This window comes from Myxine glutinosa, chromosome 7 (genome assembly GCF_964187855.1).
Source record: "Myxine glutinosa chromosome 7, kmMyxGlut1.1, whole genome shotgun sequence".
Taxonomy (NCBI): Eukaryota; Metazoa; Chordata; class Myxini; order Myxiniformes; family Myxinidae; genus Myxine; species Myxine glutinosa.
This window is the reverse complement of record NC_136267.1, coordinates 162,620,700-162,764,878: the sequence shown is the minus strand read 5'-3', so window position 1 is coordinate 162,764,878 and position 144,179 is coordinate 162,620,700. Positions and strand designations below refer to the sequence as shown.

Genomic DNA, 144,179 nt, shown 5'->3' with positions numbered 1-144,179 from the left:
TTAACTTTATTAAATGATGGGAATTATTTACAAGTATTATTTGCAACAAGTGTGGGTTCTAAAACCGCAAAACTGCACCCTCCTTTCCTCCAGGCCCGCCCGGGCCGAAACAACTTTAACTTAGTGTGACACTTAGGTGTGGTTACCCTCTACATTTAACCTCACCCTGAGTGCGACAGTTTTAACACTAAATATGTCCCGCCTGCTGTGTTGCATCCTACCTAACTGACTCACGCCCACAATTAACCGAATTGCGGAATGGTCTTCAAACTACACATTTAACCGGTGGGGAGCATTATTTACAAACATTACTATTTTGATTATTTACAACTACAACCCAGGACCTGTTTTTTGTGTGAAGAGAAGCAGAACTTTTTGAAAAGAGGAAAATACCACTGCCATGCACTGCACCGATACACCATACCATATGTACCCATATGCACCAATAATGAAAATGCACCAAAAGCACCAAAAAGCACCATCAAGAAAAATGCACAAAACACACATTTTAAAATAATAAATGATGCCTTGTCCTTGCTTGTCTGCTGGGCCGATGCTTCTGGCTGTCTTCTTACTTGATGTTATTATTCAATAAAAAGGGCACAACCCACGTCCGCTTTTTATTATTGACTTGGCCAGCAAGGCCAACTCCGGTGGTCCACCTGCACGGCATCGATGCTACTCAAAACACAGTGGTAAGCAACCAGATACCGCTGGCAACCATGGTCGGTCCCAGCAGAGGTGCTAGGCCGCAGTATGTGTGGTCCATAAGGTGGTGCTAGGCCACAGAATGTGTGGTCCATATGGTGGTGCAGTGCAGGCCAGAGGCAGCAAAGGTGCAGGCGCACAACTGCGGCACCTGCACGCTTTCCCTCGGACACAAAAGATGGTCCATGAGTGGGGAAGGAAGACCAAGCAGAGTTAGCGGGGGGCAAGGGCGCAAGGGTACACATCAAAACAAGATAATGCAGACATGAAGGGCGCGGGAGAGCGAGCTAAGAAAGCTCGTCCCTATCCGTTCGTCACCCCCCATGTCACCTACTCTCCCCTTGCCCCTACACCGTATTTACACCATTTACAAATCCGTCACTATCGTCTTGTCTTTCCCATCCCCTTTAAACCGAATCAGTCATCAATCCCTCCTAAGAAGGAAGAGATGGAATACAAACAATGTCACACTCCGTCATGATGCGTCTTACATTCTCCAAATGGTTCACAAAACATGGTGTGGAGTCTTATCACCCAGGTGAGTGGATGCGGATGGTGTGAATGAGATTTTCTCCTATCTACCTTCTAAATGACATTAACACTTTATACGACCCGGGGTCTTGCCCTGCCAAACCATTGGCCACTTTACACTATGCGGTTCTAAAAACCAATTCCCATTGACCAAACTGTGGTGCCTCCCAATTTGGGGTCTCACTCCCCCGAGTTTTCAATTCTGTGTCCTCGCACAATTTCAGGGCTGAGTCGTGTGGCTCACCAGCAGGTCTGCTCACCTGCACACCTCCGCCACTGTACGTCGCCACCCGAGCTTGCCTAGCTCCTCAACTCTAACCTGGGGAAGGCCGTCTGGCTCTCTCACCCCGCTACCACCCTCTCTGGCGTCGGGCTACCCGGGTCCTCCTTCTCGGATCCTCAGACCCCCTTGAACTCTAACCTACCTGCGGCCTCACCTGGCCGACAGACTACCAGTGGCGGAGTGCTCAACCAATCACACACACTAACAGGCCACACGCCCAGCCATTCCATACACTCCTGCACCCATTCAAGCAGTACTCTGCTACTTTCGCACCACAGATGTCAATATCCAACCACAATTTACCTACTTCCTCTACCTACTTTTAAACTACCCTGCCCGGGTATTCGTGACGGGGTCCATCCTTCCCCCATCCACTCCTTCGCACCATACACTCCACTCCACGTATTCCACAATACTCACTCCACACCATTCATTCCATACACCTGTACTGCACTTGCACACCATGCAAGCCAATGCACTCAATACACAATTACACTCATCCACAATACTCCGTTCATACACTTTCACACACACACACACACACACACACACACACACACACACACACACACACACACACACACACACACACACACACACACACACACACACATCATTCACAAGCAATTCCTCTCAATTCCTCATTTCATCCAAAACTTAAAGCTCATACACACAGCATCATCTGACTAACTATTGCCCTTCTAAGACCCGTGCTTCCCAGTCATCCCATTAAACTACGCACATTCCTCGTCATTATCAACCACCTAATCTGACTACGTCCCCACTACCTGTACAATGTCACTACTTAATTCTCATGTCACCTAAAGTCATTTCTAAATTCTATCAATTATCCTAACCCTCCCGGGCTAGTTTGTACAGCCAACCCCATAAACTAAAGCTCCTCTGCCCAAAAAGAAGATGTGAGGAATGGTAGAGCTACCATCCCTCCACACCGTATACCATTCGCCATCACTATCACTATCACTATCAGTTGTCCACTATTCTGAGCCTCTCTGTGCAGGAAATACATTCTCACAGCTCGGCTTTGAAAAGCCGAGCAATGCATACGGTGGTCTGTCTCCTGCAGGTTGGGTCCGTCTGGCATTCGGATTCAGGGGAGGAGGTTTTGTCGGGCCAAGGCTCCAAGCACCATCCCTACGCAAGGCCTTGCGCTCCCAAGCGCGGTTGCCCAGCCTTGCCCGGCCGGAGCGCCGCCACCGCAAGGGGGCGCTGCTCCGACCCCTTCTCCTTCCCCTCGAACCGGGCCAGTCGCCTTGCCTGGCAAAACGCGGCACCGACCGTGCAGGGCGGGGTCCAGCCCGAATCATACACGGCGCTCCTTGCAGGAGCGACGCGGTAATGATCCCCGCTGGTCCCTGCAGCACACAAAGCGCACCGCGCCCTGAGAGCTCGTGTCGGCTGTACGTCGGCCTACCTGCTGCCCCGGTCAACGTCGATGCTCCTCTCGCATGCTCACACCATGCGTTCCTTTTGTTACTCACACATTCTCGTGCACCAACGCCTCTCGTACATCCCATACACCCCGTGCATTCTATTATTGCATTCTCTCGTGCATACTCTTTCCTTCCCCACTCTCACGCACATTCTTGCGCACTCATTCCATCCGCACACTCCGTTATCACCCACTCCTCTGTTCCACACCTTTCTCGCGCACACCCTGGCACACTCTCCCCCGTTATGCACTCCGTGGCACTCGTGGGTGTGCACTCTGTTGCACACCCACTCAGCGCACACCTACCCACGGGTGTGCAATCCCCTACCACACACCCAATCACGCGCTCCACAACCAACTCAGGTGTGCATCCTTGCACACGCTCCTCAACCAACTCACACTCCGTGTCATTCTCCCCCTCACTATCACACTCCGATGTGCATTTGCTTTCACACTCGGCAACACACTCACGCTCCGGTGCCATTCGCTCACGCGCGCCATTTCCACTCACACAGCGCACAAAGGACCTTCCACGAACGCCCGGGTGCCGTCTGGATCCCAAGCGCGCGAAAAACCCTCTCGCGCCAAACACTTTTCCACAAAATCTTTTAGCACCATATACAGCCCTTCTCACCTTGGCGCTTCGTCCTCTTTGCTCCACCTCCTGCAAACTTTCATTTGGGTTATGCAGCATGACATCATGATGTGAATTCAGACTTTGCATGCATTACATTTCTTCCTCCCGCGAGTGCTTTTCTAAGTACGCCGTCTCTCCAATTTCCACTATTGCTTCGGTTATTTCTTTTTTCTTTAATTTCAATGTCTTTTCCCTCGACGACCGCTGGCGCTAATAAAATCAAATTCTCTACTTCGGCGGTCGCCGGCTTCTCTATACCCCGGGTCGCGATTTCTATCCCGGTCCACCCGGCTGTGCTTTGCTCCAGCTCGCTTAACCCACACTTCTCAAGCCGCGTTACCTCGTCGCATACCCGTGTGCTTTTCCCGCTCGACCTGCGGTCAATGTCTTTCCCCATCTTTTTTATGTTGGCGTTTATTTGCTCCTGAAATCCATCCGGGTTGTCCCTTGCTTCGTTCCTCATTTTTTCCATGTCGATCCCCCGGGTAGCCATAATTGCATCCATCCCCTTCCTGTCACCCTCCATATATGCGCTGAAATGCACCATAAAAAGGCCCCAGTCCATTGGCACTGCGGGCCTGGCTATCGCCGTCACGTACGGGAGGCCGCCATTTCCTTTCCCAGCTGCCACACCCTCATCAATGTTCTCCTCTTTTCCCAATTCTTCCCGGGGGTCCTGGGTTATTAATTCTTCATTTATTTCTACCCCCACCGGCATCCGACCGCCTTGGCTATCCATGGCACGATTTTAATTTGGTTTTTAATCCTAAATTTTGGCCGCTCGTAATTTTGACCAAATTTTTTTTGTCCAAAAAATATATAAATTTGGTTCGGGTCCAATCCCACTCCCAGACACCAATTGTTATGGCCAATATGCACAATTGGTGTCCAAAATTTGGTCTACTAAATTTAGTCCCAGGTTCCAGATCCCACTCCTGACACCAATTGTTACAGATTCAGGGGTTGGCTCTCCCCTTATCAAGGGGGCGTTAATCCCCTTGTCCTTTTAAGCTGGCCGTCCCGAGTCCTGGAAGCATTAACGCTCCTCCCGGTCAGTCTTGGGTAGGGTGATTGGTCAATTTGGGTCCCAAATACCTAATTACCAACACCGACCGTGAGCAGGGAAATAACTCCCGCTCGAACCACGGATAAGATGGAAAGTGCCGAGCGGTTAGCGATCCGCGATCCGAGCTATTAACAATGAGACTAAACCCGATTCTGAGCGGTTCTTAATCGTGCCACAGGTACTCAATTGGGAAAAGACGAATGCGATCGGATTAGAGAGGAAACCAGAAGGTAGGAAGAATAAATATTGGTTTATTAGAAATATACAAGAAAAGAGGAAACAAAAGGATGTACAAGAAAAAGAAGAAGAAGCAGGACACAGGGCAGGCTTAACTATACTGTCTTAACTTATTACCCCGGACAAACATACACACTCACACGGGATGGTATCGGGTATGGTGGAAGGTCCAGGAAGATGGCCAGGCTCCTCGTGCGGTCCCGACTTGTGCCGTGGTGGTGATGGAGAAAGGCAGGAAGCCGGCAGCGCGCCATGTGTCGTTGACCGCGAGCGAACCTTGCATATATTGGGGGGACTGGGATGTGGCATACGTAATAAACGTATTTCGTGCCAAACGCTCTCTCTCTCTCCCAATCAATGTTCGTATCAAAAAGGGGCAGTTCGTATCAAAGGGCAATCAGCGCCGCTCAATAACTCCTCGCGCAGTCCGTGCAAAAAGGAGTCCCCCAGTGCAGTCCTGTTAAAAGGAGCCCGCCGAATGAAGTACGTAATCACGATGGTCCCCTGCGCAGTCCGTTACAATCATCCGTCTCCGCGCAGTCCGTCAAAGGGCTTTGCGCTTGCACTTATATAACGCGCTCAAAGATCAATCCGCGCGCTTGGAAACCATGTCGCCAGCGAGCTCACCTCAGCCCTGGTTGGCTGGTAAGGCCTTACCGGCTCCGCCTTTGATGGCTGGTTGACAGGGCCACGCCTTGTTCTTGGGGCTCCGCCCCCTTCTTCCTCGAGCCGACCGCATGGTTAATGGCGGCGCTTGGGCGGAAGCTCAGCGAGGCAGCGAACGCTGCTAACACAAGGCACGTAATAGAATTGGGAGAGAGAGACTGCAAAATGGACGAAAGGGCCTACTCCTTATTTGATTGATGCAACGTAGATTCAACTATTGGGAACACGGCCTTATCTGACACATAATAAGGAAATAAATAAAGTTCCTATGGTGGCCTACGTGTTGCATATGGACTAACTAAGGGTGCAACCTTTAACTTTATTAAATGATGGGAATTATTTACAAGTATTATTTACAACAAGTATGGGTTCTAAAACCGCAACAATATATACAGTCACGTGAAAAAGTAAGTACACCCCATGTAATGTTTTGACTTTTTCGACATATTTCAACATACAGCTATTTGATCTTCATTTCAACAATATTGATAGATAAAGTGTGATATAATATAACAAATATCATGAAACATTTACATTTTGTAGACCATTTTATAATTTAAATAAACATAAATGCAAATTTTGCATGTGGAAAAAGTATGTACACCCCTACATTTATCACTACTTCAAATACCTAAAATTAGAATCAGGTGCACCAGCTCAGGTGCAAATGATTAGAACATTGTTAGAGAGGATCTTGGAGGAACCTGTCTTATTTAAACCTCAGACATTTCGTTTGGTTTGCTCTTTGTTGTTGAAGTGTGCGGCGTCACCATGCCGAGATCAAAACAGCTCTCTGAGGCCTTCAGAACGAAGGTTATAGATGCCTATAGAGTCTGGGAAGGGATTTAAAAAGATCTCCAAACAATTTGAAATCAATCATTCGACTGTCCGGAGGATCATCTACAAGTGGAGAAGATTCCAAACAACTGCCAACTTGTTCAGGCCAAGCCGCCCCATCAGGTTCAGCCCGAGAGCAGACTGCAAGATGCTGAAAGAAGTCTCTAAGAACCCCAGAATGTCATCACGGGACCTACAGGTAGCTCTTGCCACTGTTGATGTCAAAGTGCACGAGTCTACCATTCGAAAGAGGCTGCACAAATTTGATCTACATGGGAGGTGTGCCAGGAGGAAACCTTTGCTGTCCAGAAAGAACATCAGGGCAAGACTAAAGTTTGCCAATAAACACCTAGGCAAAGACCAGCGCTTCTGGAACAATGTGCTTTGGACAGATGAGTCAAAGGTAGAGCTATTTGGCCACAGTATCAGAAGACATGTTTGGCGAAAACCAAAGACAGCATTTGACCACAAGAACCTGATACCAACTGTAAAGCATGGTGGTGGAAATATTATGGTTTGGGGCAGCTTTGCTGCATCAGGGTCTGGGCAGCTCACCATCATAGAATCCACTATTAATTCCTCATTGTACCAGAGGGTGCTTGAGGATAATGTGAGGCCATCTGTAGGAAAGTTGAAGCTCAACCAAAGGTGTACCTTGCAACATGACAATGACCCTAAACATACCAGTAAATCCACCAAGGAATGGCTGAAAAGAAAGAAATGGAGGGTTCTGGAATGGCCAAGTCAAAGCCTGGATCTAAATCCCATCGATATGTTGTGGGGGGATTTGAAACGAGCTGTGCATGCAAGAAACCACTCAAATATCGCACAGCTGAAAGAATTCTGCATGGAGGAGTGGGCAAAAATTTCTCCCAGTCGATGTCAGAGACTGGTAGTGGTAGACAGTTATAAGAAACGCCTACTTGAGGTTGTTTCTGCCAAAGGGGGCAATACCACCTATTAGAGCCAAGGGTGTACTTACTTTTTCCCCATGCGAAATTTGCATTTATGTTTATTTAAATTATACAATAGACTACAAAATGTAAATGTTTCATGATATTTGTTATATTATATCACCTTTATCTTTCAATATTGTTGAAATGAAGATCACATAGCTGTATGTTGAAATATGTTGGAAAAGTCAAAACTTTACATGGGGTGTACTTACTTTTTCACGTGACTGTATATATATATTGTTATGTCGGTTGGGTAGGGCATATCTAGATCCAGGCAGATATTCATAGGTAGGTGCTTCATCTGTCGTGATAGGGAAACCTCACCTGTAATAAGTTCTGTTTCGGCGGTTTGTTCGGATTAAGGTGTATCTTCGTCCCCATTACGAGGAATGGGGCATGATAAATAGTTATAGGGATTATGCTAACTCCCTTGTATGCCAAACCTCTGTGAACATCCTGGTGTCCCTTACGGCAACGCACTCTTTTACATTAGCTAGGCCCATTAGCACAACATTAATTAAATGCCCCTCCGCCATAAGACGATAAAACTGACCGGAAGAGCAGACAGCAACCGACCGCATGCTACGGTGCCATAGCAGGCAGACATCCCACAGGCAGGCCGAGAGCCACGTCCAGGAGAACTCGTGATTGACAGGAGGGGAAGGGGCGAGCAACACCAAGAGCACCGATTGGAGAGTAAAGAAGGACATGTGATTGGCCACCCACCAATGGCATGGGAGCGGGGCGCCAAGCGCTCGGCCAATGGGAGGGGATGGATGAGATCAGAAGATTCGGGAAGGCTAGAAGCAACACGCTGGTTGGAGGAGGAAGCACCAATGGCATGGGAGCGGGGTGCCAAGCGCTCGGCCAATGGGAGGGGACGGATGAGATCAGAAGATTCGGGAAGGCTAGAAGCGACACGCTGGTTGGAGGAGGAAGCACCAGTGACGTCAGCGGACATCTGATAAAAGAGAACGGAGACCGACATTTTCTCTCTTCGCCTCTGCCTCTCTCCCCTTTGCCCTCTTGCTCTGGACTGTCCCTTCGCGCTGGACCTTCTCTTGCTTCGGAATTTGGTGGAGGAACTAACAGTTCGAAAGACGGCTGAGAGACGGAACACCGTCGATTCTCTTCCCTGCATTGGTGTGCGAACGACGAGGATACAGGCGAGGCTTGCCACTGAAGCGTGACGAACAAGGACGCATCGAGGCCGGGTGAATGGGGGGCGCGGGGAGGCCTACTTCGCTCCAACACCAGAGCCGTGTCGGACGGAGCCTGATCGACATGACTACTGATTGAGATAAGCCCAATCACGAACGCAAACACGACGATTTATTTTATTCATTATTCCATTGTTTTGTATCTGAAGTCTGTGTGGGGACGTCCTGATTTAGGACATTTAATTACCAGCGTGTTCTTGTTATTGGCATCCATGGCAATAAAGCCTTGTTCTTTTGTACATTAATTCCGTTTCATGTGAGTTTAATTTCCTGCAGGTTGAAGACTGCCTGGCGAGATCGTGTCAGGTAAATCTCGCCGCTTCTTCCTCTTTCCCTCTTTACCCCGTGCACGTGTATAGAAAATCCGCCATTGATCGTCGCCTCGGAGTTAAAACTCGCTTTGGCCATCCGCAATTTCCCAGTCTTAACCGAGGGGCAATCGCACGACAATATATACATAATTGAAATAAATAAGTATGAAAGTGTAGCGGCTACCGCTGGGTTTTCACAATCGCCTTGCACCTATCAAGGACGCGGAGCGATCACCATGCCGGGCTCGTCCAGGATGCCCGGGCAGGCTCGCCCTCAACTTGCCAGGCCGCAGCCAGGACGCTGGGCCACGCCCCCTCTCGCCTTTCCTGGGCAAACGCTCCGGGATAATATGTATATATATTGCTGCCCGATAAACGGGCTTTTCAGAGTGCCTGAGTGTTTGGTTTGATTAAAGCAACTCGGATGAATTCCAGCTTTTTGTCGCGTCCATTCTTCCGATCGACGTGGGAGCCCCAGCTCCTTCATTGGTGACCTACCGACATGGACACGGCAGTCGCCCTTAAACTGCCTACCTTCTGGGAGGCTCATGCGGCGGTTTGGTTCGCACAGGCGGATTCCCTGTTCGCCCTGCGAGGCATCACGGCCGACGACACCCGCTTCCACCATGTGGTAGCAGCGCTCGGTTCGGCCACCGCGGCCCGCGCCCTGAGCCTCCTCGAGAGCCCGCCAGCCGCTGACAAATACGGCGCGATTAAGAAGCTTCTCCTCGACGCTTTCGCCCTCCCATCGGCGGAACGCGCACGGCGCCTGCTCGACCTGCCCGAGCTCGGCGACACGCGCCCTTCCGAGCGAATGGACTACATGCTTTCACTGCTCGGCGAGCACTCTCCAGCATTCCTGTTCCGGGAGCTGTTCCTCCGTCAGCTGCCTAACCCGGTACGCCTCGCCCTGGCAAGCACGACGATCACAGATCCCCGGGCCCTTGCCAGAGAAGCCGACAAGATCTCCGCCGCAGGTCAGCGCATCGCAGCGGCGACATGGGACCCACCGCCATCTGACGCAACACCCATGGTGCCGGAGCACCCGGCACGGTCGACGACCGAACTGCCGACGCAATTGGCGGCCGCTACACCGAGCCGACCACCTCCAGCACGACGACCGGGGCCTCCACCTGACCAAGCGTGGTGTTACTATCATGCCAGGTTCGGACAGAAGGCCCGGACATGCCGACCCCCGTGCACCTTCGGCAGGCCGGGAAACGGCCGGGCCGGCGTTCATTACCAGCCATGAGCGCCGGCCACACGGGCAACTTACTGTTCATCACGGATAAAGCTTCAGGACGGCGCTTCCTGTGCGACACCGGCACCCAACTGAGCGTCATACACGTCTCTGACCAGGACAGGCAGTCCGCGGTTTGCGGCCCCTCCTTGTTTGCGGCCAACGGATCGACCATCCGCACCTTCGGCCCACGCAACGTCACCCTCTGCTTCGGCGGCCAACGCTTTGCTTGGACGTTTGTAACCGCAAACGTGCCCATGGCTCTGCTAGGCGCCGACTTCCTCTGCGCACACGGACTGCTGGTGGACGTCCAACGGCGTCGTTTAATCAACGCCGAAACCTTCAGCTCCCTGGTATGCAAATTGAGCAGCTCTGCGCCGACCGAGCTGGCATGCGCCGTCCCGGCGGCGAACGAGTTTGCTCGCCTGCTCACGGAGTTCCCGGCCCTCACGCGGCCGACGTTTTCGGCCGTCGCAGTACGGCATGGGATCGAGCACCACATACCAACCACGGGCCCGCCGGTCTACGCCAGGGCCCGCCGCCTCGACCCAGCCAAGCTCGCCATGGCGAAGGCCGAATTCGACGCGTTGGAGCACCTCGGCATCGTGCGGCGCTCCGATAGCGCGTGGGCCTCGCCACTGCACATCGTGCCAAAGCCGGGGGTGGATGGCGCCCGTGCGGCGACTACCGCCGTCTCAATGACGCTACCACCCCCGACAGGTACCCGATCCCGCATATCCAAGACTTCTCCGCCCGTCTGGCGGGACGGGTCATTTTTTCGAAAATTGATCTCATACGGGGATATCACCAGGTACCTGTCAGGGCGGCCGACGTCCTTAAAACGGCAGTCATCACGCCGTTCGGCTTATTCGAATTCTTGCGGATGCCGTTTGGTCTCAAGAACGCGGCTCAGGCGTTCCAGTGCTTGATGGACGGCGTGCTGCGTGACCTGCCGTTCCTTTTCGTTTACCTGGATGACATCCTCGTCGCCAGCACGTCCCGGGCCGAGCACCTCCTCCACCTCCGAACACTGTTCGGGCGCCTCAGCGAGCACGGCCTCATCGTCAACCCGGCCAAATGCCACTTCGGCACGACGGCCGTTGATTTTTTGGGCCACCACATCACCAAGAACGGGGCCGTGCCGCTGCCAACCAAGGTCGAGGCCATCACCACGTTCCCGCGTCCCCGCACCATAAAGGCCCTGCAGGAATTCCTGGGAATGGTGAATTTTTATCACCGCTTCGTGCCCTGCGCTGCTCAACTCATGCGGCCCCTCTACGAAGCCCTCCGGGGCAAGCCGGCCAAGCACGACATCGCCTGGTCCGCAGCAATGGATGCGGCCTTCCAAAGCTCAAAGCGGGCCCTCGCCGACGCAACACTGCTCGCTCACCCGGTGCTCAACGCTCCCATCGCCCTCACCACGGATGCCTCCGACTACGCGGTGGGCGCCGTACATGAGCAATGGGTGAACGGGGTTTGGCAGCCACTCGCTTTTTTCAGCCGGCAGCTCCGGCCGAACAAGCTCAAATACAGCACGTTTGACCGGGAGCTCCTCGGTCTACACCTGGCCGTCCGCCATTTCCGCCACCTCCTGGAGGGCCGACCTTTCACGGCGTTCGTCGACCACAAGCCGTTGGTTTACGCCATGGCCAAGGTCACGGAGCCGTGGTCGGCCCGCCAACAGCGCCACCTCTCCGCCGTGTCGGAGTTTACCACGGACATCCGGCACGTCGCCGGCAAAAACAATGCCATGGCCGACTGTCTTTCCCGGGCCAGCGCGAACGCGGTCCACCTGGGCGTGGACTTTGCGCTTATGGCGGCGGACCAAACCACCGACACCACGGTGCAAGCCCTCCGGGCGGCGGACACGGGCCTCCGCCTGGCCGACATCCCCTTCGCGGACACTGTCCTGCTCTGCGACGTCTCCCAAGGCCAGCCTCGCCCCATCGTGCCCGTCACCTGGCAACGCCGCATCTTCGCCTCCCTCCACGGCCTTTCCCATCCGGGCCGGAAAGCTTCCCAGAAGCTGGTGTCGGCGCGATTCGTCTGGCATGGCCTTCGTCGGGACGTCCGCGATTGGACCAGCACCTGCACGGCCTGCCAACGGGCCAAGGTCCACCGACACACCCAGGCCCCGCTGGCACCTTTCACCGTGCCCGAACGACGTTTCGACCACGTCAACGTGGATCTGGTGGGCCCCCTCCCCCCGTCACGGGGGTTCACACACCATGGTGGACAGGACCACCAGGTGGCCGGAGGCCATGCCCCTCGTCTCCACCACCACCGCCGACGTGGCGCAGGCTTTCATCGCCACCTGGGTCGCCCGCTTCGGCGCACCGGCGGACATCTCGTCAGACCGCGGACCACAGTTCACCTCCGAGCTGTGGGGCGCGGTCGCCCGCAACCTGGGGGTCAAGCTCCACCGTACTACGGCCTACCACCCCCAAGCAAACGGGTTATGCGAGCGATTCCACCGCTCCATGAAGGCCGCGCTCATGGCCGGCCTTCAAGACGGCGGTTGGGCCGACCGGCTGCCGTGGGTCCTTTTGGGCCTCCGCACGGCCCCCAAGGAGGACCTCCAGGCATCCACCGCCGAGCTTGTCTATGGCCAGGCGCTACGCGTCCCGGGCGAATTCGTGCCCGACGCTACCAGTCCCTGGTCCGCAGCTCACCAGCGCTCGGACCTCCACGAGTCCGCCCGACGGTTTGCCCCCGTGCCAACATCCCACCACGGTGACCCCCAGTCCTACGTCCCCCCAGCACTTCGCACAGCGGAGTATGTTTTTGTGCGTCACGACGCGCATCGGGGGCCACTCCGGCCGCCGTACGACGGGCCCTTCCGGGTGCTGCGACGGGACGACAAGTCGTTCGTCATCGACATCGGCGGCAGGTCGGACCGGATTGCGGTGGACCGCCTCAAGCCGGCGCACGTGGACGTCGACCACCCATCACGGGTGGCCCTTCCGCCGCGGCGAGGCCGCCCCCCGTCCACGGTGCCCTCCACTCGACCGCCCACCACCACACCGGACCCCCTCCCACGACCCGCCAGGGGTCGCTTCGGCCGGGTCATCAGGACCCCCCTCAAATTGACCCTGCCGGTGCAAGTCGATTCTGGGGGGACGTGTGTAGCGGCTACCGCTGGGTTTTCACAATCGCCTTGCACCTATCAAGGACGCGGAGCGATCACCATGCCGGGCTCGTCCAGGACGCCCTGGCAGGCCCGCGCTCAACTTGCCAGGCCTCGGTCGGGACGCCCGGGCAGGCTCGCCCTCAACTTGCCAGGCCGCAGCCAGGACGCTGGGCCACGCCCCCTCTCGCCTTTCCTGGGAAAACGCTCCGGGATAATATGTATATATATTGCTGCCCGATAAACGGGCTTTTCAGAGTGCCTGAGTGTTTTTTTTTTTTTTTTTTTTTTTTGTTGTTGTTGTTGTATACAAGATCGAGGCTCGTGAAAGAGCGAACATTAATCACACAGAAAGACAAACCGACACATAAAACATATAACATCGGGAGCGGTAGACAAGATGGGGAGAGAGGGGGAAGGACACAAACACAACATTTGAGAGCAGGGACCGAGAGACATGGAGACATCGAGAGATCTGAGAGAGGGCGAGGGCTTTGGGGGGGGGGGCATGGGAAGGGGGCGGTGGGAGAGGTATAAAACATATGGACACTGCCAGGACTTCCAGGAAAGAAGTTGGAATTTCAAACAAGGTGGATCTGGGGTGAATTAGCGGGGGTAGAAAAGATCAAGGTTTTGGATGGGGGAAGATAAGAGATGGTGGTGAACAGCTGTTTTAAAGACCTGGAGGGAGGAGTGGGATTGAAGGGAGTGAGGGAGTTTGTTCCAGAGGCGGGAGAAAAGAGGAATGAAAGAGTGGAGGTGAGCAGAGAGCCGAGATTTCGGCAGTTTAACCATCAGAGGGTTGCTGGCAGATCTTGTGCGACCTGTAGGAATATTTGGGGGACAGAGCACAGAGAGAGAGCTGGGGGTGCAAGGCCGGAGAGGAGTCGGTAGAAGACAGAAAGACCACCTACCTGCCTGCGGTGAGTGAGTGAAAGGCCCTCAGAGATAGCTTCATCGCGGGAGATTCCAATAATTCTGAAAGCTTTGGTTTCAACAGCGTGAAGCCGAGCTAGGTGTGAGGCAGGAGCACCGGCCCATAGGGGAGAACAGTATTCCATTGAGCTGCGGATGAAAGCCTTGTATGTGGTGAGGAGCTCAGGTGTGCCGAGGAAGGACTTCGCACGACGGAGGATGCCCAGTCGGCGACTGGCTTTGGAGGCCAGCTTGGAAATGTGGTTTTCCCAAGAAAGATCATGGCAGATAGTGAGACCCAAAATCTTGAGCGACAGAACTTCTTGGAGAGGATTGTTGAGAAAGTAGATGGGAGGGTTGTCCAGTCGATCTTTTCGGAGAGACATAGTAAGAGTGTGAGATTTGTCAGGATTGAAAGACATGTTCCACTTGTTTGACCAGTCTGTGATTTTGTCCAGGTCTTCAGAGAGTGAGGAGGCAGCAGACTGCCGATCTGAGGGAAGAGGAATGGAGCGGCAGAGAGTGGAGTCATCAGCAAAGAGATAGAGAGGATTTTCGAGAGAGTCAGAGAGATCATTGATGAAGACCAGAAAAAGCACGGGGCCCAGAACACTGCCTTGGGGAACTCCAGCCTGAACAGGAAGAGGAGATGAGAGAAACCCATTCAGGGCCACACGTTGACGACGACTAGAGAGGAAGTCCGCCAGCCATGCGTGGAGATTTCCATGGATACCAAAGGAGGAGAGTTTGGTGAGCAGAGCGGGGTGCCAGACCGTGTCGAAGGCACGTGATATGTCGAGGGAGACAGCTCTAATTTCCTGTTTGGCATTGAGGACCTCCATCCATTGTTGAGACAGCAGAAGCAGCATGTCCAGAGTAGAGTGACCTGGTCTGAAACCAAATTGATGATCAGAGATCAAGCCATTGGAGAAGAGGAAAGATTTCATATCCGAAGCAATGATGGATTCCATGACTTTGCTGATAATTGGGAGAAGGCTGATTGGTCTGTAGTTGCTAGGATCTGTTTTTGCACCTTTTTTGTGCAAAGCGGTGATGTTGGCTGATTTCCAAGCAGATGGCAGTTGACCTTGAGCAAAAGAGAGGGTGAAGAGAACAGAGAGAGGGTGAGATAGAGCAGCAGAGCAGGATTTTAGGACCCGTGGGCTGATGCCGTCGGGTCCAGTTGCAGAATCAGAGTCGAGGGTTGACAGAAACTTTTCCACCTTGTCAGGAGGAAAGGACACGGAGTCCAGGAGCAGCAGGGTACGACTGGGTATGGTGGGTACAGAGAGGGATGGGTTTGGGACACAAGATTTAGAGGCAAACACAGAGTTGAGGCATTCAGCTTTTTCACGTGCGGAGTCAGCTGTATAGCCGTTTGAGGTAAGGGAGGGGATGGAGGGGGAACAAACACCAGAAACGGATTTGACCAGACGCCACCAGGATTTGGAAGAGGGAGACAGAGAAGAGAGTTTGGTCTTGAGAACGGAGAGATATTGTTTCCTGGCTCTCCTGAGGGTGGACACACACTTGTTTCGGGCTTTGTGAAAGGAAATGAGATTTCCTTCCGTTGGATTTGCTTTCCAGGAGACGAAGGCAAGTTGTTTCTGGGCAACAGCCTCACCACAAGATTCCGTGTACCATGGACGGGAGGAAGGGTATGACAACTGAAGACGAGATGGGATAAATCTGTGCATGAGAGAGAGCAATTTACTTTGGAAGAATTCCCAGGATGAGTTGATGTCAGAGGTGGTAGAGATGGGAGACCAGTCCAGATGATTGATGGCTGCTTGAAGACCGTGCCAGTTGGCCTGAGTGAAATGCCAGACTCGTCGACGCTGAGCAGGCTCCCTGAGGATGGTCAGAGAGATGTCCACTTTAACAAGGACATGATCAGATGATCCGATCGGAGCAGAAGAAGCGCAGCAGACATTTTCAGGGAAGTTAGTCATAACCAAGTCCAGAAGAGAAGATGTTCCGTTGACTGAGATCCGGGTCGGGAAATTGACAGATTGTGTCAGTCCCAGTGAGTCGCAGAAGTCCTTTGCTGAGGAGCCATGGCTGGTGAGAGAGGTACCCACACCCAGCCAACTGGCATGATGACAGTTGAAATCACCACATATGAGGAAGAGAGAGTTGGGATGAGTAGATAGAAGTTGGTCCATATCATCAGACAGCGAGATGTAGATGGAGTCATCACTGTTTGGTGGACGGTACAACACACATATGAACAAGAGGTGGGAGCGAAGGGGAAGCCGTAGCCAGAGGTATTCCTGGGGGTGAGGTGGAGAGAGTGCAGGGCGAGTGAGGAAGAGAGTTTTTGATAAAGATAGCAACCCCGCCTCCAGGACGAGGCTCAGGTCTATCATACCGGAGGAGGGAGTAGCCCGGGAGAGATACTATGGAATCAGAGACATCATAAAGGAGGAAAGTTTCTGTTAAGCAGATCACGTCTGGTTTGACAGAAGCAACCTGTATGGAGAGATCAGTTAAGTTTGAACGAAGGCCCCGGATGTTTGAGGTCCATACCGTTAATGAAGAGGAAGGGGGAGCATCAGATACAGAACAGGGGGGTGGAGGGGTAGGGTAAGATGTGGAAGAGGTGGAAGAGATAGGGAGAGCTGTTGAAGGTGTGGCAGAGATTTCAGAATAGCTCGGAGAAAGGGAAGGATGGGGCGGACAAAAGGTTTGATGGTGATTGGGTGAGCCACAATGAGGTGTTATTTGAGGAGGGGGAAGAGCGAGGCAGAAGGTTGGGGGAGATGGAGGTGAGAGTTTGAAGGGGGAAGAAGCGGGGAGGACGCTTTGAGGAGGGGGAGTGAGGGGGGGAAATTGAGAAGCAATGAGGGTGGGGAGATTTGAAGGGGAGGGGTGAGGGGGGAGTTTGGGAGGGAAGGGACAAGGGGGCAACTCGGATGAATTCCAGCTTTTTGTCGCGTCCATTCTTCCGATCGACGTGGGAGCCCCAGCTCCTTCAAAAGTACATATATAGAAAGGAAAACACAGACAGGATTAGGTTATGCAGAGTAGAACAAATCACAGATAGAAACAGAACGTATAATGATGGGGAACGATAAAGTGAGGTTGTAAAGGGCTGTAAAAGAGTCGAGTAAATATTGTGTGAATCAATTACACCTATGGGAAAAGAGGTATCAGTCATAAATCCAGGCGCATTAATTATGGTACCTAGCACTACTGGCAACCAGCAACCTGGCCACAAGGTCATAGGAATGGATTTTCTTTTTCTTTTTTTATACAACCCTTTTGGTCAATAAACTGGTTAACCAGGCTGTTTTGTCATTTTGTTCCTCACTTCAAAAAGGTGATTTGTTAAATAGTGAGAATAATAAAAATTTTCCTTTCATATTGCAATAATGGACTGGCTGGATGGCCTAGACCTGGAGGTATGCACACTCGCCTCTAAGCTATCTAGCCTAGATTTGAATCCTGACCCAGCTATAAACTGTCATCTTGGTATTTCACAGGCTGGTGATTCATCAATGTGTGTGCCCGTACCTCGGATGGACGTTGAAATGAGTGTCTTGGGCCCCGACATTAGTTGGTGGATGTTACAGAGTCAACGGACCCTTCGCGAAGAGTAGGCAAGCTATCGCCGGCACAGTGAACAAATTCCAAATTTGCCCTAAAAACTACCCAGTTTAAATCCTTGCCATTAAACTGCTTCAGCAGCACTGACGCTCTGTAACAGATTATCGTACATTACAATAGTAATAATGATTTTTTTAAAATCCTCAATTCAAGAAAATCCAGATGAACTGCACACCACAACTCTTTTGTTCCTCATTCCTCTCATCTGTGGAACAGCCTTACTGAGTCTGTTCTATCCCACTCTTCTCTTCCCTGAGAATTGTGTTCGACGGAATCTTCTGCTGCTGAGAAATCTTCTGTGAGAAGAAGCTTCAGGCAAGGCAGTCAACCCTGGACATCTTATTGAAGAAGAAGCCGACATTGTTGCAGGAGGAGTAGCAGGAGGATGACCTTCCTCACACATAGTCTCCCAATGCTGCTTGTACGGTAATCGGAGTAGAGTCGGAGCGCATTTTCATTCTAGCACATTTTCATTACAGCGCATTTTCATTATAGCACATTTGCATTGTAGCGCATTTTCATTATGGCAAATTTTCACTATAGCATATTTTCATTATAGCACATTTTCATTATAGCACATTTTCATTATAGCACATTTTCATTATAGCACATTTTCATTATAGCGCAATTTCATGACAGCACATTTTCATTATAGCGCATTTTCATTATAGCACATTTTCATTATAGCGCATTTTCATTATAGCAAATTTTCATTACAGCGCATTTTCATTACTAGGGCATGCCCGTACTATATCTATATCTAAAATTATATCCCCCCCCCTCTATTTACATGAAATGGTTTGGTCCAAAGCGAACGGCTTGCGAGTACGGTGACAATCCCCCCCCTCTATTTACATGCAATGGTTTGGTCCAAAGCGAACGGCTTCCGGAGTTTGGTAAAGAAATCGCCATCGCGTGCACAAACGCGCAGGAAAGCGAATGAATCGCAAATTCGTTTTTATTAGTTGTAAAACATAGTTTAACGCCAACATAGTTTGCAAACGTGAAATAAATGAATACGCTCTCAAATGTGCCATCCGAGGCAGAGTGTGCCCGCCACGTTCGGCACACGCGATCGTTCGCTGCTCTCTGATTGGTTGAATCGTTTTTTGGACATAGCTCGGTAAGTAATTGTCCGATTAATATGAAACCTTGAAAAGGCACATCCTCGGGTCCCCAGCAATATACCTGGCAAGTTAAAAGTATATCGGACCCGTGGTTGTCGAGAAACAGCGGTCACAGACAAACGTACAGACGTACAGACAGACAGACAGAGATTACTGGAATTATAGATAGATAGCACATTTTCATTATAGCGCATTTTCATTATGGCAAATTTTCACTATAGCATATTTTCATTATAGCACATTTTCATTATAGCACATTTTCATTATAGCGCATTTTCATTATGGCAAATTTTCACTATAGCATATTTTCATTATAGCACATTTTCATTATAGCACATTTTCATTATAGCGCATTTTCATTATAGCGCATTTTCATGACAGCACATTTTCATTATAGCGCATTTTCATTATAGCACATTTTCATTATAGCGCATTTTCATGATAGCAAATTTTCATTATAGCACATTTTCATTGTAGCAAGTTTTCAGGAGGATGAGCCCCGTATAGCACATTCTCAATAAGTGCTGTCTTTTCAGGAACACATCTTGAGTGCTAAGCGAGGTATTATATTACTGTATTCTCGGATTCGGGTTTTAGGTGATCGGGCATTCTTCACATTGCCCTTCGAGCGTGCAACTCACTTCCTTTTAAATTATGCACTTCATCAATTTGCGTTTTTTAAATCTCTCCGAAAATCCCATATTTTTACAATCTATTTCTCTTACTTTATACTTTTCTTTCCTTCGTTGTAAAGCCCTTGGAAGTTTTACTTGTAAATGGAAAAGCACTTTATAAGAATGTGATCAATTGATTTTCTGATAACACGTGGCATTTGTTTTCTTTATGCTTGTCAAGTTGAAGACAAAAGTCTTCAACACTATAAGACCTAGCTATTTAATGACCATCACAGAGGTGAAACCCACCTCAACATAAATATGATTCCATATAGCAGCAACATTTGAATTATTTATGAATTTGTGCTTCTCTTTGAACTGAAAATGTGTAAACTCTATTTGTTTTTATGTCGTGTGTCGTGCTTTCATTTTCGGACTCCTGGAAATGCACCTCCGGTAAGCAATGATCCTGACATATTGCTACGATCTGAGCCATTGCCTCATAATGTCCTTTATATTAGTTTAAAACTATAATTGCATTATATGCTCTAATTTCATTGTCTTGCATATAATGTATGAGTAAGCTCTTAATGAGCTGATGTCAGCACATCTTTTTCATTTCAGTCAGCCAATGACATTAGCAAATGTAATCATGGATGTCACAACCGAGGTATATTATTTTTAACTGTAAATCGAACATTTAGAAATTTTCCTCAAACATGTTTCTAATTAATTTTGTGGTTTTTGTTTCTCCCTCAGTTGGATTACAAAAACTATTTAGAAGTGCAGAAAGCTTCAAAGTTCCCATTGTGATATATTCTTAGTCTGGAAGCTGGTGTTGTTTGTTGCTCCTATTAGGAAGATTTTAATATGTAATCGAACATCACTAGAATCAGCTAAAGCAGCCTATGATCAGAACATCAAGAGGAAAGCATTTAGCCAGAATACAACACACAATGGCCAAATGCAATTTTAAAATACCATGTGATCTTAAAGTTCCCAAATAAGGTAGTAGCCAGGAAAGTCAGTTTTGTTGTGGTATCCATAGACGATTTGCAGAAAACAAAAATACATATTTCTCCTATTTTTTTTGGCCATTTTTGGCATTTCAGCTCTATTAAAAACGATTTTAACCCCAAAAATAGCAAAACAATAAGTTTTCCTTTCCTATTTTTAGCTCACCTGGAACGAAGTTCAGGGCAGCTTATGCAATGGCGCGTCGTCCGTCAGTCCGTCAGTCCGTCCGTCAGTAAACACTTGAAACTTCTTCTCCGAAACTGCTGATGGGATTGCGACAAAATTTGGCACAAATGATATTTGTTGTGTTGAACTAAAGTTTGTTCACAGCATTAAAAATATGGAGGTCTAAAGGGGTCTTCCGGGGGTCAAAGTCACGTCGTCCGTCAGTCCGTCAGTCCGTCCATCAGTAAACACTTGAAACTTCTTCTCCGAAACTGCTGATGGGATTGCGACCAAATTTGGCACAAATTATATTTGTTGTGCTGAACTAAAGTTTGTTCACAGCATTAAAAATATGGAGGTCTAAAGGGGTCTTCCGGGGGTCAAAGTGGGTCAAGGTTTGACCCCCAAAATAGGAATTGGCTTTTTCCTCTGAAACTACACAAACTATTTCGATGAAACTTCACCACAACCTTCATCACCCGTGATGTACCACAGTTTGTTCACGGCATTAAAAAAAATCAGGGTCTAAGGTGGTCTATGGGGGGCTTTCCCCCCAAAATAGGTATTTGCTTTCTTCTCTGAAACTACACACACGATTTCGATGAAACTTGACCACAACCTTAAATACCCGTGTTTTACCAAAGTTTGTTCCTGGCATTTGAAAAATCGGGGTCTAAGGTGGTCTATGGGGGGGCATTTCAGCTCTTGCCCCCCAAAATAGGTATTTGCTTTTTTCTCAGAACCTACACACACAATTTTGATAAGACTTCACCACAACCTTCATCATCCATGATGTACCAATGCTTGTTGAAGGCATTGGAAAAATTGTGGTCTGAGGAGGTACACGGGGCGGGAGTGAGGGCGTGGGGGGGGGGGGGGGGGGGAGGGTGGGTGGGTGTGTTGCCCCCCAAAATAGGTATTTTTTTGTTTGTTTGTTTAAAGTCTTATGATTATGTTCGTATGATTCTACATGCTGTCCTGTCTTCTTGCAACCATTGAAATTGGTTTTTAAAACCTTTAGTCAGTGTAGTATACTGTTTAAACTACTAGGTGAGCACCAGGGGTTTTGCCCCTATGTTTTAAATTTACTCTTTTGGGAACCTTGGTGGTTGCAGTGCTATTTTTCACGATTTTTTCCATACTTTTTTTTCTCACAATTTTGTTGCTATTGCTTCACTATTTTTCTGGATTAATTTTTTTACACCAACTTGTGGCTATTTTAAAACTATTTTTCCTGTACTTTGTTTTTTTACACCAAATTTGTGGCTATTTTAAAACTATTTTTCCTGTACTTTGTTTTTTTACACCAAACTTGTGGCTATTTTAAAAATATTTTTCCTGTACTTTGTTTTTTTACACCAACTTGTGGCTATTTTTAAACTATTTTTCCTGTACTTTGTTTTTTTACACCAAATTTGTGGCTATTTTAAAACTATTTTTCCTGTACTTTATTTTTTTACACCAACTTGTGGCTATTTTTAAACTATTTTTCCTGTACTTTGTTTTTTTACACCAAACTTGTGGCTATTTTAAAACTATTTTTCCTGTACTTTGTTTTTTTACACCAATTTGTGGCTATTTTAAAACTATTTTTCCTGTACTTTGTTTTTTTACACCAACTTGTGGCTATTTTAAAACTATTTTTCCTGTACTTTGTTTTTTTACACCAAATTTGTGGCTATTTTAAAACTATTTTTCCTGTACTTTGTTTTTTTACACCAAATTTGTGGCTATTTTAAAACTATTTTTCCTGTACTTTGTTTTTTTACACCAAATTTGTGGCTATTTTTAAACTATTTTTCCTGTACTTTGTTTTTTTACACCAACTTGTGGCTATTTTAAACTATTTTTCCTGTACTTTGTTTTTTTACACCAAACTTGTGGCTATTTTTAAACTATTTTTTTCTGTACTTTGTTTTTTTACACCAAATTTGTTGCTATTTTCTCACTGTTTTCATAAGCCAGGTGTTGGCTTAACGGTTAAAGTGACAGGGTTGAGATCTCCGGGTTCTGAGTTCAAGGCCCTTTCTTGCTGTTACAAATAACACCAGGTGGGGCGTTGGTCCTGCGTAAGCAGTTATCAGGGTACAATCCTGGTCGGGTCTCCAATCCGACTCAGGAAATTGGGGCAGGAATTTGTAATTTATTCCATGGTGCCGGCGATGGCTCACCTACTCCTCGCGAAGGATACCGTGGGATCTTTAACATCCACCAACAAATACCGCCAGATGGGTACGTCCCGTTTAACATACTAGGGCATTGCCCGTACTATATCTATATCTAAAATTATATCCCCCCCCTCTATTTACATGAAATGGTTTGGTCCAAAGCGAACGGCTTCCGGAGTTTGGTAAAGAAATCGCCATCGCGTGCACAAACGCGCAGGAAAGCGAATGAAACGCAAATTCGTTTTTATTAGTTGTAAAACATAGTTTAACGCCAACATAGTTTGCAAACGTGAAATAAATGAATACGCTGTCAAATGTGCCATCCGAGGCAGAGTGTGCCCGCCACGTTCGGCACACGCGATCGTTCGCTGCTCTCTGATTGGTTGAATCGTTTTTTGGACATAGCTCGGTAAGTACTTGTCCGATTAATATGAAACCTTGAAAAGGCACATCCTCGGGTCCCCAGCAATATACCTGGCAAGTTAAAAGTATATCGGACCCGTGGTTGTCGAGAAACAGCGGTCACAGACAAACGTACAAACAGAGATTACTGGAATTATAGATAGATATCGTCCCATTTAGGGGGTACGTCCCATTTAGCCACACACAATGATGAATCACCCTGCTTGTGGCACACCGACATGACCGTTAATAGTTGGGCCGAGATTCGAACCCAGGCTCGGCTGCTTCCAGGTAAGTTCGGTATGCATACCTTTTAGCCACATATCCTGCCAGCCCCATAATAGTAATACTAATAATTTATTATTTAGTGTGGCAATCTGCACTTTCTTATCGGAAGCACAAAATAATGGCAGTACCACATTAATTAAGGATTCCCATTAGCTAATCGTTTATCTGCATACATTGACTAGTTGCGGTGTCTTCTCTTTCGTTTCCGCCTTTCTGCGACTTCCCACCATTGCTCTCTGCACGTGATTCACTCCTTCCCCATTCCTCCAGCGTCAAGGCTGATAAGACACCCTGCCCCCACCTTTCTCCCATCTATAAAACCATCACCGGCTCACGTTCGCCAAGCCTACGTATTTGCCACCAAGTGACATCATGCCTCCAAAGGTAGTGGCCAAGAAAGGTGTAGAGAGCAGCGCAAAGAGCGCGGCGCCTGCAGCAAAGCCTGCGGCCCCAGGTGTTACTCAAGCTCCTGCGGCACCTGCACCTGAACCAGACTCAACGCAGACAACGGCGTTCGACCCCAGCAAAGTAACGGTATGGAAAGTTTTCACCATAACTTGTGCAACTACTCGACATTTCTCACTTGTGTACCTGCTAGCTCTGTACCACAAATGAGTTTGCTTGTGGCCATCACGTGACCTGTAATACTGTATATATAGGGATTCAAAAGGACAGACAACGAAGATAACGGTGACAGTTTTATAGCAAGAAATTGGGATAACAGGTCAATTTAACAGCTCACCCATCACCATGAAAAGCTTTATAATTACACTCATGAAGGAATTCCAAAAATGAGGTTTGGCTTAATTTTGTATAATTTTTAAAGTTAAAAAAATTCGATGAATACCATGACCCTTAAACTCCTTAAACTCTTGCCTCCCATATTAGAATTAGGATTTATTTGCTTGTTCTCAAAAATTTTATACCGTTCCCTAAGAGCTCAGGAAACCTTAGTTAATTTTGCAAATTTAAAGACTAAAAACTCAACAATTTCCATTGTTTCCACTATCCATACCAGGTTCCAATCTCCGCAACATGAATGCAAGTTGTCGTTCCAAAAGGGCTTTAAGTAACTCTTCAATTTGCTGACTTTTGCAAATAATTTTGCTATTCTCTGCCAAACAATATTGGATATGCTATTTTTCTTGATTTATCTGACTGTATTGGCTGGCGAAGATAAACATGTCCTCTTTTTCTCTCCGCTCTCTCCCCATACTGATATCTATTCCAAGTTCCCCCACTCCTTCTGGAATGCATTCCCATGTGGCATCTTGTACCAGCCGCTAGCCATTGCCACGATATCCATCACTAAGGAACCACATAAGAGCTTTTAGAGTGCCCAAGTAAAGTTACTGATAGCAAATAAGCTAAAGGTTTATTTTTGGACTGAGTTGGATATAAGGGTTCCTATTCACCTCGGAAGTGACAGGTTGTGAATGTGACCAGGAGTATAATTTTTATTCAGAATTATTATTTCACAATTAAGACAAGAACGGCACTCAGTAGAGAGCATACCTTCACCCGGTTGGCCATATCACTCAATGGTGAAGAATCACTTAAAATTTTCCACTACCTGGATCCGGATCTGGATGTTCACAAAAATTGAATCGAATCGTCCTTGTCAGACACACAACCTGTCCGGAAAGTTTCGTCCAAATGCATCCATAACTTTTTGAGATATCATGCTATGTATGGTTTTTGGCCCAAACTCCCAATGGTGAAGATTCACGCAAAAAATTAAATAATTCTCATATCCGAATCCATATTCAGATCTTCACCAAAATGGAATCTATATCTCCTCGTCAGACACCAAATCGGTCCACCAAGTGTCGTCCAAATCCGTCCAAAACTTTTTGAGATATCCTGCTATGTATCGTTTTGGCCCTATCTCTCAATGGTGTAGAATCACTTTAAAATTGCAGTAGCCAGATCCGACACCAAAATCTAAACATTTCGTCCTTGTTACATACGCTACATCTCTGTCAAATTTCGTCCAAATCCGTCCAAAACCTTTTGAGATATCCTGCTATGTATCGTTTTGGCCCTATCTCTCAATGGTGTAGAATCACTTTAAAAATTCTAGTAGCCGGATCCGACACCAAAATCTAAACATTTCGTCCTTGTTACATACGCTACGTCTCTGTCAAATTTCGTCCAAATCCGTCCAAAACTTTTTGAGATATCCTGCTATGTATCGTTCTTGGCCCTATCTCTCAATGATGTAGAATCACTTTAAAAGTAGCCAGATCCGACACCAAAATCTAAACATTTCGTCCTGGTTACATACGCTACATCTCTGTCAAATTTCGTCCAAATCCGTCCAAAACCTTTTGAGATATCCTGCTATGTATCGTTTTGGCCCTATCTCTCAATGATGTAGAATCACTTTAAAATTACAGTAGCCAGATCCGACACCAAAATCGAAACATTTCGTCCTTGTTACATACGCTACATCTCTGTCAAATTTCGTCCAAATCCGTCCAAAACCTTTTGAGATATCCTGCTATGTATCGTTCTTGGCCCTATCTCTCAATGATGTAGAATCACTTTAAAAGTAGCCAGATCCGACACCAAAATCTAAACATTTCGTCCTTGTTACATACGCTACATCTCTGTCAAATTTCGTCCAAATCCGTCCAAAACCTTTTGAGATATCCTGCTATGTATCGTTTTGGCCCTATCTCTCAATGGTGTAGAATCACTTTAAAATTCTAGTAGCCGGATCCGACACCAAAATCGAAACATTTCGTCCTTGTTACATACGCTACATCTCTGTCAAATTTCGTCCAAATCCGTCCAAAACCTTTTGAGATATCCTGCTATGTATCGTTTTGGCCCTATCTCCCAATGGTGTAGAATCACTTTAAAATTACAGTAGCCAGATCCGACACCAAAATCTAAACATTTCGTCCTTGTTACATACGCTACGTCTCTGTCAAATTTCGTCCAAATCAGTCCAAAACCTTTTGAGATATCCTGCTATGTATCGTTCTTGGCCCTATCTCTCAATGATGTAGAATCACTTTAAAATTACAGTAGCCAGATCCGACACCAAAATCTAAACATTTCGTCCTGGTTACATACGCTACATCTCTGTCAAATTTCGTCCAAATCCGTCCAAAACCTTTTGAGATATCCTGCTATGTATCGTTTTGGCCCTATCTCTCAATGGTGTAGAATCACTTTAAAATTACAGTAGCCAGATCCGACACCAAAATCTAAACATTTCGTCCTTGTTACATACGCTACGTCTCTGTCAAATTTCGTCCAAATCAGTCCAAAACCTTTTGAGATATCCTGCTATGTATCGTTCTTGGCCCTATCTCTCAATGATGTAGAATCACTTTAAAAGTAGCCAGATCCGACACCAAAATCTAAACATTTCGTCCTTGTTACATACGCTACGTCTCTGTCAAATTTCGTCCAAATCAGTCCAAAACCTTTTGAGATATCCTGCTATGTATCGTTCTTGGCCCTATCTCTCAATGGTGTAGAATCACTTTAAAAGTATCCAGATCCGACACCAAAATCTAAACATTTCGTCCTGGTTACATACGCTACATCTCTGTCAAATTTCGTCCAAATCCGTCCAAAACCTTTTGAGATATCCTGCTATGTATCGTTCTTGGCCCTATCTCTCAATGATGTAGAATCACTTTAAAATTACAGTAGCCAGATCCGACACCAAAATCGAAACATTTCGTCCTTGTTACATACGCTACGTCTCTGTCAAATTTCGTCCAAATCCGTCCAAAACCTTTTGAGATATCCTGCTATGTATCGTTCTTGGCCCTATCTCTCAATGATGTAGAATCACTTTAAAATTACAGTAGCCAGATCCGACACCAAAATCTAAACATTTCGTCCTGGTTACATACGCTACATCTCTGTCAAATTTCGTCCAAATCCGTCCAAAACCTTTTGAGATATCCTGCTATGTATCGTTCTTGGCCCTATCTCTCAATGGTGTAGAATCACTTTAAAATTACAGTAGCCAGATCCGACACCAAAATCTAAACATTTCGTCCTGGTTACATACGCTACATCTCTGTCAAATTTCGTCCAAATCCGTCCAAAACCTTTTGAGATATCCTGCTATGTATCGTTCTTGGCCCTATCTCTCAATGATGTAGAATCACTTTAAAATTACAGTAGCCAGATCCGACACCAAAATCTAAACATTTCGTCCTGGTTACATACGCTACATCTCTGTCAAATTTCGTCCAAATCCGTCCAAAACCTTTTGAGATATCCTGCTATGTATCGTTTTTGGCCCTATCCCCCCATGGTGAAGAATCACTTTAAAAATTCTCGTAGCCGGATCCAAATCCGGATCTTCACCAACATCTAATCATTTTGTCCTTGTCACATACGCTACATCTCTGTCAAATTTCGTCCGAATCCGTCCACAACTTTTTGAGATATTTTGTTCACAGCCAAACGGACAAACAGACAGGGGTGAAAACATAACCTCCATCCACCTTAGGTTGCGCAGGTAATAAGAAAATTTTCCTTTGACTCATAGGATGATGAACATTTTTGAGAATTGTTTCAATGTCAGGTTCTATTTTCATTTTTTTAAAAATAATACCAATAACTATTATTATTACCTCCACCACCAAAGGAGATTGTTTTCACCCCTGTCTGTTTGTTTGTTTGTCTGTCTGTCTGTCTGTCTGTCTGTGAACAAAATATCTCAATAAAGTTGTGGATGGATTCAGACAAAACTTGGTGGACAGATTGGGTTTGTGACGAGGACAAATCGATTCAATGTTGGCGAAGATCTGAATCTGGATCCAGATATGTGAATTTTTCAAAATTCTGAACGTGATTCTGCACCATTGAGTGATTGGCCCAAAACCGATTGACCAATATATATATACAATGATATCTCAAAAGGTTGATGACGGGTTATGACAAAACATGGTGGATGAATTGGTTAGGTGACAAGAATAGGCCGATTAGATTTTGGTTCATGTCGGATCCAGATCCGGCCAATCAGTGGGACACAAAATGTAAACCAATCAGCCTGGCAGAGATATGCGTACCACCAAGTGCACTTCTAATTCCAGCTGTCGCCATTTTTGGAGTGCCAGCCTTGTGTGAGATTCATAATTCGTCATGATAACAGCAGCCCACATAATAACCATAGCTCGCCTACTCGTGAAGGTCATCGTGGGAAATGTAAGTCCATCAACAAATGTCAGCCGACAGGACGCCTGTTGAACGTCCATCGGAGGTACTGCACACGCATTGTTGAATCACCTTGCCCATGGAACACCAGGATGAGGGTTTATAGCTGGGTCGAGATTCAAACCCAAGCCAGCCATATATAAATCAATCCCATCCTACTTGATGCTTGATGGGTAGGGGAAGGGAAGGACGAAAAATTTACCCATGCGAAGAGTGCTTTAACCTCAGGTTTAACTTCAGGTCAGAGGAGCTCAGGTTAAAAAAAGGAAATTGTAACACCCTCTGCCACCAACACCAGGTGGCGCTACATGGTACACATTTACATGGAGAATTAATGCCCCTCCCCCGGCCCTCCACAACCCTGCATGAGACTGTGGCCACGTACCCTATATTAACCTCAAGACAAAGTTGGATTTGTACTTGCACCCCGAGTAAAGTATATAAGTGTTTATACCTGGAGTACCTGGCTTTTCTCATGTGAAAAAGAAACATTAACATATTTGAAACTAGAACGGGCACTCGGTAGAGCGCATACCTTCGCCGCAGCTACTGTTCTGTACTTGGCATGGGAGTGTAGGGAACAGAACAGTGAACAGTTTGGTGCTGATTTCATGCAAATCGGATAAGAATTGACCGAGTTATGACAAACAAGATCGGGCATTGAATTCTGAACATTTTGGCATTAGTTGCATGCCAATTGGATAAAAATTGACCGCGCTATGGTAAAAATACGATTTTGACCTTTTCGTGACCTTGACCTTGACCTTTGACCCGATTGCTCCCAAAATCTAATCAAATGTGTCCCGTATAATAACCAATCATCCCACCAAATTTCATGCAATTCGGTTGAATACTTTTTGAGTTATGCGAATAACATACACACACACACACACACACACACAGACATACAAATAAATACACAGCGATCAAAACATAACCTTCCGCTTTTGCGAAGGTAATGAGGGCAAATAGAATGGAAGAGCAATTACATCCAAATCAGAATCCATCACAAATGTCCAGTCATCATTTTACCTTTAGACATCTTCATATTCTCAGTGTATTATTGCAGAGCCTTGGGAATAAGTTGGGATATACAACATTTGCAGTTTTCCAATTTGAGGCGAGGATGAAGAGGTTCTTTGGATTTCCAGGTATTTTGGTGCTGGTATTTTTATATTCTCCGTGTGGTAAAATACTGTACTTGTATTATTGCATTCCCCGTACTTGCGTGACAGTGCGCTCCGCGCACCTCACCACACGTCGTTTCAGAGGGGTAGGCATCTTTGACCATTTCGGTGTCTTTTGGGTCTTCATGGTGTTTTGGGTCTTCAGGGCCATTTGGGTCTTCGGGGTCTTTTGGATTGTCTGGGCATTTAAGGGTGTTTTGGGTCTTTGAGGTGTTTTGGGTCTTCAGGGTCTTCAGTTTCTTCAGAGGCTTTTGGGTCTGAAGGGTCTTTTGTTTCCTCTGGGTCTTTAAGGGTCTTTGGGGCCTTCAGAGTGTTTTGGGTCTTCAGGGTGTTTTGGGTCTTTTGGGTATTCGGGGTCTTCGGTGTCTTCAGGGGCTTTTGGGTCTTAAGGGTCTTTTGGTTCCTCTTGATCTTTAAGGGTCTTTGGGTCTTTTTGGGTCTTCAGGGTCTTTTGTGTCTTCGAGGTATTTTGTGTCTTTGGGGGCTTTTTGTGCTTCAGGGTGTTTTGGGTCTTCGGGGTGTTTTGGGTCTTCGGTGTGTTTTGGCTCTTCAGGGTGTTTTGAGTCTTCGGGGTGTTTTGGGTTTTTGGGGTGTTTTGGGTGTTCAGGGTCTTTTCGGTTTTTGGGTATTCAGGGTCCTCAGGGGTCTTGGTGGTCTTAAGGGTCTTGGGGGGGTATTAAAGGGTCGTCTCAGGTCTGAGGGGTCTCAGCAGTCTTAACGCAATTAAGAGGGTTAATTAAGAGGGTGGTAATTTTATTTGAAGAAGAAGAAGACGTTTTCGTCGCATATGAACATAACGACAAGACATGCATAACCATATACGTTTGCTCTATTATAATAAGATGGTAAATACTGTACTGGTATTTTTGCATTCTCCGTATGGTAAATACTGTACTGGTGTCACCTTAGAAGTGGAATTAAATGCTTTTCGTTGAATATATGCTGGTGAATGTGCCGTTGATCACGTTTCTGAGTTAAGTTTGATGACGTGCAGGAAGAAGAAGAAGACCGACCTTAACTTGACCACTTCTGGAATTGTTTGAATCTGAATTGTTTGATTGTTTGTTTTCAAATGTCTGGTAATTGTTTTGTATTTATTTACGAATGTGCACTTGTGTATAACTGTCATTAATGAAAAAGGCTTAGGTAGAGCAATTTTTATTTTTTTTAATTTAACCTTTTTTTGAATACTTCAAAATATTTTTTTCCCTGAAACACTTTTTGCCACTCACTGACAATTCCCTGAAATTTTTCCGTCCAGCAATCTCTGCGAAAAATGGTGACACACAGACACACACAGCTCTATTTTAGTCTATATATACATCCTATCCGACTCATATCCGGCCAATATATATATATATATATATATATATATATATATATATATATTGTTAAGGTTTTTAGAACCTTCACTTTGTAAATTTAGTAGTAAATTTCCTGTGTACATTTCCCCCTAATTAGCTGTTAATTGAAATAAGTGCACCTTAGCTAGTCCACGTACAAGCACGTAGAAAACCATAGAACCTCTCTATAGTTATTTCTTTATTATGTGTATCAGTTAAGGCTGTGTCTCCACTAGTCGATCTTACGTTGCACCAAAATCAAATAAGATAGATCCCCTTTCGATGGCCCCAGAACCTCCATTGCCAACTGCTTTACCAACTGCATTCGCCGTCATTCCACATGTGCTCCAACTCGGAGAAGAAGGGAGTTGCCCGCCCATCGTCATCAGGAGGAGGAGTCAGCCAGCCCCGATCGACCAACCAAGAATGAGTGGGTTTGGCTTGAGAGGGCGGAGAAAGAAACATCGAGCAGGTTCGAGGGCGGGGTTATAAAACCCGTTGCATCAGCCCCCACCAGGAGATGCATAAGAGAGAGATGAGCAAAGGAGCACGCACTAAGAGATACATGGAGGGAGGTGCTTGGACGTGGAGAGATTCTGCGGAGAGGTGAGCTTGCGGTTCTGCTGAGAGAGACGCTGTTTCAACAGCCCCAGCAAAGTGAAGCCCTGACGCGCTGCGGCGCGCAAAACCTGCTGCGTGAACCAGATTGCGGGGGAGTCGGCGCCGTTCGCCTCCAGCCTGCCGTTCTGCCCGGACCTGAACCTTCCTCTCCTTCCAGCCATTCGTTCCTGCCTTCATTCCCCATTCGTGTGAGTCTGCCTGTCGTCTGTCCTTTGTGTTGTCTGGGTTATAAGTAAGCTTGTTATAAGGATTGCACTGTGTCTTCTTCTTCTTCTGTAAATTACTTTAGTTTCTTTCCTTCTCCTTTGGTTTCTTTGGTTGTGTAAATAATAACAATAAATACCTGTTCCTCCTTCACTTTGGTTTTCATTCACATCCGATCGCTTTCGTGATTTCCCAATTGAGTTCCTGTGGTGCGATTTCGGCCAAAGCTCCGCAATCGGGTTAGTCATTGTTTAACGGCCCACGCCGCAGTTCGCTCGCTCGGCGCAACCAATCAAATTGCACTGCGGCACGGGCGGGGGTGTTTCCTTGCGTTCCAGAAGGCACTGGTACTTAGGTCATAGGACGGATAGGCCTAATACCCTACCCAGCGCTGACCGGGCGTGACGTCATACCCTCAGGATCGGCGTCGGCCAGTATAAAGGACAAGGGGTTAACCCCCCTTGGCAAGGGGAGCGCCGTCGTCCCAGATTCGTAACAATTGGTGTCGAGGAGTTGGGATTTGGACCTGAACCAAATTTTTAAAAGGTAAAAAAAAAAAAATTGGTCAAAATTACGAGCGGCCGAAATTGTAATAACATCTAAATTTTAAAATCGTGCCATGGATGATCAAGGCGACTGGATGCCGGTAGGGGAGTTAGAGGAGGGTTTTGAGTCGACCCAGGACCCCGGGGAGGCAGTGGGAATAATGGAGGAGGAGCGCAATACGCATGTGGTAGCGGGGGTTTCAGGCGCACAAGATGGCGGCCTCGCGCACGAGGTTGCAGCAGCACCAAATGGCGCAGCGCACGTGACCGCAGCAGCGGCGCCAATGGACTGGGGCCTATTCATGCTGCAAGTGCAGACCTTCATGGAAAAGAACAGGGGGCTGGGAAGCCAAATTGAGCAATTGGGAGGCCAAATGGGAGAAATGACAAATCTTCCCCCATCCAAAACCTTGATCTTTTCTACCCCCGCTAATTTCACCCCAATTCCACTTTTTGAAATACCAACTTTTGTCCTGGAAGTCCTTGGTGTCCTTGTGCTTTATACTTCTCCCTCCCTCCCCCCCTTCCCATGCCTCCTCCCCCCGGGCCCTCTCCCTTCCACACATCTCTCTGCTCTCGGATGTTGTGTGTGTGTGCTTCCCCTTTTCTCCCCATCTTGTCTTCCGCTCCCTCTTTTTGTGTATTTTGTTTGTCTGGTCGATTTGTTTGTGAAGTTAATGTTAGCTCTTTCACGAGCCTCGATTCAGTATACAAAAAAAAAAAAATGAGGGACGAAGCTAGGGGTACCAGTGCCCAAATTGGGAAGTTGGACAGTAAATTTGTGGGATTAGAAAACCAAATTGGGGAATTGAGGAATGATATGGGAAATCAAATCGGGGGGCTAGAAGCCAAATTTGAGGGTTTAGACAATAAATTTGAGGGGTTAGACAACAGGTTAGAAGGGCTAGAAGGTAAATTGGGGGGCCAACTGGAGGACGTGGGTAACCAAATCGGGGAAATGAAGGATGGGTTAACGGGGTTAGAAAATCGAATGGCCGCCCAGGAGAACCAGATGGAAGGGGTGAAGAATGGGTTAACGGGGCTAGAAGACAAGATGGGAGGCAAATTGAGGGAAATAGGGGAGCAATCCGCCCGGGAAATTAAACAAATGGGGAATCAGATAGAGGAGGTGAAAATCGGGTTGGAAACCAAATTTGATGCCCAGAGGAATGATTTGGAACAGATGAAGGCGGAATCTACCAAAGAGATGGGAGAAATGGGGGAGGAGATAAGGTGAGGTGTGGGCGAAGAGACCGCGGGGGTACGCGAGGAGGTAAAGCGGGGTGAGGAGCGCATGGAGAAAGAGGTGAGGAATAGTACGGCTAGGTTACAGGGGGGCATAGAAGACCTGACACGGGGAGTAGAACAGTTGACGGTGGGACAAAAGGAATTGGGGGAGCAAGTGGAAAAGAACACTGCGGTAATCGGGGGGTTGAAGGCGACACAGAAAGAGATTTAAAAAAAGAACTTATAGCGACGAAGAGGGAATGTCAGATGGTACATGAGGGGTTGACAAAGAGGTTGGACGAGGTGACAGAGGAATTGGAGACAAAAGAACGGGAAGTAAGAACGCACATAGAGACGACCAAGGTGGCATTAGAGGAAGAAATTGAGGGGGCGCACCGGGAAATAAAGGAGGTGAGACAAAAATTAGAGGGAGTGGAAGAAGGGGTAAGTGAAATTAAAAAGAGATGGAGGGAGACTAAAAAGGAGCTGAAGGAGGAAGTGATGGAATTGGTGCAAGGTCTGTGCTCAAATCGTGATGATGTGCTTACTGACCAAATAAAGAGTTTGCAGGTGGCGGAGGAGGAGCGAAGACGAGGTGCCGAGGTGAGTAGCGATATAATCGGAAATGTATATGGTGTGAGGGGAGATTCAGTGAGCTTGGGTGTTGGTTTAGACCCGGGCGTTCGTGAGAGGCTGCTGGTAAGGTGTGCGACAGGTGCAGAGTGTGTGGAAAGAGGAGGTGTGCAAGGATGTCCGACTATGGGGAGTGCGGAAGGTATTTGTGAGCCAGGGTGTGCGGCGGTGATCGGGGGTGTGCAAGAATGCACCCCCATGAGTGGTACGGAGTATGTACCGGGAGAGAGTGCACAAGAAGGTGCGCGGGAAAGGTGTGGAATGGAGGTGTGTGTGAGGAAAGAGTGTGTGCCGAGGAGTGAGTGTGCTGTCGAGAGTGAGAGTGAACACACGACAGAGTGTGGTGGTGAGAGTGACACGGAGCACGAGTTGGTTGTGGCAGGTGAGAGAGAATGCACACCTGGAATGGAAGAATGCACACCTGGAATGGTTGAGAGTGTGCGGGAATGTACACCTGAGTTGGTGGTGGCGTGGCTGCGAGAGGGCACATTGAAGCACGTGATCGTGTGTGCAGAAGGGTGCACACCCACGGTTGTCACAGAGGATGTGACCGAGGAGTGGGCGCGAAGAGGTGTGTTGGTGAGGTGTGCGAACGATGAGTGTGTGCCAAGGTGTGCGGTGGTCAGGTGTGTGACGAAGTCTGTGAGCGGAATGAGTGTACCTGGGTGGTGTGTAAGAGGAGGTGCAATGACGAAGTGTATGGAGACACCTGGATGTGTGAATAAGAAACGGAACGCGTGGTGTGAGCATGCAAGTGAAGCATCGACGCTAAACGGGATAGCGGTTGGACTGACGGTTGGCCGACGTGAGCCCTCGGTTCGTGCCGGGCTTTGGGTGCTGCGGGAACCGGCGGGGATCGGTGCAACGTGGCTCATGTTCGGAGCGCCGCGCACGATCCGGGCCAGACCTCGCCCTGCACGGTCGCGTCCGCGCTCCGCTAAGCGAAGCGGGCGGCCCGGTGCGAGGGAAGGTAAGAATGGTCGGCACGGCGCCCCCTTGTGGTTGCGGCGTTCGGGCCGGGCGAGGTTGGGGCACCAGGCGGGAGACCGACGGCTCCGCGCCGAGGTGGACCTTGGGATCTTGGCCCGAGCAAACCCCCTCCTCTGAACCGAGTGCTGGACGGATCCAACTGCAGGAAACGAACCACCCGCGTTCATAGCTCGGCTTGGCGAAGCCGAGCTTTGGAAATGTAAAGACGCACCGAGGCTCAAGTTAATTGACATTTGGTAGGAGTAGGAAATTGGTGATTGGCAAAATTTGATGATTGGTAAATATGATGGGCAGGTGATTGGCAAATTTTGGATTGGCAATAATCGGAATTTGATGGGCAAAATTGATAATGGGAGACGCCCGAGGTGGAGGGGTGGCAAATCCACCATCCCTCGCATCCCCGGGCACATGAGCACTAGTTATGGGGTTTTGGCAGTGTAAGCTCGCCGAGGGAGGGTTTGGATAAATGTATAGGGATCTAGAGAAATGACAATAGGTAACGGTAGAGGTAAGTAGCGACATTGTACGGGTAGTCGGGGACGTAGAGAGGTTAGAATGGTTGTTAATGACGTGGTATGTGCTTAGTTTAAAGGGAAGACGGGGAGCACCAAGTTAGAAGGAAACCAGGTAGATCAGATGATGCAGTGTGTTTGTGGTTTATTGAATGAGGAATTGGGATGGAAGTTTTGCGGGTGAGCATGTTGAGCAAATGAGGAATTGAGGGGCAATGCCCGGGAGAGATGTGTGTATGAGCGTGGGAGAATTTGGGTGCCTGAGGCAATGGTTTGGAGAGTTGGAAGTGTGTGGTGAAAAGTGCGATTGTGGGTTGCATTGAGCGTGAAAGTGATGCAGCAGTGTATGAGTGAATAATTGTGATTGTGCATTGTATTGTATTGAATGAAGAAGCCTGGGAGGAAGGAGGGTGTAGGTGGCACCAGGTGTGATTGCACAGGTGTGCAAGTGAACAGGTGTATGGAGAATGGTTTTCCGAATAAATGGTATGGAATACATGGAGTATGGAATGGATGGTGTGGAGTGAGTATGGTGGAAAATGTGGAGTGGAGTGGTTGGTGCGAAGGGAGTGTATGGGGAGGGTGGACCCCTATCACGAATACCCGGGGAGGGTAGTTTAAGAGTTAGGTAGAGGGTATAGATAAATTGTGGTTGGATATTGGCATCTGTGGTGCGTGTGGAAGAATGGTGTTTGGATGGGTGCATTAGTGACGTGGAAATGGCTGGGCGTGTGGCCTGTTAGTGTGTGTAGTTGAATGGGAACTCTGCCACTGTGAGGATGTCGGCCAGGTGAGGCCGCAGGTGGGCTCTGGGAGCCAGTAGAGTTGTTCAGTGGGGCCTGAGGATCCGGAGGACGGACCCGGGTAGCCCAGTGCCAGAGAGGGCACCGAGAGGGGAGAGCGCCAGAGGGCCTTCCCCAGGTAGATAGGTTAGGGTAAGGAGCAGGTAAGCTCGGAGGCAACTGCAGTGGCGGAGGTGTGCAGGTGAGTGGACCTGCTGGGAGAGCCACACGACTCAGTCCTGAAATTGTGCAAAGGCACAGGGAGTTGAACCGGGGGAGTGAGACCCCAAATTGATGAGCACCACAGTTTGGTCAATGGGAATTGGTTTTTAGAACCGCATAGAGTAAGATGGCCAATGGATTGGCAGGGAAAGACCCCGGGTAGTGTAAAGTGTGTTAAAGTCATTTAGAAGGTAGTTAGGAATGAAATCTCCTGGCACCATCTGCATCCACTCACCTGAGGTGACGTAACTCCACACCATGCCATGTTTTGATTATTTTTCTGTGCAAATGTTTTGGATTGTGAGACGCATCATGACATGGGTGTGACATTGTGCTTAATGTTCCATCTCTTACTCCTTATGAGGAATTGATGAGGAATTTGGATGATGGCAAATTTGGTTAGAGGGATTGTGACGAATTTGGTATTAGGGGAGATATGGGGAAGACGTGACGCTAGAGACGAATTGTAAATTATTTTGTAAATATAGGGTAAGGGCAAGGGTAGAGTAGGTGACGGGGGGGTGGTGTACGGTAGGGATGAGCTTTCTCACTTCGCTCTCCGTGCGCACCTCACCTTGCATTACCTTTGTGATGTGTACCCTTGTGACCTTACCCTCGCTAACGCTGCCACTTTGTCTTCCTTCCCCGACCCATGGATCGTGCTCTCTGGGCACTGAGGGGGAGCGTGTGGGAGGCCGCGTCTGTGTGCCAGAATCCCCGCAACTAGCTGCCTGCATCCACGCACCACTTTATGGACCATGTTGTTGTGGCCGAGCACAACCATATGGACCACAGTACTGTGGCCAAGCACCACTTATGGACCACAAGTTTTGTGACATGGCCCCTCTGCTGGGACCGGCCACGATGGCCCAAGATCTTGCTTGCGGACCTCGGTGAGGTGGCACCAAGCCATACAGGCTCTTTCTGAGTCTGCCCCTGTTGGCCATGAATAAAAAGATGGACGCGTTGTGTGCCTTTTTATTATTACAAATAGGCAGCAAGCCACAAGAAAGACAACAACTGGAAGAGATGACGGCCAGCGAAGCGGACCAGAATATCCAGATCATCAGTGTGTTTTTTTTTTAATGTGATGAGTTCTAGACTACGGATTTTTATGTTAAGAAAATAGGCCTTTTATGTTTTGAAAAGCGGGATTTTTTTTTTTTAATGTGAAAAAATCCCGAAATATTTTTTTCTCCCGTTTTATTCATTCTTTATTTTTACCAAGTTTTTCAGAAATCAGTCAAAAAAGAACAAAAAATGGTAAGCTTTTTCCTGCACAACATTAAGCACTCTGGGCTAGTAAACAGGTAAAAAATGACGTTCAGGTACCTTTATTGCAACCGCATTGTTTGGTAAGTAGAGGACTAGAAGAAATTGACAAGACCCTTTTAGGAACGGTTAAAGTAGGTGTTTGAAATCATTATCTTGGTCATGTTCTCCTTGGTGAGGCGGTGTCGGCGGTCGGTGAGGACGTTTCTGTAGACGGAGAAGGACCTTTCCGCGTCGACGCTGACGATTGGGCAGTACCTCAAGAGGGGGATGTCGGCAAGCTTGACTCCAGCCAGCACACCAACCTCAGATCCGTGCTGATCTCCATCCAGGATCAAAGCCACTGTCCTCAGCACACCAATGTCAGGATTGCGCTGCAGCACCGCCTTGAACTTGGTGAGCAGGATCTCCTTACGGCAGCCTCGGATCTTTTCGAGCTCCTCCTTGGCCTGATCAAGGAGCTGGAAGGCCTTGGCCAGCTCCATGCCGGCCTCCTCCAGCTGCTTAAGGATCTTCGGGATGAACGACACGTGGGCATTTAAGAAGACCAAACTGAGCTTGATGTCCGCCTTTCCGAACAGGTCCTTGGCACTCCGGATTGCCATCGCGTCGTCATCGTTCAGCTGGTCCACAATGTCCTTGACGGCCTCGAAGTGCTTGGCGTAAAACACCGCGGCGTCGATCCACGTCCCCCACCGAGTCAGAATGGGCTCCGGGGGGAGAGAAAGATTGGGCTGCTGCTCCTTCCAAAGGACAACACGCGACGGGGCTTTGACGAACACCTTCTTCGTCGTGGCAATCAGGTCGTTGACGTCCTTGAACATTTCTCGGACTGTCTCGCAGACACGGTGGAGCGCGTGGGCAACGCAAGTCACATGCAGCAAGTCCGGGAAGAGTTCCTTCAGGGCATGGCCGGCCTTGATCATATAGGCCGCGGCATGGCTGACGAGGACCTTGAGGCACTCCGGCTTGAAATCAGGCCAAAGATAGCGCAGCGTGTCATTGACTGTGCGCACGATCTCCCCGGAGTTGGTCTTCTCCAGAAACATGCACTGGACGAGGTGGGGATGAAAGTACCCCTCCTTGGACAAGCGTCCCGCTATGATGTTGGCCACATATCGACCTGCCGAATCGGTCGTCTCGTCGACGGAGAGCCAGATGGGCTGCTGTCCGAGGTCGGCACGGATCCCCGCCAAGGCCTCGTCGTAGCACTTGTCGAGGTAGTGCTTTCGAATCCAGCTTTCATCGGGGATCTGGAGAGTGATGTGCTTCTCCAGGAATGACCGGAGGGCAGGGTTTTCCAATTTCGACCATGGGATGCCAGCGGCCAGCATGGCCTGGCACAGCTCCTGAGCCACGACGTCGCACTTGTGCCTCTTTCTGCCACCAAAGTCCTCCATGGTGGCTTGCGTGACCGTCCTCTTCTTCTTCAAGGCCAAGTTGCTCTTGTGGCAGTCTCCTCGGACATGTTGGGCCAGCTCAGACTTCTGCTTCGCCCGGAAAGTCTTTTCACAAGCTCGACAGAAAGCCGTGTCACTCGACACGTACTTGAAGGTGGCCCCATCGCTGCCAGCGTTGAATTCCTTCAGCCACTTGTCACGAAGAGCAGCACTCATCTTGATAGGAGACTTGTTCACACTTTGTGTACACTCTCTCACTGTAGTACACCGCCTCACTGCTGTACACGCTGGGGACGCAACGCACGCAAGTGGACGCAACGTTTTGTTTTTGAGATCGATCGCAGTTAAAAATTTCGATCGCAGTTAAAAATTTCCAAAAATTCCCTAATTTTTTTTAGTGTTGCCAGACATTTTCGACCAAAAAGGGCATTTTTTTTAATTTTTCCCGAAAAAGGGCGAAATTTTTTTTTCTCCGAAAATAGCAAAATAATTTTTTTGCGCGCAAAAAAGCCGTTTTATGTGAAAAAATATTTTTTATTTTTTCACATAAAAATCCGATGTGCAGTGATGACTGTGCACTGGATTGGTGCTTTTCGTGTTGATTGGTGCTTTATGGTGCTTTGGTGTTTAATAGTGCTGGTGCGTCGATGCAGTGCATGCTGTCTCTATCCTCCCTCCCACAGGATTTTCTTTTTGTTTCCCAAAAGAAAAATAACAGGTCCTGGGTTGCAGTGTAAATACAATTGACGTCACTTGTAAATAATGCTCCCCACCGTAAATGTGTAGTTTGAAAACCATTCCGTAATTCGGTTATTCTGTGGGTGTGAATCTGTTAGGTAGGGTGCAAAGCAACAGGGGGACATATTTATTGTGTTTTAAAATGGTCGCACTCAGGGTCAGATTAATAGTAGAGGGTTACCACACCTGAGTGTCACAGTAAGTAAAGTTTTGTCGGCCCGAGTCGTGCCGTGAGGAGTGAGGTGCTGTGTTACGGTTTTTAGAACCTTCACTTTGTAAATTTAGTAGTAAATTTCCTGTGTACATTTCCCCTTAATTGGCTGTTAATTGAAATAAGTGCACCTTAGCTAGTCCATGTACAAGCATGTAGAAAACCATAGAACCTCTCTATAGTTATTTCTTTATTATGTGTATCAGTTAAGGCTGTGTCTCCACTAGTTGATCTTACGTTGCACCAAAATCAAATAAGATAGATCCCCTTTCGATGGCCCCAGAACCTCCATTGCCAACTGCATTACCAACTGCATTCGCCGCCATTCCACATGTGCTCCAACTCGGAGAAGAAGGGTGTTGCCCGCCCATCGTCATCAGGAGGAGGAGTCAGCCAGCCCCGATCGACCAACCAAGAATGAGTGGGTTTGGCTTGAGAGGGCGGAGAAAGAAACATCAAGCAGGTTCGAGGGCGGGGTTATAAAACCCGTTGCATCAGCCCCCACCAGGAGATGCGTAAGAGAGAGATGAGCAAAGGAGCATGCACGAAGAGATACGTGGAGGGAGGTGCTTGGACGTGGAGAGATTCTGCGGAGAGGTGAGCTTGCGGTTCTGCTGAGAGAGACGCTGTTTCAACAGCCCCAGCAACATGAAGTCCTGGGCGCTGCGGCGCGCAAAACCTGCTGCATGAACCAGATTGCGGGGGAGTCGGTGGCCGTTCGCCTCCAGCCTGCCGTTCTGCCTGGACCTGAACCTTCCTCTCCTTCCAGCCATTCGTTCCTGCCTTCATTCCCCATTCGTGTGAGTCTGCCTGTCGTCTGTCCTTTGTGTTGTCTGGGGTATAAGTAAGCTTGTTATAAGGATTGCACTGTGTCTTCTTCTTCTTCTGTAAATTACTTTAGTTTCTTTCCTTCTCCTTTGGTTTCTTTGGTTGTGTAAATAATAACAATAAATACCTGTTCCTCCTTCACTTTGGTTTTCATTCACATCCGATCGCTTTCGTGATTTCCCAATTGAGTTCCTGCAGTGCGATTTCGGCCAAAGCTCCGCAATCGGGTTAGTCATTGTTAAACGGTCCGCGCCGCAGTTCGCTCGCTCGGCACAACCAATCTAATTACACTGCGGCACGGGCGGGGGTGTTTCCTTGCGTCCCGGAAGGCGCTGGTACTTAGGTCATAGGATGGATAGGCCTAATACCCTACCCAGCGCTGACCGGGCGTGACGTCATATCCTCAGGATCGGCGACGGCCAGTATAAAGGACAAGGGGTTAACCCCCCTTGGCAAGGGGAGCGCTGTCGTCCCAGATCCGTAACAATATATATATATATTATATATATATATATATATATATATATATATATATATATATATATATATATATATATATACATATATATACATATACTGTATATATATATATATATATATATATATATATATATATATATATATATATATATATATATATATATATATATATATATATTGTAACGAATGTGGAAACGTTACAATGTGAACGTTACAAAAGTACGGTAACACCCTGTTAATGTAAATAATGGTCGCAGTCGGCGTCCTAGTTAATTGCATGAAACTTACACGCAGGTCACGATATATCTTTTAAATAGTGTATTTCCTTATTCCATGTAGGCTAAATATGTGTTTTCCCACTAGATTGACTTTGCATTGTATCAAACAAAATAAGCGTAGGCCCTTCCAATTTCCCCAAAACCTCCCTTCCAATTGCCTTCCGCATTTTGGCCGGTTTTCTTCAAACCACCATTGGCCACGAGGTAGGGTTGGGGAAGAAAGGCGTGTCTCCACCTCGTCATAAGAGGGAAGGAGTGAACCAGCCCTAACAGCCAATCAACACCGCGGTGAGTGACCCGGTAGGCGTGCCCTCGGAGTCGGCGGCTTGATTTCGCTCGAGGTGATAAAAGCGGCTGTAAGGGACTGCTTTAAGAGATGACCCTGGGAGATGAGCAAAGAGGCTGCACGAAAAAGGAGCGGTGAGATGCGAAACGCTCCAAGCCAAAGAGGAGAGGTACTCGGCAAGGAAACCAGCTTTGGAGAGACGCGCTGAAAGGAGGGAGACGGCTCCACCCCAAAGAAGAGGAGCAGGTGTGCCGAACCAGCGCGTGACGTCTACCGCGGTGGATACACGACGGAGGGTTTCCCGCCAAAACCGCGAGGAATTGCGAACTGCGGCCTCCCGACCTTGCCTCCCTCTCAAGCAATCCATCTCAAGCCTTACCTGCCCGCATTATCCCCCGTGTAAGTGTGAACGTCCTGTCCTGCTCGTTGTCTTGGGGCTAAGTAAAAATGAATAGTGTAAGTTAACGATTCGCTGTGTTACTGCTTCTTCCATCCATTGCTTGTGTGTGTATAATAAAATCTGTTCTTCCTCCGTATTCTTCTTCTTCTTCTTTTTCACTCTTTCGGTCGCTTTAGAGATTTCCCGATTGAATATCTGTGGGGCGATCTGGTCAACGTCGGGTGGAATCGGGTTTTAATCGGGGAGTAACTGTTCGGACGCGGTTAAATACACCACCGCTCGGTCAATATAACATCTAAAAGCCGCGTCTGTAACATTTGGTTGTCAGGAGTTGGATTCGAACCTGGGACTAAATTTATTTAGCCCAAATTTTGGACACCAATTGTGTTAGTACTGTAACATTTGGTTGTCAGGAGTTGGATTCGGACCTGGGACTAAATTTGTTAGGCCCAAATTTTGGAACACCAATTGTACTATTAGAGTAACAATTGGTGTCGAGGAGTGAAATCGTACCCGAAATCGGACCCGAAGCACGCTTAACGCGCTCAAAATTTGGAGCTGCTGGAAATTTGTGTTGTTTTAAAGCAAAACCCGAATTTTGAGATCGCGCCATGGACAATCAAGGCGATCGGATGTCGATGGGAGAGATAGACAGGGTGGAATCGACCCAGGACCTCGGGGAAATGTATGTGGATGAAAGGGAGGAGGAGAGCAATGAGGAGGCGGTTGAGGGGGTATCAGGCGCACCAAATGGCGTCCTCGCGCACGTGGGCGTAGCGGCACCAAATTTTGCCGCGCCCGCTACCGTAGTAGCGCCGCCGATGGATTTGAACCTTTTTTTTATACAAATGAAGGCCCATATGGACAAGAATAATGAAGAAATGGAAAACAGAATGAGGAGGGCAATGTCAATGAGGGACGAAGCGAGGGCTCGGAGTGAGCAATTGGGGGTAATGGGAAACCAAATGGGGGTAATGGGGAACCGGATGGATGCTCAGAGTAAGCGATTGGGAAACCAAATTGAAGCAATAACCAACAGAATGGGTGACCGCATGCAAAAATGTGGGGAGACCATGGATCGCATGGTGGGCGAAAGGGTCCCAGGGGTGCACGACGAGGTAACGCGGGTCGAAAAGCGCTGGTTGAGCGAAGCGGAGGAAAGCACGGGTACAATGACGGGGGTAGAAATCGCGACACGGGGTTTGGAAAAGCCGGCGACCGCTGAGGTAGAGGAGGGTGTTTTATTAAAGCCAACGGTTGCCGAGGTTAATAAAGAAAAAGCAGTAGCGGGAATTAAAATTGAAGAGATGACGGAGGTAGCCCGGGAATTGCAGGGAGAAATGGATTATGTACAAAGTCCCTGCTCACATCACGATGCTGTGCCTAACCCGAATGGAAGTTTGCAGGTTCGTGTGGAGAAAAGGATCCCCCAGGTGAGTCGTGCTGTTGTGTATTGTGCGGGGAGATTTTGTAAGAGGATGTTTGGCGACAAAAGAATTGTCGCGCGATTGGGATCGATATGGCACCCGGGCGTTGATGAAGGGTCCCGTGTGAGTAGAAATGGCACGCGTGGGAGAAAAAAGTGTGCGTCGGCGAGTGGGTGTGTTATAAAGTGTGGGAGTGAAACCGAGTGCGAGCGAGAATGCACGTCGGGGTGTACGGAGTGTGACACGAATAGTGAGTTGGTGGTGGCGCAGGTGCGAGAGGGCACATCGGAGCGCGAGTGTGAAACCGAGTGCGAGCGAGAATGCACGTCGGGGTGTACGGAGTGTGATACGAATAGTGAGTTGGTGATGGCGCAGGTGCGAGAGGGCACATCGGAGCGCGAGTGTGAAACCGAGTGCGAGCGAGAATGCACGTCGGGGTGTACGGAGTGTGACACGAATAGTGAGTTGGTGGTGGCGCAGGTGCGAGAGGGCACATCGGAGCGCGAGTGTGAAACCGAGTGCGAGCGAGAATGCACGTCGGGGTGTACGAAGTGTGACACGGAGAGTAAGGTGGTGGTGGAACGTGTGCGAGAAAGCACACCTGAATTGGTCATGGCGCGGGTGTGGGAGAGCCCATGTGAGCGCGTTAGTGGGTGGATGCAAGAGTGCACGCCCATGGTGAGTGTTACGGAGGACGTAACGGAGGAGAGGTGTGGACCAAAGTGTGCGCGAGAGGTGTGGTGTGTAACAGGGAGAGCGTTGGTGGAATGTACGGACGGCGTTGGAACGCCAGGTTTTGTGAGGGTGAAAGGGGTAGCGTATGCTGTAAGCATGCAAGTAAAGCATCGATGGTAACCAGGTTAGCGGTTAGGGCGACGGATAGCCGATGCGAGCGCTCGGTGCGAGGGGGGGTGCTTTGTTGGGTGCGAGGCCCGGCGCGGGTCGATGCTGCGTCGCTTCTCTTCGAAGCGTCGTTGCCGATTCGGGCTTGGCCCCGCCCCGCACGGTCGAGTCCGGGCTTTGTCGGGCGAGGCGACCGGTCCGGTTCAAGGGCGAGTGGGAGGAGGCGGAACGGTGCCCCCTCGTGGGGACGGGGTTCCGACCGGGGGAGATTGAGCCATCGGGCCCGGGACCGCAAGGTGCCGCGCCGAGATGGTGCGTGGAGCCTCGGTCCAACCAAACCACCTCCCTTGAACCGAAAGCCGGACGGATTCAACCTGCAGGCAACCAAACCACCCGAATTCATTGCTCGGCTTTACGAAGCCGAGTTTAATGATGTCATGACGCACCGAGGCTAGGATATAGCGGACTGTGATGATGGTGATCGTGATAGTGATCGTGATTTAAAACGAAATTTAGAAAAGTGAGTAGAATTGGCAGTAAATGGAAAATTTTTGAATTGGTTGGAATCTGGACGAACAAAATTGATAGTGAGAGACCCCCGATGTGGAGGGATGGCAAATCCACCATCCCTCACAGGTGGGGGCAAATGCGCAATAGTTTATGGGGTGGCTATGACAACCGAGCCAGGGAGGGCTTGGATAATTGTAGGGATCTAGCGAAGATGACATTAGGTAACGTTAAGTTTAGTTAGTGACTGAAACCTGTAGTGGGGACGCAGGTAGATTAGTGTGGATTATAATGACGTGGGAGCGCAATAGTTTAAAGGGACGACTGGGAAGCGCAAGTTTCAGAGGGGAGTAGTTAGCTGAGATGATGCCGTGTGTGTGAGGATTGAACAGGTGAGAATGGAACAGGTGTGATTGCACAGGTGTGCAACTGAACAGGTGTGTGGAGCAGTGTATGAGGGAGTAGTGGTGATTGCGTGTTGTGTTGACCAAATGGTCCAGGAAGAAAGGAGGGTGCAGGTGGCACCAGGTATGATTGCACAGGTGTGCAACGACAGGTGAATGAAGAACAGGTGTATGTGGCTGTGTGGAATAAATGGTAGTGTGGAATATCTGGAGTAGTGGAATGGATGGTCGTGGAGTGAGAATGGTGGAAATTGTGGAGTGGAGTGGATGGTGCGAAGGTGTGAATGGGGGAAGAGTGGACCCCCATCACGGATACCCGGGGCGGGTAGTGTAAGTGTTAGGTAGAGGGTACAGGTAAATTGTGGTTGGATATTGGCATCTGTGGTGCGGGTGGCAGAATGGTATTTGGATGGGTGCATTAGTGTTGTGGAAATGGCTGGGCGTGTAGCCTGTTAGTGTGTGTAGTTGTTTGGGCGCTCCACCACTGTAAGGATGTCGGCCAGGTGAGGCCGCAGGTGGGCTCTGGGAGCCGGTAGTAGTTGTTGTGGATGGGGCCCGAGGATCCGGAGGACGGACCCGGGTAGCCCAGTGCCAGAGGGCATCATGGGGTGACAGAGCCAGGAGAGGGGCTGTCCCCAGTTAGTTAGGTTAGGGTGAGGAGCTAGGTAAGCTCGGGTGGCAACTACAGTGGTGGAGGTGTGCAGGTGGGTAGACCTGTTGGGAGAGCTAGACGTCGCAGCCCAGAAATTGTGCGAGGGCACCGGGAGATGAATCGGGGGAGTGAGACCCCAAATTGAGAAGCACCACAGTTTGGTCAATGGGAATTGGTTTTTAGAAACCATAGTGTAAGTTGGCCAATGGATTGGCAGGGAGAGACCCCGGGTAGTGTAAAGTGTGTTAAAGTCATTTAGAGGATAGTTAGGATGAAGGATCTCCTCGCACCATCTGCATCCACTCACCTGAGGTGACAGGTACTCCACACCATGCCATGTTTTGATTATTTTTTATGATGCAAATGTTTGGATTGTGAGACGCATCATGACGTGGGTGTGACATTGTGCGTAATTCCATCTCTCCCTCCTTATGAGGATTGATGATGAATTGGTAATGGCAAATTTTGAAGTAGAGGGATTGTGGTGACGAATTTGGTATAGGGGAAATATGGGGAAGACGTGACAGTAGTGACGAATTTGTAAATGGGTAGATTTTTGTACATATGGGGTAAGGATAGGGTAGGTGACAGGGGGGTGATGTACGGTAGGGACGAGCTTTCTCACTTCGCCCTCCGTACGCATTTCACCTTGCATTGCCTTATTGACGTGTACCCTTGTGACCTTACCCCTCGCTCAATTGTCTTTCTTTTGTCTCCCACATGACCTGTGCGCCATTGGGTGCCGATGGGAGCGTGCGTGAGGTGGCCATTGTGCGCCCGAGATTCCCAGAACCAGCATGCATTGCGTTGATGTACCACTGTATGGACCGCTGTTCTGCGGCCAAGTACCACTTGATGGACCCCAGGTTCTGGGGCAGGGCACCTCTGTTGGAGACCGGCCATAGTGGCCAGGGAATCTTGCTTGCGGACCTCGGTAAGGTGGCACCTATGCCAAACAGGTGGACCACCCTTAGTTGGCCCCTGGGGCCCTAAATAAAAATGGACACAAGTTGTGCTTTTTATTATTTCCAACTAGGCCGCATGAAGCCAGAAGACGTCGGGAAGAACATCGGCCCAGCAGAGAAAGAGACCACCACCAGTTGTTTTGTTGTGTTTATTATGAATCATGGTGACTGCGCACCGGATGGTGCTTTGTGGTGCTTTGTGGTGTTTGGTGCTTTTGGGTGCTTTGGTGGTATTGGTATTGGTGCATCGATGCAATGCGTGCTGTCTCCTCCCTCCCAACAGGAATTTCTTTCTCTTGTTCCCTAAAAAGAAAAAAAAACATAAGTCCTGGGTTGCGTTGTAAATAAGAAATCACGTCATTGTAAATAATGCTCCCCACCGTAAATGTATAGTTTGAGAATAATTCCGTAATTCGGTTAGCTGTGGGCTTGAGTCTGTTAGACAGGATGCAATGCAATAGGGGGACATACTTATTTGTGTTTTAAGATTGTCACACTCAGGGTCAGGTTAATTGTAGAGGGAATTATACCTACGTGTCACACTAAGTTAAAGTTTAATAGGCCCGAGGACGGGCCTGAAGAAAGGAGGGTGCCGTGTAACGAATGTGGAAACGTTACAATGTGAACGTTACAAAAGTACGGTAACACCCTGTTAATGTAAATAATGGTCGCAGTCGGCGTCCTAGTTAATTGCATGAAACTTACACGCAGGTCACGATATATCTTTTAAATAGTGTATTTCCTTATTCCATGTAGGCTAAATATGTGTTTTCCCACTAGATTGACTTTGCATTGTATCAAACAAAATAAGCGTAGGCCCTTCCAATTTCCCCAAAACCTCCCTTCCAATTGCCTTCCGCATTTTGGCCGGTTTTCTTCAAACCACCATTGGCCACGAGGTAGGGTTGGGGAAGAAAGGCGTGTCTCCACCTCGTCATAAGAGGGAAGGAGTGAACCAGCCCTAACAGCCAATCAACACCGCGGTGAGTGACCCGGTAGGCATGCCCTCGGAGTCGGCGGCTTGATTTCGCTCGAGGTGATAAAAGCGGCTGTAAGGGACTGCTCTAAGAGATGACCCTGGGAGATGAGCAAAGAGGCTGCACGAAAAAGGAGCGGTGAGATGCGAAACGCTCCAAGCCAAAGAGGAGAGGTACTCGGCAAGGAAACCAGCTTTGGAGAGACGCGCTGAAAGGAGGGAGATGGCTCCACCCCAAAGAAGAGGAGCAGGTGTGCCGAACCAGCGCGTGACGTCTACCGCGGTGGATACACGACGGAGGGTTTCCCGCCAAAACCGCGAGGAATTGCGAACTGCGGCCTCCCGACCTTGCCTCCCTCTCAAGCAATCCATCTCAAGCCTTACCTGCCCGCATTATCCCCTGTGTAAGTGTGAACGTCCTGTCCTGCTCGTTGTCTTGGGGCTATGTAAAAATGAATAGTGTAAGTTAACGATTCGCTGTGTTACTGCTTCTTCCATCCATTGCTTGTGTGTGTATAATAAAATCTGTTCTTCCTCCGTATTCTTCTTCTTCTTCTTTTTCACTCTCTTTCGGTCGCTTTAGAGATTTCCCGATTGAATATCTGTGGGGCGATCTGGTCAACGTCGGGTGGAATCGGGTTTTAATCGGGGAGTAACTGTTCGGACGCGGTTAAATACACCACCGCTCGGTCAATATAACATCTAAAAGCCGCGTCTGTAACAATATATATATATATGTATATATATATATTAGCAGAAGTACCCGGCGTTGCCGGGCAGGGGAGGGGAACGGGGGAGTGGAACGGGGGAGGGGAGGGGAGGGGAATTGGGGGGAGGGGAGAATAGGGGGGGGGAGGGGGAGGGGAAGGGGAGGGGAGGGGAGGGGAGGGGAAGGGGAGCAGTCAGAAGTGGAAGCTCTTTTACGAAGAATTTATATCTTAAAGGGGTGGGGAGGGGGGGAACGGGAGGGGGAAGGGTAGGGAGAGGGAGAATGGGGAGCATTCAGAAGTGGAAGCTCTTTTACAGAGAATTTATATCTTAAAGGGGAGTGGGAGGGGGAGGCGGAGGGGAGGGGGAAGTGTGGGGAGGGGAGGGGGGAGGCAGGAGATGAAGGGAAGTGGCTCACGTTTCTGAGTGAATGTGGCTCACGTTTCTGAGTGAATGTGGCTCACGTTTCCGAGTTAAGTGTGATGCCGATCAGGAAGAAGAAGAAGCCATACTACCAAATTCGTACACTTCCGGAATTGTTTGATTTATTTGCATTCAAATGTCTGGTAATTGTTTTGTATTTATTTATGCGAATGCGTACTTGTATATAACTGTCATTCATTTAAAAAGGCTTCGGCACTATCGAACGATTTTATTTTATTTTAATTTTTTAAACTCCAAAAAAACGAACTTTTTTTTTTCCCCCCAATTTTTTTTTGCCGAAAACACTCCCAGGCACTCACTGATGTACCTCTGAAAGTTTGAAGATACGTTCAGCCATCTCTGAATAAAACGCGGACACACACACACAGCAACTCGCGTTGATATACTGTATATATATATATATATATATATATATATATATATATATATATATATATATATATATATATATATATATATATGTATGTATATATATATATATATATATATATATATATATATATATATATATATATATATATATATATATATATATAAGATTGGAGGTCACGTTTCTTTCGAGGCTGTCCATGCGCTCACGATTTCGAAGTTAAGTAATTTTTTCACAGTTGTGTTTTTGTCGTGGCTGTATCTGTCTTTTGGTGTGTGTACTTGTGGTGTGTCTTTGGTAAGATCCTCGGTGTTGATTTTTCGTACCTGCAAACAAAATCGTAGGTTAATTCGTGTCGCGTATTCTGAGGCCTAGTAGGTTTCCGTGTCCAACCTTGGGGCCTTGTTTTTCTCTCAGCAGTTCATCGATTGCACTGCAATTACTTTCGTTCCCTGTTTTTCGTTCCAGTCTTTCACCCCATACTTCCTTGTTTAAAATCTCAACTCAGGGAAAAAAATAATAATAATTTTTTTTCCTTCTCTGCTCTAATCCGTTTATTCATTTTTCTTATTTGTTCATTCGTTCTTCGACCATGTTGTTCGTGATCACGTTGTTAAAAATGTTTAATCTTTCCCCTGAAGAACTGTATTCTGTCGTATATTATAACCAACTTCTGTCTTGGAAGTCCTTGGTGTCCTTGTGTTTTATACTTCTCCCACTTCTTCCGCTCCCTCTTTTTATATATTTTGTTTGTCTGGTTGATTTGTTTGTGAAATAAATGTTAGCTCTTTCACGAGCCTCGATTCAGTATACAAATATATATATATATATATATATATATATATATATATATATATATATATATATATATATATATATATATATATATATATATATATATATACAGACTTGGCATTTAATATGGAATATTTTTTTGTGGGGGTGAACTTACTTTTCAAGATGTCTTAGAACCAAAAGTTCATTTGAATTATGTTGAAATTATTCTAGATTTTGTTTATGTGACCTTTAAAAGAAACAAAAACCACATTTGACATTTCGAAACAAATAAATTGATCCTTGAAAGTGATGTAAACTGATATCCAACTCAATTCATGGACAGCACTGTGTTAAACTTCTGTACGTTTTCCAGAAGTATCTCTTTATTTTGCACATTAGCCAAAAATTTTTTTAACAAAAACAAATGTTAAATTACGACTTGGATTACGGACAGTAAAATTACAGTTCAGTACTTCGTGTAACCCCCACGAGCATTCAGGAGAGCACGTACACGTTGAGGCATGCTGTTCACGAGATTTGCCAAGGTTTGGACAGGAATTGCTTGCCATGCAGTGACAATAGTCTGCTGCAATTCACACACAGAAGTCGGCTGCTGGTCCAAGTGGTCGATTTGACGCGTTAATTCTGCCCACAAGTTCTCCATCGGATTCATATCCGGGGACATGGCAGGCCACTCCATATGCTCTACACCACGGTCAGCAAGAAAGTGTTGGATCATGCGAGCACGATGAGGCCGTGCATTGTCATCTTGGAAGACAAAGTTTCCTCGAAAGGCTGCACGAGCAAATGGAAGCAATGTTTCTTCCAGAATGGCCCTGTGCTTGAACTGGTTCAGGTTTCCATTCAGAACAACCAGGTCAGTTTTGCCCCCTGCATGAAAAGCAGCCCAAACGGTCTCCCCACCACCTCCAGCTTGGACTCTTGGCATGATACAATCTTTGTTGTAGGCTTCATGCACTTGTCTGCGCACTCGGACGCGGTCATCTTGACGATAGACCAGAAATCTAGACTCGTCACTGAAGATCACGTGATTCCAGTGTCCTGGCTGCCATTGACGGTGCTCTCTGGCCCACTGCAATCGGCGCTGGCGGTGTTGTCTGGTCAGGCATGGCTTTCTCAGGGGACGCCTGGCGCGATAGCCTGCTTGAACCAGTCGTTGGTTGAATAGCCTTCTGGATACAGGCACATTTGTCAGTTGCTGCCACTCAGCCCTAAGCCGATTAGCTGACTTGATACGGCCATTGCGGACTAACCGGTGCAGCTGGCGATCATCCCTCCTTGGGGTTCTGCGGGGACGTCCTGGCCTCGGTATTGGAGTAGGGACACCCCCCTAAGCATTTCGTTTCAGGATCTTTGACACCTGACCTTGAGTGATGCCATACTGCCGAGCAATAGCACGCTGTTTCATGCCGTAATTTCGTAAAGCCACCACTCCATGACAAACAGCATTGTCGAGTTGACGGACCATCTCCAGAGGAAGCAGCCATAACTTTTGGAGATGTGCAGCAGTTGTTTTCCACTAATACAGAACGCAACAACCCTTGTATACCCGACTGTGAAGCCAATCATCAAATGCACCTGTCCGTACATTTTGCCATTCCACCTGTGATATAATCCTGCTGTTGACTTCTTACTGCAACAGACAATCAGTGACATGGTTCTTTTAACAAATAAATCACAAAAGTGTAAAAGAAACTCACCAGATTGATATGCTGAGTTAAGAAAGTAAACCTAAGTCAAGAAAAAAATTATATTCCATATTAAATGCCAAGTCTGGATATATATATAAAATAAATCTGGATTTAAATTTAATTCAAAAATTGATCCAGATGTCTATTCTCTTTCAAACATTCAAACCAACAGAGGTAGTTATTTATCACAGCATCTGTAGAAGTTTCACCTTTTACTCAACTCTGTTTCGCTGTTATTTGGTGGAGCAAAAAGTCAACTGAGCTATATATATATATATATATATATATATATATATATATATATATATATATATATATATATCTATATATATATATATATATATATATATATATATATATATATATATATATATATAATTATATATATATATATATATATATATAATTATATATATATATATATATATATATATATATATATATATATATATATATATATATATTGTTGCGGTTTTGAGAACCCAGCACAGGTAACATCATTAAAGGTTAAAGGTTGCACCCCATAGATAGGCCACAAGCAACACGTAGGTCACCTTAGGACGTTAGTTATTTCATAGTATGTGTTTAGATAAGGCCATTCCCAATAGTTGCATCTGCGTTGTGTAGAACAAATATGAGTAGGCCCCTCGTCCATTTTGCAGCCTCCCTTCCATCGATGCCATTAAGCGCTAGCCAGTCGGTAATCGCCCTCGCCCTTTAGGCTGCCAGCAGCCTTCGCAACCTCGCTGGGCTTCCGCTCAAACCAGCCCAAAAGCCATGAGGTAAGGCCCGAAAAGGGGGCAGAGCACAAGGGTGGAGGTGCGGCCACATCAATCAGCCATCAAGGCGGAGCCGGTAAGCCCACACCAGCCAATCAGGGCTGAGGTGACATCGCCTGACAGGGTGTGGCTGGACATTGGAGAGGGTTCGCTGGGCGTGGTAATATAACCCCTTGTGCGATGCCCCCACCTCAGTTATGAGCAGGGAAAGAGAGATGCGCTTGACCGGAACATGCGCTGAGTTATGAGGAGGGATGCAGCTGCAATCATTGAGACCAGAGTTATGAGTTGAGTTCCATGGCAGTTATCAGAAGGACTTGAGGGGGCTAGCGCGTTGTGCGAAATAACTTGTACGATTGGCGTTGAAGGACATTTGTTGGAGGCACGCGCCATTGTGAAGGGTTTATCGGGGATCGCCGGTTGAGAATTCGGCTTGGGCTTGCGGTGCGCAAACATCCAAACGCCCGTATTCCTATTACATACGCGGCCAAGAGCCACGAAGTCGCCGATAGTCCAGCTTACCATTTCCCCGATATAATTGTCCGCTCACGCCTACGCTACGCGTAGAGCTGCCTGCCGTCCACCATCGTCTGCTGGTACAGGTCGAGGACCGGGACGTGCTGTGGACGCCATCGCTGGACCTTCCACCCTCCCTTCGTCATCCCCGCGTGAGTCTGAGTCTGAGACCAAGTCTGAGAGCGAATGGGCCCATGTCCAGGGAATAGAATAAGACTGTATAAGGCTGCCCTGTGTCCTTTTTCTTCCTCTTCATTGTACATTCCTTCCTTCTTTTCCTCTTCTTGGACAAATTATTCATAAATTACCTTGTTCTTCCTGGTTTCTTCCTAATTCGACCGTCTTAGTCTTTTCTCCATTGGGTAAGCATGGCATGATCCCAACCGGCATAATCGGGTCAGTACCTGTTAACAGCTCGGATCGCGGATTGCTATCCGCTCGGCATATTCCATCAATATCTGTGATTCGGGCAGGAGTTATTTCCTCGTTTCTGGTCAGCGTTAGTAATTAGGCAATAGCGAATCCCTAGTCCTAAAAACCCTACCTAACGCTGCCCGGGAAGGATGTTATAACCCCCAGGATCGCGTCGGCCAGATAAAAGACAAGGTGATTAACCCCCCCCCCTTGATAAGGGGAAGGCCGACGTATGAGAACCGCAATTGGTGTCTGGGAGTGGGATTTGGACCCGAAGTGCACCCAACGCACTCCAAATTACGAGCAGCCGAAATTTATTTAATTAACACCTAAATTTGAATCGTGCCATGGATAGCCAAGGCGGTCGGATGCCGGTGGGGGTAGATGAGGAGGAATTAGAGTCAACCCAGGACCCCCGGGAAGAATTGGGACAATTGGAAGAAATGGAAGAGGAAATTGAAGAGGGTGCAGCAGTAGGGGTTGCAGGTGAACAAAATGGCGGCGCCTCACACATGGCGACGAGGGCCGCACCCGCTGCTCAAATGGGGGTGGTCGACATGCAAGCCTTCATGGCGCAGCTCATGAATGGATTGAAAAAGATAAATGGCAAATTAGACACCCAAAAGGACGAGACGAAAGGCTTGGGAAACCAAATTGGGGAATTGAGAAATGAATTGGGAAATCAAATTGGGAGATTGGGAGACAGGCTAAATAAATTTGGAAACAGAATAGGTGACCGCATACAAAAGTTTGGGGAGGACATTGACCGCAGGTCAAGCGAGAAAGGTACATTAGTATGCGACGGGGTAGCGCGGCTTGAGGAATGTGGGGAAAGCGAGGCTGAGCAAAGCACAGTTATGTGGACCGGTATAGAAATCGTGACACGGGGTATGGAAAAGCCTACGACCGCCTAATTCGAAAATTTTATTTTATTAGCGCCGGCGGTCGTCGAGGAAAAATAAATTGAAATAAAAGAAATAGTTGCAATCGGGGTTAAGGAGATGGCAGAAGCAGAAATCAAATCGGAGGAAAAGATGGAAATTGTGCAAAGTCTGTGTTCGCATCATGAGGCCGTACTTGTTAACCCCAATGGAAGTTTGCAGTTGGTGCAGGAGAGAAGAATCCCAAAGGTGAGCAGGGCTGTACAAGGCGCGAAAAGGTTTGGTGCGAAAGGATTTTTGGCGCGCTTGGGATCCCGGCATCACTCGGGCGCTTGTGGGAGGTCCGTGGTGCTCTGTGTGAGAGCGAATGGCACGCGTGTGTGAACGGTGCCGGAGCGCGAGTGTGATACAGAGTGTGAAAGTGAGGGTGAGTACACAACAGAGTGTGAAAGTGAGAGTGAGTGTGACCAAGAGTGTGCAATGGTTGTAGAGAGTGTGCGGGAGTGCACACCAGAGCGCGTGATTGGGTGTGCAGCTGGAGATTGCACACCCATGGGTAGGTGCGCGCTGAGTGGGTGTATGCAGGAGTGCACACCCATGGTTGTTACAGAGGATGTAACGGAGTGCGCGAGTGGAATGAGTGCGCCAGGATGTGCGCGAGAGAGGTGTCTAACGGAGTGTGTGAGTGCGCTTGGGTGGTGTGCACGAGAGAGTGCGGTGACGAAATGTGTGGGATGTATGGGTGGTGCTGGAGCGCCGGGTTTTGTAAGTGTAGAAAGGGTCGCATATGGATTTTAGAATGCGACTCGAGCATTGACGCAGACCGGGGCAGTGGTTAGGCTGATGGATAGCTGACGCGAGCTCTCGGGGCGTGGTGCGCTTCGTGTGCTGCGGGGCCCGGTGGGGATCGTTGACGCGGCGATCTTGCAAGGATTGCCGTGCACGATTCGTGCCGGGCTCCGCCCTGTTTGGTCGGTGCCGCGCCTTCGCGGGCAAGGTGATCGGCACGATTCCAGGGGAGGTAGGCCAGGTCGGACCTTCGCCCCATGGCGGGCGCGGTGTTCCGACCGGGGGAGGTTGGGCCACCGGGCCGGAGACCGAAAGGCTCCGTGCCGGGATGGCGCCTGGAACCTTGGTCCGAGTATGCCTCCTCCCCAGAATCGAAAATGCCGGACGGACCCAATCAACAGGAGACTGACCATCCGCATACATTGCTCGGCTTTTCGAAGCCGAGCTGTGAAAATGCATTCCTGCACGAGAGGCTTGTAGTTAGTGGACTAATGGCAGTAGTGATGGCGAATGGTAGCTGTACCATTCACCTCACATTGGGGCAGAGGAGCAGTAGATTATGGGGTTTGGCAGTGTAAACTAGCCAGGGCGGGCTAGGATAATGATAGGGATCTAGAAAGATGACCATAGGAGACCAAGATTTAAGTAGAGACATTGAACATGTAGTGGGGGCGTAGAGAGATTAGGTGGATGATAATGACGGGGGATGTGCTTCGTGTAAAGGGATGACAGGGAAAGCACCAGTATTAGAAGGGAGTACATAGTTAGATGATGCTGTGTGTGTGAGTATGAGGATGCGCTTAAGGTGCAAATGAGGAATTGTGAATGAGAGTCTTGGTGGTGCTGGTGAGCAAATGAGGCAATGCTCGTGAATGATGTGTGTGTGTGTGTGTGTGTGTGTGGAAGTGTATGAGTAGAGTATTGAGGATGTGTGTAGTGGCGATGAGTGCATTGACTTGCATGGGGTGCAAGTGAATGAATGGTGTGGAGTAATGGTGTGTGGAAAGAGTGGTGTGGAGTGCATGGTGCGAAAGAGTGGGTGGGGGAAGATGGACCCCTTCACAAATACCTGGGGAGGGTAGTTTAAAGTTAGGTAGAGGGAGTAGGTAAATTTGTTGGATATTGACATCTGTGGTGCGTGTAGTAGCAATGAAGTGCTTGGAGGGGTGCATAAGTTAGTGGAATGGCTAGGCGTGTGAGCCTGTTAGTGAGTATGGTTATTGGGGCACTCCACCACTGGTAGTCTGTCGGCCAGATGAGGCCGCAGGTTGGCTCTGGGAGCCAGGTAGTGTTCAGAGTTAGAGTTCAGTGGGGCCCGAGGATCCGAGGAGAGGACCCGGGTAGCCCAATGCCAGAGGGGGCATTCACGGGGCGAGAGCGCCAGGAGGGCCTTCCCCAGGTTAGGGTAGTGTGAGGAGCTAGGCAAGCTTGGGTGGTGACGTTAGTGGCAGAGGTGTGCAGGTAGGTAGACCTGCTGGTAGAGCTACACGACCCAGCCCCGAAATTGTGCGAGGGCACAGATTAGAAAAATTGGGGGAGAGACCCCAAATTGGGAGGCACCACAGTATGGTCAATGGGAATTGGTTTTTAGAACCATATAGTGTAAAGAGGCCAACAGATTGGCAGGGCAAGACTCCGGGTAGTGTAAAGAGAGTTAATGTCAATTATAAGGATAGTTAGGAGGAAAATCTCTTCGCACCATCCGCATCCACTCACCGAGGTGACAGGACTCCACACCAGGTTTTGTGAACTATTTTGGAATGAAAGACGCATCTTGACGTGGGTGAGACATTGTTTATTCCATCCCTTCCTTCTTGGGAGGGATTGGAAACTAATTTGGTTTAGGGGAGATATGGGAGACGAGACAGTAGAGACGAGTTTGTAAATTGTGTAAATACGGGGAAGGGCAATGGTAGGTAGATTGACATGGGGGGTGATGTACGAATAGGGACGAGCTTTCTCAGCTCGCTCTCCCGCGCCCCTCATATTGCATTGCCTTGTATTGTGTGTACCCTTGCACCCTTGACCCTGCTAACCTCTCCTTTGTCTTCCTCCCCACTCATGGACCCATGGTCTTTTGTCGAGGGGAGTGTGCAGGTGTCCTGAGCCGTGCGGCCGCACTCTGCGCTGCACCCTGCTCCCTGCTGCCTGCTGCCTGCACTGATACACCATATGGACCACACGTTCTGTGGCCTGGCACCTTTGCTGGAGCAGACCATTGCTGCCAGCAGCATCTTGCTTGCGGACCACTGTTTTTAAGTGGCGCACATGCCAAGCAGTTGGACCACCTACGCTGGCCCTGCTGGCCAAAATAAAAAGCGGACGCAGTTTGTGCCCTTTTTATTAATTAATCTTTGGTGTGCCCGGACAGGAAGACATCGAGTTTTACGATGGCACACCGAAGAAGATGATGCAGCCAAGATACATCGGCCCAGCAGTCAAGCAAAGCACAAGTCATCATTATTATTTTGGAATGTTTTTGTGCATTTTTGGTGATGGTGCTTTTTGTGCATTTTTTATTATTTGTGTGCATATGGGTGTATGGTGCATTGGTGCAGTGCGTTGCAATGGTATTTCCTCCTTTCAAAATTGCTTCTCTTTTCCCACAAAAGACAGGTCCTGGGTTGTAGTTGTAAATAATTAATTAGTGTCTTGTAAATAACATGCTCCCCACCGGCTTTATGTGTAGTTTGAGGATAATTCCGTAATTCGGTTAATTGTGGGCATGAGTCAGTTAGATAGTACACAATGCCGCAGGTGGGACATATCTAGTGTTAAAACTGTCGCACTCAGGATAGTAGGTTAAAAGTAAAGGGAAACTACACCTAAGTGTCACACTAATGTAAAAGAGTAGTCCTGACCCAGGTATCGGAAGCCGGCCATCCTCACTGCTATGTGATTCGGCTCGGGACGAGCCTGGCGAAAGGAGGGGTGCAGTGTTGCAGTTTTGAGAATCTAGCACAGGTAACATCATTAAAGGTTAAAGGTTGCACCCCATAGATAGGCCACAAGCAACACATAGGTCACCTTAGGACGTTAGTTATTTCATAGTATGTGTTTAGATAAGGCCATTCCCAATAGTTGCATCTGCGTTGTGTAGAACAAATAAGAGTAGGCCCCTCGTCCATTTTGCAGCCTCCCTTCCATCGACGCCATTAAGTGCTAGCCAGTCTGTAATTGCCCTCGCCCTTTAGGCTGCCAGCAGCCTTTGCAACCTCGCTGGGCTTCTGCTCAAACCAGCCCAAAAGCCACGAGGTAAGGCCCAAAAAGGGGGCGGAGCGCAAGGGTGGACGTCAAGCAGCCATCAAGGCGGAGCCGGTAAGCCCACACCAGCCAATCAGGGCTGAGGTGACATCGCCTGACAGGGTGTGGCTGGACATTGGATAGGGTTCGCTGGGCGTGGTAATATAACCCCTTGCGCGATGCCCCCACCTCAGTTATGAGCGGAGAGAGAGAGGCGCTTGACCTGAACTTGCGCTGAGTTATGAGGAGGGACACAGCTGCAATCATTCAGACCAGATTACGAGTTGAGTTCCACGGCAGTTATCAGAAGGACTTGAGGGGGCGAGCACGTTGTGCGAAATAACTTGTACGATTGGCGTTGAAGGACATTTGTTGGAGGCATGCGCCATTGTGAAGGGTTTATCGGGGATCACCGGTTGAGAATTTGGCATGGGCTTGGGGTGCACAAACATCCAAACGCCCGTATTCCTATTACATACGCGGCCAAGAGCCACAAAGTCGCCGATAGCCCAGCTTACCATTTCCCTGATATAATTGTCCGCTCGCGCTTACGCTACGCGGAGAGCTGCCTGCCGTCCACCATCGTCTGCTGGTACGGGTCGAGGACCGGGACACGCTGTGGACACCATCGCTGGACCTTCCACCCTACCTTCGTCATCCCCGCGTGAGTCTGAATCTGAGACCGAGTCTGAGAGCGAAAGGGCCCGTGTCCAGGAAAATAGAATGAGACTGTATAAGGCTGCCCTGTGTCCTTTTTCTTCCTCTTCATTGTACATTCTTTCCTTCTTTTCCTCTGCTTGTACAAATTGTTAATAAATTACCTTGTTCTTCCTGGTTTCTTCCTAATTCGACCGTCCTAGTCTTTTCTCAATTGGGTAAGCGTGGCACGATCCCAACCGCTATAGTCGGGTTAGTACCTGTTAACAGCTCAGATCGCGGATTGCTATCCCCTGGGCATATTCCATCAATATCCGTGATTCGGGCGGGAGTTATTTCATCATTTCCGGTCAGCGTTAGTACTTAGGTAATAGCGAATCCCTAGTCCTAAAAACCCTACCTAACGCTGCCTGGGAAGGACGTTATAACCCCCAGGATCGCGTCGGCCAGATAAAAGACAAGGGGATTAACCCCCCCTTGATAAGGGGAAGGCCGACGTTTGAGATCCGCAACAATATATATATATAAATTATATATATATATATATATATATAAATATATATATATATATATATATATATATATATATATATAAAATTATATATATATATTCTTATTGATTAATTTAACCTTTAATAATGAAAAATAACATGGTGTTGTTGCTTTGACAGTGTTACTATTGGTATGATTTTTTTGAAGCCCCTCCAAGCTGACTCTCTCTGGGTATCACGTATTCAAGTGATATTTTGTGGACAGTACTACATACTTCTCAGAGACACTCAATCAGGTTGTTATCACAGAACGTGGCAAAACCTCCCGCCATGTTTAAACTCTCTAAGTTTTTATGAACATGAATTTGAATGCAACACATTTTTCTGATTACTGCACTGGAAAAATGCATCACAATGTTATACGAAACAACACACTCACTGTACATGCAGACCTATTTTGTAACACATACCCTTGAAGGTCGTATGTTTTTTATTCACCACAAAGTATGCAGTTAAACAGTTTTTTTAAGCGTTTTGTTGAACTTATTTTGATTCTAATTGAACACCGTATCAATGTCTTTACAGATTGAATTCACACAGGATCAGATTGATGGTAAGTTCACACTCAAGCTAAACACAAGAAAAAAAAAGAAGGAAGTGATTAACATGATGGCACAAAATTTATCAATCTAGTTTGATGACTTTTGAAATGTGTGACAGTTTTTATTTTAAGTGGGTTGAGAGCGGAGTACATGAGAAACTAGAATGGCACTCAGAAGAGAGCAAACCTCCACCTGGTTGGCCATATCACTCAATGGTGAAGAATCACTTAAATAATTCTCATATCCGAATCCATATTCAGATCTTCACCAACATTGAATCGATTCTTCTTTGTCACACACACAACCTGTCCACCAAGTTTCGTCCAAATCCGTCCATAACATTTTGAGAAATCCTGCTATGTATCGTTTTTGGCCCTATCTCTCAATGGTGAAAAATCACTTAGAAAATTCTAGTAGCCAAATCCGGATCTTCACCAAAATCTAATAATTTCGTTCTTGTCACATACGCCACATCTCTGCCCAATTTCGTCCGAATCCGTCCATAACTTTTTGAGTTATCTTATTCACAAACAAACTCATAGAGTGACACTTGGCAAATCAGAACAAAATAGAATGGCACTCAGTAGAGCATCCTTTTGACCTCAAAAATAATTAGTTGTTGAATTCAGTTATGTGATATGCAAATCGTCTTCAAAGTTTAAGTTAATCGGATGAAAATTGAGGATTTTAGAATTTTTGAGAATAGTGGTTGACCTTAGGCCTATGTTGACCTTTTGGCCTATGCTGATCTCAAAAATAGTTTGTGGTTGAATTCAGTTGGCTGATATGACAATCCTTTTCAAATTTCAAGTAAATCGGATGAAAATTGAGGATTTTAGAAATTTCAAAAAAGTGGTTGACCTTTGGCTTACGTTGACCTTGTGACCCATATTGACCTCAAAATAAGTTGGTGTTTGAATTCAGTGAGCCAATAGGAAAATCCTATTCAAATTCCAAGTCAATCGGATGAAAATTGAGGATTTTAGAAATTTGAAAATAAGTGATTGACCTTTGGCCTATGTTGACCTTTTGGCCAACGCTGATCTCAAAAATAGTTTGTGGTTGAATTCAGTGAGCCGATAGGAAAATCCTATTCAAATTTCAAGTCAATCGGATTAAAATTGAGGATTTTAGAAATTTGAAAATAAGTGATTGACCTTTGGCCTATGTTGACCTTTTGGCCAACGCTGATCTCAAAAATAGTTTGTGGTTGAATTCAGTGAGCCGATAGGAAAATCCTATTCAAATTCCAAGTCAATCGGATGAAAATTGAGGATTTTAGAAATTTGAAAATAAGTGATTGACCTTTGGCCTATGTTGACCTTTTGGCCAACGCTGATCTCAAAAATAGTTTGTGGTTGAATTCAGTGAGCCGATATGTAAATCGTATTCAAATTTCAAGTCAATCGGATTAAAATTGAGGATTTTAGAAATTTGAAAAAAAGTGGTTGACCTTTGGCCTATTTTGACCTTTTTACCTCAAAATATATAGGATTTTGTCGGGCAACTAACTCTACCATTTGGTGAAGTTTCGTGAGGATCAGTTTAAAATTGTGTCCTATAGGCAAGTGTAAGTGAGCGGACAGACAAACACACAAAGAAACACACACACAAACCAGAGTGATCAACATACATGCAAATTTTTATTTTTATTTTGCCAAGTAACAAATGGACAAACTTACTAGATATATGTATGGGTGTGGGTATCTCTCTAACAAACCATGGCACCTCAGGAAAGGACTTCTGCGACTCATTGGGACTGGCACAATCTGTCAATTTCCTGACCCGGATCTCAGTCAACGGAGCATCTTCTCTTCTAGACTTGGTTATGACAAACTTCCCTGCAAGTGTCTGCTGCTCTTCTTCTGCTCCAATGGGTTCATCTGACCATATGCTTGTTGAAGTGGACATCTCTCTGGCCATTCTCAGAGAGCCTCCTCAGCATCGACGAGTCTGGAATTTCATTCAGGCCAACTGGCACGGTCTTCAAGCAGCCATCAATCATCTGCACTGGTCCCCTATCTCTACTGCCTCTGACATCAACTCATCCTGGGAGTTCTTCCAAAGTAAACTCCTCTCTCTCTCTCTCCCATGCACAGATTTATCCCATCTCGTCTTCAGTTGTCATAATCTTTCCTCCCGTCCATGATACACGGAATCCTGTGGTGAGGCAGTTGCCCTGAAACAACTTCCCTTCGCCTCCTGGAAGGCAAATCCAACGGAAGCAAATCTCATTTCCTTTCACAATGCCCGGAACAAGTGTGTGTCTACACTCAGGAGAGCCAGGAAACAGTATCTCTCTACTCTCAAGACTGAACTCTCAAACCTGCTCCCTCTTCCAAATCCTGGTGGCGTCTGGTCAAATCTGTTTCTGGTGTTTGTTCCCCTTCCATTCCCTCCCTTACCACAAACGGTTAAACAGCTGACTCCTCACGTGAAAAAGCTGAATGCCTCAACTCTGTGTTTGCCTCAAAATGTTGTGTCCCAAACCCGTCCCTCTCTGAACCCACCACACTCATTCGTACCCAACTGCTCCTGGAATTTGTGTCCTTCTCTCCTGACATGGAGGAGAAGTTTCTGTCAATCCTCGACTCTGATTCTGCAACTGGACCAGACGGCATCAGCCCATGGGTCCTAAAATCCTTTTCTGCCGCTCTTTGACACCCTCTCTCTGTTCTCTTCACCCCCTCTTTTGCTCAGGGTAATCTGCCATCAGCTTGGAAATCAGCCAACATTACCGCTTTACACAAAAAATGTGCAAAAACAGATCCTAGCAACTACAGACCAATCAGCCTGCTCCCAATTATTAGCAAAGTCATGGAATCCATCATTGCTTCGGATATCAAATCCTTCCTCTTCTCCAATGGCTTGATCGCTGATCATCAATTTGGATTCAGACCAGGTCAATCTACTCTGGACATGCTGCTTCGGCTGTATCAACTATGGATGGAGGTCCTCAATATCAAACAGGAAATTAGGGCTGTTTCCCTTGACATATCACGTGCCTTCGATATGGTCTGGCACCCCGCTCTGCTCACCGAACTCTCCTCCTATGGTATCCATGGAAATCTCCACGCGTGGCTTGTGGACTTCCTCTCTGGTCATCGTCAACGTGTGGCCCTGAATGGGTTTCTCTCATCTCCCCTTCCTGTTCAGCCTGGAGTTCCCCAAGGCAGTGTTCTGGGCCCCGTGCTTTTTATGGTCTTCATCAATGATCTCTCTGACTCTCTTGAAAATCCGCTCTATCTCTTTGCTGATGACTCCACCCTCTGCCGCTCCATCCCTCACCCCTCAGATCGGCAGTCTGCAGCCTCCTCACTCTCTGCAGACCTGGACAAAATCACAGACTGGCCAAACAAGTGGAACATGACTTTCAATGCTGACAAATCTCACACTCTCACTATGTCTCTCCTAAAAGACCGACTGGACAACCCTCCCATCTACTTTCTCAACAATCCTCTCCAAGAAGTTCTGTCACTCAAGCTTTTGGGTCTCACTATCTGTCATGATCTTTCCTGGGAAAACCACATTTCCAAGCTGGCCTCCAAATCCAGTCGCCGACTGGGCATCCTCCGTCGTGCGAAGTCCTTCCTTGGCACACCTGAGCTTCTCACCACATTCAAGGCTTTCATCCACAGCTCAATGGAATACTCTTCTCCCCTCTGGGCTGGTGCTCCTGCCTGACACCTAGCTCGTCCTCACGCTGTTGAAAGCAAAGCTTTCAGAATCATTGGAATCTCCCGCGATGAAGCTATCTCCGAGGACCTTTCACTCCCTCACCGCAGGCAGGTAGGTGGTCGTTCTAACTTCTACTGACTCCTATCCGGCCTTGCTCCCCCAGCTCCATCTGTGCTCTGTCCCCCAAATATTCCTACAGGTCGCACAAGATCTGCCAGCATCCCTCTTCTTGTGAAATTGCCAAAATCAAGACTCTCTGTTCACTTTCACTCCTTCAAGCCCCTTTACTCCCGCCTCTGGAACAAACTCCCACACTCTCTTCAATCCCACTCCTCCCTCCAGGTCTTTAAAACAGCTGTTCACCACCATCTCTTATCTTGTACCATCCAAAACTTTGATCTCTTTTACCTCCGTTAATTCACCCCAGATCCACCTTCTTTGAAATACCCACTTCTTTCCTGGAAGTTTTAGCAGTGTCTATGTGTTTTATACCTCCCCCACCCCCCCCCCACCCCCACCTCTCCATGCCTCCTCCCCCCCAAGCCCTTTCCCTCCCACAGAATCTACCGATGTCACTGTTCTCTGCTGTTGTACTTGTGTGCTTCCCTCTCTACCCCCATCATGTTCCCCGCTCCCTTTATTTTATGTTTTGAGTGTCCGTTTTTTTTGTTTTTGTGATTGATGTTAGCTCCTGACTAGCCTCGATGTTGTACACACACACAAAAAAAAAAAAAACAGGTAGGAACTATGGATGGCTGGCAGTACATGTATGTAGACTGAGAGGTTTGAGGCCTAACTTTTCATTTGTTCAAGAAATTTAATGTGTCATTACAGCTTAATTGATAGCCCACTCTTGGTTCGATCCCCCACGTGTTCAGACTTAACGAAAACTTCAATTCCTTTGGAGTACCAGCACAAAGTGCTGTATATTATATCTATGCTGTATATTATGTATATATATATCAGATCTCCCGAAATCTCGTATGATAGACCTGAGCCTCGTCCTGGAGGTGGGGTTGCTATCTTTATACAAAAACTCTTCCTCACTCGCCCTGCACTGCCCTCTCTCCACCTCACCCCCAGGAATACCTTTGGCTACGGCTTCCCCTTCGCTCCCACCTTTTGTTCATATGTGTGTTGTACCGTCCACCAAACAGTGATGACTCCATCTACATCTCGCTGTCTGATAATATGGACCAACTTCTATCTACCCATCCCAACTCTTTCTTCCTCATATGTGGTGATTTCAATTGTAACCATGCCAGTTGGCAGCGTGTGTGTACCTCTCTCACCAGCCATGGCTCCTCAGCAAAGGACTTCTGCAACTCACTGGGACTGACACATTCTGTCAATTTCCTGACCCGGATCTCAGTCAACGGAGCATCTTCTCTTCTGGACTTGGTTATGACTAACTTCCCTGAAAATGTCTGCTGCTCTTCTTCTGCTCCAATCGGCTCATCTGATCATGTGATTGTGTTACGGCCTGAAGCACACCAGACCAAGCCTTCAATCACACGGTCTTTCTTTATTTATTATCACACGAAAATCTCTTCCTACACATAAAACAAAGAAGGGAGAAGAGAGGGAAAAACCCGAATAGGCCAGTCAAGAGTAGGCAGGTCCAAGAGTAGGCCAGTCCAAGAGTAGGTAGGTCCAAGAGTAGGCCAGTCCAAGAGTAGGCCGGTCCAAGAGTAGGCCGGTCCAAGGGTAGGCCGGTCCAAGAGTAGGTCGGTCCAAGAGTAGGCCAGTCCAAGACTAGGTAGGTCCAAGAGTAGGCCAGTCCAAGAGTAGGCCGGTCCAAGAGTAGGCCGGTCCAAGAGTAGGCCGGTCCAAGAGTAGGCCAGTCCAAGAGTAGGCCGGGCAGTAGGCCCCAGGGCAGGCCCCGTAGTAGACCCCAAGGCAGGCCCAGTGGTAGGCCCCAGTGCAGGCCCAGCACAAGAGGGTTGGAGTAGGCAAGTTCACGAGTAGGCCCCAAGGCAGCCCAGCAGTAGGCCCCAGTGCATGCCCAGCACAAGAGAGTAGGAGTAGGCAAGTTCACGAGTAGGCCCCAAGGCAGCCCAGCAGTAGGCCCCAGGGCAGGCAGAGTTTAATCCAAGTCCACCGTCAGGTGCAGAGGTGGCAGCAGAGGTTGATCCGGCATAAGTCAACCTTCAGGTACAGATGTTTCTGCTGACAACTCGACGAGCACACGAAAAGGCATTCCGTCATGAGGTCCCTTTCAAAATGGCCCCTCTCCCCTCTGAATCACCTTCCTGGTCCCTCCCCTGCCCCACAGACAATCATAGGCTTTATACCCATGGACCAAACCACTTGGTCTAACTCACAGGGGGGTGTGGGGGAAGGAAGAAGAAAAGGGTCACAAACCATAACACCTCCCCCCCTTAAAGAAGAAAACTTTACCCCAAGAAAAGTTTTCTTTTACAAAGGCAGGGTAAACAGTGCAGGCATAAACTTAATCCAGCATAAACAGTGCAAAAAACAAACAGCCATCTCTCCTTTTGACATTTACAGGCATCATAGCTCATATGCAGGGACACGGAAAAAAACTCTTAAGCTCGAGATAGAGCATCTGCCATGACATTATCTTGACCCGAAATATGTACAATTTGTAAGGGGTACGGCTGTACTAAAAGCCCCCATCGGTTCCCTATCAGGTGCTTGTGGAGCCACGCTATCTAATTCACTCGTCAATATCTTGATGCTTTATATGACCAACCAACTGGCCGGCCGAGGTCGGCCTCACGCTCATAGTACCCTTTAAGCATATAAACGTGGCACACCCGGCAGGGTTTCCATCTGTCATGGGTCCGCACCACGTAGTTCACCTCACTCAGCTTTTTTTCGACCCAGTAGGGACTGCTAAACTTCGCCAATAGTGGCTCCCCGGGCAGAGGTAGTGAAACTCGCACTTTGTCTCCAGGCCTAAAATTACGAGCTGTCGTATTCAGGTCAAAACGGGCCTTCGTTACCTGCTGAGATACTTTCAAATGTTCCTTGGCGACATTGCAGGCGGTGGTAAGTCTTTCCCGGAAAGTACCTACATAGTCCCGAAGGTTAGGGTTCTCCATCTCTTTGAGGAATCTCTCTTTCACTACTGGGGAAACACAAACCATATTGCCAGCCAAATCATTTCCCAATACGAAACTAATACCCTCTCTGGGGAGAGTGGGGACTATTCCTACCATCACGGGTCCTGTGACCAAATCCGACTTCAAGTTCACCCTATGTAAGGGGACGGGGACATAACGACCTGCAATGCCCTGGAGTAAGGCACTCGCTTTCCCCGAACTACTCAAAGTCTATGGTAAAACGGTAGACGACATCAACGACTGGGTGGCCCCAGTATCCCTCAGAATAACTACGGACTTCACTTTCCCGTCCCAAGACACTTGGCCCTTTGCCCCAAAGGTTTTATAATGGTCCTGTACGGGACTCGTAAGGTCCGCAGTATCCTCAGCCTTAACTGTAAGGGCACGATCCCTGTGGCTGTCCACTTTGGTACGAACCAATCCAATAGGTCTAACGGAGTCTCCCTGCTTCTCCTCCCTTTGCAATTTCCAACAGTTCGACTTCAGATGTCCCCTCTGTTTGCAGTAATAACACGTGGGGGCCGGTCCCCGGTGGGATGCCTGACCCGACCACTCAAACTGTCTACCCAGAGACGGCCGCACCAAGGGACCCCTATGGTCTGTCCACTTCCCCTCTGAACAGTCCTCACTAACCCCCTTCTTGTTATCCCAGGTAGTACCGTAATGAGGAAAACCAAAGCCTCTCTTATGGGTAAGTTCATAATCATCTGCACCAACAGCAGCTTTTTTCAACTCACCAACTTTATGATCCGTAAGGTGTGTCCTAATGTCCAAGGGGATACTGTTCCTAAACTCTTCCATCAAGATAACCTCCCTTAGATTACCATAGGTTCTCTCCACTTGCAGAGAACGATACCACCGATCAAAACTCATTTCCTTCTCCCTCGCAAATTCAACAAATGTCTGCCCAGCCTGTCTTTTTAAGGTTCGGAACTTCTGCCGGTATGCTACCGGAACTTGCTCATAGGCTGACAACACAGCCCAGCCTTTTTAACAGCCTCATAATTCTCGGACTGATCCTCCGACAGAGCTGAATATACTTCCTGGGCTCTCCCTATGAACCCACTTTGTAGTAGCAGGGTCCAGTATTGTACAGGCCACTGAAGACGTTTTGCTATCTTTTCAAAAGACAGAAAAAACGTTTCCACCTCCTCCTCGTTTAACTTGGGAACAAGCCTAATGTTCCGAGCCACATCAAAGGAATGGGGGAGATTATTTTGACCCCCACCTGAATCGAGGGAAACCGGTTGGGCCTGTCCCACCTGAATTTCTAATTTTCTTAACTCAAACGCTCGTTCTCCTTTTTCTCTTTCAAACTCTCTTTGCCGTTCCTTGTCTTCTAACTTTAAGGGCCACAGACACAGAAAATCATGTTTGGTTTAATTAATAGATATTGCTTCACTTAACACTTAATCGTCCTTTTTTTGGAATAAATATCACTCGATTGGCCCCCGCCACCCAAAAAACGGCGATTTGATTGCTCATGTGACTGGCTACTTCATCGAGGGAATTTTTGTTGCTGCTGGTAGTTTTTAATAATGATTTTGACTATCAGAAGATTCTTGGTCAGGCAGTTATCATTGCGTGCTGAGAAACCGTTCCCTCGATTACATCACACAGGTGACATCATGAATGAACATCACGATTTTAGGGGCGGGACTCCACTACCAGCTAAAAACTACCAGCAGCAACAAAAATTCCCTCGATGACGTAGCCAGTCACATGAGCAATCAAATCGCCGTTTTTTGGGTGGCGGGGGCCAATCGAGTGATATTTATTCCAAAAAAAGGACGATTAAGTGTTAAGTGAAGCAATATCTATTAATTAAACCAAACATGATTTTCTGTGTCTGTGGCCCTTTAGTCTGAGCTGTCTTTCTTCTGATTCTATCCGGGCCAATTCCAAGGCTTCACTCCTCAATCTTACCCGTGGTTCCAAACACATGTAACTGACAATAGCCGAAACAATCTCCGCCTTTTTCATACAGTCACGTGAAAAAGTAAGTACACCCCATGTAAAGTTTTGACTTTTTCAACATATTTCAACATACAGCTATTTGATCTTCATTTCAACAATATTGATAGATAAAGGTGATGTAATATAACAAATATCATGAAACATTGACATTTTGTAGTCCATTGTATAATTTAAATAAACATAAATGCACATTTCGCATGTGGAAAAAGTAAGTACACCCCAACATTTATCAATACTTCAAATACCTAAAATTAGAATCAGGTGCACCAGCTCAGATGCAAATGATTAGAACATCATTAGAGAGGATCTTGGAGGAACCTGTCTTATTTAAACCTCAGACTTTTAGTTTCGTTTGCTCTTTGTTGTTGAAGTGTGCGGCGTCACCATGCCGAGATCAAAAGAGCTCTCTGAGGCCTTCAGAAAGAAGGTTATAGATGCCTACGAGTCTGGGAAGGGATTAAAAAATCTCCAAACAATTTGAAATCAACCATTCGACTGTCCGGAAGATCATCAACAAGTGGAGAAGATTCCAAACAACTGCCAACTTGTTCAGGCCAGGCCACCCCAACAAGTTCAGCCCGAGAGCAGACCGCAAGATGCTGAAAGAAGTCTCTAAGAACCCCCAGAATGTCATCACGGGACCTACAGGTAGCTCTTGCAACTGTTGATGTCAAAGTGCACGAGTCTACCATTAGAAAGAGGCTGCACAAATTTGATCTACATGGGAGGTGTGCCAGGAGGAAACTTTTGCTGTCCAGAAAGAACATCAGGGCAAGACTAAAGTTTGCCAATGAACACCGAGGCAAAGACCAAAACTTCTGGAACAATGTGCTCTGGACAGATGAGTCAAAGGTAGAGCTATTTGGCCACAGTATCAGAAGACATGTTTGGCGAAAACCAAAGACAGCATTTGACCACAAAAACCTGATACCAATTGTAAAGCATGGTGGTGGAAATATTATGGTTTGGGTCAGCTTTGCTGCATCAGGGCCTGGGCAGCCCACCATCATATAATCTACTATGAATTCTTCATTGCACCAGAGGGTGCTTGAGGATAATGTGAGGCCATCTGTCGGAAAGTTGAAGCTCAATCGAAGGTGGACCTTGTAACATGACAATGACCCTAAACATACCAGTAAATCCACCAAGGAATGGCTGAAAAAGAAAGAAATGGAGGGTTCTGGAATGGCCAAGTCAAAGCTCGGATCTAAATCCCATCGAGATGTTGTGGGGGGATTTGAAACTAGCTGTGCATGCAAGAAACCCCCCAAACATCCCACAGCTGAAACAATTCTGCATGGAGGAGTGGGCAAAAATTTCTCCCAGTCGATGTCAGAGACTGGTAGAGAGTTATAAGAAACGCCTACTTGAGGTTGTTTCTGCCAAAGGGGGCTAATACCACCTATTAGAGCCAAGGGTGTACTTACTTTTTCCACATGCGAAATTTGCATTTATGTTTATATAAATTATACAATGGATGACAAAATGTAAATGTTTCATGATATTTGTTATATTATATTACCTTTATCTATCAATATTGTTGAAATGAAGATCAAATAGCTGTATGTTGAAATATGTTGAAAAAGTCAAAACTTTACATGGGGTGTACTTACTTTTTCACGTGACTGTACGAGATGTTCCACTAACCCCAAGATGATCAGCTACAGCTCGTAACTCTACCTTACGTAACAGTTCTACATCTTGCACCGATAGCGCCTTCTTCTCCACAAATTCCTTCACTTAAAAATCCATCTCCTCAACCATGGTGTAGGACGGTAGTAAATATGGAAGTATCAGCACCGTAAACAAAAGTCAAATTATCAGCCAATGAGAAAACTTACTATTATGAAAAAACAAAAATCCAAGACAGGTATCATGTAATCCAAGATCCCGGACGAGCCCCCAATTTGTCACGGCCTGAAGCACACCAGACCAAGCCTTCAATCACACGGTCTTTATTTATTTATTATCACACGAAAATCTCTTCCTACACATAAAACAAAGAAGGGAGAAGAGGGGGAAAAACCCGAATAGGCCAGTCAAGAGTAGGCAGGTCCAAGAGTAGGCCAGTCCAAGAGTAGGCCGGTCCAAGAGTAGGCCGGTCCAAGGGTAGGCCGGTCCAAGAGTAGGCCGGTCCAAGAGTAGGTAGGTCCAAGAGTAGGCCGGTCCAAGAGTAGGCCGGTCCAAGGGTAGGCTGGTCCAAGAGTAGGCCGGTCCAAGAGTAGGTAGGTCCAAGAATAGGCCAGTCCAAGAATAGGTAGGTCCAAGAGTAGGCCAGTCCAAGAGGAGGCCGGTCCAAAGGTAGGACGGTCCAAGAGTAGGCCAGTCCAAGAGTAGGCTGGGCAGTAGGCCCCAGGGCAGGCCCCGTAGTAGACTCCAAGGCAGGCCCAGTGGTAGGCCCCAGTGCAGGCCCTGCACAAGAGAGTAGGAGTAGGCAAGTTCACGAGTAGGCCCCAAGGCAGCCCAGCAGTAGGCCCCATTGCCAGCCCAGCAGTAGGCCCCAGTGCAGGCCCAGCACAAGAGGGTAGGAGTAGGCAAGTTGACGAGTAGGCCCCAAGGCAGCCCAGCAGTAGGCCCCAGGGCAGGCAGAGTTTAATCCAAGTACACCGTCAGGTGCAGAGGTTTCTGCTGACAACTCGACGAGCACACGAAAAGGCACTCCGCCATGAGGTCCCTTCCAAAATGGCCCCTCTCCCCTCTGAATCACCTTCCTGGCCCCTCCCCTGCCCTACAGCTAATCATAGGCTTTATACCCATGGACCAAACCACTTGGTCTAACTCACAGGAGGGTGTGGGGGAAGGAAGAAGAAAAAGGTCACAAACCGTAACACTTGTTAAAGTGGACATCTCTCTGACCATTCTCAGAGAGCATCCTCAGCATCAACAAGTCTGGCGTTTCACTCAGGCCAACTGGCACGGTCTTCAAGCAGCCATCAATCATCTGGACTGGTCTCCCATCTCTACCGCATCTGACATCAACTCATCCTGGGAATTCTTCCAAAGTAAATTGCTCTCTCTCATGCACAGATTTATCCCATCTCGTCTTCAGTTGTCATACCCTTCCTCCCATCCATGGTACACGGAATCTTGTGGTGAGGCTGTTGCCCAGAAACAACTTGCCTTCGTCTCCTGGAAAGCAAATCCAACAGAAGGACATCTCATTTCCTTTCACAAAGGCCGAAACAAGTGTGTGTCCACCCTCAGGAGAGCCAGGAAACAATATCTCTCCGTTCTCAAGACCGAACTCTCTTATCTGTCTCCCTCTTCCAAGTCCTGGTGGCATCTGGTAAAATCTGTTTCTGGTGTTTGTTCCCCTCCATCCCCTCCCTCACCTCAAATGGCTACAAGGCTGACTCCGCACGTGAAAAAGCTGAATGCCTCAACTCTGTGTTTGCCTCTAAATCTTCTGTCCCAAACCCATCCCTCTCTGTACCCACCGTACCCAGTCATACCCAGCTGCTCCTGGACTCCGTGTCCTTTCCTCCTGACAAGGTGGAAAAGTTTCTGTCAAGCCTGGACTCTGATTCTGCAACTGGACCTGACGGCTTCAGCCCACGGGTCCTAAAATCCTGTTCTTCCGCTCTTTCACTCCCTCTCTCTGTTCTCTTCACCCTCTCTTTTGATCACGGTCATCTGCCATCTGCTTGGTAATCAGCCAACATCACCGCTTTGCACAAAAAAGGTGCAAAAACAGATCCTAGCAACTACAGACCAATCAGCCTTCTCCCAATTATCAGCAAAGTCATGGAATCCATTATTGCTTCGGATATGAAATCTTTCCTCTTCTCCAATGGCTTGATCTCTGATCATCAATTTGGTTTCAGACCTGGTCACTCCACTCTGGACATGCTGCTTCTGCTTTCTCAACAATGGATGGAGGTCCTCAATGCCAAACAGGAAATTAGAGCTGTCTCCCTTGACATATCATGTGCCTTCGATACGGTCTGGCACCCAGCTCTGCTCACCAAACTCTCCTCCTTTGGTATCCATGGAAATCTCCACGCATGGCTGGCGGACTTCCTCTCTCGTCGTAGTCAACGTGTGGCCCTGAATTGGTTTCTCTCATCTCCTCTTCCTGTTCAGGCTGGAGTTCCCCAAGGCAGTGTTCTGGGCCCTGTGCTTTTTCTGGTCTTCATCAATGATCTCTCTGACTCTCTTGAAAATCCTCTCTATCTCTTTGCTGATGACTCTACTCTCTGTCGCTCCATTCCTCATCCCTCAGATCGGCAGTCTGCAGCCTCGTCACTCTCTGCAGACCTGGACAAAATCACAGACTGGGCAAACAAGTGGAACATGTCTGTCAATCCTGACAAATCTCACACTCTTACGATGTCTCTCCGAAAAGACCGACTGGACAACCCTCCCATCCACTTTCTGAATAATCCTCTCGAAGAAATTCTGTCACTCAAGCTTTTGGGTCTCACTATCTGCCATGATCTTTCCTGGGAAAACCACATTTCAAATCTGGCCTCCAAAGCCAGTCGCCGACTGGGCATCCTCCGTCGTGCGAAGTCCTTCCTTGGCACACCTGAGCTCCTCAACACATACAAGGCTTTCATCTGCAGCTCAATGGAATACTGCTCTCCCCTCTGGGCTGGTGCTCCTGCCTCACACCTAGCTCGTCTTCACGCTGTTGAAACCAAAGCGTTCATAGTAAGGGAAACATATGAAAATCTGTTAACTAAATTGTTACCAAAAAATTTCTTCACCAATATGTTTGTAAAGGTGTGTAATAACATGTGTTAAAATGTTGAAGTTCAACTCCTGTGGGAAACCCAGAAAAAAAGCTGTTGAATTCGGGTACCGAAAAATTATTTTCGAGAATTTTTATTTTTTAAAATCGGCCCTTAAGTAACTTATGAGGGGTCAAATAAGGGTTTTTCATGATTCTGAGTTGATTGTTAACATTTATATTTCACCACAGACACTCCTTTGTGGAAAAATAATTTCTAAATATGTCTCATTTTCTACTTTGCAGGACATGGAGTCGAGCAATATGGATGAAGACGTTACTCCACCTGTGCTCAATTGCTTCATCTGTGCACGCTCGGATACACCAGCTGAAAGGCTCATACAGGCAACTCCAAAGGGATACTCAACTTTATTGAAACAAGCAGAAACTGTCGAAAATGTTACTGTTGTGGAACGTATGAAGGAGGCTCAAAAGGAAGGAAAACTGAGGTACCACCAGAAGTGTAAAAATGATCTGTACAACAACTTTGTTGCAACCACCAAGAAGTCAGCTCAAGCAACAAAGGCAGAGAAAGAGTCATGAAAGTTGAAGAGAAGACGCACTACTTGTGAGTTCAGTTCATCAACTGGCTGCAGTTCTAGAAGATCACAGTCAGTTGACCTCCTGTATAAGGATGTATGCATTCTTTGCAACCAACCAGCCCAGCTCTACAAAAATAATCCAGCACAAGCTAGAAAGAAATACAGAGTGCCAGATAATTTGACTGCAGATACACTGAAGGCAAGCTTGCTGAAGACAGCACGGAGTCGCGGGGATGACTGGAGCACTGAAGTCACTGGACGCCTGGAAGGGATCAACGACTTGGTAGCAGAAGAAACACTGTACCATTTGCGATGCAAACTTATGTTTGCGAGAGGTGACAGTTTGTCCAAGACTGATGAGGAAGGAAAAAGGAAGAGAGGACAGAGGAGTATTGATGAGGAGCGAGAGGCAGTTTTTATTGAATTCTGCGAATGGTTAGACTCAGAATTAGAGCATGGGGTAATGAACATGGACCAAGTCCATGAAAAGCTGCAGGAGTTTGATCAGTCACCAGAGAAGAGCCTTTCTTATTCAAAGCATTGGCTAAAGATAAAACTTCTAGAGAAACACGAAGACACCTTGTATTTCACAACACAGGAAAGAAGGGCAGATGCACTCTGTCTCAAAGATGGCACCGACAATATTCTGCGAGGGCATCATGCTAATCTTGACCATGGAGATGAGAAGACTCAGATCATAAAGACGGCACTCAAGTTCATATCCAATGATATTGCCTTGATTGATTTAGGTCCAAAGTCATACCCCACCACACACAGTATGACTGACATCGATAGTCAGCTGACACTTGTTCCTGCAAGCCTTCAGATGTTCTTGAGACCGATTGTCAAGACAGACGAAAGAGTTGCCGTTTGGGGGCAGAATTTTATTAAGGCCTGTCGACCTCGGTCTGGAGTATTGCCACACCAAATGGGGCTTGCCATACAACTTGATCATAGATTTGGGTCAAAATGGATGCTCAACAAGTTCCACCGGCTGGGATACACTGAGTCTTACACGGAGACACAAAACTACAAATACTGCTTCCTTAATAGTAGGAGTGGAGATGATGTTCCAGATACTTCTGGCACTCTTGACACCATTGTGGAGGAAACCGATGAACAGATCAATGATGAGGTTGCGGTTGATGCTGCGCTTGAGGATCAATCAGTGATGACAGCCAAAGTGCCAGCCAGTGAAAGTGAATTGTCAAGTAATGATCAGGTGGTCTTTATGGAGGTTGGGGAAACAAACAATGCAGTCACTCAGTTTGTTGGAGACAATATAGATTTAAACATTGTCTCTTTTCACGGAAACACTCCCTTTCACTCAATGGGTTGGATCGAAGTCACCTCTCCGGCACCGGAGATTGCAGCCGGAGATTGCAGCAACCGGCGATGCAGCTGCAAGAAGAATGGGGTCACGTGCATCTCGGCCTGTGGAGTCTGTAATGGCATTACATGCAGAAACTGCAGCCATGATGTTGTTGAGTCTGAAGAAGACATAGACAATGACTGTTGAAACTTCTGACATTGTGAATGAGAAATAACTCTTGAGTATTTTTTTTTTTTTTTTTTTTTTTTGTATACAAGATCGAGGCTCGTGAAAGAGCGAACATTAATCACACAGAAAGACAAACAGACACATAAAACAAATAACATCGGGAGCGGTAGACAAGATGGGGAGAGAGGGGGAAGGACACAAACACAACATTTGAGAGCAGGGACCGAGAGACATGGAGACATCGAGAGATCTGTGGGAGGGAGAGGGCTTTGGGGGGGAGGCATGTGAAGGGGGGGAGGCATGTGAAGGGGGGGGGGGATATGTGATATATATGTATGTGAAATAAAAGCTACTTTGTGTGTAAATGTAAAAGTGAAAATATAAAATAATGTTAACAATCAACTCAGAATCATGAAAAACCCTTATTTGACCCCTCATAAGTTACTTAAGGGCCGATTAAAAAAAATAAAGATTCTCGAAAATAATTTTTCGGTACCCGAATTCAACAGCTTTTTTTCTGGGTTTCCCACGGGAGTTGAACTTCAACATTTTAACACATGTTATTACACACCTTTACAAACATATTGGTGAAGAAATTTTTTGGTAACAATTTAGTTTACAGATTTGTGAAATATCTCATAAAATGCCCTTACTATCAGAATCATTGGAATCTCCCGCGATGAAGCTAACTCCAAGGGCCTTTCACTCACTCACCGCAGGCAGGTTGGTGGTCTTTCCGTCTTCTACCGACTCCTCTCTGGCCTTGCCCCCCCCCCCAGCTCTCTCTGGGCTCTGTCCCCCAAATATTCCTGCAGGTTGCACAAGATCTGCCAGCCAACCCTCTTATGGTTAAACTGCCAAAATCTAGGCTCTCTGCTCACCTTCACTCTTTCATTCCCCTTTTCTTCGCCTCTGGAACAAACTCACCCACTCCCTTCAATCCCACTCCTCCCTCCCGGTCTTTAAAACAGCTGTTCACCACCATCTCTTATCTTCCCCCATCCAAAACCTTGATCTTTTCTACCCCCGCTAATTTCACCCCAAATCCACTTTTTTGAAATACCAACTTCTGTCCTGGAAGTCCTTGGTGTCCTTGTGTTTTATACTTCTCCCACCCGCCCCCCCCTTCCCACGCCTCCTCCTCCCAAGCCCTCCCCCTCCCATACATCTCCCGATGTCCCTGCTCTCAAATGTTGTGTTTGTGTGCTTCCCCTTCTCTCCCCATCTAGTCTACCGCTCCCTCTTTTCATATATTTTGTTTGTCTGTTTGATTTGTTTGTGAAATAAATGTTAGCGCTTTCACGAGCCTTGATTCTGTATACAAAAAAATAAAAAAATAAAAATAATAATAATAATAATTTAAAAAATCAAAACAATCTTGACTACACCCTCCTTCAGTTGGAAACATAAAGTTTGCTCTTTTGCATTTCGATGTGGGATGCTAAAGATCCCATTGTATCTTTATAAAGATTTTGTGAGCTGGTTTTCTGGCCAAATCTCTATATAATGGAGGGAAGTATTGTTATGAATTTTTGGGTAGGAGAATATATAGATTTAGGTAGATCTGTATAGGTATCAGGCTTTGGTTGTTGTTGGTAGCTAGAACCATCTCGATGTAAATAAATAGAGGACCTGTCTAGCCCGAATGTTGGATTAAGTGCATCTTCGTCCCCATTACGAGGAATGGGGCATGATAAGTAGAATAAGGACTAAGCTAATTCCTCTGTGTGTCAGACCTGGTGATCATCCCTTTCTCCCATATGGCAGCACATCACATACATTGGCTAGGTCCAATAGTGCACCACATTAATTAATCCCCCGCCACCACAATGACTGACCGAAAAGACAAGCAGGAAGCGACCGCGTACTACGGCGCCATGGCAGGCAGACATCGCACAGGCGGGCTGAGAGCCACGCCCAGGAGAACTCATGATTGACAGGAGGGGGAGGGGCGAGCAACACCAAGAGCACCGATTGGAGAGTAAAGAAGGACTTGTGATTGGCCACCGACCAATGGCATGGAAGCAGGGCGCCAAGCGCTCGGCCAATGGGAGGGGACGGATGAGATCAGAAGATTCGGGAAGGCTGGAGTGACGCGCTGGTTGGAGGAGGAAGCGCCAGTGACGTCAGAAGACGATCAGTAAAGCGACTCGCTGACCGGCATTTTCCTCTCTTCCCTTGGCGCACTTGCTCTGGACTGTTCGATTGAGTTGGCCCTTCTCGCCTTGGCTTCTTTCCTGCCCGGACGTTCCTTCTACCTTTGCCTTTCGTTCCCGGTTGGACCTTTCCTTTGCGAACCGCGAATTGCCTGCATTACGACGGACGTTGGGGGAAAGCTGGAGCGCCATCGATTCTCCTACCTGGCGTTCACGTGCGAGCCAGGCTTGCCGCTGCGCAGGCCAGACTGGTGCGAGCGAGGCGCTCGGTGAGGCCTGACGGAGCGTGCACACCGGAGCCTGGACAATTCCTGACGGACGCTACATCCAGACACAGATAAGACGCACCACACCCGAACCACAACGTTTTCTTTGTTTCATTCCTCCTGTGTTGTGTATTAGAAGTGAAGTGTGGGAGCGCTCCATTCGAGGGGTTTAGGTTTTATCATCGCGATTAATTGTTCTCGGGTTCCAAAATAAATATTTCCTTTTTGTACATTAAACCTCCCTCTCGGGTTGAGAAAATTTCCACAGGGAGAAGACTTGGTCGGGGCCGTGAAGGTAAGCCGCGGCATTCTCCCCAAGCCCCCCCCCCCCCCCGCTAGTGTATCGATCCGCCATTGAATTGATTGTCGCCTCATTAAGCTCGATTCCATCCATGGATGCTCTGTCTTAATAGAGTCGTCTGCATGACAGTATGTTGCATGTATGTTGTATGTTTTATCTACTCCTCCGAGAGGATTTGACATTGGAAGCTGAAAAGTTGAGGGATTAAATGAAGGTACACTGTAGGTGTTTCTGTGCAAGTTTCGTTTTGTTCTATCAAGTTTTGAAAAAATAATTTATTACCCATCTTAGAATTTTCTTCCTTATTTTGAAGTCACGTATGAAAAAAACTTATTTTGAAGTCACGTATTAAATTTGTGGCTCAAATCAACTAAAACATAGATATCATTCAATATAACATACTATACATGCTAAGTATTACCATGCTAAGTATTGCCAAGTCATTTATATCTGCACATAATGTGCTTGAGACTAAAATTATAAAAATAAATTGAAAATCTGCATTCAATCGTGAATAAAATGCCAGTAATGACAGCGTACCATTTGCCCGGCTTTTACAGAATACAAGGAAGCTTTCTTGCTCTTTGACCGTACTGGCAAACAGAAAATCACATACGGACAGTGCGGAGACGTCTTGCGAGCTCTTGGCCAGAACCCAACCAATGCCGAGGTGATGAAGGTCCTGGGAAAGCCAAAGCCTGAAGGTTTGTTGTGCAGCCTGACACCATTATTAATTAGCATTAAAGGGAGAGAACCAGAGGGGCTGTGGGATACCTAACATACGCAATATGGTAATGACAATACCTCAACTTACCATGTTATTGACACGAAGGTACTGCTTTGAGAGCATGGTGAGTCAAAACTGATGTTTGCATACAACCTCATGCAATGTAGTCATGTTTTTAACTATGTCATTATTCATCGGCAATGTTAATACAGCTTTTCCCTTTTTTTGGAGGTTTCACAGTGGAGAGGTGGATTTTTATAATGGTATTGACATATAATCTTATTTAAGTGTATATTTCAAACAGCAAGTAATTTATGTTTCTAAATAAACATCCAAATGTATAAGAAGAGCATTAATGGCTCGTTTTTCCATCTCAAATTATTTATATCCTCTTTCCATGGTGGATCATTTGGGCCAAGTATGATTTGTGTAACCGTCGACATCAAACATTAGGAGATGACAATGAAACAGGTGGATCTGTTGTGTCTGAATGGCATCTGACAAACAGATGTTTACACTTTTGAGAATATATTTTAACGATATAGATGAAGGACAAGAAGAATGCTAACCATAGAAATAATTTTCTATAGCATGTAAGACTCTAAAGATTAGTATCAGTTAGTTTAGTTAAAATGTTTAGTGTATGTAAATAGGGTTTGAAGAAGAAGAAGAAGAAGAACCACTTTTAGAGGCCATTTTTTCCTGCAGAGCATATATATATATATACTGTATGTATATATATATATATATATATATATATATATATATATATATATATATATATATATATATATATATATATATATATATATATATATATATATATATATATATATATATATATATACTAGCAGAAGTACCCGGCATTGCCGGGCGGGGGAGGGGAGGGAAGAGGGGAGGGGAACAGGGGGGAGGGGAGGAGAGGGGGGGAGGGGAGAGGGAGGGGGAGGGGGAGGGGAGGGGAGGGGAGGGATATAGATGGTTAGTGGCAATTGATCACATCCAGAAATGATGTAATCCACACAATTTATGTACTTTACATAACGTTAATAGGAATACATGGCCGTGTAGATGGGAAATACAGTTTGTTTGAAATAAATCACAAATATCAGATGAAAGTGAAAAAAAACCTATGTGGTGTGAATGGCAATGTTCCTCGCTGAAATGTGAAAAAGCTGAATTACGTGCGAACGCATAACTGTGAGATTATGGCGGCAAAATTGGAACATCACGTGATTCTAGCAGAAGTACCCAGCATTGCCGGGTGGGGGAGGGGAGACCTGTACATTCCCAACCCGGACATTCGCCCTCTCGACTCAAGCTCGTATTCGATTCGTATTCGAAATCGAAAGGGGAAAGGGGAAATCCTTCGTATTCGAATTCGTAAACACGAAATATGAATTAAAATTTAATTCATATCGCACAAAATCGACACAAAACACGGTCGCATAAAGGTGAAAAACGCAATGGCTTTTTGCCCTGAATCACGTGCAAACGTGTGACGTGTGACGGGATGGAACATCACGTGATCGCTCTGAGCGAATCAGCGAGCTGCTCGCACTGGCTGAGATTAGCCGGTACTTCGCTGAAATGCGCTGAGATAAATATGAATAAAAAATATGGATCTCGTCAAATATTGTCTCGGCCATGTTCGTCCCAGGCTCAATGGCCATGTCTATGCCAAATATCAAGCACGTGAGCCTCTCCGTTTCGGAGTCTATCGGTAACATTACACACACACACACACACACACAAACTGTGTTTTATATATATATAGATATAGATATAGTCCTGTCCATGCCGATAAATACCGGTCTTGGACAGATTGCCGATCAGCTTACACTCCGAGGCGTTCAGTCAAAAATGACGGAGTTCTTTACATGCGAGGGAAAGGAGAATGATGAACTTACCTGGATGGCTTCCACTGGAGCGTAATCAAGCAAGACCAACACAGATTTAAAATGTACAAAAATACTGGCTTTATTGAAGGAATGCTGGGAACAAAATAATGCAGGGCAACTAAAATTCCGAAATGGAGCACCCCCACACAGACCCATATACACACAAGGGGAAAATTAACTGGAGAAAACAATGCGGAATGTTTCTGTACTCAGCTGCGAGCATCTTCCGAACCCCGTCGGGAATCTTCCAGGCCCTGAGCATACAATCCAGGCACGGCACAGGCCCTGGCGGGAAGTAGGCCTCAGCGCGCCCTCGTTCACTCATCCACGCTTGTCTTCATCGTACGCTTCACCAGCACCCACGTCTCTCAGCGCACCCACACGAAGCCCAGCCAGCACTAACGAGCCAGTGAAAGGACAATGCGGTCGATCAGCCGATCGCCCAGACCAAGAAGAAAGAATGCACGAGCCGTGACCATCTGCAGGAACTCGGCACACCACTGATGACAACCATGACTGTTCGCTATCAAAGTCCCAACTCAAGACATATGTCAACCATTTGTATTGAAAGTCCAGCGCAAGAGATATCCGCCTTCCACCAACACCAGGACCCGCGAGACAAGAGGATGCACAACTGCACGCTATCAATGTCCCATGCAAGAGAGAAAATGTCGGGAACCCAACTCTTTTGTACTCGAGGCTCTAACGTCAACCGACGCCACCTGTGCCTGCTCCAACCAATCCAATCATCCCATCTTAGCAGTCCTTGCTCGAATCAATCCCGGACCAATCACTGTTCTTCGGGGCGTGGCCTTACGGCCCTGCCTGCTTGATGTGGTGATGTGGCGGCTGGCTGTGCCAGCAGTATTGTTCAATGTCCTGTTCCGGTTGCCTTATTTAATGTTATTAATGCACAATTGCTTGGCTTGTGTGTGTGTGCTACATTGTCATAAGGAACAGAGGGGAAATAAGAGGCAATTACATACAGGGGATTTACCATTAATTCCGAACTAATTAACATATCCCCACTCCTCATCATGGGAACAAAGATACACTCTGACACGACATACAGTCTAACGGATCCCTACTTATGATATATGTGGTTTCTTCTTCTTCATCGCGACATACGGAGCATGGTAATCTATACACTTCTACCGGGACTAATGTATATCATTGCCTACCCCCAAACAAACATAACTATATATATATATATATATATATATATATATATATATATATATATATATATATATATATATATATATATACAGTATATATATATAGTCATGTGAAAAAGTAAGTATGCCCCATGTAAAGTTTTGACTTTTTCAACATATTTCAACATACAGCTATTTGATCTTCATTTCAACAATATTGACAGATAAAGGTGATATAATATAACAAATATCATGAAACATTTACATTTTGGAGTCCATTGTATAACTTAAATAAACATAAATGCAAATTTCGCATGTGGAAAAAGTAAGTACACCCCTACATTTATCATTACTTCAAATACCTAAAATTAGAATCAGGTGCACCAGCTCAGGTGCAAATGATTAGAACATCGTTAGAGAGCATTTTGGAGGAAACTGTCTTATTTAAACCCCAGACATTTAGTTTGGTTTGCTCTTTGTTGTTGAAGTGTGTGGCGTCACCATGCCTAGATGAAAAGAGTTCTCTGAGGCTTTCAGAAAGAAGGTTATAGATGCCTACGAGTCTGGAAAGGGATTTAAAAAGATCTCCAAACAATTCGAAATCAATCATTCGACTGTCCGGAAGATCATCTACAAGTGGAGAAGATTCCAAACAACTGCCAACTTGTTCAGGCCAGGCCGCCCCAGCAAGTTCAGCCCGAGAGCAGACCGCAAGATGTTGAAAGAAGTTTCTAAGAACCCCAGAATGTCATCACGGGACCTACAAGTAGCTCTTGCCACTGTTGATATCAAAGTGCACGAGTCTACCATGAGAAAGAGGCTACACAAATTTGATCTACATGGGAGGTGTGCCAGGAGGAAACCTTTGCTGTCCAGAAAGAACATCAGGGCAAGACTAAAGTTTGCTAATTTTTCGCTCTTTCACGAGCCTCGATCTTGTATACAAAAAAAAAAAAAAAAAAAAGTTTGCTAATGAACACCGAGGCAAAGACCAGCACTTCTGGAACAATGTGCTCTGGACAGATGAGTCAAAGGTAGAGCTATTTGGCCACATTACCAGAAGACATGTTTGGCGAAAACCAAAGACAGCATTTGACCACAAGAACCTGATACCAACTGTACTGTAAAGCATGGTGGTGGAAATATTATGGTTTGGGGCAGCTTTGCTGCATCAGGGCCTGGGCAACTCACCATCATAGAATCCACTATGAATTCTTCATTGTACCAGGGGGTGCTTGAGGATAATGTGAGGCCATCTGTCGGAAAGTTGAAACTCAACCGAAGGTGGACCTTGCAACATGACAATGACCCTAAACATACCAGTAAATTCACCAAGGAATGGCTGAAAAGAAAGAAATGGAGGGTTCTGGAATGGACAAGTCAAAGCCCAGATCTAAATCCCATTGAGATGTTGTGGGGGGATTTGAAATGAGCTGTGCATGCAATAAACCCCTCAAACATCACACAGCTGAAAGAATTCTGCACGGAGGAGTGGGCAAAAAATTCTCCCAGTCGATGTCAGTGACTGGTAGACAGTTATAAGAAATGCCTACTTGAGGTTGTTTCTGCCAAAGGGGGCAATACCACCTATTAGAGCCAAGGGTGTACTTACTTTTTCCACATGCGAAATTTGCATTTATGTTTATTTAAATTATACAATGGACTACAAAATGTAAATGTTTCATGATATTTGTTATATTATATCACCTTTATCTATCAATATTGTTGAAATGAAGATCAAATAGCTGTATGTTGAAAAAGTCAAAACTTCACATGGGGTGTACTTACTTTTTCACGTGACTGTTCAGATGTACAGACTTGGCATTTAATATGGAATATTTTTTTTGTGGGGTTGAACTTACTTTTCAAGATGTCTTAGAACCAAAAGTTCATTGGAATTATGTTGAAATTATTCTAGATTTTGTTAATGTGACCTTTAAAAGAAACAAAAACCACATTTGACATTTCGAAACAAAAAAATTGATCCTTGAAAGTGATGTAAACTGATATCGAACTCAATTCATGGACAGTACTGTATTAAACTTCTGTACGTTTTCCAGAAGTATCTCTTTATTTTGCACATTAGCCAAAGATTTTTTTAACAAAAACAAAAGTTAAATTATGACTGGGAATACGGACAGTAAAATTACAGTTCAGTACTTCGTGTAACCCCCACGAGCATTCAGGAGAGTACGTACACGTTGAGGCATGCAGTTCACGAGATTTGCCAAGGTTTGGACAGGAATCGCTTGCCATGCAATGACAATAGCCTGCTGCAATTCACGCACAGAGGTCGGCTGCTGGTCAAAGTGGCCGATTTGACGCGTTAATTCTGCCCACAAGTTCTCTATCGGATTCATATCCGGGGACATGGCAGGCCACTCCATATGCTCGACACCATGGTCAGCAAGAAAGTGTTGGATCATGCGAGCATGATGAGGCCGTGCATTGTCATCTTGGAAGACAACGTTTCCTCGAAAGGCTGCATGAGCAAATGGAAGCAATGTTTCTTCCAGAATGGCCCTGTACTTGAACTGGTGCAGGTTTCCATTCAGAACAACCAGGTCAGTTTTGCCCCCTGCATGAAAAGCAGCCCAAACGGTCACCCCACCACCTCCAGCTTGGACTCTTGGCACTATAAATCTTTGTTGTAGGCTTCATGCACTTGTCTGCGCACTCGGACATGGCCATCTTGAGGAGAGACCAAAAATCTAGACTCGTCACTGAAGATCACGTGATTCCAGTGTCCTGGCTGCCATTGACGGTGCTCTCTGGCCCACTGCAATCGGCGCTGGCGGTGTTGTCTGGTCAGGCGTGGCTTTCTCAGGGGACGCCTGGCACGATAGCCTGCTTGAACCAGTCGTTGGTTGACTAGCCTTCTGGATACAGGCACATTTGTCAGTTGTTGCCACTAAGCCCTCAGCCAATTAGCTGACTTGGTACGGCCATTGCGGACTAACCGGTGCAGCTGGCGATCATCCCTCCTTGTGGTTCTGCGGGGACGTCCTGGCCTCGGTATTGGAGTAGGGACACCCCTCCGAGCATTTCGTTTCAGGATCTTTGACACCTGACCTTGAGTGATGCCATACTGCCGAGCAATAGTACGCTGTTTCATGCCGTAATTTCGTAAAGCCACCACTCCATAACAAACAGCATTGTCGAGTTGACGGACCATCTCCAGAGGAAGCGGCAATAACTTTTGGAGACGTGCAGCAGTTGTTTTCCACTAATACAGAACGCAACAACCCTTGTATACCCGACTGTGAAGCCAATCATCAAATGCACCTGTCCGTACATTTTGCCACGCCACCTGTGATATAATCCTGTTGTTGACTTCTTGCTGCGACAGACAATCAGTGACATGGTGCTTTTAACAAATAAATCACCAAAGTATAAAAGAAACTCACCAGATTGATATACTGAGTTAAGAAACTAAACCCAAGTCAAGAAAAAAAAAAAATTCCATATTAAATGCCAAGTCTGTATATGCAGTCACGTGAAAAAGTAAGTTCACCCCACGTAAAGTTTTGACTTTTTCAACATATTTCAACATACAGCTATTTGATCTTCATTTCAACAATATTGACAGACAAAGGTGATGTAATATAACAAATATCATGAAACATTTACATTTTGTAGTCCATTGTATAATTTAAATAAACATAAATGCAAATTTTGCATGTGGAAAAAGTAAGTACTCACAAACAGTTCGTAAGTATCTCAGTAAGTACAAGTATTTCAGTAAGTATCTCAGTAAGTACTCACAGTAAGTATCTCAGTAAGTACTAAATAAGTACTCACAAAGTAAGTATCTCACAAACAGTTAGAATATATTGTCATGTGGTCGGGGGTCGAAAACGCCATGCGCACTGAATGCCAAAGTCCATCCTAAACTAGAGGGGTGCAGTGAAATTATGCTTCAAGACAGAAATCACACTCAATCACAGTGTCGGCCAAGAGACCTATGGCCAATCAAACCATTACCCAGGAAAGGAGATGAATTCCATAATGGCAGTAATACAAAAAATATACCTTTAATTATATAGCCTGGTGTTGGTTAAGCGGTTAGGGTGCTGGCTTGGGATCCTAGGATCCTGGGTTCGAATCCCGGTCGAATGCTAAATTAACACCAGGGGGGTTGACTCAGCCTGTCATCCTTCCGAGGTCGGCAAATTGAGTACCAGTTCACTGGTAATTCCCTGTGTGTCGCAAGATGCGACTAACAGGGTTGGTGGCAGGAAGGGCAACAACATGCATTTTAAGGCAATTTTCCCTGCTAGAGCAGGGGTTAGCCTTGCGGTCCCCATGACAATCTTCTCCATTTTGCCCTATTTTCTGCATCTCTCCTTGTTAACCCCCTTGCCCGCATTTCTTCTTCCACCATCTTTAGCCAAGTCTTTCTCGGTCTTCCCCGTCCTCTACTTCCTTCTACATTAACTTCCATCACTCTTCTCAACCAGTCACTTTCATCCTTCCTCAAAACATGACCAAACCATCTCAACCTGTTCCTCTTCACAGCATCAATCACAGGCAATATTCCCATCATCTTTCGCAATTCATCATTTGTCCTCCTCTCTCTCAACGATACTCCGCACATCCACCGAACCATTCGCATTTCCACCCTTTCCAGCCTTCGTTGCTGCTCTACGTTCATTACCCATGTCTCGCTCCCATAAATCATAACACTTCTCACACATGCAGCATACACCTTTCCCTTCAGCTTCAGCGACACTCTCCTCCTCATCAGCACGCCACTCAGTTCCCGAAACTTCTTCCATGCACATCTCACTCGAGCAACCGTTGCCGAGTCTGATCCACCTTCTCCATTCAGCATGTCTCCGAGGTAGCAAAATGTTTTCACACCTTCCAGCTTCACGCCATCTCCAAGATCCAACTCAACATTTCCTCCATCTGCAGCTCCCTCTGCGCACACCTTACATTTGAATGTAGCTGCCACACTGGTTAATGACCCTCTCAGACCACTACATTTTTGATGAACCCACTCAGCGCACATTGTACACTGAATGGAGTTCACTCCGACACCCTTCCTGCACACAGCACATGGCCACTTCCCAGTTCTTTCCACCTCACCACATGCTTTCCCACTTGCCATCACCTTTGTCTTTCCGATATTCACCTTCAGACCTTTTGTCTCCATACATTCCTTCCACTTGTTCATCTTTTCCTTCAGTCCATCCATACTTTCCGCAATCAACACCAGATCATCTGCATACAACAACTCCCACGGTAAACCCTCCTTTACGTTCTGAGCCAGCACCTCCATCACAGCTACAAATAGTAGTGGACTTAGTACCGACCCCTGATGCACTCCCACCTTCACCTCAAACTCACCACTGTTCCCGTCCTTCGTCCTTACAGCTGTGCGTGCTCTTTTGTACATTGCCATCACTACTCTGATCAACCATTCCTCCACTCCTAACTTCCTCAATGCCCATGTCAATACTTTGCGTGGAACCCTATCGAATGCTTTCTCCAGATCAACAAACCCAAAAAACAACTTCTTCCTCTTATCCATGTACTTCTCCTGCAACTGCCTCACAATGAAAAGCGCATCTGTCGTTCCTCTTCCTGGCATAAATCCAAACTGCATTTCGTCGATCTTCACTTTCTTCCTTATCCTCCTTTCCAACACCCTTTCCAATACCTTCATTCCATGCTCCAATAACTTTATCGCTCGGTACGAGGGCATCCGGCCCTCGTCCGTGGGGCGGAAGGGCATCCGGCCATAAAACATTGCTTCAAAAAGGGGACCACGGTGCCCGAAAAAGGCCAACCCCTGCTCTGTGGGGGGAAATGGCCTCTAAAGGTGCTTCTATAAACAAGAGGGAGAATTGCTTTTCAATACACGTCCCCTCCCAAGTTTCAGTTCAATATGTTATTGGGTAAGGGGGAAAAGTCTGGAAAACTGACCCATGTATAATATGTGACATTTTCTAAGTTCAAAAAGGGCATAACTCAGTGAAAAATTGGTAAAATTACCCAAAACTCAAGTCTTTTCTGTAACTTACCATAATAAAGCTATGTACCAAGTTTCAGTTGAATATGTAGAAGAGTATTGGAAAAATGTGCAGAAAACCACAGGGCGGACGGATGGACGGACGGACAGACAGATGGAGAGCAAACCTGTCGTCCCCTCTGGGTGGGAGATGAATAATATAGCACAATAAGAATGAATAGCCTTAAATTCTTCCCTTATCACATAACCATTATCCTTATCACATGCACTTAACACTAACTGGACATAGGTAAACTTCACAAAACATTCCATTCCAAAGTACAGGTAAGTACAGGTACATGCATGGGCAATATTTAAATTCCAGTCAGGTGGCTTAAATTGGATTGTTCTTTAAAGGCCTCATAGCCTCCATACAGTCATTAAACACATTGACTGAATGAATATGGTAAAGACAATTAAACTGGGGCTGTTGAGGAAATGCACAGAATGAGGACTTTACCGATTAGCACAGTCACGGAAAAGAAAAGGATGACAAATGATGCTTTGGCCAGAAGAGGCAGTATATCGTGCACCGTGACACTCTCCACATACTCGATGTGGGTGTCTGGGAATTCAAGGGGACGGAAAACTTCCCCTGGAGCCATGTACTGGGTGGGAGTGTCTCCGCAGGTGGTCTGTTCCAACACCATTTGGGCTGCTGAGCACACACAAAGGCCACAGTCCATGTGTGTCAAAGCCTATCAGACTCCCTGTCGAACCTTCTCAAACCTTTTGCCACGCAGTCGATCCTCTACTACTCATTTCAGGCTCACTCGACTCTACATTAGAAATTTTCACCATCACAAATACTCCCAAAATTGCACCTGCCAAAGGATTAGAATCTTCTTCTTCATTGGCCACGATTACTCCACCTTTTCTTGTGGGGTCAGCCGGGGGAAGCTTAGCCTGAGTCTTCACGAACCGGTTGGCCAGGCTTGCCTAGTTAGGGCAGGAATTTGGAATTTGGCCGTGGTGCTGATGATAGTTCACCTACTCTTCACGAAGGACACCATGGGACCTTTAACGTCCACTAACGAACGTCGGCAGACGAGCACACACACATTGATGAATCACCATGTCTGTGAAACACTAGGATGACAGTTTATAGCTGGGCCAGAAATCAAGCCCAGGCAAGAGACGGCTTCGAGGCGAGTGCGTGCCAAAGGATTACGATATTATGTATTTATTGAAAAAATTCACAACACTTCGAAACATAAACAATGCAACATTAGTACAGAATGAGGAAGCACTGAAATAATTAACCACCAATCACTGAAAATGATCAATCATAGTTTTGGTCACATGGTCAAGAAATTAAACTATCCATATTTTCCTTAAGAATAATATTTGAAGAAATATTATCACATTTTTGTACAATAATCCATTCACGTCTGCAGTCTAACTTCTTGTCTTCGAATGTCCGGTCAAGCTTCAACAATACCTGGGCATGTTGTGGCTCGAACGTCTTGCCTCATTCGTGCTCCAAGAAAAGCTGCATTGTGGGGCTTTCCTCGCATTCTTTTGAATAACAATTCCTTATTTTTATTGACTGTTCTTTCTCAATTTTGTATTGAAGTTATTTATCAACAATGGTTCGCCCTGAAAGAAGGTTCAACTACGAGCAACTCATCTCACTGACAATCAGTCGTGAAGCTTTGCCCTAGCAAAAAAAGATACACAATAGGCGAAAATAAACTTATGGACACCAATCTCGGTTGGATCATATGCCTTGACAGTCCTGTTTTCCTAGATAGTAACCTGTACACACTTTCAATAAATTTACAATAGACAAAATGCAAAGATGGAACCAGGATTTAAAAAAAGATTTTGGTGAAGGGGAATCATGCAATGTCCACGTGTAAAGAAAAACGGTTGAAAAATAACTGAATATATTAACAGTTTTGTAGTGCTACTGTTTGTTTGTTTTTTGTTTGTTTTGTATACAAGATCGAGGCTCGTGTAAGAACGAACATTAATCACAAAAAAACAAACTGACACATACAAAACATATGATAAAGGGACAAGATGGAATGATGGATGGATGATAAAGGGATAAGGAGATAAGATGGGGAGGGAGAGGGAAGCACACAAGTACAACAGTAAAGAACAGGGACATCGGGAGATCTGTGGGAGGGAGGGCTTGGGGGGAGGAGGCATGGGAAGGGAGGTGGGGGTGGGGGTGGGAGAGGTAAAAAAAAAAACACATGGACACTGCTCGGACTTCAAGGAAAGAAGTTGGTTTTTCAAAAAAGTGGATCTGGGGTGAAATAAGTCAATTTTTGTCAAGATTTTGTTTTTATTTTTGTCAAGATTTTGTTCTTATTTTTGTCAAGATTTTGTTTTTATTTTTGTCAAGATTTTGTTTTTGTATTTGTTAAGATTTTTGTCAATTTTTGTCAAGTCAATTGTACATGATAAGTCAATTTTTTAATGAAGGCGGTACTATTGACTTTATGTAATGTACTCTTTCCTTAAAATGGGATGGGAGTACTGGTGTCTTCCCACTTTCCAAATATGGCAATGGTGATATTCCAAGAGCCATTGTGAATGAACTGTGCTGTGAATAGGAACCTACATGCTTACGTAGACAATAAGTTCCAGATGTCATCAGATGCATTCCAGACAAGTGTTTCACTAAGAATTAAATGCCGAGCCGGCTGCAAAGTTTATTTCTTACTGGACCAAGTCCTCAGCGAGTCGCCTGGCACGTCCCAAAATGGGATTCTTAGCCTTACCATGAGAAAGTAACTCACAAGACAAGAATCAGCATTCCAGCTGTACATATTTATCATTTTGCCTGCTTTAGAAATGAGTTTGAAGATGCTGGATTTTGAAATGTTCCTGCCCATGATGCAAACCATTGCCAAGCGAAAGGATCAAGGCACATTTGAAGAGTTTGTTGAAGGACTACGAGTGTTTGACAAAGAAGGCAATGGAACTGTCATGGGTGCAGAACTACGGCATGTGCTGACTACACTTGGTTCGTTATTTTGTTTTCATTCAATGTTTATTCCCATTGCAGAGAAGAAAACATTTTATCTTAAACCATGTCATGACATTATCATACGTGCTTCTCAACTTAAGAATTTTAATAAATGCAGTTGTCTTGTCGAATTTGGCAAATAATGACTTTAAGAGAAAATAAACTTAAAGAGTGATTTTAAAAATTGACACTCCAAAGTTATGTAAAAATATATCATGAAAGTGTAACTAATGGAAGGATTTTTTTGAGTGAAGACAGATTCAAGAACTTTGCTCTTTTATCGAGCAATTAAATTTATCGATTAATGCTATCTTTTTTTTCATAAAAGATGTAAAGTGAAAAATTCGGCAATAATAAAATACTGGAAGTCATTCTACTATGTTCTGCCAGGCAAGCAATGCTCAGATTTGACGTTTCCACCACCGAGTGGTCTTCATCTGAGACTCTGCAGGCATCATGGGCCTAGTGTTAGGTTTCCTCCCCTTAGGAAGAACCCTTGGGAGTATACTTAAGACTTGACACATGATGCTTACACAATTTCGGATGGAGACCACTCAGTCGTCAACATATTGAAACTGATCCTTGCCTGCGGGTCAGCTTAATTGGTGGTGCCTTCATTGTTGAAGATGAATCTTGCCAACTACAAGTATTTTTTGTGGAATGATTCTCAGTTGTTTTTTTTAACAGAAGTTTTGTTTCACTTTGAAGGGTTCTCAATTCCCGAGCGACTTTTGATGATCAGGCATGAACAATTATAATTTTCAAGTGTCATTTTGTTTTGAAGTTCACGTGAGGATCCAAGGCATGCAGCAATAAAGTAAATGATGCAAAAAATTAGTTAGAAATATACAAAGGCCATTCAACAACCCAAAATAAAAAAGTTAGATACATGTTACGGTCATTCAACAACCCCCAAAAAAAAAGTTAGATACATGTAAATGTCATTCAACAGCAACCCAAATTAAAAAAAGTTAGTTAGACACATGGAAAGGTCATTCAACATCCCAAATTATAAAAAGTTAGTTAGATACATGTTAAGGTCATTAAACAACCCAAAATAAAAAAGTTAGTTCGATACATGTTACGGCCATTCAACAACCCAAAATAAAAAAGTTAGGTAGATACATGTTAAGGCCATTCAACATGCCAAAATAAAAAAGCTAGTTAGATACATGTTAAGGTCATTCAACAACCCAAAATAAAAAAGTTAGTTAGATACATGTTAAGGTCATTAAACAACCCAAAATAAAAAAAGTTAGTTAGATACATGTTAAGGTCATTAAACAACCCAAAATAAAAAGTTAGTTAGATACATGCTAAGGCCATTCAACAACCCAAATTAAAAAGTTAGTTAGATACATGCTAAGGCCATTCAACAACCCAAATTAAAAAGTTAGTTAGATACATGGAAAGGTCATTTAACAGCAAACCAAATTATAAAAAGTTAGTCAGATACATGTTAAGGCCATTCAACAACCCAAAATAAAAAGTTAGTTAGATACGTGTTAAGGCCATTCAACAACCCAAAATAAAAAAAGTTAGTTAGATACATGTTAAGGTCATTCAACAACCCAAAATAAAAAAGTTAGTTAGACACATGTAAAGGTTATTCAACAATCCAAAATAAAAAAGTTAGTTAGATACATGTTAAGGTCATTCAACAACCCAAAATAAAAAAGTTAGTTAGATACATGTAAAGGTCATTCAACATCCCAAAATAAAAAAGTTAGTTAGATACATGTTAAGGTCATTAAACAACCCCCCCAAAAAAAGTTAGTTAGATACATGTTAAGGCCATTCAACAACCCAAAATAAAAAAGTTAGTTAGATACATGTTAAGGCCATTCAACAACCCAAAATAAAAAAGTTAGTTAGATACATGTTAAGGCTATTCAACAATCCAAAATAAAAAAGTTAGTTTGAGACATGTTAAGGCCATTCAACAACCCAAAATAAAAAGTTAGTTAGATACATGTTAAGGCCAATCAACAACCCAAAATAAAAAAGTTAGTTAGATACACGTTAAGGTCATTCAACAACCCAAAATATAAAAGTTTGTTAGATACATGTAAAGGTCATTCAACATCCCAAAATAAAAAAGTTAGTTAGATACATGTTAAGGTCATTCAACATCCCAAAATAAAAAAGTTAGTTAGATACATGTTAAGGTCATTCAACAACCCAAAATCTAAAAGTTAGTTAGATACATGTTAAGGTCATTCAACAACCCAAAATAAAAAAGTTAGTTAGATACATGTTAAGGCCATTCAACAACCCAAAATAAAAAAGTTAGTTAGATACATGTTAAGGTCATTCAACATCCCAAAATAAAAAAGTTAGTTAGATACATGTTAAGGTCATTAAACAACCCAAAATAAAAAAGTTAGTTAGATACATGTTAAGGTCATTAAACAACCCAAAATAAAAAAGTTAGTTCGATACATGCTAAGGCCATTCAACAACCCAAAATAAAAAAGTTAGTTAGATACATGGTAAGGTCATTCAACAACCCAAAAAAAAAAAGTTAGTTCGATACATATTAAGGTCATTAAACAACCCAAAATAAAAAAGTTAGTTAGATACATGTTAAGGTCATTAGACAACCCAAAATAAAAAAGTTAGTTAGATACATGTTAAGGTCATTCAACAACCCAAAATAAAAAAGTTAGTTAGATACATGTTAAGGTCATTCAACAACCCAAAATAAAAAAGTTAGTTAGATACATGTTAAGGTCATGAAACAACCCAAAATAAAAAAGTTAGTTAGATACATGTTAAGGTCATTAAACAACCCAAAATAAAAAAGTTAGTTAGATACATGTTAAGGCCATTCAACAACCCAAAATAAAAAAGTTAGTTAGATACATGTTAAGGTCATTCAACAACCCAAAATAAAAAAGTTAGTTAGATACATGTTAAGGTCATTTAACAACCCAAAATAAAAAAGTTAGTTCGATACATGTTAATGTCATTCAACAACCCAAAATAAAAAAGTTAGTTAGATACATGTTGAGGTCATTCAACAACCCAAAATAAAAAAGTTAGTTAGATACATGTTAAGGTCATTAAACAACCCAAAATAAATAAGTTAGTTAGATACATGTTAAGGTCATTAAACAACACAAAATAAAAAAGTTAGATACATGTTAAGGTCATTCAACAACCCAAAATATAACAGTTAGTTAGATACATGTTAAGGTCATTCAACAACCCAAAATAAAAAAGTTAGTTAGATACATGTTAAGGTCATTCAACAACCCAAAATATAAAAGTTAGTTAGATACATGTTAAGGTCATTCAACAACCCAAAATAAAAAAGTTAGTTCGATACATGCTAAGGCCATTCAACAACCCAATATAAAAAAGTTAGTTTGATACATGTTAAGGTCATTCAACAACCCAAAATAAAAAAGTTAGTTAGATACATGTTAAGGTCATTAAACAACCCAAAATAAAAAAGTTAGTTAGATACATGTTAAGGTCATTAAACAACCCAAAATAAAAAAGTTAGTTAGATACATGGTAAGGTCATTCAACAACCCCAAAAAAAAAGTTAGTTAGATACATGTTCAGGTCATTCAACGACCCAAAATAAAAAAGTTAGTTAGATACATGTTAAGGCCATTCAACATCCCAAAATAAAAAAGTTAGTTAGATACATGTTAAGGTCATTAAACAACCCAAAATAAAAAAGTTAGTTAGATACATGTTAAGGTCATTAAACAACCCAAAATAAAAAAGTTAGTTAGATACATGTTAAGGCCATTCAACAACCCAAAATAAAAAAGTTAGTTAGATACATGTTAAGGCCATTCAACAACCCAAAATAAAAAAGTTAGTTAGATACATGTTAAGGTCATTAAACAACCCAAAATAAAAAAGTTAGTTAGATACATGTTAAGGCCATTCAACAACCCAAAATAAAAAAGTTAGTTGGATACATGTTAAGGTCATTCAACAACCCAAAATAAAAAAGTTAGTTAGATACATGTTAAGGTCATTCAACAACCCAAAATAAAAAAGTTAGTTGGATACATGTTAAGGCCATTCAACAACCCAAAATAAAAAAGTTAGTTGGATACATGTTAAGGTCATTCAACAACCCAAAATAAAAAAGTTAGTTAGATACATGTTAAGGTCATTAAACAACCCAAAATAAAAAAGTTAGTTAGATACATGCTAAGGCCATTCAACAACCCAAACTAAAAAAAAGTTAGTTAAATACATGTAAAGGCCAGTCAACAACCCAATTTTCGTTCTTGCCAAGGAATAACTTCGGCATGTTCAGCATTCCACTCTGGAGGGTGGACATCATATCAGATTGAATCTGTTGTAGAAATAATAAATCCCCCCAAACGATCCCTCATTCTCTTGCTTGTTTAGACTTATTCAGCTTTTTAAATTTTGCCATTACGTAAAAGATACAAACAAAATGAAACAATTAGGTTAACATTAGTTTATATTGACACCCTGCTGTAATTAATATAAGTTAAAGTTGTTTATCCTGCAGTGAAACCCATGCAAGCAAGAAATAATTTATGCATTTGTTTTCATGGATATGTAAAGAAAATCGATAACACAATCACCAGAACACTCTTTACGACTCCTGAAAATCACTTATTTAGACACCTTAAGTTTAGAAGTCATTGAACTATCAGCAAAATCTGACTAGAGCTATCATATCACCTTAAGGGCCTGAGTCCTACATCTGATGATCATTCTCTCTAGAAATCTCATTGGATCATATTTAAAGGAACATTCTCCATAGAGGAGTCATTTCCTGGATGCCTGCTTTAGCATATTGCAAAACATCTGATTGTTTGCTCATTTACAGGGATGTGTTATTTTTACAGGTGAGAGACTTTCAGAAGAGGAGGTGGAGCACCTCATGGCTGGCCAGGAAGATGCAAACGGCTGCATCAAATACGAAGGTGAGAACCTTCATTCTTGCATGGCCATTTTCTCAACAATAAATACTGACAATAACAGTCGCTCTTGCATTATGAACTTGCGCATTCAAAGAACACATCACAAATGGAATTATATGATTTGTTATTTATCTTCTTTTATTTGTGCTCAATGCTTTTGACAATACATCCAATCAACAACAACAACAGGCATTTTAAGGCCATTTTCCCTGCTAGAGTGGGGGTTAGCCGAGCAGGCCCCATGACAATTTTCTCCATTTTGCCCTATTTTCTGCATCTCCCCTTGTTAACCCCCTTGCCCGAATTTCTTCTTCCACCACCTTTAGACAATACATCAAATCAACAACAACAACAGGCATTTTAAGGCCATTTTCCCTGATAGAGTGGGGGTTAGCCGAGCAGGCCCCATGACAATTTTCTCCATTTTGCCCTATTTTCTGCATCTCCCCTTGTTAATCCCCTTGCCCGAATTTCTTCTTCCACCACCTTTAGACAATACATCAAATCAACAACAACAACAGGCATTTTAAGGCCATTTTCCCTGATAGAGTGGGGGTTAGCCGAGCAGGCCCCATGACAATTTTCTCCATTTTGCCCTATTTTCTGCATCTCCCCTTGTTAACCCCCTTGCCCGAATTTCTTCTTCCACCACCTTTAGACAATACATCAAATCAACAACAACAACAGGCATTTTAAGGCCATTTTCCCTGATAGAGTGGGGGTTAGCCGAGCAGGCCCCATGACAATTTTCTCCATTTTGCCCTATTTTCTGCATCTCCCCTTGTTAACCCCCTTGCCCGAATTTCTTCTTCCACCACCTTTAGACAATACATCAAATCAAAGATGAATAATCTTACTATAATTCACCAAATGTCTGTCCGTCCGTCTGTTCCCAGGTTCCGCAAAAACGGGTGAACCGATCGCAACGAAATTTTGGGTGGGTAATCCTGGGACTCCCTGGAGTAAAATAGGCTAAGTTTTTCCAAATTTGTTTCCAATTTTTACAATTTCCAATTTTTCCAATTTTCCAATTTTTCCAAACACGATGGAATACTATTTACCGATATGAACAGTGATGTGGCTTTTATTGAAATTCTACAAATACTGTTTAGATTTTGATGATTTGCGTGTGATATGATTTAACGGATGTTTATATAAATCGTTAGAAAAAAAAAAAACCTTCCATTTCTGATATTTTGCCTTTTCATTTGGGCCTCCCAATTGAAGCCCCACCCGTAGGGCAGGTACCGTTGCTAATTGATAATAATGGAGGATTGTGATTACATCGTGTCGACATAGCCGAAGTTGTTGTCAAAAATAAACACCAAGCCGTAGGTAGCATTAAGCATGTTAGAGCATCATTATAGAATGTGTTGGTTCATTCATATTCATTCTCTACATGCTTTATTCTGCCTCATTGAATGAAAAATGCTCAGAGGTTTTAGTTGGGAGAGTGCAATGCTTTCTGCAAGTTGGTCTCGAAGAATCATTTGTTTCTTAAGCTGAAACAAAATTTAAGATATATGAAAGCCACTGCACACCTAATACAGTCTCACTCAACTAAATGTGTAACCACATGTCACTCTGGAAAGATGATTCAATGCTGTTTTTTTGCCATCATGTCCAAATATGCACCACTTTATATGCAAGTGTCTAGCCTCATGGAAGAGCTGAACAAAAAAGGGTAGCATGTTAACAAACTACCAAAGGGCGTGGGGGCTTTGGGGGATGGCCGGACACAAAGAGGAAAGAAGCAAAGAAAAGCCAAAACCAGTAACAATGGCCTGGGGATGGCCAGAATGGGAAAGAATCAGTGTGTGCAGATGAGATGGTGGATGTGCATATGTGAGTGCATGAAGTTGTGATGGACAGCACATTTGAAAGGCTGGAATGAGAATCGGACGTGACAAGGGACACAGGGAGACGATGCCACAGTTTGGAGAATAAGGGAACAAGTGCATGCATGTGGGAGGAAGTTAGTAGATCATGTCTAAAATGTTTCAGAGTACAATCAGCCCAATAACATTCTGGAATTATGAAGTACTGAATGCATGTTAGTACATACCTGATGTTTTTTTTCATAACCTCAGAAAATATATTGAGATTTTGACAAATTATCAACCTCATGATCATCACTGATGACAACTTCTTCTTTTGAAGTGTGCAGCATATGACTGTGGTTAGCATCATTTTCTTGGGGTGCAGCTGTGCTGATGATACAGTGCCCCTTTATGTTATAACAGGAATTAGTCATTTGCTCAGGGTGCCGACGATAGGTCGCTTACTCTTTGGAAAGGACACCGTGGGATCTTTAACGTCTACCAACTTATGTCGGCAGATGGGACGCCCAGTTTAACAATGCCTAGATGGAATTACAACTACCAGGGAAACAAATTAAAACTAGAATGGCACTTGGTAGAGAGAATACCACTGCCAGGCAGGGCAGTTGACGTTTTCTAACCTGATACGCTGGATCTGGACTTGGGCCGAAATCAAAATTTAATCGACTTGTTCTTATCACCTAACCGACTCATCCACCAAGTTTTGTCATAAGTCATCCACAACTTTTTGAAATATCATATTACATGTCGTTTTTGGCACGATCACTCAAAAGTGAAGAATCATTTAGGATTAAATCATTCTCGTATTCCGATCCGTATCAGGATCTTCACCAAAATAGAATATATTCATCCTTGTCACATACACAACCTGTCCACCAAATTTCGTCAGAATCCATCAATAATGTTTTGAGATATCCTGTTCACAAGCAGACAGACAAACATACAGACGGGAAAGCATAACCTCCATTCACCTTTGGTGGCAGAGGTCACTAACTGATTGTGTGTCCGCATGTTACTGCTCCGACCCTAGTATTAGATACATGTAAAGGCCATTCAATAACCCAAATAAAAAAGTTGACACAAGATTCAATCTCACACCATCTCATGCCCCGAGAGCAGAGTAACTGTGAGATTCAGCATTAACACCATCTCATGCCCCGAGGGCAGAGTAACTATGAGATTCAGCATTAACACCATCTCATGCCCCGAGGCCAGAGTACATGTAAAATTCAGCATTAACACCATCTCATGCCCCGAGGGCAGAGTAACTGTGAGATTCAGCATTAACACCATCTCATGCCCTGAGGGCAGAGTAACTGTGAGATTCAGCATTAACACCATCTCATGCCCTGAGGGCAGAGTAACTGTGAGATTCAGCATTAACACCATCTCATGCCCCGAGGGCAGAGTAACTGTGAGATTCAGCATTAACACCATCTCATGCCCCGAGGGCAGAGTAACTGAGATTCAGCATTAACACCATCTCATGCCCTGAGGGCAGAGTAACAGTGAGATTCAGCATTAACACCATCTCATGCCCCGAGGGCAGAGTAACTGTGAGATTCAGCATTAACGCCATCTCATGCCCCGAGGGTAGAGCAACTATGAGATTCAGCATTAACGCTATCTCATGCCCCGAGGGCAGAGTAACTGAGATTCAGCATAAACACCATTTCATGCCCCGAGAGCAGAGTAACTGTGAGATTCAGCATTAACACCATCTCATGCCCCGAGGGCAGAGTAACTGTGAGATTCAGCATTAACACCATCTCATGCCCCGAGGGCAGAGTAACTGAGATTCAGCATTAACACCATCTCATGCCCCGAGGGCAGAGTAACAGTGAGATTCAGCATTAACACCATCTCATGCCCCGAGGGCAGAGTAACTGTGAGATTCAGCATTAACGCCATCTCATGCCCCGAGGGTAGAGCAACTATGAGATTCAGCATTAACGCTATCTCATGCCCCGAGGGCAGAGTAACTGAGATTCAGCATAAACACCATTTCATGCCCCGAGAGCAGAGTAACTGTGAGATTCAGCATTAACACCATCTCATGCCCCGAGGGCAGAGTAACTGTGAGATTCAGCATTAACGCCATCTCATGCCCCGAGGGCAGAATAACTGTGAGATTCAGCATTAACACCATCTCATGCCCCGAGGCCAGAGTAACTGTGAGATTCAGCATTAACGCCATCTCATGCCCCGAGGCCAGAGTAACTGTGAGATTCAGCATTAACGCCATCTCATGCCCCGAGGCCAGAGTAACTGTGAGATTCAGCATTAACACCATCTCATGCCCCGAGGGCAGAGTAACTGTGAGATTCAGCATTAACGCCGTCTCATGCCCCGAGGGCAGAATAACTGAGATTCAGCATTAACACCATCTCATACCCCGAGGCCAGAGTAACTGTGAGATTCAGCATTCACGCCATCTCTTGCCCCGAGGGCAGAGTAACTGTGAGATTCAGCATTAACACCATCTCTTGCCCCGAGGCCAGAGTAACTGTGAGATTCAGCATTAACACCATCTCATGCCCCGAGGGCAGAGTAACTGTGAGATTCAGCATTAACACCATCTCATGCCCCGAGGGTAGAGCAACTATGAGATTCAGCATTAACACTATCTCATGCCCCGAGGGCAGAGTAACTGAAATTCAGCATAAACACCATTTCATGCCCTGAGAGCAGAGTAACTGTGAGATTCAGCATTAACATCATCTCATGCCCCGAGGGCAGAATAACTGTGATATTCAGCATTAACACCATCTCTTGCCCCGAGGGCAGAGTAACTGTGAGATTCAGCATTAACGCCATCTCATGCCCCGAGGGCAGAATAACTGTGAGATTCAGCATTAACACCATCTCATGCCCCGAGGCCAGAGTAACTGTGAGATTCAGCATTAACGCCATCTCTTGCCCCGAGGGCAGAATAACTGTGAGATTCAGCATTAACACCATCTCATGCCCCGAGGCCAGAGTAACTGTGAGATTCAGCATTAACACCATCTCATGCCCCGAGGCCAGAGTAACTGTGAGATTCAGCATTAACGCCATCTCTTGCCCCGAGGGCAGAATAACTGTGAGATTCAGCATTAACACCATCTCTTGCCCCGAGGCCAGAGTAACTGTGAGATTCAGCATTCACGCCATCTCTTGCCCCGAGGGCAGAATAACTGTGAGATTCAGCATTAACACCATCTCATGCCCCGAGGGCAGAGTAACTGTGAGATTCAGCATTCATGCCATCTCATGCCCCGAGGCCAGAGTACATGTAAAATTCAGCATTCAGAGAAATATGGCAGCACATAGCACTATTGTTTAGTGCAAAACGCAAAACAAAATTCAATGTTTAAGGGTTTTACCATACCATTCTGTATTTAAAAAAAACAGAGACTTTAACAATATTTGCAATTACAGTGGAATAACTGTCAATCACCTACCTGCCTGTATGTTTACTACAACATTTATAACCAAATCATAATAAATGGAAAGGTGGATTACGATGGAGGGACATAACTCTTACATTATTATTGGCCAACAATAGCTGCATCATTGAGACAAAGTCCATTGTGACAGGTGGACTTAGGAAGTTCAGGAAGGAGTTTAATACCACTTGGGCCCTGAGTTTTCATTTGCTTTCCTGCAATTTCAGGACACAGGCCATAGGCTGTTTGAACTAACCCAATCTCTAGCCGACTGAGCACACCAATAATGCAGGATTTACAGTCCTGGAAAAAATCATTGCATCTTATCTGACAATGAACTAGTATTGTGGTGGCTTTGCGTGGCATGGAATAGGTCGGGCAAGTGTGTGTGTTTTGATGGAACGAGTCGGAACAGGCAACTGCCTTTTGGACACTTCGCAAGCATTTGGTCTCTTAAAACCACATTTTCACTTCAATGGTGTTCTTATCGCGACAGTTGTTATCCCCTTTTTCAGCAGGGGTTAAGTCTGAGATGCAGCAGCCATTAATCATTTCAGGGCATTGCTGCACCTTGTCTTATCAGCCAGGTGTGTTTGCCAATTTTCTGTCTCGTGTGTACCTCTCGTAGTTTTGTGTTGTCAAGGCGACAAGGATCAAGCATCGGTAGGGTAAATCTAACCTGTTTCAGGACGTCGCAGCTGACACACTGCTTTGTTTGCGGTGGGTTGGTCTGTGTGTTTCATATGTTAGTTACCAGCTGCAAAAGTCCTTGTAAACTGTGTAATGGATGCCTAAATAGGATGGATGCAGGGCAGGCACTCCCTATTTGTTTGGACCCTTGCTGCAAGTGTTAGTATGATGCAAGGGTGCAGAGTCACCGTTCCAGTGAAGTTGTCCTATTCTACATTTAAAGACTATGATTCTCGAACCAGAAACGATTAGAAATTGTTCGGTAATACGAGATAGTTCAACATCCAGAAGCAACCAGAAATTTGCCGAACTCGCTCCTACTTTCCACACAGGTTAAAGTCTTACCTACAATCTTATAACTTGTCACCTTTTTACTCTATGCCACTTTTTGAATAAATATGTCACCTCATGCAACATGATAGAGTCATGTACACTAAACAATGTGTTCCATATTACTATAATTCACCAAATGTCTGTCCGTCTGTCTGTCTGTCTGTCCGTCTGTTCCCAGGTACCGCAAAAACGGCTGAACCGATTGCAACGAAATTTGGGGTGGGTAATCCTGGGACCTCCTGGAGTAAAATAGGCTATATTGTTTTCCCATTTTTCCAATTTCCAATTTTTCCAAACACAATGGAAGAATATTTACCGATGTGAACAGTGATGTGGCTTTTATTGAAGTTCTACAAATACTGTTTAGATTTTGGTGATTTGCGTGTGATATGATTTAACGGATGTTTATATAAATCGTTTAACATAAAAAAAAAGCCTTCAATTTCTGATGTTTTACCTTTTCATTTGGGCCTCCCAACTGAAGCCCCGCCCGTAGGGCGAGTACCGTTGCTAGTATCAATTAATGAGTACATGGCACTGAACCCATACACGCCTAACAGTCACTCATGCATAATTTGTCACCAAATTAAAAGATTCAAAGCATGCAACTTCAACAAAACTGCCTTACTTCCTGCAAGTGTGGAATGCATGGAAGAGAATAGAAGCACAATAAAGTTAAAACCATTGGAAAAACTATTACAACTGAACCGCAATCTTGTCCTTTGGCCACTTCCTCCATATCGAGTCAATTGTTGAAGGCTAATTTTTTCATCGGTTTGTGCACACCACCTACACCTATGTGTGGTGTGCACATCTGCTGAAGGTTTGTGTGTGTATACCTCATGGGATCACAGATCACTCCGGTTTCACTGAATCTTGAAACGCATTCGTGCAACTCCTTCAATTCTGGTACACCTTCAGCACTTGATCATTTTATGGCCGCCGAGCTAGGCTAGGTCCTCACACCTCTTTTCCGAATAATTATGTTGAGCTGTTGCTGTGGTTCTGGAAACCGACATGAAGAGTGATGGATGAAATTAACAAAACATTGATCGGGGTATACTAACTGCCGTGGGAAGTAAGGAGAAGCTGACATTTTGGACGTTGACCCTTTTAACAACGAAGGGGTAACGAACGCTCTACATGACTGACGATTGACACTAGCCATCACAGCAGGAGTAGTTCTTCAATCTTCATTTGACATGAAGATTTTCTTGAATGAGAGGTTTTTTTGTGCCTCCGCAGACAAAGTCTCCGGAGGTATTGTCTTTTTGGGTTGTCCGTCCGGCTCTCCGTCGGTGATAGCTTTTCGTTACCGCGATAACTTAAGAACAGCTGAGGGGATCTAAGTCAAACTTGATACAAGTATGTAGAATGATGCAAAGATGAACTGGTTAGATTAAGGGGTCAAGAGGTCAAAGGTCAAAGACAGAGGTCCTGTTAGGTAGAAATTCTGTTCTTTAACTTGTGAACCATAGATGGATTTTGACAAAACTTGGTACGAGTATATTTTATGATTCAAAGATTAACTGATTAGATTTTGGCATCAAGAGGTCAAAAGTCAGAGTCTTTAATAGGTTTTCATTACTGTGACAACTTAAGAACGGCTGAAGAGAACTAAGTCAAACTTGGTACAAGTATGTATAATGATGTAAAGATAAACGGATTCGATTTTAGCGTCGAAGGTCAAAGGTCACAGGTCATGTCAGGAAAAATTTGATACTTGAGAACAGCTGAATGGATTTAAATCAAACTTGGTACAAGTATGTATAATGATCTAATAATGTGGGCGGAGGCATATCGGTCGACTTTGCGATGTCGAGGAGCGTCGTTCTTGTTTAAAATGGCCCCACAGCTTCCCCACTACCTTCCCTCCCTCAGCCTTTCCTGGACCAGTTGTTTCCACACCTCCTATCACTATTTAGAGGGAAAAGGACCTTCAGAGCACAGCTGAAGGCCAGAGCGCATTATGTTTTCGGGTTGTCCCTCCGTGTGTGCGTCCATCCGTTTTCAGTTGTTCGTTACCACAATAACCTGAGAACCACTTAATAATTTTTAGCAAAACTTTGCACAAGTGTGAACTGTTATACAAAGATGAATTGATTTGATTTGGAGTTCAAAACATCAAAGGTCGAAGGTAATGTGCCTTTTCATTGAAAATCGTTGTCACCACGATAACTTCTAAACCACTGAAGAGATTTCAACCAAACTTGACACAAGTATAAAACTGTAATAATAAACTGATTCCATTTTGGATTCAAAAGATCAAAGGTCAAAATGGCATGTGCCCTTTAATTGAAAATCATATTGTTACCGTAATAACTTGTGAACCACTGGAGGGATTTCAACTGAACGTGGCACAAGTACGGACTGTAATACAAAGATGAACAGTTTCAATTTTAGGATCAAAAGGTCAAAGGATAAAGTTCATGTGCCCTTTGAGAATTATTTTGCAAACTATAACTAGAGTTAGAAACATTTGATGTTGGGTCTCTTTGACTTATCGCTGTTGTCTCTCCCGCGCTCTCTCTCATGTGATCTTGTGCTTTCCATGCGACCTTTATTTAAGAACGAACGTAACATGCGTTGACATCTAATGAGAGCAGAGGCATATCCATTAATGTATTTGTATCAAATTATATTGGACACCGCTCCTTTCCTATGCCATCTCTCGGCGCTGCATAACGTCATTGCCGGGCACCGAAGGGGGCTCGGCAATGACGCACGCTGAAAGGGAGTAGTACTCAGTTTTCACACTGGTTGTTTTCTTGTTTTTTTTCTTTATTGTTTGTCCAGGCGATATCTCAGCCATCCTTTGAGCTAGGAAGCTGAAATTTCGGCACAATAGTGAGGAAGTACTTTGTCAAAAACAATATTTTTGCTTTTTTGATTGATCAATTAATTGATGAGTTATTTAATTATTAGCGATTCATTAAGTACTTACACATTTCCTTTTCTCTTCTGGGCATTATCTCAGCTACCTTTTGAGTTAGGAAGCTGATATTTGGACATGCCAATGACCAAGTGATTTGGCTGCAAATGCTATTTTTGATTCATTGATTAATCAATAAATCGATGAATTATTTAATTATTCGATGAATGACAAAAAATTTTTTTTTTAAAGTTACATATTCGGATGAAATGGTGGTGGTTTATGTGTTCTATTAGGCAATTGACTAATTTTTTTTTTTTAACGATTATTTATTTATTTTCATTGTTAAGTGTTTATTTATTTTCTTTCTCATCTGGGCATTATCTCAGGCACCTTTTGAGTTAGGAAGCTGATATTTGGACATGCCAATGACCAAGTGATTTGTCTGTAAAGGGTATTTTTGATTTATTGATTAATCAATTAATCGATTAATTATTTATTGATTAAGAAATTCATTATTTAATTTTTCAATTAATGACTTATTTAATTACATTTCTAAAAGATACATCTTCGGATGAAGCACTAGTGGTTTAGTTATGCTATTAGCCAATTGATTAAGAAAATATTTTATGACAATCTTTTATTGATTTTAATCAAGCAATTAATCAATCAATTATTGTACACCTCTCCCTCCCAATGCAGTCTCTATGAGCTGCACTGCGGTATTGCCGGGCACCAGAGGCGCCTTGGCAATGCCGCGCTGTAGGATATTTAATTATTTGGCATGGGGCGGTGTACTTTGAATGTATCTGTACTTGTTTTATTTTTTATTTGCTTTTTTATATTCAAATGCAACCAGAATTGGTTACAGGCGATACGACTCTCATTAAAATGAAAGTTCCTCATATGGGCATAGACAAAGTCATCACTGACTTCATCATGGATGAAACACAAAATGTATTCCATCCCGTAAACTACTGGCACATTTACCATTTTGTTGCCAAATTTCAATTTCCCCTGCAAATCACAATGCATTGTAGGCTAGCCTTCTGTTTGCCTCTGTTTTCATCTTTTGCCCAAATATGACGATGTTACTGACAAATACATGCTTATCGTGAAAACATTCAAAAAACATCTTCTTGAAAGGGAATCATATTTGCGCATCAGATAACTTTAAAATTAGAACTTTATCATGATGTGATCAATGAACGTGAACAGCAGATACAGAATCATTATACAAATTACAAAAATTGCCGGAATGATTTCTGAACGTGGGTGTGTGTTGTGTTCGGAACATAATCAAGGCCGTAGTCAATCGCCATTTCCCATAATAACTCTGCTCTGCAGCTGTCAAGGATCATCAGCAAGATGTCTCCACCGAGGTCTCAATACGGTTCACAGTGGATAGAAAACATTATATATACTCTTTGGCCTGTTGGACAGGCCCTGCATCTACTAGAGGGTCAGGTTATCATGTGCTTGAATCACAGCCTTGGAAATGCTTCCTTACCTCCACAAGGTGGTGTTTCCTTACATCCTTACCACCAAAGGAATCGAAAACCATTCATTTTTTTTTTTATGGCAGACGTTGGCAACCGTGGTGGCAAGCTGTGTCCATTTTCATTCTAAAAATGTTCCTTTGAATTGATCATTATAAGCCAACAGCCATATACCGTGACAAGGTAGGCCTGCTTAAAAGCAATCACAACAAATAATATATTATAGTTGTCTTATTTCATACATATGGTACAAGTACGTTTTAAAATCATGCTGAATAATTCGTTTAACAGAAAAAACTATTCAATACAGCTATGCATTCAGTCCTATTATATTCCCTTATAAAGTTGACAACAAAATGATTTTCCTTTTCTGCAGTGCGTATCAAAAAAAAGGTAATCCGAATTCAAGGGGTTAATATGCAAAGGTTATTTATTTTGACAATTTACATGTGGTTTACTAATAAACAGGAGATCCTCAGCTTTCCATTGATACCTTCCATGCATCATTGCTGTCACACATGACCGAGTACATGTTCATTGAAAATGACAAGTTCAAATCGCATTTTTACAAGTTTGGCTAATCGATGCAAGTCAGGATAATTGGTGCAAAATGAAGGTCAGATGTGAACTTTTCTCAGGAATGATTGGCCTTTATGCACCCACACCTTCAACATTTCCACCTCCCCTTTCAACACGAAGCTCACAGCGGCGGAGCATGCCCTGAACTGCTTGTCTCACCATAGCCGGGTCATTGCGCAAAGCATCCACTTCATGTCGAATACGGCCCTGCAATTCGTCAAGATCACGGGGAGGAGTTACGAACACCTTGTTCTTTAAATGTCCCCAAAGGAAATAATCACATGGTGTGAGGTCAGGTGATCTTGGCGGCCATTCCACTTCATGGTTGAGGGTGATGACTCGGTCTCCAAAGAGTTCCCTCAGTCGATCTCGGACAGCGATAAGACGATGTGCTGGGGGGGGGGGGGGGGGGGGGGGAGGGGGCATCTTGGGCCCACCAGAGATATCTGAAGACACCACTAACCTGTCGCTCAAAGTTCTCCTCCAGCTGCGGTAAAACATCATCATTGATCATCTGCAGATACCTGTTACCATTGACATTCCTTTGAAAGAAAAATGGTCTGATCACCTGACCACTTCCACAAAGTCCCAACCAAATAGTCCACTTTTGTCGATTCATGTTGGTGTCAAAATTAAATTCCAGGGGTTGTCCTGTCAGTGCATATTCAAGAACATTATGGGTATTGACCTTGCCGTCCATGGCGAAAGCAGCTTTGTCGCCGATAACGAGATACCACAGGAAATTGACATCTGCTTCGCAACGTGCTATCAACCATCTGGCAAGCACCAGCCTCCTGGTAAAATCCCCTGGCGTAAGTTGATGCCGGATGTGAATCCGATATCGATGTTGGTGGAGGTCCAGTCTTGTGATTCGGTTGAATGTTGCCAAAGGCAATCCCATCCCATTTCGTCTTGTGCTGGTATCCCTAGGATGCTCGAAAACTTGCTGCCTTACTGCTGCAATGTTCATTTCCAATCGCCCAGTGCGCCTCCTACCAGAATTCTCCTTGTTGCGGTTGAGGCTAGTGCCATGCTCTTGGTATTTTCTAACATTCGCCCAGATGGTTTTGGCTGCTGGAGGCTCCCGTTCTGGGAAACGTTCCCTGAACGCATCACGAGTTCGCTGCAAACTTCCAGTTTGGTGAAAGGTTGTAACCACGAAGGTCCACTGTTCAGTCGTAAGTTGAACCATCTTTTCAATGACCCAGACTGTCTCTAAACCCATACACTGTAGGCCCATCTTAAATACCCATCTTAAACAAAGGATGACGCAACCGATGATTACCAGACCAGCTTAACAATTTTACATAATCAACTTGGCAGTCGACAAGTAATGCGTCCATTTAAAACTGTCTTGCACCGATTAGCCAAACTTGTAAAAATGCGATTTGAACTTGTCATTTTCAATGAACATGTACTCGGTCATGTGTGACAGCAATGATGCATGAAAGGCATCAATGGAAAGCTGAGGGTCTCCTCATAATTGGTAAACCACATATAAATTGTCAAACTAAATAACCTTTGCATATTAACCCCTTGAATTCGGATTACCTTTTTTTTGATACGCACTGTATAACAAAAGCCATTGATTTTGAAAGAATTCTCTCCCATCAGAGACAACTTTCTTCAACACTACTGTTGTCAATGGTGCCAGCAATTCGTTTATGTCATACTCACATTTATCTATATGGAGCAAATGTGTGTGTGTGTGTGTGTGTATATATATATATATATATATATATATATATATATATATATATATATATATATATATATATATATATATATATATATATATATATATATATATATATATATATAAAGTAACGATAGGCAGTTGGTGATATCGTATCATTGCGCTGTCGCTGATGAGACTCGCCAATCAGCGATTAAACCAGTCCAGCAGCTGAGGACATGTGTAGCATTGGGTTTCTCTTGTGTGTACTATGTGTTAATGTCGTTACAGCTGTGGAGGGACTCTGGGAAGAGTTTGAAACAGCAAAGGGCTTACCTTGTGTAGCCTTTAATGGTTGCAGTTATGCAGCTTTCTTCGGCTATAAGAGCATGGGAGGAGTCGACATACTTATATAATCTTAACCTACTGGGTTGTTGTTGTTGTACAACTCCAGACAGTTCTCTCGAACCCGTGGCCTGGAGACGTCGGATCGATCTCTCAGGAGCGACCTGGAGATCCCCCACATCCAGGATGGTGTACCACCGCCGTCACAAAGTCAGGGTCACGACAGAGTTAGAGAGAGAGATAGTTAGAGAGAGAGAGAGAGAGAGAGAGTTAGAGAGAGAGAGTTAGAGAGAGAGAGAGAGTTAGAGAGAGAGAGAGTTAGAGAGAGAGAGAGAGAGAGAGAGAGAGTTAGAGAGAGAGAGAGTTAGAGAGAGAGAGAGAGTTAGAGAGAGAGAGAGAGTTAGAGAGAGAGTTAGAGAGAGAGAGAGAGAGAGAGAGAGAGAGAGAGAGAGAGAGAGAGAGAGAGAGAGACAGACAGACAGACAGACAGACAGAGAGAGAGAGAGAGAGAGAGAGACTTGACTTTTGTGTCCTTTTATTATAAACAATGTAAAGCCATTTCACAAGCAGTTGTAAAAAAACACATTTCACAAAGCAGTTGTAAAAAAAAAAAAACACAGCAACCAGTTTAAAGAAATTGCATAAGGATCATGAAGACACCACAAAAAGAGCAAAGGGGTATTTAAAAGAAAAACCAGCAAATATACAAAAAATATATATTTTACAAACCAAAGGGGAAGACACAAACAAAACCACAACCAATTTTAAAGGAAAATGCTCACGCAAGAGCTATAAATACATCAAGAGCAAATTAAGCGAAAACCTAAGAGAGAGAGAGAGAAATGTATTCAAGGACACAGGAAGAAACATATATGCAAGCAATCAGTTCCAAAGAAAAAAAGTCAAAACAATCAGGAATTATAAAGTAATTACCACTTTTGAATCATCGACTGAGCACAGAACATTGCCAATACACCACTTTCTCTCAAAAAGTTAGACGTTTCCATTACTGACAAAGAAATCAAATTCTAGCTTGAGTCGTGTTGAGACAAACCCTTTAAAAATAGAAATAGCATCAGAGCCATAGCCGTTATCTATTTTAATTTTCCGAGATTTATATATCGCATATTTTGCAACAGCAACCAAAAAATTGAGAAGAACACCCACATCTCTACATGTGGGCCTGAAAGACACACCAAATATAAACATATGCATATTGAAAGGGTAGGACAGTTGGTGAAAAAGATATTCAAAGAACAAGAAAAGCGATGTCAGTCTACGACACTGTACATAAGCATGAAACAAATCCTCCTTCTGATCACAGAAAGGACAAGTTTCCGGCAGTGAGCTGTTAATACGGTGGACAAAAATATTGGAGGGAAGCGCCCAGTGTGCTAACCTCCATTGTATGTCCGCTAACACACCATGTATTGGTAAGGTGTACATGTGAGGCCAAAGGGGGGTAGACGGAGACCCCGACCCTAACCGCTCTGACCACAAAGCTACTCGTGTTCTCCCAGAGAGGGGTACATTCTTATTTTGTCGAGAGAGATCACGGATTCCAATCTTAGTTACAAGATGAAAAGGGGGGGTATGTTCAATCTCCGGCTGAAGAGAAGACGAAAGGAGCACTTTGATTTCAGGGAAACCTAACCGAAAGTCCTCAATGTTACCAACACCTTCCCAGCCGATGTTTAGCTGTCTAAATTTTCTAATGACTATACGTACAACTTGGTCTACAAGTCGGACAGACCGAGATCCAACTGAGGTTGCCACCAAACCAGCAGGTTTCCACTTAACTCCAGATGAATCTCTCAGATCACATACTTTGTTAATCCCTCCTTGGATAAATTTTTAAATCAGGGCATGGCTATGAGGGATACCAGGAAAAAAGTTATTGAAGAAAAGGGGTTCTTGAAGGAACATTCGACAATTATAGCCCTCAAGGAGGCGGTGGACGTCAAAACCTTTTCCAAGTGTCCAATAAACTCTGATAGAATCTCGGAAGAGAGGCAAAATTTATATGCTCGAGGTCTATCAAAAGAAGCTGCCGATCATATCTCAGTCTACCAGCCTGTTGTAACAGAAAAAATGCAAAAGGCCGCCAGGGCAGCTGTTCAGCGAACAGTAGTCTCTGCAGAGACTGCAGCCGAAAGGCCACAACCCGACCAGAGATATCAACAATGCCCTGGCCACCTTCCTTCCGGGGGTAGTACAATATCTCAGGCCTCAGCCAATGGTAGCCACTCCAAAAGAAGTTTACTAGCTTTCGCTGAGTAGCCATAATTAGTTGGTTTGATGGCTGTAAAGCAATAATTCTGTGCCATAATTTTGTTGCAACCAGATTGTTTATGACAAGGGTACGGCCTCGATAGGAGATGGACCTCAGCAGTCCTTCCCATGCTTTCAATCTGTGCATAATTTGTTCCAACACTCCTTCCCAATTTTTCATTTCTGTTTCACGATTACCGATATGCACTCCAAGATATTTAACCCCGTCCGTTCTTCAGACCAGACCAGGTTGTGTGGGAGTGAGGGTGGTGATACACAAGAGAGATTGCCTTTGCCACACCATAATGCTGTACTTTTATTCCAATTGATCCCACCGGAAGAGGCTGCAGAGAAATCTCGCATACAACGTTGTAAAGCAGAGACATCATTGGAGCTTCTAATCAAAACACAGACATCATCAGCATAAGCCGTCTGCACAAATTCTGCTCCTTCTATGCTTCTCATTCCCTGAGGTATTTGCTGTCTAATAGACCGAAGGAGTGGTTCAAGGGCGACTATATATAAAAGCCCAGAGAGGGGGCAACCTTGGCGAATACCCCGTTGGAAAGGAAAGGGAGAGCATAACCTATTGTTGATCTTCATCATACATTGAGTATTAGTATACAGGAGTTTCACATAAGAGGTGAAAGTTTCACCAAACCCCATTCCTTTCAGGACAGAAAAAAGGTACTTGTGGTCAACACGATCGAAGGCCTTAGTTTGATCAAGAAACAGCAATCCAAAATCGTCACGCAGGAAATTATTGTATGAAATAATATCTCTTACCAAAAAAATATTATCATAAATAGATTTTCCAGGCACACAGTAGGTCTGGTCCGGGTGTATAACTGAACTGATCACAGTCTTCATACGATTAGCAAGTACTTTAGAGAAAATCTTGTAATCAACACACAATAAGGAGACAGGTCGCCAGTTATCAACCAGTTGAAGATTCCCAGCTTTTGGTAGCAAACAAAGGACTGCTCGTCTACAAGACATTGGAAGTTCTCCGACACGTATGCTTTCATCGAGTACATCGAGTAAGTCAGGTCCCACAATGGCCCAGAAGGTCTTGTAGAATTCTGTGGGCAGGCCATCTATTCCAGAAGCTTTCCCATATTTCAGGCTCCGCACAGCTGCTTCAAGTTCATCAGCCGAAATTGGGGAATCGAGCATGCATCGCTCATCCTCCTCGACACTCGGAAGCCCAGCAGTTAACTCTCGTATCACCTCATTGTCCACGTTCTGAGGAGAGTACAAGTTAGAATAGAACCCTTTCAGAGTACACCTGATCGCCTGCTGGGAGGTCACCAGCGACCCATTGGGAGTGAGTAAAGTATGAATTTGTTGTGACCTTTTGAGGGAAGACTCTAACTTAAAGAACTCTTTGTTTGGCATGTCCAGAGTTAAATAGCTCATTCGCATTCGGACCAAGGCACCCATCGCCTGTTGCCGTACCGCTTCCTCCAGCACTGCTTTCTTTGCCCATATTAGTTGGTCACGTGCACCTCTCCCAACCTCGTCAACATTCTGTTCTAACGATATAATTTCAGATTTTAACTGATCGATTGATATTGATTGGATTTTGGTGGTGTATGCACTATATTGTTGACAGAAATTCTTAATTTGGGATTTTGCAATGTCCCACCACAGCCGGAGACTATCATACTCAGGTCTGGAGGAGCGAATTTTCTCCCACACGACGTGAAAGGCCTCATTAAATTCCTTGTCATGTAAGAGACGAGTATTCAAAGACCAGTAAGCACTACCACCGGGTGGAAAGGGTAACTTAAAGGACATTGAGATTAAACTGTGGTCTGTGAATCCAGTTGGTAAAATTTTGGAGACAGACACCACATTCAACATTGGCTTGTTCACATAGAATCTGTCCAGCCTTGCCATTGACATAATACCATCATTGCATCTGCACCATGTATAACAGCGTGAAAGTGGGTGTTGTGATCTCCACACATCCTTAAACAGAAAGATGTTGATGGTGTCCTCTAGAGCTTTCGTAGAGGCAACATGAGGCTCATGACCATTCCTATCAATCGACGGACAAATTGTGCAATTAAAATCTCCCGCGATACAGATAAAGGCTGTTGGGTCCAGAGTTTTTACAAAATCCCACAGAGTGGAAAAGAAAATTTTCCTCTCCATTGGGTCACACGGTGCATAAACATTCACTACTATAATCTTTTGGGTATTATAAAGAAAATCTACAGAGATCAAATGCCCTTTATAGATTTCTTTAAATGAAACCTGTTGAGCACAAATCTTGTGACTTAGGCAAATGGCAACACCGGCCCGAGGTGTAGGGAACCCACTTAGCCACCATTGCCCTTTAAAAAGTTTCCCCCAATCGGCTACTTGAGCACCAGTAGCATGGGTCTCTTGTACGAGAATAATGTCAGCCTTTTCTTTTCCAACCGCTTGAATGGTTTGCACCCTCCGTAAGGGGGCACGACCCCCATTTATATTTAAGGATACAACATTTAGTTCCATGGTTGATTCTTCTGGGGGGTGAAGTCCTCTTCCTCAATTAATTCCTTGTTTGCCTTCGTGATGGATTTCCTCAGCCGCTGAAAGTCAGGTTCAGAGATTTCCACATGCTCACTCCTTTGCAGCAAAGGTTTTGCGGCTGCAAGGAAGGCCTGGATATTAGGAAAATGATCCTTAATTCGTACATGCCTTTGTCTGAAAGTTTCCTTCAAAAATCTGACAATATTTTCTTTTGAGATCTCCAAAGGCTGCTCTTCCTCCTGAGGGGGGGGGGGGGGGGGCTGTCAACCATTGCCACTGGTTCCTCATGGCCAATCAGTGTCTCTGTAGTTAGAATTCCCTCTGTGACGCTAGTAACGAGTTCCTCCTGAACCTGTACAGAAACACCTGTTCCATCCCCATCTACCTTAGGTTCTTCATCCTCTTTATCCTCATGCATCATTGCAATGGGGGGGGAGGAGTCGTTATTAGTAGTAATGGGTATTTTGCATTCCCCATTAGAATTGATATGGTCATCAGTAGGCTGTTCGGTTTCGCAGGTTGATTTACAACCTTCAGGAAAAAGTTCCCCTTCATCCTGAGCAGGTGGTATCATGTCAGCCATAGTTTCACCACCTTGCTGATCTTCATGTGAAGGACTGTCTGAATCGTTTAAACTGCTTCCTGTCTGCACCACCAACACTTTAACACCTTTGTCCTCATTCCTCGCACTTACAAGTGACCGTTTCAAATTTTTCCGAGACGCCGCATCTACAATCTGCTGCTCCTCACAAATCATTCCCTCTACAGGTAGAGGCTTCCCCCTTACATTTGCTGACTCATCGGTTGCACGATGGCCAGCTGTACTGGATGACTCATCGCTTACACGAAGCACATCCGTATGGGTCTCATCAGCACCACTCTTAGCCGTACCTTGATGGTCCGACGTAGATTCCCGCACTGAAGGCGAATCATCTACAGAATCCTCCGTAATGGTCACGGGGGGAGCTGGTCCGGCTGCTGTGGCATACGTTTTCTCCCCATCAGGACAATACTGCCGAGTGTGTCCATGTACACCACACCCGTAACAAATCAACCTCTCCGTTGCCGCAAAAATCCTGTGCTCACGTTTTGACGACTTTCAAAAACGAGAGAGACATTCAATTGCGTCAAACCATCCTTCAAAACAACATAACAAAACCGTCTAAACGTTTCGATATGCTTAAGCTTCCCGTCTGTGGTGCGAATGGAGGCTTGGATAATTCTCGACACCACAGTACCGTACTGACCGAGCTTCTGAAGAATTTCCTCATTAGACAGCGTCGGTAGAACGTTTGATAGTATTCCCTTCGAGGCCGGAGTGTTCCATGGCGAAACCGGAACAAACTGGTCATTGCCCAAGGTGAGTCCGTTCTGCACGACGATGCGCGCGAAACGGACACGTGAAACGAGGACAACCACCTAGTGGTGCATTCGGGACGCTGCCCGTATGGCGTATGTTCTCACAACCGATCAATCCTCCGATTGCGAGGAGCGTCTCCTCCAGCGAGACATCTTCCGGTGGGACAAAACACATGCCGTGTTCATCTGTTAACCCCTCATCGGCGTCACGACCGGCATTACTTCGACTATTCTTGCTAGCCATTTGAAGTAACTAAACGAAAAAAATAACCAATAAATGGTACAAAGGTTTATAAAGCCGAAATAAATGAAAAAAAACAACAACAACAATAACTGGGAAATAAATAAATAAATCCCGTTAACCACCTAAAGCGGATAACTTTAACCGCGCTGTCTCTCCCTCTCTCGCTCAGTAGACAAGCCGATAGAAAGGGACACCGACACTCGGACAGCAGAAAGGACCAAAAGGTAGGAAGAAAGGAAAAAAGCAACACGAGACACAGCACGTACCGCCAGTGACTGAGCAACAGACCTGGCAATCGCACGTGCGTGCTAAGCGAGCGGCAGCTGTGCAAAGTGGGAAGAGAGAGAGAGAGAGAGAGAGAGAGAGAGAAAGAGAGAAAGAGAGAAAGAGAGAAAGAGAGAAAGAGAGAAAGAGAGAAAGAGAGAGAGAGAGAGAGAGAGAGAGAGAGAGAGAGAGAGAGAGAGAGAGAGAGAGAGAGAGAGAGAGAGAGAGAGAGAGAGAGAGAGAGAGAGAGAGAGAGAGAGAAAGAAAGAGAGAAAGAGACATCGTGAAAGGGCCCAGTCCAAGGGGACTGATTGGCACTCTGACCTTGACTGCGCTGCCCTGATGAATCCGGGCAGCAGGGAAGAATGGGGAAGATTTGGCCCCCGACTTGCATTGCGGTTACAACCACCATGAAGAGCCATAGCCAACAGTTGTAGCTACCTGGGTTAACTGATTAATGTGAGGGCTGATTGGTTATTCCCTTCATTCACATGTTAGAGATGTGGGTGGGTCTTTGTTTTTAATATATATTGTTATGTTTGTGGGGGTAGGCATGAAATATCTCATAGGAAAGTCAGAAACGTATAAATTAGCATGCTCTGAGTGTCACGAAGAAGAAGAACCATCTCATAAGTAGGCCGTCTGTCTGTGTAAGAGCGTTTGCATGTCGCCATAAGGAGGGTGGTTTTGTGCTAATTAATTATAGGGACTGTAATGTTAAATTCCCCTGTACGTGATTGCCTCCCTGTGATTTTTCTCGAATGTTCTTATTACATTCGGCCAGCCAGGAAATCGAGGGCTCAGTTAAAGAACAACAACTATAACAAATGGACTCATTTGCTCACAGCGCCGCCAGGGCCGACAGGAACAGCATTTGCTGATCGGCACGTAAATCCTGTCTCACGGCCGCCGAAGTCATCCGAACATTCCTGAACAGAGCTTAGACTCCGCCCCTCGATGACTCGTCATGAAGAGGCCACACCCCAGCCTTCGTGATTGGTGGAGGTGCGATGGGATGATTTAGTCATGCTTGATGATTGGACAGAGTGTGACGTCAGCATGGTACATTCGAGAGCTGGAGCAATAAGACGCGGTCTTGCCATTTTGGTCTCTCTCTTTGTCCTGACATTCGTTGGAGGCGGTCACATTTCCTCTTTGTTCTGGCTTGGTCATGGGCAGCGGAGCATCTTTGGCTCATGTGCGATTGTGGAAAGAGACTGAACAAGAGGTTCGGAGCAGTCGGCAGCGCGAGAAGGACCTCGCGTTGGGATGTCGAGGAGCGCGACTCTGTGCCATTTTGTGCGCTTCCCACACGGTGGTTTGGAGGTGACGAACGATCAGCAAGCCTTACCAGCCATTTGGGGACACAAAACTGAGTGCCGGCCCAGCCGATTACTAAAACATTATTTATTTTCTTTTACTTTCGTTTCCCCCTTGTTTGTATATGAGTGAGTGGAGACGTCTCAAATTAGGAAATCGTTTTTACCTCACATTCATTTTATTTGGGTTACAATTACTTTTAATAAATTCATTTTTTGTTGAATTTTACTTTTATTGTCCTGGTTCGTTTTTGTTTGTGGATCCGGATTAACCCAGTTTCGGCTGTCTGTTCCAGGTAAGACTTTGAACCTTCCCGCGTGTGCCAGAAATAATCCCGCCAAGTTCGAAATACGTCTCGGAGTTAAAGCTCGTACCGGTTATTCGTCCTCTTGGGGTGTTAACCCCGGGGACACGACAATATGTATGATTGTATATTTATATTGATAGTATGTCCTAACTTGGTAGAGCAGTAAAACACCGTTTGTGTCCCATAGCAGCTGAAGCTGCACGATTTGTGAGCAGTAAAGTTTGTCTGCCACATGAGAACATTTCCTCTGCCTAATTCCTCATCAACTAAGAGGTGGAGACGCGGTCGGGCGGAACAATTAACCAAAACAAGGGGTCCTTCTGACCCGATAAATACATCTTGGCATCAAATGCCATAAGCACATGCCTACCGCTTCGCTTCCTGTCTGGATAGCTTCAGCAGCACACACTCGAGTGTATTTTATAGACCGATGATTCAAATTGTAAAGACCAAGTATTGTGTGTGTTGCTTAAACGTGTGTGTGTGTGTGTGTGTGTGTGTGTGTGTGTGTGTGTGTTTGTGTCGGAAATAGCTCCATCTTTGGTGGTAGCTGGTATTACAATTAATCTTTCTTTATCTTCTTCATAATCTTACTATAATTCACCAAATGTCTGTCCGTCCATCCGTCCGCTCGAAAGTACCGCAAAAACGGCTGAACCGACCGCAACGATATTTTGGGTGGGTAATCCTGGGATCTCCTGGAGTAAAATAGGGTATATTGTTTTTCTAATTTCAGCTTTGGCCTCCAGCATTTTCAGGTTTGGACTCCCGCATGACGTTATTTTCCTGGGGGCCGCACAAACGGCTGCACCGACTGCTGCACAGCTGCACCGATCGGACTCGGTGACCTCGGACAAAGACCTTTTATAAGGACATGGGTTGAATCCCTGCTTGAGAAAATGCCAACCCCCTCCCCGCCATCACGGTCGTCTCTCCAACTCACAATCCCACAAGATATGCGGAAAGGATGACCCAAAACCAATTATCTTCTTTTTGATTCGTATATAAACATCATTAAAAGTAAATAATGACCTCGGCCAAAGTTCAAACGACGTGAGTTTAATCTCTACATGAGAGAATTCCACATAGCTATTTGGGCGGTGTGTACTCTAACAGATCACTGTCTCCGTCGATCTTGCCAAGGCCGTAACACCTATTGGCTCAAAATCCTTTTAACTGTTGACTTGGTAGTTTTTACAATGAAGGAAACATTAACAATGTTGTTAAAAGTTTATTTTGTGATTAATTTGTGATTGGAGTTATGTTGTTTGGAATGAAAAAAAGAGATATCGAGTTCAAGTGAATGACGACACGCCGTGATGGTTTCTACTTTCTAAACGTGAACTTCGCGGATCGCCATATGCAGATTCGCCACGGACCCACGATGTTTCGACACGTGAACGTACCCGTTTGTTTGCAAACAGGTACGTTTTTCATGAAAGTCATTCACGAACTTGCTGTCCATGTCTGACGTGCGACTGAGGGTGATACAGGAATGTGGAATTTATTGGTTTCATGCTTTAGCATTCGCCGTATCTGCCTTGCCTGTTTGCTTCTGGCCTCCCACCCGTGCGTAGCACGGGTATCTCACTAGTATATGTAATGTAACCATATAAAAATTATGAATATGGACTTTGGAGTATGATATGTTGTGATCAATAAAATTTATTTCAAAAATTATACATTTCTTTTCCAAGAATGTGTCACAGTACATTGCCCACCGAAAGTAGGCCGAGAAGGGGTACTGTCGCCGGAGATCCTGCCAGTCTATGTAATACACACACAATACGCAGACAGCGAATGTAAATACATGATTGACTTTGAAACAATCAGTGATACATTGTCCTTTATCGCAGAGTTTGTCAAGCACATCATGTCTGGATGAATCCAAAGCACCAGGTAAGGCTGGCCCGAGTGAAACACTAAACTCTGACATGCAATGTACATTTGTGACCACGGAATGATGAATATTGCCAAGACACAAGCAAGATGCCAAACGATGTTCATGACTACTTCCATTTTGTCATTCCAGGCATTTATGAAGACTTGATCTTCCTACATCATCGGCCAGAAAAACATTATTTTCTGCAAACTGTCATAAAGGTGTTGAAATAGACCTTTTTGTTTTGGATTTGAGCATCACATCTCTCAAGGCTATATTTGTTGTAGCACTTAAAGGTTTGTGATATTTATAGCTCCTCCAGGACCTTTAACTTGTATTTAACCTCTTAAATTTGTATTTAAAAGAAAAAAATTGTATTCCACCTGAGGCTATAATTAATTTCACCTGAAGCACAATTTTCATTTGTATTTCACCTGAAGCTATAATTAATGGCCTCATTTTCCGAGTACAATGCGCAGCTGTATTCACCAGGAAAGTCACGTGTTTAGCCCCTAGTTTTGCGCTTCGACTGCCAAAGTTCTCAAAGCGGAGCCTGTCGGACTCTAATTAAACAGTTGGAAAACTTATTAAAACGTTGCACACAAAGGGCTTCAATGGAGGTTTTGCGGACAAAGGCCAGTCTGCCTCTACAAACAAAAGTATTTGCTAATGTCCCACTGGTAAGCACTTGCCTTGCTCGAATTTTTCGTTCTAGCATGCATAAGCAGCTGGGAAAGGGGAATTTGGGAGGAGGTGGAGTGGGAAAATCTCAAGGCAAAAGGATGTAGGGAGGGAGGGAGTTATTTGGAAAGAATCCATGTGTGAACACTCAAACAGTTTGGGAAGAAGTTGTTACAGCTTGTTTTAAAAACTATGTGGAAGAAGTCGTTTTGCATTTTTTTCTTTTTTAACATAAATTTTTTTATTTATGTTAAAAGTTTGAACTTTTGCTGTTCGGTAACATTGCAAACCCTCGGTTGATCGTACTTGGGGTGCTTTTTGATTGCCTGATTTGGAGTGTGTTTGCTAAGAAAAACAATTTGGGTGCAAAGTCGCAGGGCTCGTTTTTATTGTTTAAAATCGGGGCGAGACGAGTGGAATGTGATATTTATTATCTGTATCTGCGAGCAATGGATAAGGCATTACCAGTGGGACAACAATCGAGTTTGTAGACGAGCACAATGTTGTTAGTATTGAGCTTTACTGCATTACATGATATCAGGAGTAATAAATCATGGCGCTGCTATCAGGCCAATCAATAACCTTTGATTTCTGTAGTGTGTGTGTGTGTGTGTGTGTGTGTGTGTGTGTGTGTGTTTGGGTGTGTCTGTTTGTGGGTGTGGTGTTTCCGTTTGTTGTGTATCTGTTTGTGGGTGGGTTTGTCTGTGTCTGTTTGCGTGTGTGTACGTGTGTGTGGTGTTTGTGTGTCTGTATGTGGTGTTTGTTTGGTTGTGTGTGCTTGGGTGTGTGTGTTTGTGTGTGTGTGTGGTGCTTCTATTTGTGTGTCGGTTTGTTGTGTATCTGTTTGTGGGTGTGTCTGTGTGGTGTTTGTTTGTGTGTGTGTGGTGTTTCTGTTTGTGTGTGTGGTGTTTGTTTGGTTGTTTGTGTTTGTGTGTGTGTGGTGTTTCTATTTGTGTATCGGTTTGTTGTGTATGTTTGTGGGTGTGTCTGTGTGGTGTTTCTTTGTGTGTGTGTGGTGTTTCTGTTTGTGTGTGTGGTGTTTGTTTGGTTGTGTGTGTTTGTGTGTGTGTGGTGTTTCTATTTGTGTGTCGGTTTGTTGTGTATCTGTTTGTGGGTGTGTCTGTGTGGTGTTTGCTTGTGTGTGTGTGTGTGTGTGTGTGTGTGTGTGTGTGTGTGGTGTTTCTGTTTGTGTGTGTCTGTTTGTGTGTGTGGTGTTTGTTTGGTTTTATGTGTGGTGTTTCTATTTTTGTGTCGGTTTGTTGTGTATCTGTTTGTGTGTGTGGTGTTTGTTTGGTTGTGTGTGTTTGTGTGTGTGTGGTGTTTCTATTTGTGTGTCGGTTTGTTGTGTATCTGTTTGTGGGTGTGTCTGTGTGGTGTTTGCTTGTGTGTGTGTGTGTGTGTGTGTGTGTGTGGTGTTTCTGTTTGTGTGTGTCTGTTTGTGTGTGTGGTGTTTGTTTGGTTTTGTGTGTGGTGTTTCTATTTTTGTGTCGGTTTGTTGTGTATCTGTTTGTGGGTGTGCTGTTTGTTTGTGTGTGTGTGGTGTTTCTGTTTGTCTGTTTGTGTGCGTCTGTTTGTGTGTGTGTGGTGTTTGTTTGGTTGTGTGTGTTTGTGTGTGTGTGGTGTTTCTATTTGTGTATCTGCTTGTGTGTGTGCTGTGTGGTGTTTGTTTGTGTGTGTGTGGTGTTTCTATTTGTGTGTCGGTTTGTTGTGTATCTGCTTGTGGGTGTGCTGTGTGGTGTTTGTTTGTGTGTATGTGGTGTTTCTGTTTGTGTGTGTCTGTTTGTGTGTGTCTGTTTGTGTGTGTGGTGTTTGTTTGGTGGTGTGTGTTTGTGTGTGTGTGGTGTTTCTATTTGTGTGTGTCTGTTTGTGTGTGTCTGTTTGTGTGTGTGGTGTTTGTTTGGTTGTGTGTGTTTGTGTGTGTGTGGTGTTTCTGTTTGTGTGTGTCTGTTTGTGTGCGTCTGTTTGTGTGTGTGGTGTTTGTTTGGTTGTGTGTGTTTGTGTGTGTGTGGTGTTTCTATTTGTGTGTCGGTTTGTTGTGTATCTGCTTGTGGGTGTGGTGTTTGTTTGTGTGTATGTGGTGTGTCTGTTTGTGTGTGTCTGTTTGTTTGCGTGTCTGGTGTTTGTTTGTCTGTGTGTGTGTGTCTGTTTATGTCTCGGGAAGATTACACTTGGACGGAATTATTGCATATGTACTCACAGTGTTGCAAACGCAATAAAATCCAACATTTTGATCCTGACTGTTTGGTAATTTTCATTTGGTCATGGTGTGAGTATCAGGAGATCATCATCTCCCTGATGGAGGTCGATGCTACTGATGTTGTGTTTGTAAGGGCACTGTATTTGAAATGTGACTCTAAAACAAATAACGAGCAGCTCTGCAGAGGTGAACGGATCAAGGTCGACCCCGACGGAAGGCACGTCACTGGACTCTGACTTATTGGCATCCTGTTGAAATAATATAATCTCCAGAGAAGTCAGCAAATCAGAAAGTGCTTTCAGGAACATTCCAATAAATGTATTTCATTTGGAGAGGTTTGCATTATGGATGAGCATTGTGCCTCAGAGCCGTTTAGAGTACAACTTCTGCTCACTCAGGACATTGCTGGACTGACGGGGCTTTGGTTCAATGAGATGTTCACATTATCTCAAGGCATTCGACTTTTAGGGGTGTTTGGAACTTGTTCTCCAGGCTTGAGCTAACAATGAGTAGGATGCACAGAGCAACCATCACCAAAAAACATCTTTGCTCGAGTGTCTGTTAAGAGGAGACTGCCAAGTTCCGTAATTGTCCTCTCTGTGAGAGTTAATGACACGTGTTACGTGTAGTGTTTTCCACAATTTACTAATAGATATATTTATCTATTCCCCCCCCCCTCCCCCTCCCACGCCTCCTGCCCCCAAGCCCTCTCCCTCCCACACTTCTCCCTGCTCTCAAATGTTGTGGTTGTGTGCTTCCCCTTCTCTCCCCATCTTGTCTTCCGCTCCCTCTTTTTGTATATTTTGTTTGTCTGGTTTGTTTTGTTTGTTTGTTTGTGAAATAAATGTTAGCTCTTTCACGAGCCTCGATTCAGTATACAAAAAAAAAAAAAAATCTCAATTACTGTACCAAACCATTTTTGGCAAAAAACACCATTGTGCATAAATTGTAACAATTGAATGCAATGAAAGGCAAAGCTGTGCTGGACACACATATAGACCCAGACCTCGTGAAGAGGACGTCATGACAACTTGGTGTAATATTGTGTTGTTTCCATGGAAATGTGACAATATGGACGAGCCTCCTGCAGCTCACCATTGGAAACAATGCGCTCGTCACAAGCTGATTCTCCATCGTCGCCTGCCAAGTACAATCCGGAGCACAGGCGTCAGCACCATACTACAGTACTAGAAAAACAACCTTTCCTTTGTGGGTTCTCTCTAAAGTTTGGACTACTTTTCAGGGAGGATGCTTACAAGTGTTCAGAGAAAGTTGTAATTTAATCACCAGGGTTGTTCAAAAAGTTATATGAATAAGACAGTCTAAAAAACAACAACATTACATATAAATATCCTTTGACACATGAACACACACACACAAACACACACACAGTCTGATATAGGCCTACGATACTCTATATAAAAAGTTGGTGCTGCTGAAGGAGTTTCTTGGCAAGGGTCATACTGGGTGGTTTGCCATTGCCTTCGCAGCAGTAGTTAGGTCAAGTATTTGAAATTTTGCTCTGGTGCCGACGATAGCTCGCCTACTCTTCACATAGGACACCACGGTGTCTTTAAAGTCCACTATCTATCTATAATTCCATTAATCTCTGTGTGTATGTGTGTGTGTATGTATGCGACAACGATTTCTCGACAACTACCGGTCCGATATACTTGAAACTTGCCAGGTATATTGCTGGGGACCCGAGGATGTGCCTTTTCAAGGTTTGAAATTAATCGGACAAGTACTTACCGAGCTATGGCGATTTAGCCGTTCGCCGTTCGCTTTGGCGTTGCGAATGGACCAAACCATTGCATGTAAATAGAGGGGGGGGGGGGGGGGGTTCTGTGGTCGTTGCGAATGGACCAAACCATTCATGTAAATAGAGGGGGGGGGATTGTCACTGTACTCGCAAGCCGTTCGCCGTTCGCTTTGGCGTTGCGAATGGACCAAAACATTTCATGTAAATAGAGGGGGGGGGATATAATTTTAGATAGATATATAGTACGGGCATATATATAGTACGGGCATGCCCTAGTTTATTTAATGCCAGCAAACGGGACAACCGTTTGACGTCCATCCGAGAGACGCCACACACACACATTGACTGTGAAACACCAGGATGACAATTTTATACCTGGGTGTCTGGCCTTGGGCCTAGTTGATGGTCATCGAGTATGCTAGTCGTACGGGGAACTGACAACGTTCCAAGATAAAAGGCAAATGAACATGTTTTGGTGTGAGTTCTATTCCTGGGATGAGTACACACTTCCCACTTTGGGATATGGAAATTACTTCAGCATCTATGGAGTGATCATGAAGATGTCTCACTATGAACGGTGTGCCATTGCATATACCATTGCGGATCTGGAGTAGTAGTATCAACAATATGTGGAGGAGCATTATCAACAATATCTGGAGGAGCATTTATCAACAATATCTGGAGGAGCATTATCAACGATATCTGGCGGAGCATTATCAACAATATCTGGAGGAGCATTATCAACGATATCTGGAGGAGCATTATCAACAATATCTGGAGGAGCATTATCAGCAATATCTGGAGGAGCATTATCAACAATATCTGGAGGAGCATTATCAACAATATCTGGAGGAGCATTTATCAACAATATCTGGAGGAGCATTGTCAGTCGAGCTCCTAACGGATCCATTCCCTAAGAAAATAAGCCACTCAGCAAATTCCTGCTGATCAACCCGGGCACGCATAGTTTGTGTCGGGGACAATATGACAATTATCCCATAATGGAGACTTCTTCAGTGAGTTCTCAACTATAGTTGTCCTTGACCCATGAGGAACAGCAGGCATGAGTTGCCTAAACTCTCCACCACTAAGAGGATGATTTTGGCACCACATGGAATGTCGGAGGCAAGGATGTCCCTTGAAAGCACGTCAATGGTACGAAGGGCATGTAGTGTTACCATTGCTGCTTCAATTATGATTAACAAGAGGGCTCTAAGCATTTGTGTGTGCTGCGAGAAAGGCTGAATATCACATATACTTGTATCAGTTATTGGAACAGGCAGTTTGAACAAAATGGAAACTGTCCTTCCTGAATGCAGATGTGTTGCAGCTGTACCTGTCCATGCGCATACAGCAACATGCCTGCCTCTTGCCCTGGAAGCAGAAATGAGAACATTATAGACCTTGTTTTGCCAGTGCCACCTGGAGCATCCAAAAATAATGCATGAAAGTTTCAGCAAGGTCTTGTTCAATAGAATGCAAAGCTGAAGAAACTGCATCAACCAAGGCTTGTTGCTGCTGGCGATTCAGTTTTGATATGGCTTCCTGTACAAGTATAGCTTGTTGAGCGGTGTCAATGCCTTTCATGTCAATGTCCTAACCTGTTAGTAAAAATTAAGGTCGTGCAGCAAGTGCTGTGATGCGACCCGATCTGTACCCTTCTGCCTCATCAAGTTAGGGGGTTCGATCTGTATTAATTAACGAGCTAAGTGGGGTCACAAACAGGGGTGTAGTGCTGCTGGAGTGCACCAGAGCGGTGTTCCGGCACCTCAATCCATCTGAGGAAGAGCATAGCTACGCAACAGTTTAAATTAAAACCCACATTCAGATCGGTTGAGTTATTGTGCTTTGTGTGTTTTAATGGCCAAATAATCAGGGTCAAAGCTTGTCCCGAAGCTTGGATATGTCAATACGTTTGACACTTTGTCCATGGAGCGATATTATAACAATACAGGTTATATGAGTATATAGCCAACACAGACATATGAATAGCCGAATACAGCATGGTCCAGAAGCGACGAACTTGACAACCATTTTATATTCAGATTTAGTGAATTCTCTTGTGTTTACAAAAAGTTTGTAAACTTTGTAAAGTAAAACTGTAAAGTAAAAAATGGCCTCTAAATGTGGTTATTTACAAAAAGTATTTACACCCTGGAAGACGTGACCGCTTGGAAAACTTTGGATCCCTGCAAGAAGTTGAATTCTGGGTGGATCAGTTATGTGGCTGTTGAACTGGTCACGAATAAACGATTTAGCCGTATGTTGTCCTGGTGAGCTCAAAACAAGGGTGAAATCGGGATCAGCAACTTGGCTTTCATTTATTCGTGACCATAAAGGCATAAATCTCAGACTGCAAAGACCTGAGTGCCACACGGACACTATCCTGGTTTGGAGGTGATATGTCTGCATAATTAATGTGTATGACATCAGTGTCATGTCACAGGGTCAGTGTGCTCCTTCCGTTAAATATACTAGGGCATGCCCGTACTATATCTATATCTAAAATTATATCCCCCCCTCTATTTACATGAAATGGTTTGGTCCATTCGCAACGCCAAAGCGAACGGCGAACGGCTTGCGAGTACAGTGACAATCCCCCCCCTCTATTTACATGAATGGTTTGGTCCATTCGCAACGACCACAGAACCCCCCCCCTCTATTTACATGCAATGGTTTGGTCCATTCGCAACGCCAAAGCGAACGGCGAACGGCTAAATCGCCATAGCTCGGTAAGTACTTGTCCGATTAATTTCAAACCTTGAAAAGGCACATCCTCGGGTCCCCAGCAATATACCTGGCAAGTTTCAAGTATATCGGACCGGTAGTTGTCGAGAAATCGTTGTCGCATACATACACACACACATACACACAGAGATTAATGGAATTATAGATAGATACAGGTAGTGGACAACAAATAGGACCTGAAGCTTATCTGGGCCCGGGCCTAATGTTGCAACCGAAATTTGGTGCCATTCTGACTGGTGTGTCTGGTGAAGAAGATTTTTGAAGGAATTTACTATGATATGATTTACTAATGAATTTACCAAAGGGGGCCATGGTGCCCGAAAAAGGCCAATCCCTGCTCTGTGGGGGAAAATGGCCTCTAAAGGTGGTTCTTCTTACTAAGTTCGCCATTTTGACACACTTCTGGTCACATGACCAGAACGAGCTTTGCATTGCCTGTTTCCAGTCAGGAGTGGAGCCTTGCTGCCAAATTACAGCCGGATCAGCCCAGCGGTTTGGCCGGAAAAGTCGAAATAGGCGACGGACGGATGGCTTGACAGACGGACGGCGCATGATGACAATACCTTTTCTAGAATTTCAATTCCAGATAAGCTAAAAACGGAAACACCTGGGTAAATGAGGAACACCAATTATTTTGAAAGCAACGACTTCGACACAGGTATGGCCCATGTTTTAATGAAGCAAATAACATCCCAGCATGCTTAGGGTGATGTATAAAATGCTGCACAGGCCCGGTTGCCTATAATGATGGCTAGTATGGCTCAATAGGAGACCTCCATGACTTAGGGTGACCTCAATGAGAGGGGTGATGGTTGGGGCTCGTTTGGCATGAGATGAGCTTCAGTGACGAAGACAGCTAGCTCTCTATCATTGGCATCTGGATCTCTTCACATTTCTGCTAATCACCTAAATATTCATTTATTTCCTTTTATTCCTCACCGAAAGGCTTCACTTGTACTAGCAAAGCTGGTAAATCAATAGGTTTCTAATCTTCATGCATTTTCATTTTCACCACAACCTGTGTTTGTTTTTATGTTCTTACCCTCCAGGCCTCTACCTTCACTCCTAAAAACCTAACATGTCCTTGGTTATATATATGTTCAATATCCTAAACGACTACACCAGAAGGCCCTCTAGGAGTCTAGGTGATTATGTGGGGTGTTCCAAATTAAAATGTTCATTATACTTATCAAAAGGACTATGGAGGAGTGGGCCAGTGTACATGCAGGAGGGGGGTTGCTCCCACATCACTGTACACATAATTATACTTTTAAATACTTTATGTTGAATTTTAAGCCTGGTGTTGGCTTCGCGGTTAGGGTGCTGGCTTGGGATCCTAGGATCCTGGGTTCGAATCCCAGTCAATCGCTGAATTAACGCCAGGGGGGTTGACTCAGCCTGTCATCCTTCCGAGGTCGGCAAATTGAGTACCAGCTTGCTGGGATGAATGATCATGGTGTGTACCCCGGTTTAGAATAGGTACACCGTATCCCTGCGCATCGTAAGAGGCGACCAAGGTTTGGCGTCAGGAAGGGCATCCGGCCCTAAAAACATTGCCTCAAACAGGGAACCATGATTGTCATGGGGCCCACAAGGCTAACTCCCGCTCTAGCGGGGAAAATGGCCTTAAAACGATCATTCATTCATTCATATATGTTGAATCATGAAGAACACATAATTAGAGTTGTACGTCCTCATTTTCCTTCCTCAATGAAGCTGGGGCTCACTATTGCTTTATTTTATCTATTTTTGCTGATATTCTGAATGATGCATTTTCACTGCGTAGTGCACAGAGTATCATTTGTAAAAGTGATGAAATGAACAAACGTGTATGTCTCCAAAAACGACCAGGACAAAGAAGGTGATTGGGAGGATGTGGTCGATGATGAGGATTGTGGAATGTGTACTAAGAATAGGATTACCACATTTGTAAAGAAGGATCGGGTTTTGGACAAACAAAGAAACCTGGATTTAAAACGTGCACTGCCCCAGGTTGTGTGGACTTGCCTCCTGAAAGATGCAGAGAGGACCTAAGCTGCCTCTTAATAGGATGCAGCTCGATTGGACGAATGCAGTGGAAACAGAAGTTGATCCTGAATTGGGAAAGAAATCATTTTACAAATGTGTACTGGGGTCAGAAGGACTTAATTTGGTAGACACTTAATTAGTGATGGGGATGTGAACAATAAAATTGAAGACAACAATGATGAAGTTGTGGACGATTGTGTGAAGGAGAAATTGGCTGACAATGAGAATGTTAACAACGAGGTTAAAAACAACGATTGTGAAAATGTAGATGATGGTAGAAAGAAACAATTAAAGGTGGGCGCGATTCGGAAAATTTTAAGTCCGCTTACCGCTTATCCGCTCCGCCAGCCCGTGTAGTCCGATTCGCTTATCCGCTTCAGCGGCCGAAAATCTTAGTCCGCTTACCGGTTATCCGCTTCGATTCGATTTTTTAAAAGCGCTTTGACGTTTTTAAAGCGATTTTTGACGTTTCCAAAGGGAATTTAATGCTTTTTAAGCCTAAATAGCCATTTCTAACTACTACAAAGACAAACAAAGCTTTTAAGATCCAAAAATATACATTTTTATTTAAATAAAATTTATTCAAAATTTATTGAAATAAAGTTTTCCACTCGACTCTACTCTACTCTACAGTTAATTTAAATATAATTTTAATATATGCAAGTTACATTAAAGAAAAATCAATTTGCCCGTCCTTTCTTTGACAAGAGAGTCTACTAGTCAACAGACTAGCAGTCTGTTGACTAGTCCTCGTCTTCCTCCTCCACCTCGTGGGCCTTCTTGAGGATTTGGAGGTTGCCCTTCATGAAGACGAGGGCCTCGAAGTTCGGTGCAGCCAGGGCCGACCTCTTAGGCCTGAGGATGTCCGACCCGTAGCTGAACACGCGCTCGACCGAGGCAGAGCTCGGGAGCGGCGTGTTATGCCTGAGAAATAGAGTTACCCAAACATCACGGAACTCGAGCGGGAAGAGATTGGGCGAGAGCCCCGGGTTCCCCCTCAGCGGCTTCCTCGACCAGTTGTTGACCTCTTCCCTGATCTTCTCCTCGAGGTTCTCCTCCTGCTGCCCCTCCTCCATGGCGAACAGGTAGTCCGTACTGCTCGAGCCGGGCTGGGGTCCCTGCTGGGGGGCAGGGTCCAGGTGCTCGTCAGGCAGGACGAGGGCGAGCAGGTCCCTGATGAGCTTGTCCCTCACCAGGTCGCAGATGGCGTCGTTGTTCTGCCTCCTGCAGATGGCCCTGACCGTGGCGAGCTTGTGCTGGGGGTGCAGCGCCGTGGCCATCAAAAGGTCCATGTCCACGAAGAGGTGGCTGAACCTGAAGTAAAAGAAAAGTTATAAAACAAATGTCAAATAATTTCAGATTTGTAAATTGAAAAATTAAATGTCATTCAACTGATTTTAATTCATTTCAAATGAATCATTAGACCGGCAAGGATTTTTTAATCATTTAATAATAATATAATATAAGAAGAAAGAAGCACTTATTAATTTTCAATTCGTTGCGATAAAATATAATAATAATATAAGAACTAACCTGCCGTCAACTTGGTGCACGTGGCCTTGCTGTCCACGACCTTGAAGAAGGGGCGATGTGCCTCCACTTCTGGCTGAGGCTGGAATTGTCTGTGTCCATTGTCACGTTGATCTCAGCCGACTCGATTGAGTCCAGCGACATCCTGCTCTCGCTGCGTGCGAGCTGAGGGGTCAGGGCGCAGATCTCCTGACTGTCCTCCACGTCCCCCATCATGTTGACCGCCGGGTTGTGGATGTCGTTGTGCTGGGACTGCTGGTTTGCGTCGCTCGTGTGCCTGTCCCTGGCACTGCCGCTGGGCTGGAGAGTCAGAAATCTCTCCATCTTGACGTTATTGCCGCTCTAGCGTCCAATAAAATATTCAGTTTTCACTTATTATTCACTTAAATAAATATTCACAATTCTAGAGTAACGGCTCAGGCTAACAGCTGATTTGGCGAATCGCGATGCGCTTTAATTTTTCGGTAGTCCGCTTACGCTTATCCGCTTCGGTTTCCGGGGGTTGTTCCGATTCGCTTATCCGCTTCGAAAACGTTAGTCCGCTGCAGCGGATAAGCGGATAAGCGGACTTTCGAAGTGGACCGCCCACCTTTGGAAACAATTGACTGTGAAGGAGAGCAACGAGAGATGTGAAGCAATATTTGGCATAGGCAAAACCCATCTGGAGCCTCCTGAACCATAGCTCAAGGAAGAGTTGAAGGCTGAGCTGAGGCTTCATGAAATAAACCGGCCGCAGTCACATGTCAACTACCCCACCTTCAAGCCAAAGAAGGAAGAGTTTGACACTTCTGGCTTTGGTCATACAGTGGTCTGCAAAAGTATTCATCCCTCTCTAAAGTTTTCACACCACCTGAGCTTATTCCATGAAGCTTTCAAATCAAACTTAATATATAGAGTCTTCATAAATTACTCCAAAGTGATAAAGCTAAAAGAAATCAGATAAAATGTGAATAGTTTGATTAACAGAGAAAAATCAGATGATTCTCAGTTGCGTAAGTATTCAAACCCTTTACGTAATTAACCCTAAATCACTTCAGGAGCAAATTATTTGTTTGAAACGTTACAAAATAAGTGAAATAGGTTTCACCTGTATGTAATCAGGGGTTTAGCATAAATATTAAACTCCCCCACTTATCTAAGGAGTTTTAAGGTGCAACTAACTCGGCCAACAAACAAAGCAAACATGAAGACCAAGGAGCTTTCCAAATAAGTCAGACATATAGAGGTGGAGAATCACCGTTCAGGAGAGGGCTATAAGAAATTTTTCAAGGTCAATCATTATCCCTTTGAGTATGGTAAAATCCATCATGAAGAAGTGGAAGATGTATCATACCACCCATACTCTACCCAGATCAGGTCACCCAGATCATGTCATCCAAACTCTGCAGCCAGGCAAGCAGGAAACTGGATTGAGATGTCACTGCAAATCCAACAATGACTTTGAAAGATCTGCAAGGCACTCTGTTGTGAGATGAGGGTCAGTGTTCATCAATCAACAATATCCCGATCTCTTCACAAAACTGGCCTCTATGGACAGGTGACAAGAAAGAAGCCATTACTGAAAAAGACGAATATAAAAGCTCACATGGAGTTTGCGAAAAAGCATCTTAATGATACTGCAGGCATGTGGAGAAAAGTTTTGTGGGTAGATGAGACAAAAATAGAACTTTTTGGTCCAAATTTAAAATGTAATGTCTGGTGCAAGCTTAACTGCACATCACCAAGTCAACACCACCCCTACTGTCAAGCATGGTCATGGCAGCATCATGTTATGGGACTGCTTTTCATCAGCAGGGACTGGCAAGCTTGTCAGGATAGACGGGACAATAGACGGTGCAAAGTACAAGATGAGAATCCTTGATGAAAACCTGCCCGAGTGAGCCATGAATCTGAAACTGGGTAGGAGATTCACATTTCATCAGGACAATGATCCAAAGCACAAAACTAAAGCACAAACAAGCTGCGAACATGCCCGCTGTCCCTGGCCACCAAATAATCCTGACACGAATTCCAGGTTTATAAAGGGTTCCAGCAGCCAGTGAAACCTCGGCTACCATGCAACACGTTTGACGCACACCGTTTAATCTTGGGGGCACTCGGCTTGCAGAGAGACAGAGTATGCAGGCAGCAATATGAAGCAGAGAAGCAAGAGCAAAGGAAGGGCAGGAGAAGAGTATGGGCTTGCCAAGTAGCTGGATGCCCGATTGGGAGACATGCCAATTGCAAGTATGCCGGCTGGTTCTCTTTGGTTCTTGGAGTCAAATGAGATAGAGGTGAAGATTAGAACAAGGATCGAGGTGTCCTATGAACTGGGCTTTAAAAATCTAAAACTTCACTGTCTGGTGTATTCCATCATTTGGAAAGTGAAACTACTCATGCTTCCTCACTCAGTGTGATTCTGGCCTGATTACACTGACCGATTGGTTGATAAATCCTGTAATTGGCAACTGGAACCGTTTAAGGTCGAGTTGTGGATTATGTTTCTTTATTATCGCAGTTTTATATTCCCATTTTCCCATTTCAATGTTTATAAATGTATTACTTTGTGGTTTGACCAGATATTACAACCATGTGGGAATGTATCTGTGCAATGCTTACAAAGCTGTAAATTATTTCAAAGCAATCATGTCAATAACGAAAAATGGAAACTGGAAAATGGAAAAATGGAAATAAAGAAAAATGGAAAGTTTCTTCATTATGTTTTTGTTAAGAGCATGTATTGTGGTGACCCTGTGTTCCAACAATGGACTACAAAACATCTCAAAAATAAAATTTAATAAATGCCTTGTCTAGTCGGAGTCCGACAGGATGGGGGCCGAGATATTACACTTACTTTTGAGACGCCTAGTCTGAGTTTGATTACCGACTAGATAGATTAGAAAATAAAGTCATATTGGTGCTTCGCAAAGAGGGAATTGTCTCGGATGGACATTAAGTTTTTTTTGACCCATCTGTTGACATCAGCTGGTGGATGTTGAACATCCCATGGTGTATTTCGAGTAGCGTATGCGAATAATCACCTGAACCCTGAACAAGTCACAAACCTTTCCCAAATTATCTTCAGTCAATCATCAGGACTGGCCAGATGGTTTTGTGAAAGACTTGGCCATCTGTGTGGTTTTCGAGTACTGGATCCTAATCCTACTGTTAACTTACAATTGGTCGCTGCAGGCTTTGACACCAATACACATTTTTATTACGGAACCTAGGCATAAAAAAGCTATGTAAATATATATATATATATATATATATATGTATGTATATATATATATATATATATATATATATATATATATATAATTATATATATATATATATATATATATATACAGTATATGTATATATATATATATATATATATATATATATATATATATATATATATATATATATATATATATATATATATATACACAAAGAATTAAGTTAAGCACCCCTACACAACGAATTAAGGTAAGCACCCCCTAATATATATTCTTTGTGTATATGTATACATTGGCATATATTCTAAGGTATGTGAGATCAAATAATGATTGGTATGACATTAGCAATTATCCATTGATGAAATTGAGTGATCAAAGTGAAAAAAAGTGATTGGTTGAGTCAGTGATCCGATCACGTGGGTCCTACACACGTTATTGACGCAAAGATCGCTAGAGGTCTTCTCAGAACAATGACTGTACGTTAGAAAACATAAACGTCATCCACACTGTCCGTGATGGACCTATAGCTCCATACTTAAATTGAGGTGAAAATATGCCTAAAATTCCCAAAAAATTTCACCTTAAATTATTCAGAATAAAATATTGAAAACGGCATGATTGTTATGTTTTTATGTGACCATAATATCACTTCTCCAGAAAATATAGCAATATCATGGGTATATTACACTGTTTTGACGACAACAAACTTGTAATGTGCGAGGTTGTAAAAAAACGGGGGGGGTGCTTAACTTAATTCTTTGTGTGTATATATATATATATATATATATATATATATATACAGTCACGTGAAAAAGTAAGTACACCCCATGTAAAGTTTTGACTTTTTCAACATATTTCAACATACAGCTATTTGATCTTCATGTCAACAATATTGAGAGATGAAGGTGATATAATATAACAAATATCATGAAACATTTACATTTTGTAGTCCATTGTATAATTTAAATAAACATAAATGCAAATTTCGCATGTGGAAAAAGTAAGTACACCCCCACATTTATTACTACTTCAAATACCCAAAATTAGAATCAGGTGCACCAGCTCAGGTGCAAATGATTAGAACATCGTTAGAGAGGATCTTGGAGGAACCTGTCTTGTTTAAACCTCAGACATTTAGTTTGGTTTGCTCTTTGTTGTTGAAGTGTGCGGCGTCACCATGCCTAGATCAAAAAAGCTCTCTGAGGCCTTCAGAAAGAAGGTTATAGATGCCTACGAGTCTGGGAAGGGATTTAAAAAGATCTCCAAACAATTTGAAATCAATCATTCGACTGTCCAGAAGATCATCTGCAAGTGGAGAAGATGCCAAACAACTGCCAACTTTTTCAGGCCAGGCTGCCCCAGCAAGTTCAGCCCGAGAGCAGACCGCAAGATGCTGAAAGAAGTCTCTAAGAACCCGAGAATGTCATCACGGGACCTACAGGTAGCTCTTGCCACTGTTGATGTCAAAGTACACGAGTCTACCATTAGAAAGAGGCTGCACAAATTTGATCTACATGGGAGGTGTGCCAGGAGGAAACCATTGCTGTCCAGAAAGAACATCAGGGCAAGACTAAAGTTTGCCAATGAACACCTAGGCAAAGACCAGCACTTCTGGAACAATGTGCTCTGAACAGATGAGTCAAAGGTAGAGCTATTTGGCCACAGTACCAGAAGACATGTTTGGCGAAAACCAAAGACAGCATTTGACCACAAGGACCTGATACCAACTGAAAAGCATGGTGGTGGAAATATTATGGTTTGGGCAGCTTTGCTGCATCAGGGCCTGGGCAGCTCACCATCATAAAATCCACTAAGAATTCTTCATTGTACCAGAGAGTGCTTGAGGATAATGTCAGGCCATCTGTTGGAAAGTTGAAGCTCAACCAAAGGTGGACCTTGTGTTACGTGGTCCTCCCGGTGACTACCTGGTCTCGGTGACCCCCGGACCGTGAGAGGAACTCCGCCAGAAAGATCTATGATTTCTGCACTTTCGTAACGCAATCAATATTAATTCCAATCAATAAGAAACCCCACACCAAGGATCCGGAATAATCAATGATATATTCCCCGAGCAATCAACAACCATCCACAATCAGCAATCAATAGTACAACGATGTAAACTCATCTATAATATTAATAACTCTAAGATGACCATCTTATACATTCCTCACGTGAGCCCCACTCCCGACTCCCTCCGTGGTCAATGTCTCTCACAATGTCTCCGTACTCCTGTAGTTCGATCTCCGCACGTGGGCGGTTGAACGGACCCTTCCTGACGTGCTTTCACCGGGCACGTCCCGTACCGGGAACAACGGCTGCAGCACGCACCTCCTGGCCAAGCAAAGCGGGTAATGTAAAGCAGGCAAAGCAACACGCGGCTTGCCCAGCGCGCGGCCCTAGGTGCGACCCGTACGCGGCCTTGTAGACGGCGAGGCGAACTGTGCCAGCTGCTTGGTTCCGTGCACGAACCCACAGTGACTTGACGTGTCAAAGGGTAGTTACACGTCCCTGTAACTCCTCTCGCCAGACGGGCTTTGAAACGCCGATTCTCTGACGTTGCTCAATCGATACCGCCCGCCTCCGAGCTCGGCGAGGAAGAAGAAGAATCGTCGCGTCTCCCGGACCTCGTGTCTTTTCTTCTTCCGTTTCCGGTCTCCTTTTTCTCAGAAGGGCTCCTGACCCTTTAATCACAACAACCTTTAATCGACTACACATTGATAAGCAAAGCCCGGAATAGTAATTCACATTCATTCACATAAATATGTAACACTCCCCCCCTTCAAGAAAGAAAGTTTGAACCCAGCGAAAACTTTCTTTGCCGGCCAACTTGGATAAACAAACCAGATAACTCACCCCCCCCCCCCCAACTCATCAGTTCCCCCCGGGCACAGTCATCACTTAAAAATAAAGCAACAAAATTTCACACGATCCCCTACATTAATTCCCTCTGGACCAAGCGTCAACCACTTCTGGTTTCTCTTGAATGACGGTTAAGAGGTGGTGACCAAAGCCCCCAAATTTAAACCTCTCTAGAGCACTTTTTCGGGAGGCCCAGCGGAATATTCCCTACATGGACGCCTTAAGGAATGTGGAGTTCACGGTTAGTCCGGGGAGGAAAGTTCATTACATGGACGCCTTTAAGAACGTGGAGTTCACGGTTAGTCCGTGCAGGAAAGTTCACTACCTGGACGCCTTTAAGAACGTGGCGTTCACGGTTAGTCCGTGTAGGAGCCCCGGCTCGGCGGCTTCCCCGTATATAGTGCTTCAACTTCTCCAGACTCCTACCCGTTACGGTGGTACCCCTTGTCCCAGCCGTTACCTGACTGGCGGTCTCTTTCTCGGCCAGTGCTCTGACATTCATTATTTCGGGAGGTGCCGTAACTCTGGGAGCCTCCATAGTAATATCGGCTGCTGCCAACCCCAAAACTACTGCCAAGTTGTCCTCTTCTGTAGACCTCTCGACGCCTATGAAAGGCCTTCCCTACTGTTATGGTCCGACCCTCCAAATCCTTACCATTCCAATTCTTCTCTGCCTCCCTGGCGTCTCTTGTGCTTGCAAACGTGACAAAGCCGAACCCTCTTGAACGTTGCGTTTCCCTGTCTTTTACCACCCGCACTTCCACCAGCGGCCCATATCTGTTGAAGACAGAGGTCAGAACTTCTTCCTCTGTGTTGAAGTTCAGTCCCCCTACAAATAACTTGGAACTTTTGTCGCCATCCCGAGCTGGTGGGGTGTTATTTTCCCTGCTGTGCTCTTTACCAACCCTCGGGTTACCATAAATTTGCCCCCCGGCCAAATCATTCCCAATAATCACAGATACTCCCTCTACAGGAAGCGTGGCTTGTAAACCGACGGTGACCGGTCCTGACACCAAATCGGATTCCAAATGGATGACATGAAGTGGGGCACAAACACAGCCACCGATCCCTTGTAAGCGAACACTATCACCAGTTACGGTACTCTTTGACAATGGCAAAATGCCTTCCAGCATTAAGGATTGATGGGCTCCTGTGTCCCTCAAAACCCTAACCGGTCTTGGGTTAGTCAAGTCTCGCTTGAGTGAGACCAACCCCTCATAAATAAATGGTTGGTAACTCTTCTGTGGGCGATTTCTTACGTTTGCCATCGCATTCGGAGTTGTACTAGTCGGACTCCGCTCTGGGTCTTCCCTTTTCATGAGGTAACAACTGGACATCAAGTGTCCAGGTTTCTTGCAAAAAGCGCAAGTAGGCCCGGAGGAAAAACTCGTGGTCTGCCTTGGGCCCCCCGAAAAACAAGTTTGTCTTGGGCCCGCAGCCCTCTGATTTCGAACAGGTGGGGTATCCGCGTTGTCCCCATAATCCTCTCGAGGCCGCCGCCATGTATTGTCGTTCTCCGCACCTGCTGTTCCCCACCTCCCCTGCGGAGATCTAGGCGAGGAGTTAGGTTCGTGGACCCCTATCCGGTGTGTTAAGGCATAATCATCTGCCAGGGTGGCTGCGTCCCACAACTTCGGTACTTTCTTTTCCTGCAGGTACACTTTGATGTCCTCGTGGACACACTGTTGAAATTCCTCCACCAGGATCAAGTCACGCAATGTTTCGAAGTCTTTCCCGACTCCTTTTGACTCACACCACCGATCAAACATGTTTTCTTTCACTCTGGCAAACTCCACATGGGTCTCACTCTCCCTCTTCCTGGCATTCCTGAATTTTTGCCGGTAAGCTTCCGGAACCAACTCATAGGCTTTGAGGATGTGCTTCTTCAATACCTCATAATCTGCACATTGGTCCATTGGTAGTGCCGAATAAATCTCTTGAGCTTTTCCCACCAGCACACTTTGTACTAGTATGGTCCAGGCCTCCTCCGGCCAGTTTAACTGTCGAGCCACTTTCTCAAAGTGCGGAAAAAATTTAGCGACCTCCTTTTCACTGAAGGGTGGAACCAGCCTCACATGTCTGCCCACATCCCAGGTGTTCTGGCTAGGTGTCGACCCCGTCAGCAAGGGTGGTCCCTCTCCCCGTTCTCTCATTAACTCCAGCTCCTTGAATTTAATTTCTTGCTGAAGCTCCATGTCACGTTCCTTTAATTCCCTTTCCGCTTTTCTCTCCTCTGCTTCGAGGTCCCTTGCAGCTCTCCTCTCCTCTGCTTTTCTTCCTTCTAACCTTTCCTGGAGTTCTCGTTCTACTCTCCTTTCCTCTGCTTGTTTCTCTTCTCTCCTCTCTTCTGCTTTCCTTTCTTCTTCTGCTCTTTCCTTTTCTGCTTTCCTTTCTTCTTCTGCTCTTTCCTTTTCTGCTTTCCTTTCTTCTTCTGCTCTTTCCTTTTCTGCTTTCCTTTCTTCTTCTGCTCTTTCCTTTTCTGCTTTCCTTTCTTCTTCTGCTAACCCTTCCTGGAGTTCTCGTTCCACTCTCCTTTCCTCTGCTTGTTTCTCTTCTCTCCTCTCTTCTGCTTTCCTTTCCTCATCTTTGATCCGTTCCTGGCTCCGTAATTGCAACTCCAGTTTCCGGAGCTCAACGTCTTCTGGTTCTTCGGGTAGCCACTCCCAGGCGACCTCGTCCCATGTTCCTAATCCCACCATAGATTGTATCACCGTGGTCTGCAACTCTGCCTTCCTCAAATTAGTTCGGACCTCCAAGTTAAAATGTTTGGCCAATTTCAAGAGGTCTGACTTTAGTAACGCTCGGAACTGTGCCTCACTCGGGGTTACCGCAAAGTTCTGTGCCACAAACGCCATGGTGCCTATCGTTAACACCTGTTAACCTTCACCCAAGACTTTACCCCAATTTCCCCAAAAATTTACCAATTAATACTTAATTAATAAATTTTAATTAATAAAAATATTATTTTATTATTTTATCCAATTTTAGATCCCGGACGTAGACCCAATTGCGAATCCGCAAATCGTAATTTGGACGAGCCCCCAATTCTGTTACGTGGTCCTCCCGGTGACTACCTGGTCTCGGTGACCCCCGGACCGTGAGAGGAACTCCGCCAGAAAGATCTATTATTTCTGCGCTTTCGTAACGCAATCAATATTAATTCCAATCAAGAAGAAACCCCACACCAAGGATCCGGAATAATCAATGATATATTCCCCGAGCAATCAACAACCATCCACAATCAGCAATCAATAGTACAACGATGTAAACTCATCTATAATATTAATAACTCTAAGATGGCCATCTTATACATTCCTCACGTGAGCCCCACTCCCGACTCCCTCCGTGGTCAATGTCTCTCACAATGTCTCCGTACTCCTGTAGTTCGATCTCCGCACGTGGGCGGTTGAACGGACCCTTCCTGACGTGCTTTCACCGGGCACGTCCCGTACCGGGAACAACGGCTGCAGCGCGCACCTCCTGGCCAAGCAAAGCGGGTAATGTAAAGCAGGCAAAGCAACACGCGGCTTGCCCAGCGCGCGCGGCCCTAGGTGCGACCCGTACGCGGCCTTGTAGACGGCGAGGCGAACTGTGCCAGCTGCTTGGTTCCGTGCACGAACCCACAGTGACTTGACGTGTCAAAGGGTAGTTACACGTCCCGGTAACTCCTCTCGCCAGACGGGCTTTGAAACGCCGATTCTCTGACGTTGCTCAATCGATACCGCCCGCCTCCGAGCTCGGCGGGGAAGAAGAAGAATCGTCGCGTCTCCCGGACCTCGTGTCTTTTCTTCTTCCGTTTCCGGTCTCCCTTTTCTCAGAAGGGCTCCTGACCCTTTAATCACAACAACCTTTAATCGACTACACATTGATAAGCAAAGCCCGGAATAGTAATTCACATACATTCACATAAATATGTAACACTTGCAACATGACAATGACCCTAAACATACCAGTAAATCCACCAAGGAATGGCTGAAAAGAAAGAAATGGATGGTTCTGGAATGGCCAAGTCAAAGCCCGGATCTAAATCCCATCGAGATGTTGTGGGGGGATTTGAAACGAGCTGTGCATGCAAGAAACCCCTCAAACATCGCACAGCTGAAAGAATTCTGCATGGAGGAGTGGGCAAAAATTTCTCCCAGTCAATGTCAGAGACTGGTAGACAGTTATAAGAAACGCCTACTTGAGGTTGTTTCTGCCAAAGGGGCAATACCACCTATTCGAGCCAAGGGTGTACTTACTTTTTCCACATGCGAAATTTGCATTTATGTTTATTTAAATTATACAATGGACTACAAAATGTAAATGTTTCATGATATTTGTTATATTATATCACCTTTATCTATCAATATTGTTGAAATGAAGATCAAATAGCTGTATGTTGAAATATGTTGAAAAAGTCAAAACTTTACATGGGGTGTTTACTTTTTCACGTGACTGTATATATATACATACATATATATATATTGTTACAGACGCGGTTTAGATGTTATGATGGGCCGAGCGGATGGTCCAACCGCGACCGAACAGTTACTCCCCGATTAGAACCCAAACGTTGGCCGGATCGCACCACAGATATTCAATCGGGAAAACTCTAAAGCGACCGAAAGAGAAGGAAAAAGAGAAGAAGACAGAGTACGGAGGAAGAACAGATTTATTATACACACACAAGCAATGGATGGAAGAAGCAGTCACACAGCGAATCGTTAACTTACACTACTCAATTTACTTAACCCCAGGACAACGATTAGGACAGACGACGTTCACACTTACACGGGGGAAATTGCAGGCAGGGATGGCGGAGGTGGGTTGCTGGAGAGGGAGGCAGGGTCGGAGGTAGCAGCTCTCAATCCTTCGCGTTTTTGGCGGGAAAACCCTCGGTCGCGTCGACGCTGCTGATACTGTAGACGTCACGCGCTGGCTCGGTCACACCTGCTCCTCTCCTTCTGGTGGAGCCGTCTCCCTCCTCTCAGCGCGTCTCTCCAAAGGTTGTTTCCTTTCCAAGTACCTCTCCTTTTTGGCTTGGAGCGTCTCTCCTCTCACAGCTCACAGCTCAGCTCACAGCTCCTCTCGCATGTCACCTCTTCGCTCATCTCCCATCTGGTGAAGCAGTCCCTTCCAGTCGCTTTTATCACTCGGGGCGGAATCAAGCCACCGGCTGCGAGGGCACGCCTACCGGGTCGCTAACCGCGGTGCTGGTTGGCTGTTAGGGCTGTCCGATTCCTCCTTTGATCAGGACGACGTGCCACGCCTGTGAGTTGGCGGCTCCTACCCCCCCTCTTCTCCGAGATGAGCACATGGGCAATGGCGGCTTGCGGGATTGAACACCACTCGCACCCCTTTTGAAAGGAACTTTGGAGAGCGGAGATGTTTGGGGAAATTGAAAGGGCCTACGCTTATTTTGTTTGATACAATGCAAAGTCAATCTAGTGGGAAACACATATTTAGCCTACATAGAATAAGGAAATACACTATTTAAAAAGATATATCGTGGCCTGTGTGTAAGTTTCATGGAATTAACTAGGAGGACGGCTGCGACCATTATTTACATTACGAGGGTGTTACACACAACAAAACCATACTTTTCACATTCGTTACACTTCCTCCAAAATTGTTACACTTCTCAAAAACCGTTACACTTCTCAAATTCGTTACACTTCTCAAAACCGTTACACTGCACCCTCCTTTCTTCAGGCCCGCCCTCGGGCCTACAAAACTTTAACTTAGTGTGACACGTAGGTGTAATTCCCTCTACTTTTAACCTGACCCTGAGTGTGACAATCTTAAAACACAAATAAGTATGTCCCCCTATTGCATTGCACCCTGTCTAACAGACTCAAGCCCACAGCTAACCGAATTACGGAATTATTCTCAAACTATACATTTACGGTGGGGAGCATTATTTACAATGACGTTATTTCTTATTTACAACGCAACCCAGGACCTGTGTTTTTTCTTTTTTTTTCTTTTTAGGGAACAAGAAAAAAGAAATTCCTGTTGGGAGGGAGGAGACAGCACGCATTGCATCGATGCACCAGTACCAATACCACCAAAGCACCCAAAAGCACCAAAAGCACCACAAGCACCACAAAGCACCAAAAGCACCACTCGGTGCGCAGTCACCATGGTTCATAATAAACACAACAAAACAACTGGTGGTGGTCTTCTCTTTCTCTGCTGGGCCGATGTTCTTCCCGACGTCTTCTGGCTTCATGCGGCCTACTTGGAAATATAAAAAGCACAAACCGTGTCCATTTTTATTTAGGGCAACAGGGGCCAACTAAGGGTGGTCCACCTGTTTGGCATAGGTGCCACCTTACCGAGGTCCGCAAGCAAGATTCCCTGGCCACTATGGCCGGTCTCCAACAGAGGTGCCCTGCCCCAGAACCTGGGGTCCATCAAGTGGTACTTGGCCGCAGAACAGCGGTCCATAACGTGGTACATCAACGCAATGCATGCTGGTTCTGGGAATCTCGTGCGCACAATGGCCACCTCACGCACGCTCCCCTCGGCCCCCAATGGCGCACAGGTCATGTGGGAGACAAAAGAGACAATTGAGCGAGGGGTAAGGTCACAAGGGTACACATCAATAAGGCAATGCAAGGCGAAATGCGTACGGAGGGCGAAGTGAGAAAGCTCATCCCTACCGTACGTCACCCCCCTGTCACCTACACTACCCTTGCCCTTACCCCATATGTA

General features: G+C 45.2%; 2 protein-coding genes across 3 annotated transcripts; one reads left to right on the top strand and one right to left on the bottom strand.

The window, feature by feature from the left end:
• Positions 1-23,941: 23,941 nt before the first annotated feature.
• Positions 23,942-123,580, top strand: LOC137431802 (myosin light polypeptide 6-like). 2 transcript variants are annotated; one of them, XM_068123520.2, is made up of 7 exons: positions 23,942-24,111; positions 61,070-61,097; positions 79,889-80,032; positions 91,936-92,109; positions 96,966-97,043; positions 120,447-120,489; positions 120,623-123,390. In XM_068123520.2, exons 1-6 carry the CDS (start codon positions 23,950-23,952, stop codon positions 120,473-120,475), a joined length of 615 nt encoding a protein of 204 aa, XP_067979621.1. In that variant the 5' UTR covers positions 23,942-23,949; the 3' UTR covers positions 120,476-120,489; positions 120,623-123,390. The 2 variants fall into 2 exon arrangements, with proteins under 2 accessions (XP_067979621.1, XP_078638606.1); XM_078782480.1 differs by lacking the exons at positions 23,942-24,111; positions 61,070-61,097; positions 79,889-80,032; positions 91,936-92,109; positions 96,966-97,043 and having other exon boundaries at positions 120,302-120,489; positions 120,623-123,580.
• A 6,918-nt stretch (positions 123,581-130,498) lies between these two features.
• Positions 130,499-132,450, bottom strand: LOC144892850 (uncharacterized). Its single transcript, XM_078781178.1, has 2 exons — positions 131,422-132,450; positions 130,499-131,202 (listed from the first exon to the last, which is right to left on the bottom strand). Exon 2 carries the CDS (start codon positions 131,178-131,180, stop codon positions 130,632-130,634), a length of 549 nt encoding a protein of 182 aa, XP_078637304.1. The 5' UTR covers positions 131,181-131,202; positions 131,422-132,450; the 3' UTR covers positions 130,499-130,631.
• Positions 132,451-144,179: the final 11,729 nt, after the last annotated feature.

Excerpts from the sequence above, each read along its gene's own strand:
- LOC137431802 (XM_078782480.1), top strand. The coding sequence starts at position 121,707 with ATGGCGCTGCTATCAGGCCAATCAATAACCTTTGATTTCTGTAGTGTG.
- LOC144892850 (XM_078781178.1), bottom strand. The coding sequence starts at position 131,180 with ATGGACCTTTTGATGGCCACGGCGCTGCACCCCCAGCACAAGCTCGCC.